Consider the following 144,179-nt stretch of genomic DNA (forward strand, 5'->3'; position numbering starts at 1 on the left):
TACATATGAATTTTAAGATTGTCAATTTCTGCAAAAAAAAAAGAATGATGGAATTTTGATACTGAATTGTAGATCAGTTTGGGGAATACTGCCATGTTAACATTAATGGGTCTTCTGACACATGAAGACAAAGTGTCTTTTCATTTGTTTAATTTCTTTTAACAGTTTTTGTAGTTTTCAGTCTTGTATTTATTTTGTCACTCTTGTTTTTTGGTACTGTTGGATTGAATCGCTTTCTTAATTTCATTTTCAGATTGTTCATTACTAATGTATAGAAATACAACTGATCTTTGTACATTAATCTTGTATCCTGTAACCTTTCTAAACTTGTTTTTTAGCTTGTGTACATGTGTATTCCTTTAGGATTTTCTATTTCCAGGATCATGTCATTTGCAAATAGAGATAATTTTTTACTTTTTCCATTCTAATCTGGATGCTTTTTATTTTATTTTCAAACTTAATGCTGGAATCCAGGCTAGAGCTTTCAGTACAATGTTAAATTAAAGTGGCGGGAGTAGCTATCTTGTCATGTTCCTGATCTTAGGGAGATAGCTTTCAGTCTTTAACCATTAAGTATGATGTTAACTTTGGGTATTTTGTGGATGCCCTTTGTTAGTTCTATTGCTAGTTTATTGAGTGCTTTTATCATGAGAGGATGTTGGATTTTGTCAAATATTTTTTCTGTGGGTATTAAGATGATCATGTGTTTATTTTTTCCTATATTCTATTAATATAGTGTACTACATTGATGTTAAATGTTGAAACAAGTTTTTATTCCTAGGATAAGTCTCCCTTTGTCAAATTGTGTAAGCCTTTTTATATGCTGCTGGATTAATTGTTTTGCTAGTATATGCTGCTAGTATTTAATTGAGGATATTTGCATTTATAGTAACTTATAAGGAATATTGATCCATATTAGTAGTAGTACTACTACTAGTAGTAGGTAGTTAATAGTAATTAGTAGTAGTCATAGTAGGAGTAGCAGGGGTGTTTGTGTGTGTTTGTGTGTGATATCTTTGACTGGGTTTGATATCTGTGTACTCCTGGCCTCAGGCTAGTCACTTCATTTTTGAAGGATAGTTTTTGCTGGATTTAGAAACCTTGGTTGACAGGCTATTTTTTCTTTTAGAACTTTGAGTGTGTCATCTCTCTTCTGATTCTATGGTTTCTGATGAGAATTCAGCTGTTAATCATATTGAACATCCTTTGAATGTGATAAATCACTCTTCTGTTACTGCTTTCAAGATTCTTTTTGTCTTTTTCTTTTGGCAGTTTGGTTAATATGTGTCCAGGTGTGGATCTTTTTGAAGTTATCCTACATAGAGTTTTTGAGCTTGTTGGATGTGGAGATTAATGTTTTTCATTATATTTGAAAGTTTTGGGCCATTATTTCTTCAAATATTCTTTTTGCCCCTTTCTGTTTCTCCTCTTTTCTGAGATTCCCATTATGCATATATTGGTACATTTGATGGTGTCTTCACAGACAGCCAAGGCTATGTTAATTTTTCTTCATTCTTTTTACTTACTTTGTTCCTCAGACTAGATAATCTCAATTAACCTATCTTCATTTCATTTTTTCTTTCTTCTGCCTGCTCATATCTGCTATTGAACATCTCTAATGAAATATTCATTTTAATTATTGTACTTTTTAACTCCAGAATTTGTATTTAAACAAATAGTTTATGCATCCTTTTGATAATCTCTGATGGTATATCCTCATACATGGTTTCCTTCGGCTCTTTGCAGTCAAATGCTCTACCACTGAGCTATACTCCATCCTTCAGCTCTTTGAACATATTTAAAATAGCTTATATAAAGTCTTTGTCCAACATTCTGGCCTCAAGGTCAACCAGAGATAAGAGCTTACGGGCTTCTCAGATCTTACCTGTGTATGGTACATCCCTCTGTGTATGTGTGCCCTCCTAGATTCCCAAGAATATGTTGGAGCTTTCCAAAGTGCCTATGGACATCTTATTTCCCAGCTTTTTCTTTTAAGCTTTTTGGTTAGTTTTTTGGCTATTATTGGTCCAAGTATTAACCACTGCTTCAGGCAGCTGTGAAGTTACAAACTTGATTGTAATTGTTTTCAACAAATGCCCTGTGGAAGAAGACACTTTGTACAAGGTGTGCCCTGATTCAGGTCAAGTACAGACTAACTTATAAGTGGGATCTTCTAGAGAACTATCAGAAAGGTCAAGTAATGAGAATTCTTTGGGAATGAGCATTCGAAAGAGCTCTAGCTCCATCCCACTGCACTCCACTCCACTGCTCTTCCCAGCAACTACTAGGTTGTACCAGGAATGTGAGCTGTTTTTTGGGTAGGCTATTGCAAATATAGAATGGGAGATGGGACTAAGGGAAGTTAATGTGACAAAGCTTCCTGTTCTTGCTTAAATACAACTATTTATTTATTTAAAAATAAATGTTTCGGGCGCCTGGGTGGCTCAGTTGGTTAAGCGACTGCCTTCAGCTCAGGTCATGGTCCCGGAGTCCTGGGATCGAGTCCCACATCGGGCTCCCGGCTCAGCGGGGAGCCTGCTTCTCCCTCTGACCCTCTCTCCTCTCATGCTGTTTCTCTCTCTCAAATAAATAAATAAATAAATAAATCTTTAAAAAAAAATAAATAAAAATAAAAATAAATGTTTCTTCTGTTGCTGTAAGCCTTTGGTTAATTTCCATATCTCTGAAAAAGTTTATTCTAATAATTTTGGTCAGCTTTTTCATTGCTTTTATGCAAGAACAAATTTGGAAGTCCCTAATCTGCCATTTCCACCAACAATACCTCATAGCTTACATTTTAAATATAATTTTTCAGTCCCATCTCTCTTGGAAATCTTGAGCATTTGGCTTTTGATCAATCTTTCTTTCATTAAATACCCTCCTTGCTGCCTCTATGGACACTACTTTCCATTGTTCAGTGGACTCTCTTCCTTTGATTATCCTTTAGAAGTTGATGTTCCTAAAATTTCTGTCCTTGGCTCTTTTTAAAATTTTAATTCCAGTGTAGTTAATATACAGTGTTATATTAGTTTCAGGTGTACAATATAGTAATTCAACAATTCCATGTATTACTCAGTGCTCATCAAGCTAAGTGTACTCTTACTCGTCTTCACCTGTTTCACCCATCCCCCACCTACATCCTCTCCAGTAACCATCTGTTTGTTCTTTATAGTTAAAATCTTGTTTTTTTGATTTGCCTTCTTTTTTCCCCCCCCTTTTGTTCATTTATTTTGTTTCTTAAATTCAACATTTGAGTGAAATCATATGGTATTTGTCTTTATCTGACTGGCTTTTTTGCTTAGCATTATACTCTCCAGATCCATCCATGTTATTGAAAATGGCAAGCTTTCATTCTTTTTTATGGCTAAATAATATTTCATTGTGCATGTGTGTGTGTGTGTGTGTGTGTGTATGTACCACATCTTTTTAAGTTTTTATTTAAATTCTGGTTAGTTAACATACAGTGTAATATTAGTTTCAGGTATACAATATAGTGATTCAACACTTCCATACATTACCTGATACTAATCACAGGCGCACTCCTTAATCCCCATCACCTATTTAATCTATCCCCCCACCCACCTCCATTCTGGTAACCATCAGTTTGTTCTCTATAGTTAAGAGTCTGTTTCTTGGTTTGCCTCTCTCTGTCTTTCCCTCCTTTGCTCATATATTTTGTTCCTTAGATTTTATTTGTTTATTTTTTTTTAAGTAATCTCTATACCCAATGTGGGGCTTGAAATCACAACCCTGAGATCAAGAGTTGCATGCTGTACTGACTGAGCCAGCCAGACGCCCTGTTTTGTTTCTTAAATTCCACTTATGCATGAAATCATATGGTATTTGTCTTTCTCTGACTGACTTTTTTCACTTAGCATAATACTCTCTAGCTCCATCCATGTTGTTGCAATGACATGATTTCATTCTTTTTAATGGTTGAGTAATATTCCATTGTATATATATACCACATCTTCTTTATCCATTCATCAATCAGTGGACACTTATGCTTTTTCCATAATTTGGCTATTGTTGATAATGCTGCTATAAACATCAGGGTGCATGTCCCTTTGAATTAGTATTTTTGTATTCTTTGGGTAAATACCTAGTAGTTCATTGGATCATAGGGTAGTTCCATTCTTAACTTTTTGAGGAACCTCCATACTGTTTTCCAGAGTGGCTGTACCAGTTTGCATTCCAAGAGTGTAGAAGAGTTCCCCTTTCTCCACATCCTTGCCAACACCTGTTGTTTTCTTGCTTTATTGATTTTAGCCCTTCTGACAGGTGTGAGGTGATATCTCATTATAGTTTTGATTTGCATTTCCCTGATGATGTGATATTGAGCATCTTTTCATGTGTCTGTTGGCCATCTGTGTGTCTTTGGCAAAATGTCTATTCATGTCTTCTGTCCATTTTTAAATTGGTTTCTTTGATTTTTGGGTGTTGAGTTTTATAAGTTCTTTATATATTTTGGATACTAACCCTTTATTGGATATGTCATTTGCAATATCAGTAGGTTGTTTTTAATTTTGTTGACTGTTTCCTTTGCTGTGAAGAAGATTTTTACCTTGATGTAGTCCTAATAGTTTATTTTTGCTTTTTGTTTCCCTTACCTCAGGAGACATATCTAGAAAGATGTCATTATGGCCAATGTCAGAGAAATTACTGTCTTTGTTCTCTTCTAGGATTTTTATGATTTCAGGTCTCACATTTAAGTCCTTAATCCATCTTGATTTTATTTTTGTGTATGGTGTAAGAAAGTGGTCTGGTTTCATTCTTTTGTGTGTAGCTGTCCATTTTTCCCAACACCCTTAGTTAAAAGACTGTCAGACTGTCTTTTTTCCATTGCATATTCTTGCTTCCTTTGTGGAAGATTAATTGACCACATAATTGTGGGTTTATTTCTGGGCTTTCTATTCTGTTCCATTGATCTGTGTCTATTTTGTACCAGTACCATACTGTTTTGATTATTACAGCTTTGCAATATACCTTGAAGTCTGGAATTGTGATACCTTTTTTTTTCATTTTCAAGATTGCTTTAGGGCTATTTGGGATCTTTTGTGGTTCCATACAAATTTTAGGGTTTTTTTCTAGTTCTGTGGAAAAGGCTGTTTGTATTTTGATAGGGATTGCATTAAATCTGTAGGTTGCAAAAAAAAAATCTGTAGGTTGCTTTGGGTAGTATAGACATTTTAACAATACTTGTTCTTCCAATTCATGAGCATGGAGTATCTTTCCATTTGTTTGTATCATCTTTAATAATTTCTTTCATCAATTTCTTTCTAGTTTTATAGTTTTCAGAGTACAGGTCTTTCACCTTTTTTGGTTAGTATTTTATTATTTGTAGTGCAATTGTAAATGGGATTGTTTTCTCAATTTCTCTTTCTGCTCTTCATTATTAGTGTATAGAAATGCAATGGATTTCTCTATATTGATTTTGTATCCTGTGATCTTACTGAATTTATTTATCAGCTCTAGTAGTTTTTTGGAGGAATCTTTAGGTTTTACTATATAGAGTATCATGTCATCTGCAAACAGTGAAAGTTTTATTTCTTCCTTACCAGTTTGGATGCCTTTTATTTCTTTTTGTTGTCTGATTGCTGTGCTAGGACTTCCAGTACTACATTGAAATAAAGTGGGACAGTGGACATCCTTGTCTTTTTTCTGATCTTAGGGGAAAAGCTCTCAGTTTTCCCCCATTGAGTATGATGTCAGCTGCGGGTTTTTCCTATAAGGCCTTTATTATGTTGAAGTATGTTCCCTCTAAACCTACTTTGTTGAGGGTTTTTATCATGAATGGATGTTGTACTTTGTCAGATGCTTTTTGTGCCACTACTGAAATGATCATATAGTTTTTATCCTTTTTCTTATTGTTGTGATGTATTATGTTGATTGATTTGCAAATATTGAACCACCCTTGCATCCTGGGAATAAATCCCACTTGATTGTAGTAAATGATTTTTTTAAATGTATTATTGGATTCAGTTTGCTAATACTTTGTTGAAGATTTTTGCATCTATGTTCATCAGAGATATTGGCCTGTAGTTTTCTTTTTTAGTGGTGTCTTTATCTGCTTTTGTTATCAAGGTAATGCTGGCCTTACAGAATGAATTTGGAAGTTTTCCTTCCTGTTCTATTTTTTGGAAAAGTTTGAGAACAGGTAGAATCACCTTTGAAACTGTCTGGTCCTGGACTTGTTTGTTGGAATTTTTTTGATTACTGATTTAATTTTGTTGCTGGTGATCAGTCTGTTCAAATTTTCTATTTCTTCATGCTTAAGTTTTAGTAGGTTATGTGTTTCTAGGTTGTCCCATGTGTTGGCTTATATTTTTCATAATATTCTCTCACAATCTTTTGTATTTCTGTGGTGTCAGTTTTTATTTCTCCTCTTTCATTTATGATTTTTTTTTTGTCCCCCCCCCCCCCCACCACCTCTTTTTAAAGAGTCTGGCTAGAGTTTGTTGATCTTTCGAAAGAAGCAGCTCCTGGTTTCATTAGTCTGTTCTATTGTTTTTTTAGTCTCTATATAATTTATTTCTGCACTAATCTTTATTATTTCCTTCCTTCTGCTGGTTTGGGGTTTTGTTTGTTCTTTTTCTAGCTCCTTTTGGTGTAAGGTTAGGTTGTTTATTTGAGCTTTTTCTTGCTTCTTGAGGTAGGTCTGTATTGCTATAAACCTTCCTCTTAGAACTGATTTTGCTGCATCCCAAAGATATTGAACCATTGTGTTTTGGTTTTCATTTGTCTCCCTGTAATTTTTTATTTCTTCTTTGTTTTCTTGGTTGGCCCATTGATTGTTTTGTAGTATGTTACTTAACCTCCATGTATTCATGCTCTTTCCAGATTTTTTCTTGTGGTTGATTTCTAGTTTCATACATTGTGGTCAGAAAAGATACGTGGTATGACTTTGGTCTTTTTTAATTTGTTAAGACTTGTTTTGTGGCTTAATGTGATCTATTCTGAAGAATGTTCCATATGCACTTGAAAAGAATGTGTATTCTGCTGTTTTAGGATAGGATGTTCTGAATATGTCTTTTAAATCCATCTGGTCCAGTGTGTCATTCAAAGCCACTATTTCCTTGTTGATACTCTGTTTGATCTGTTTGTTGATATAAGTGGGGTGTTAAAGTCCCCTAGTATTATTGTATTACTATTAATTAGTTCCTTTATGTTTGTTATTAACTGGTTTATGTATTTGGGTGCTCCTTCTTTGTCTTGTTATGGTCTTTGTTTTTAAGTCTATTTTGTTCAATATAAGTATTTCTACCCTTTCTTTTGACAGCTATTTGCATGATAAATATTTCTCCATTCCCTCACTTTCATTCTACATGTGTCTTTAGGTCTGAAATGAGTCTCTTGTAGATAGCATATACATAGGTCTTGTGGGGTTTTTTTGGTAAAGATTTTGCTTATTTATTTATTTTAGAGAGATAGAGAGAGAAAGAGGAGCAGGAGGAGCAGAGGGAGAGGGACAAGCAGACTCCTCGCTGAGCATGGAGCCCAACATGGGCTCAATCTCATGACCCTGAGATTGCAACCTGAGCCGAAATCAAGAGTTGGTGTTTAACTGACTGAGCTACCCAGGCGCCCCAGTAAGTCATGTTTTTTATCCATTTTGTCACCCTCTGTCTTTTGATTGGAAGGTTTAGTCCATATACATTCAAAGTCATTATTGATATTGATATGCATTTATAGCCATTTTGTTACTTGTTTTGTGGTTGTTTTTGTAGTTCTTCTCTGAACCTTTCTTCTCTTGCTCTCTTCTCTCATGGTTTATTGGCTTTCTTTAATGATGTACTTGGATTCCTTTCTCCTTATTTTTTATATATCTATTATTATTTTTTTAAATTTGTGGTTACCGTTAGGTTTGTAATGTAACATCTTCTGCATATAGAAGTCTATATTACGTTGATGGTTGCTTGAGTTCAACCTGTTTTTACTCCTCTTCCCCCTATATTTTAGGTATATGGTGCCATACTTTACATCCTTTTATTTTGTGAGTTCCTTGACTGATTTTTACAGATACACTTATTTTTACTGCTTTTGTGCTTCCTACTTTTCTTACTATTACTTATGGTCTTTCCTTTCCACTCAGAGAGACACCTTTAACATTTCTTGTAGGCTTATTTAGTGGTCATGAACGCCTTTAGCTTTTGTTTGTCTGGGAAACTCTTTATCTCTCCTTCTAATCTGAAGAATAGCCTTGCTGAATAGACTATTCTTGGCTGCAGATTTTTTCCTTTCAGCACTTTGAATATATCATGCCACTTTCTCTGGCTTGTAACATTTCTGCTGAAAAATTTTCTGATAGCCTTATGGGGTTTCCCTTGTATATAACTGTCTTCTTTTTTCTTGATGCTTTAACAATTCTCTCTTTATCTTTACTTTTTGCCATTTTAATTACTATGTCTTGGTGTGGACCTCCTTGGGTTGATTTTGGGGGAGGGGAGTATCTCTGTGTTTTCTGGATCTAGATATCTGTTTCCTTCCCCAAATTAGGGAAGTTTTCACCTATTATGTCTTCACATGAATTTTCTGCCCCCTTTTCTCTCCCTTCTCCCGGGATCTCTGTAATGCATTGTTATTAGCTTTGATGGAATCACTAGTTTCCTAAGTCTATTTTCATTTTACATGATTTTTTTCCTCTCATCTGCTCAGCTTGATTACTTTCCATTATTCTGTCATCCAGGTCACTAATTCATTCTTCTGCTTTCTCTAATCTGCTTTTTATTCCATCTAGTGTATTTTTTTTCCATCTAGTGTATTTTTAATTTCATTTATTGTGTTCTTCATTTCTGATTGGTTCTTTTTTTATCTCTTTGTTAAGGGTCTCACTGATGTCTTCTGCTCTTTTTTCAAGTCCAATGAGTATCTTTATGATCATTACTTTAAATTCTCTATCAGGCATATTTTCAAAAATTTTTTATTGTTATGTTAATCACCATACATTACATCATTAGTTTTAGATGTAGTGTTCCATGATTCATTGTTTGTGCATAACACCCCGTGCTCCATGCAGAATGTGCCCTCTTTAATACCCATCACCAGGCTAACCCATCCTCCCACCCCCCTCCCCTCCAGAACCCTCAGTTTGTTTTTCAGAGTCCATCATCTCTCATGGTTCGTCTCCCCCTCCAATTTCCCTCCCTTCATTCTTGCCCTCCTTCTATCTTCTTCTTCTTTTTTTTTTCCTTAACATATATTGCATTATTTGTTTCAGAGGTACAGACCTGAGATTCAACAGTCTTGCACAATTCACAGCGCTTACCAGAGCACATACCCTCCCCAGTGTCTATCACCCAGTCACCCCATCCCTACCACCCCACCCCCACTCCAGCAACCCTCAGTTTGTTTCCTGAGATTAAGAATTCCTCATATCAGTGAGGTCATATGATACATGTCTTTCTCTGATTGACTTATTTCGCTCAGCATAACACCCTCCAGTTCCATCTACGTCGTTGCAAATGGCAAGATCTCATTCCTTTTGATGGCTGCATAATATTCCATTGTATATATATACCACATCTTCTTTATCCATTCATCTGCCGATGGACATCTTGGCTCTTTCCACAGTTTGGCTATTGTGGACATTGCTGCTATAAACATCGGGGTGCACGTACCCCTTTGGATCCCTACATTTGTATCTTTGGGGTAAATACCCAGTAGTGCAATTGCTGGATCGTATGGTAGCTCTATTTCCAACTTTTTGAGGAACCTCCATACTGTTTTCCAGAGTGGCTGCACCAGCTCTCATTCCCACCTACAGTGTAGGAGGGTTCCCCTTTCTCTGCATCCCTGCCAACATCTGTCGTTTCCTGACTTGTTAATTTTAGCCATTCTGACTGGTGTGAGGTGATATCTCATTGAGGTTTTGATTTGGATTTCCCTGATGCCGAGCGATGTTGAGCACTTTTTCATGTGTCTGTTGGCCATTTGGATGTCTTCTTTGGAAAAATGTCTGTTCATGTCTTCTGCCCATTTCTTGATTGGATTCTTTGTTCTTTGGGTGTTGAGTTTGATAAGTTCTTTATAGATTTTGGATACTAGCCCTTTATCTGATATGTCATTTGCAAATATCTTCTCCCATTCTGTCGGTTGTCTTTTGGTTTTGTTGACTGTTTCTTTTGCTGTGCAAAAGCTTTTTATCTTGATGAAGTCCCAATAGTTCATTTTTGCCCTTGCTTCCCTTGCCTTTGGCGATGTTTCTAGGAAGAAGTTGCTGCAGTTGAGGTCAAAGAGGTTGCTGCCTGTGTTCTCCTTTAGGATTTTGATGGACTCCTGTCTCACATTGAGGTCTTTCAACCATTTGGAGTCTATTTTTGTGTGTGGTGTAAGGAAATGGTCCAGTTTCATTCTTCTGCATGTGGCTGTCCAATTTTCCCAACACCATTTGTTGAAGAGACTGTCTTTTTTCCATTGGACATTCTTTCCTGCTTTGTCAAAGATTAGTTGACCATAGAGTTGAGGGTCCATTTCTGGGCTCTCTATTCTGTGCCACTGATCTATGTGTCTGTTTTTGTGCCAGTACCATACTGTCTTGATGATGACAGCTTTGTAATAGAGCTTGAAGTCCGGAATTGTGATGCCACCAGCTTTGCTTTTCTTTTTCAACATTCCTCTGCCTATTCAGGGTCTTTTCTGGTTCCATACAAATTTTAGGATTATTTGTTCCATTTCTTTGAAAAAGGTGGATGGTATTTTGATGGGGATTGCATTGAATGTGTAGATTGCTCTAGGTAGCATTGACATCTTCACAATATTTGTTCTTCTAATCCACGAGCATGGAACGTTTTTCCATTTCTTTGTGTCTTCCTCAATTTCTTTCATGAGTATTTTATAGTTTTCTGAGTATAGATCCTTTGCCTCTTTGGTTAGATTTATTCCTAGGTATCTTATGGTTTTGGGTGCAATTGTAAATGGGATCGACTCCTTAATTTCTCTTTCTTCTCTCTTGTTGTTGGTGTATAGGAATGCCACAGATTTCTGTGCATTGATTTTATATCCTGCCACTTGACTGAATTCCTGTATGAGTTCTAGCAGTTTTGGGGTGGAGTCTTTTGGGTTTTCCACATAAAGTATCATATCATCTGCAAAGAGTGAGAGTTTGACTTCTTCTTTTATCAGGCATATTATTTATATCCATTTTACTTAGGTCTTTTACTGTGGTTATGTCCTATTCTTTCATTTGGGAAATATTCCTCTGTCTCCTCATTTTGTCTAACTCTCTGTGTTTATTTCTATGTATTGGGAAAGGCAGCTACCTCTCCTGCTCTTGAAAGTAATGGGCTTATGACAAAGAGGTTCTGTAGGGCCCTGCAGTCCAGTGTTCCCTGTGCACCAGAACCTGGCACTTCAAGAGTGTTTCCTATGTGTGTTTTGTGCACCTTGCTGTTGTGTCCTGGCCACTTACCTTCAGTCCAATCATCTGCAGTAGCTCTGTTTGCCTGTTGTGGGCAGTGTTTGGTCCCCAGTTGGGGTGGGGTGTGAAGTTTTAACAAGGTTTGCCTTAATCTTCTGTGGGGCCACTGTCTTCACCAGGACCAAGGCCTCTAAAGTGTGCAAGTTGGGAGATGTGGTATTGGCAAGTTTTGCTCTAGTCTTCTCGGGGAGGGGACCCACAGCACCAGGACTGAGGCAAAAGTGACTGGAAAGGATGGATCTTGGTGTAAGCAGGTTAGGGAGTGAATTCTGTGCCACACTGGTTCCTACAGATGGCTGTGTGTTTGTGTTGGGGGGGTAGGGCAGGGAGATGACACCTGCCAGCTTCTTGGTTCCTAGAGGGGTTTCCCTGTGAAAAATGCCCTTCCTGGACATGCTCTGAGATGAGTAAACAAAGCTCCCTCCTGTGTGCCTCAGGCAGTTTGCAAACTGCAGCTTCTATGCTCTATCTCCATAGCCTGTTTGTTGTGCTGTTTTTTTAAGGGTGGAGACTCAGCTTCCTGTCATCTTCTAGGCTCTCCCAGAGGCAAGCTTGCTGATTTTTAAAATTCTAGGCTTTAAGTCCTGCTGGCTGTAAAAACTCATGAAATTTGGCCCCTGTTCCTTTTAAAGCCAAATGATTTGAGGATTCGTCTTCCCTGTCTGAGCTCCCTCTTGTGAGAGTCTTTTTCTCTTCCTTCTTCACACCCATGGCTCCCTCCCTCCTCTGGGCAGCCATAGTCTTATGTTTAGCTCTCCCCCCTCCCCCACCACCATGTCTCCTACCCCTTTGTCATGACCTTTTCTCTACCCTCAGTTGTTGAGTTTGTTCTGCCAGTCTTTGGGTCATTTTCTGGGTTACTTACACTGATATGAGTGTTACCTAGCTGTATCTGGGATACAAGGTGAGCTTAGGGCCCTCTTACTCTGCCATCTTCCCAGCCGCTCTTCCCACTGTTTTCTGTCCTTGGCTCTCCTATGTTTTCATTCCACACATCCTTCTTGGGTGATCTCACCTACACCCATGATTTCAGTTGCCTTTTCTATGATGTAAGTCTTAAATCCAAGTTTCTAACCTAGATTTCTCTCTATGTCTGGGCTTATATAACCACTACCTCTTAGGAATCTCCCTTTCAGTGTCCTGAAGGCAAAACTAACTTAACATATCCCAAACCAAACTGATTATCTTACTCCAAATCTATTCTTCCTCCTCTCCTTACTATCTTAGTAATTTGGTCATCATCCACCTCAGTATTCGAGGTGTTCTTGACTTTTCTCTTTTTTTCTTTTAAAGATTTATTTATTTATTCGAGAGAGAGAGCACCAGTGGGAGGAAGGGGCAGAGAGAGAGAGAGAGAATCTCAAGCAGACTCCCTGCTGAGGGTAGAGGCCAATGCAGGGCTCAATCCCATGACCCTGAGATCATGACCTGAGCTGAAATAAAGAGTTGGACACTTAACTGGCTGAGCCACCCAGGTGTCCCAACTTTTCTCTTTCTCTCCCCATGGTCATAACTAATCATTTACCAAGTTCTATCACTCTATTTCCTAAATATCTCCAGAATTTGGCTATTTTCCCCATCCCTGATGCTGCTTTCCTAATTAAGGCCACATTTATATCTTTGTCTGAACTATTGTAATACTTTCTTGTGTTTCCATCTCTAGTCTTGTCTTTCATACATTTTCTATACTGCAGGAAGAATATGCTTTACAAAAAGCACATTTCCTTTTGTCATTCTCTTGCCAGGTAAACAATAGCTAGGGAATATAGATACCATCCCTGCATTCAGGGAACTTGGGTATAGTGAGGGATACAGACAAATAAATGACCAAGTACGATTCAGAGTGTGATAGAGCAAGTATAGTGCATTAAAGAGATTGGCAGACATTCAACTGAACTTGATTCAAGATATCAAGAAAATTTGAGAGGAGATGATGTCTAAGTTGAGATCTGCAGGAAGAGTAGGAATTACAATGATGAAGGGAAGAATGGGAACGAGTGTTCCTGGCTGAGAGTGCATGAAGGAAGATGTAAAGAAGGCAAAGGATTGTAGGAAATGAAAGAAGTTTTGTAGGTTAGAAAACTTTAGGTTGGAAATGAAGAGGTACACCAGAGCCACATCACATAGGCTCCCGTTTGTCGTGTTAAGGACTCTGTGCTGTTGGGAACCAGTGAAGTGATTTTTGTTGGGAGGAAACATGATCAGATTTGCATATTAGAAAGAACACCCTGGGAAATGCTTTGGTTGAGAGGGCTGACTTGGAATCAGGGTGACCAGTTAGCAAGCTCTTGCATTAATCCAGGTAAGAGATGATATTGATGTGGACATTTGGAATGGAGGAAGTTGAATGGATTTGAGAATTGTTTTAAAGTAGAATGGACTTGTCATAGTTGAATGCAGAGGTTGAGGGAGAGGAAAGAACTGAGGAAAATTTTATATTATTCAGTTAATTAAGCTATCTATTTCAATAGTTATCTATTTAGAACATAAAGTTATTGTGTATTTATGTAAGTATGTATGCACATTAGTGACAAGAAAATGTATGGTGTTTTGTAGGTTGTTATTTTTTTTTTTCCAAATAATCTACATCTGTTGTAGGTCTAAAGATCTAAACTCCCTTGAATAGACTTTACTGTTTACTTGGTACAAGCTAGTAAATGTAGACCTAGTGCCTGGGTCAATTTATTTCTTTCTATGAGTCTAACTTCTCATTTCCTACTGGGATTCATGACTAAAACATCTCACTTCTAGTCAACATTTTTTTCTATCCTAAGCATAAAACTACATGTTTGGTTCTATCAGCTTTCCTTAGCTACATAAGGGTGTTTCTACTGTGGAATTTGCACTACAAAGCAATTCAAAACTTTCAAATTTTCTGTTTGTAGTGTAGTAGATCTCAGTAGGGTAAAAGGACTTGCTGATTTTAGGTTCAGTTTTATTTGGTCACTTTTTATCAAATGAATTTATGTCTACTGACTAAACACGTCAGTTTACTATCTGAATAAAAAACATACCATGAAAATAGCATTCTTTGAGTTTGAAGATCTGATTTAAAAGTTTATCATTTCATCACTAAGACATGAAAAGAGAATCATTGCTCATTTTTGCAGAAGAGGTTTGGAAACTCATAGTTTTGGACTCTCATATTCTTTTATATGGACTTTGCAAAAATAATAATCTTACAATCACTATTCCCTAAATTATTTCTAATATTTGTTAAGTTGATGTGTGGTTGGATATAGTATTGTTAAACAAAAGTAGCTTTATTTATATTTAGGAAATCAAGGAAAATTTAATATTAATTTTTTTATATGTTATAGAGTACATTTTAAATCTTCCTCATAAAAAATTTCTTTTTAATTGAAGAGAAAAATTTCTTCTCCTCCCAAAAGGAATCCTCTCTGTTCTCAGTTGTTTTTTAAAATCTTGAACCTGTCAGTGAAATTGTGTAATCTAGTAATAACATGCCTAAGGCTTATTGCCTTTTCTTGGGCAACAGTATCCACAAATGATGTGCTCGATCGATTTTAATCACATTGTTTTTACAGTTCCGTTGCAAGGTTTTGAAAACTCACCAAGTAAATAAATCTGTGGATACAGATACCTCCTTTCTCTGAAAATTTAACTATTTACATATTATTCCTTTTTGATCAGTTGTTAAGGTAATATGTAAACTAGTAATATTTTGAGAGATTATTTGGCCCTTGCTAGTCTAAAACATTCTGCCTGATATTCAGCATTACCTATTTAAAAAATAAAATTCTTATAAAGGTGATATTTGAGTGCCTGTAGAATTCAGAATTTAACATATAACTAATTGTGTATGGGCTACTCCAGCAAGCCATTCCCTCAACAACTCAGCTGCATACATTTAGAGCAAGCTCTTGTAATTGTATTCTAAGCTAGCTATGAGCTAATTAGATGACAATTTGTATCTTGGAACCCATGTAGAACAATATTTGGAGCATTAGACTGAGAGATTGTTACTGACTGATAAAGTAATTTTCTGATGCTACCATCCATTGGGTTTTGACAGAGTTTCATAATAATAATAAAAACTTCAATTTATTATCAGTACTTTACATACATTATATCCTATCCTTATAACAATTCTGCCATGTGAGTATATAAACATAATCTGTGTATATACTTTGCATATGAGGAAGCTGAGACCAGATAGGTTAAGTCACTGGTGGGGAATTGGAACCTTGGTCTAACAGTAAAGCTTGGGTTCTTTTTCATTACCAAGGGCAAACACATTTCATCTGAAATTTTCTGTACAGGTAAAATGGAATCATTCTGAGACTTGTGAGATTTTAATGCTTGTAAATTGTTTAGAAATTTGGGGTCCTTAGATCCCAAATGGTAGAACACTGGTACCCTATTTTTTGGGTCTGATATAGCTTTGTTTGTCATAGTGCTAAATTTGGAGTAGGGTGTGTGTGTGTGTGTGTGTGTGTGTACCTGTGTGTATAAAATAAATAACTTAATATTTTATGTGGGATTTATAGTGGGAAACTTTCTTTGGTATTTGTTGTTACTTTGGAACTAATTAGATCTATGCCATTTACATTGCAACACTGACTCTGGTGAATTTGTCACTAAATTCTAATTTGTTCATATGGCAGTAGATTTTGATTGATTATACTGACTGGAGCCTATTCTTCATGCTTTTGAGCTTTATAGTTTATATTTTCAGCATACACTACCCTGTGTCCTCTCCACTGCTGGAGGAGGTAGTGTTGGCGTTTTGGCCACTCTCTCATCACTCCAGATCTGTGGCCGATTACTGTCAGGGTTGGAAGTGCTCACCTAAGATGATTCTACTGTAGGAGCCCTTTCTTTTTGCAGGTCTCTCAGAATGAGAACCTCGTGTCCCACTCTACCCCATCTGTCTTTTGTGCTTGGTGGAGCCACTATTCTTCAGTAAAGACACCTCGTTTAGCCCTGATCTTTTCTGGAAGTGCTTTTTCTGTCTTCTTGTCTTAACCCGGATGGGGCCTTCTCACTCCCATTGTTCTTGCCTTCAAATGGAAATCACCTTTTTCTATTCCTCTGGAACCGTAGACTCTGGGACCTCGCATATGCCATTGTCTCTGTCTGGAAAGCTTTTCCTTGACTTGTTCACCAGGTGAACTCCAATTCATTCTTTAAGACTTAGTTTGAATATTACCTGTCCCATGAAACCTTCTGTGACCTTTCCCTCAGCAAGTCAGTAATAATGATTTTTTTTTAAAGATTTTTATTTGTATTTATTAGAGAGAGAGAGTACAAGTGGGCAGAGAGGCAGGCAGAGGGAGAGGGAGAAGCAGGCTTCCCGCTGAGCAGGGAGCCCGATGCGGGACTCGATCCCAGGACCCTGGGATCATGACCTGAGCTGAAGGCAGCCGCTTAACCGACTGAGCCACCCAGGCGCCCCAGTAATAATGATTTTTAAAGCAATAATATATTTACCAGGCAAAGTACTAGACATTTTACAAGTGTTATCTAGTTAGTCCTCACAAAAGTCATTTAAGATAGTTAACCCCACTATTATTTCCACTTTACATGTGGAGGAACTGAGCTAGTAAGTGGTGGAAAGTAGAGTTTGAATTCTGGTCTCTCTCATTCTAAAAATTTTTTGTTTCCCACTAGACTATGTTACTTCCTTGATCACTCCCTCTTTTGTATCACTTTTGTACTTTGTACATACCTGTCATTATCTTTATCATAATCATTGTTAGGCCCATGTCCTGATAATAGCTTTATCCCCAATACCCAATACAATCCTTGATATGTAATAAGTATTCAAAAAATGTTTGTTGGATACATACATAAACTATTAGATGATGAGATTCTCAGTTGGCCTGTTCTCCTACTTGGACCGCTGGTGCTTTTTGCTTATTGCCCTTTGGATACTCTTTTTGGCCAGACTTACAGAACCCTAGCAATTAAGTACCTTTTAGGTCTTATTTCCCCAATCTTTCCTAGCTTGCTGAAATTAACAGCCATGACACATCGATTCCTGAGATATGATATTCTAAATGCTTTTGTCTGGCTATGAATCTGGGGTTTGTGTGCTACAGATAAATGGCTCATCACTAGGAGTGAAGAAAACAGATTCTTCCAGAAAATAAATATCCTTATTTGAGCTCATTTGGCTAGGGATCCTGAGAAGGTTAACATATTTCATATGATTTGTTTGTTTGACTGTGACATACATGTTTTATTATGAAGGAAAGAATGAACCCATTATTGCTAATTATACCATCTGCCAAAAATAGTGATCTTTTGTTGAATATAAGGATCTTAGTAATAAGGTTTATTATGACCAAGGACTATAGTTGTTGGGAACTGGTCTTAGCCAGCAGAAACCCTTTGAATTTGACAATATGGTCCATCCCTCAAATAAATACTTATGTGTTTATATCCTTTCAGACTCCTGAAAACCACAGTCTTGAGTAGAACATAAATATGGGAGTACAGTTATAACTTCTTGTCTGATAGGGAACCTTTTAGAAGCAGGTGGAAATTTAGAGGATTGGGGTCAGGCCTAGTGTGGGGGTTTTGGTGTTTTGCTCTAGGAAGAGAGCTTCAAGGTAGAGTGAGAGTTTGGTTGTAGTACATTTTTTTGGCCAGGAGACTTCCACAAAGATTTTCTGATTTTGTTTACATGATAGGCCACTGGTTCTCTCACACTAGGTAACTGCATTGGGTATTCTATTTGTAAGCTCTAAGACATTGTTTCCATCAATTAGTAAATGACTTTCAATCAATAATCCTTATTTAATGGAGACCTTCTACTGGACACAAGATGACAAGGTGAATAGAACATAGTTCCTGCCCTGGAGGGGCTCACAGTTAAGAGAAGTAGTCTTTGTTGTTGTTTTCTGTTATTAAATTAATATGATTTCTGCAGAAACTTGAAAATGGGGATCATGGAATCTGTTGTTGGTGTTTTGTTGTAGACTGTTTGGAGTTGCTGAGTTTGCAGAGATCTGGCCACACGACGAAAGTTTCCCGGATACGTCTAAATTGTGTTTCTGGTATTGGAACATGATCTTGAGGGTCAGAATGCCTTTTCTAATATGGTCTGAAACATCTGGGTTGGAGCATTATATCACATGTTTTCTTAGCTAACTAAATAGGTTCATGGAAAGTTACTGGCTTTGGAAACTTCCTCTTTTTTAGGACTTCTGGGAATATTTGACACACAGGAAAGATACTCAAACCACACAATTTTATTTATATTAACATATTTTATTAATGCAAAGTTATTAATTAGTGCTTGATAAATGAAGCTAGCAGACCTTTCACATTTACCATCAAATTCTTAATCTTATTGATCCGTTGCTAATTGGATTAAGATTGCCGAATACATATTTACTTTTTTTTTTAAGCTTTATTCTCTTATGAAATTTCAATTATATAATATAATGTTATCAACTATAGTCACCATGTTATACATTAGATTCTCAGACCTTATTCATCTTCTCAGTGAAAGTTTGTATCCAATAAGTGAGGTGATGGATGCGTTAATTAACTTGATGGGAGAACCCTTTCACAATGTATAGGTATATCAAATTATCACGTTGCATACTTTAAGTATCTTCTAATTTTATTTGTCAATTGTACCTCAGAAGAGCTGGAAAAAAACATTCCTGAGTACAAGAAGACTATTTTCTCTTAAGCATCCTGGATGGAACACAGCTGAGTGTTCATGCCACAATCCTCAGTGTGGTTCTACTTCTCTTCTAGAGTCTATTGGCAGTGTTGTTTATTTTGACTGCCTTAGATACAGGTGGGCCCATTTGCTAACTCTTCACCTGTTATTCTCTGATTTCATGAGTGGGAAGGAAGTCTTTTTCCTTTTTCTTATAATACCTTTTCTTCTATACTTTATTTATTAGCTTTTTCTTTCCTAGCCAGGGCCACTACCCCTTAGCACATCCAGCCTTCCAGCGCATCCCCTTCCTTTTCATTATTACCCTGAGTCCATGGTAAATTCTGCTCTGTTATAGGTGAAGTTCAGATTGGCTGAGGTGAATTTGGGGGCTGTAACTAGTTTGGCCTGGTCTGTGGTAGGAAAACCCAGGATCCCCATTATAATATTGAACCTCCCCAATGGAGGTGAGGTCAACTGCCTCTTGGTTCCTTTAAATGTCTGCTTCACCTCAGTTGATCATTAGGAGTGATTCATCTTTATAGACTTTTATGGCTAGAAGGAACCTGAAGACATCCTAGGCTATGCTTAAACACCTTCTATGGTTTCCTGCCAGCTGATCTTCTAGCCTCTTCTTGGACACTTCTAGTGACTGAGAGATAGTCTCTCCTTTTATCTTTGACAGTTCTAAAGGTTAGGAAGCCCTTTTATATTAGATTGGCGTGCACTCCCTTTTTGAATCACACAGAAGCCTAATTCCTTGTGCCTAACCAATCCTCTTCATATTTATAAAGAGAGCCCTCACATTCTTTTTGAGACATCCCTCTTTCATATGACCCATCTCTTTACTTTAATGACTCTTCCTATACACCTGCCTATTTTTCTGCCTAAGTAATTTGTGATTCTGGCTCTTTCCCACAAAATGAACACTCAGAAATTTTCGTTTTGTACAAGGATGGGCCTGTGCTGGCAGAAAGGTACCTGACTTGAGGTTGCCTATAATGTACAGGGAAAAAAAAGACACTGGATAACAACAGGAAAAAAATCAGGGAGAGGTTTCTTGGTTTTGTCCAGGCTCTTCAAGCCAAACTTTCTTAGTGAAATCTCTGTTCGTAACTTAAACTGTCAGTGGGACCACATTTAAGATGGTCTTCCAGATTACAGCTCAATCAATGAGGTATATTATGCAAATTAAAATAGGAAAAAACATAATAGTATATATCAGCTATTAAACACTTTTTAAACATCTCTGTAATGATGTAAATTTTGAACACACTGTAAATCCTCTTATTAGACAACATAGACTCATTTCCCTAATCATGCCCTTAATGGAAATAGTAAACAAGTGCTGGTCTCCTTTAAAATATAACACTATGATCTAGGAACCTCATTTGGCCCCTCTTTAGGCTCTGTAAGCATGTTGGGAAAACAAGTAGTTGAAAGTGAATATACAGTCATTCAGCTTGGTCTGCATAATGTCAGACAATCCATAGTTTTTTTTCTTCACTTGAATAGAATACATTTTTGACTGAATTGACTGACTGTTTAGGTTCCTTGCAGACACAGTCTTAGCAAAGAAAACTAAAAATTGCTTTTGGGGAAGAAAATTGTAGCTAGTTATATCTCATAAAACCATTCTTGTGTTCATTTTCTTGAGGAAATTGCTGTGAGTGTATCTTCTAGGGCCAATATGTAAGAGACCTTTTTATGCTTAAATAAAAGCTCAGAGATTTTCTGTATCAGAGTTGTTCCATTGACTTGTCTTAGTTCTGAGAATAAAATGAAAACCTCTAGTCAAAAGAAAGCTCACACTTCAGTTAAATACTGACATAATTTGAACTTACTTTATTTGTTTACATTATTAGCCTAATACCCATGTTGTCCAGTCTTTGGAGACACAAAGAAACACTATTACGGCAGAAGCTTCTTTGATTTTCTAATACATCTTTTTATACCTCAGGTCCTGTTTAAACATAAGTCCATGATTCCATAGAAAAAGAGTTATTCATCTTTGAGTTTACATAAAGATAGGTTTGCAATGCTTGATTAATTTTGTGCCTCTAAAATATGAATGACATCATTTGGCCTGCTAGATAGTAGATTTATTTTAGTAACAAATCTTTCAGATCAATTCATAAATGAGAAAGAAATAAATGTGAGTAAACATTTGTTCTATTTTGGTTTTTAAGCTAAAATGATTAGAATCCAGCCAGCCAAAAAGAAATTAAATTTGAAATCTAATTCTTGTCAAGAAATTTTGCATGCAGCTATTCAACCCATTGTTTTAGAATCGCTGTGGTGAGAAAGTAGAACATTACTTTGGCAGATGTGTGGTTGGTAGGTTGGAGAGTGGAAAAGAAACTCAGTGAGTAATAGGAACTCCTGTGCCTTCTGAGTATAGCTCCTAAATCCATGTAGGGCAACGGATAAATCAGAAACTGGAGCAAGAAAATACTCGGAAGTCTACATCAGTGTCAGTGATATGATGAAAATATTATTTATTTTGAGAAATTGAAGGAAAAATTTAAGGAAATGCTTTCTGAGCAGAGCTGAGAAAAATACAGTTGTTTTTAGATCCACAAAAAAGGCCATCTTGAAAATGGGAAATCTAATATGTACCAATATGTAGATAGATATATAGTAAAACTTGAAGGATATGGTAAGCATGCTTTTAGGAGTACTGTTTATAATGAAGGAACTCAGATACACTTTATTTTTTTTTTCAAGAGAATATTAAATTGTTTATTGATTACACATGATAATGGATATACAAGCTTTAATCCCATCTATAATTTTATCTGATACCATAATTCAATTTAGATATATTGCATAGGATGTGCCAACAATCATATTAATAACCAAATAAACTCCAGGACTTTGCTTGGGTGACCCTTTTAATGGTGAACTCCAGGTCACAACCCATTAACTGTCAGTTCAACTACACCAGGGTTTGTAGAGACAATGGCTTCTGTGCCCAAGCAGGTTGCAAATCAATTTCGAATGGAACCTGGCATCACCCTGAAGGAATTCTAACTTCACACTGTTGGGGTAGTATACCAAGATGGCTTCAGAGTAGACTAACTTTACACAGCACATTTAAAAAAAGACACATTTATTCAGCGTAATGATCAGACTATTACATTTAGCAATTAACAGCATGGGTGCAAAAAAAAAACCAAAAAACTACATTAAAACCCTTTGTTGGAATGCTTTCCACTTTCCACGGAACAGAAACTAAAATAACCTGTTATACAATTAGTCACAAATACAGTCCTCGAGTTTTTTGCCCATACACATGAGTATTGCCTAACGTCTTCTTTGTAGCAGCTAGGCCCTGCTACCACTGTGCTTGGCCGAGTTCACAAATCTGTTGTAACCTGTAGCTTCCCTGTCACTTCTCTGGCTCTCCTCTCCTGCTAAGCTTTGTTTCCTGGCAGTAATTAAAACCTTCTGCTGCTACCATAGCTACTGCTGCTGCTGGAACCACCACAGCTACCTTGGTTTCGTGGTTTGGCAAAGTATTGGCCTCCACCACCATAGGGGCCAGAGCTTCTGCCTCCAAAATTTCCTCCTTTCATGGGTCCAGATTGAGGATTGATTGTTGTAATTGCCAAAATCATTATAGCTTCCACCACCCCCAAAGTTGCTTCCATCATTACCAAATCTGTTATAGCCATCCGCACTGCCACCATATCCACCACCACCTCGACTGCCACCAAAGCCACCTCGACCACTGAAGTTCCGTCCACGACCAAAGTTGTCGTTCCCACCAAAACCACCTCCACGACCACCACCAAAGTTTCCAGAACCACTTCGACCTCTTTGGCTGGATGAAGCACTAGCCATCTCTTGCTTAGATAGGGCTTTCCTTACTTCACAGTTGTGGCCATTCACAGTATGGTATTTTTGAATGACAGTCTTGTCTACAGAGTCATCAGATGTTACAAAAGCAAAACCTCTCTTTTTGCCACTGCCTTGGTCAGTCATCTCAATCACTTCAATTTTCCCATACTGTTCAAAATAATCTCTTAGATGATGTTCTTCAGTGTCTTCTTTAATGCCACCAACAAAAATCTTTTTCACAGTTAAGTGGGCATGAGGTCTTTGAGAATCTTCTCTTGAAACAGCCCTCTTTGGTTCAACTCTTCCATCCACCTTGTGTGGCTTTGCATTCATGGCTGCATCCACCTCCTCCACAGTGGCATACGTGACAAACCCAAAGCCTCTGGAGCGCTTGGTGTTTGGATCTCTCATTACCACACGGTCCATAAGCATTCCCCATTGCTCAAAATGGCTCCTCAGACTCTCATCGATTGTTTCAAAGCTCAAACCTCTGATGACGAGCTTCCGCAACTGTTCAAGCTCTTTGGGAGACTCTGACTTAGACATGACGGCGGTGGGAGGGGAGACTTTAACGATGCTTACTCGGCGGCGTCCATGGGCAGAAAGCTCAGATACACTTTAAATAAACCTTCACATTATGAACTCTTCTTTCAGTTTCTTATAAAAAGTACTATAAAGTCAGTATTCTTAATGCATGCATAAAACAATGCCTTACACATCTTACGTGGGACTTTTCTACACTTGCAGAGAGAAAGTACTATTTTTCCTATACAGAAAAGCTGTTATTTGCAGATCTACTCAACTGCTCTGAGTCATTGATGGTTACAGGCTTTATATTTAACTTGAAATGCAAAGCATTTTCTTCTAAGGCCTGAAGTTAAGTCATTTTGCAAAGTGTATGTAGGTACATTCTGAGTTTTCTTTGTCTTGCTACCTATACTTGAAAAACAAGGCCTGGGCGCCTGGGTGGCTCAGTTGGTTAAGCGACTGCCTTCGGCTCGGGTCATGATCCTGGAGTCCCTGGATCGAGTCCCGCGTCGGGCTCCCTGCTCGGCGGGGAGTCTGCTTCTCCCTCTGACCCTCCTCCCTCTCATGCTCTCTGTATCTCATTCTCTCTGTCTCAAATAAATAAATAGAATCTTTTAAAAAAAAAAAAAAAAAAAACAAGGCCTGACATTTGTAAGAGGGGTGTGTGTGTGTGTGTGTGTGTGTGTGTGTGTTTTAGTGGCCTCAGTTGCATTCTTTTTTCCCTCCACCTGTCGGGAGGGTACTTTTTATATATCTTTTCCAGTGTTTGCCATTGTGAGTTTTGATCACAGCAGGAAAATTTTTTCACACAACTTTGATGAAAGGTCATATTTACTGGGATGACTTGTCCATTTTTTCTATCTAAAGTCTTAGAATATGCTGTACACATTACCTGGGGTAAATATATGTATAGCATTTAGGATTTTTGCATCTATTCACAAGTAAAATTGGCTTGTAAGAGTGCCTTTTGCTTTTTTGAGAACACTGCCCCAGGCGGATGTCTGCAGGAAGAGCATCTTGGGCAAAAGAAACAGAATGGCTAAAGCCATAGGAATGGAATAGGGTTGACATATTTGAGGAACAGCAAGAATGCTAGTGTATCTAGAGCAAGGGAGATGATGTAAGATATGAAATCTGAGTGGTAGTGAGGAGTCTGTGTATTTGGGGCCCTATAGGCAAAAGTCAATGAAAGTGAAGTTCTTTGTTCCGTTCATCTTAAATTTATTCTTTAATCATGTTTTTCTGTATTTGATTTGACTACTTAGTAAATTTTTATCCTTTTTCTGTTTTTTAATAAAGGTTTAAGAATATAAATTTTTTTTTAAGTACAGCTTTGCTTACATTCTCTAAGGTTCACGGTCATAAGTCATATGGCCATCTCTAAGCTACATAAGAGGCTGGGAAATGGAGGATTTTTTTTTTTTTAAGATTTTATTTATTTATTTGACAGAGAGAGAGAGAGCGAGAGCAGGAACACAAGCAGGGGGAGTGGGAGAGGGAGAAGCAGGCTTCCCGCTGAGCAGGGAGCCCGATGTGGGACTCGATCCCAGGACCCTGGGATCATGACCTGAGCCGAAGGCAGACGCTTAACGACTGAGCTACCCAGGCGCCCGAAATGGAGGATTTTTAATGAGTACATCCTAGTCAAAATCAGGATTCTCTTAGTAAGGAATAATGGAAGAATAAATATTGGATAAACTACTAGCAATATTTTTCATAAAATCCTATGTGCCTGGGAGATTTTCCTGTAGATTCTATGCTATGCAAATTGTTACCAAACATTGTGAGATGGAGGATACCCAACTTATTTTATGAAACCAGCCAGAAGCTTGTATCCAAACCTAACGAAGATGGCTGAAAGGAAAATTATAGACCAGTTTAACTTACGAATATAACTGAAAGCTCAAAATACAAATGTATCCGTTTTTCACCGTTAAAAGAATTGTCCATTGTGATTATGTAGGGTTCATCCTGTAAGTGCAAGAATGCCTTAATATTAGGAAACCTTTTTCTTTTCTTTTTTTTTTAAAGATTTTATTTATCTATTTGAGAGAGAGCGAGAATGAGAGACAGAGAGCATGAGAGGGAGGAGGGTCAGAGGGAGAAGCAGACTCCCTGCTGAGCAGGGAGCCCGATGCGGGACTCGATCCTGGGACTCCAGGATCATGACCTGAGCCGAAGGCAGTCGCTTAACCAACTGAGCCACCCAGGCACCCCAGGAAACCTTTTTCAACAATGCAACATATCAAAAGATCCAATAAGAAAAAATATGACAATCACAATAGATAAGAATTGACAAAAGGTAGCACTCATTTCTGATTAGAAAACTAGTCTTATATTAGACAACTAAAACTAGAAAGACATTTCTTGAAGGACATAAAGATATCTAACTTCCTCTTCTGGTCAAGTTTATTCCAATTCAAAGGGCAAAGGTATATTCCATATATCTCTAGCCTTATCAATTGGGGACTGCAAAATATATTTTTATGTATTATCTGAAATAGTATGGTAAAAAACCATCTTAATGTACTCCCAGTTACTTCTGGAAGTTTCTCAAGGTATTCTCTTACATGCACTGCAGTACACATTTCTCTCTCCTTACTCAGCTCACATCTTTCCAACTTGCCACCAGATAGCTGCCAGTAACTCTAATAGTTAGGCAGAATGTTGGGCAGACCTGTTTCTATGCTCAAGGAAAAATAGCACCCAAGCGTTCCTTTTTTTGCTATTTGAATATAAAAATAAGGACAATTCTAATATTGCCTTTGAACTTTCAGAAATAAGTAGTTTTATAAAATAAAATTACTCCTTTGTGAAAGGCGTTAATATGAATTTACTCTAATAATAAGCTGAGTAAGGTTTAAAATTTGAAACCCCAGTAATAAATGTTTTATACCAGTATTTTTAAGCTTTTATTATTTATTTATTTTTTATTTTTTGCTGCAACCCACAACCCACATTAAGAAGGAGGGGGTAAAGGGGAACCCTCCTACACTGTTGGTGGGAATGCAGACTGATGCAGCGACTCTGGAAAACAGTATGGAGGTTCCTCAAAAAGTTGAAAATAGAGCTACCATATGATCCAGCAATTGCACTACTGGGTATTTACCCCAAAGATACAAATGTAGGGATCCGAAGGGGTACGTGCACCCTGATGTTTATAGCAGCAATGTCCACAATAGCCAAACTGGAAAGAGCCAAGATGTCCATCGACAGATGAATGGATAAAGAAGATGTGGTATATATATACAATGGAATATTATGCAGCCATCAAAAGGAATGAAATCTTGCCATTTGCAACAACGTGGATGGAACTGGAGGGTGTTATGCTGAGCGAAATAAGTCAATCAGAGAAAGACATGTATCATATGACCTCACTGATATGAGGAATTCTTAATCTCAGGAAACAAAATGAGGGTTGCTGGAGTGGTGGGGGGTGGGAGGGATGGGGTGACTGGGTGATAGACACTGGGGAGGGTATGTGCTATGGTGAGCGCTATGAATTGTGCAAGACTGTTGAATCACAGATCTGTACCTCTGAAACAAATAATGCAATATATGTTAAGGAAAAAAAAAAAAGAAGAAGATAGCAGGAGGGCAAGAATGAAGGAGGGGAAATCGGAGCGGGAGACAAACCATGAGAGACGATGGACTCTGAAAAACAAACTGAGGGTTCTAGAGGGGAGGGGGGTGGGAGGATGGGTTAGCCTGGTGATGGGTATTAAAGAGGGCACGTTCTGCTAGGAGCACTGGGTGTTATACGCAAACAATGAATCATGGAACACTACATCAAAAATTAATGATGTAATGTATGGTGATTAACATAACATAATAATTAAAAAAAACAAAAAACAAAAAAACCCCACCAAGAGTTCATAATGATAGCCCCAATTCTGGTCCAACATCACAGGATTGATTTCAGTCTTTGCCCTTCCCATATTTTAATTCACTTCTCTGGCAGTGAGAAACTTAGCTTTCATTATTCTCAATATATTTACTTATTTGTTCAACCCTAGAATATCCAGAAATTATTTTCAGAATGACTAACCTATATCATTTTGTAAAACAAACCAATTAACTATGGTTCAACATAGTCTTATAGATAGTTGGGCTGTACAGAATATTGTGTTCCAAGTTACTTGGTTCTTTTTCTTCCTCTAGGGTATGGTTATTTATTGGAAATATAGTTAGGTTTATTTGGTTATCTTTGTTACTAATTTTGCGTTCCCTTTACCCATTCTTACTGCTTTTTTTGGATATGTAAAATATTATAACATGGTTCCAAAGGTGTAAGCTGTAAAGTGTATGCAGAAAGGTACATACCATTTCTTTTTATCCCATTCCCACCATCCCTTGTGGGAAACCCACGTCATTAGTTTCTTGTAAATTGTTGGAAACAATTAAGAAATTCATATATAGGGGCGCCTGGGTGGCTCAGTTGGTTAAGCCACTGCCTTCGGCTCAGGTCATGATCCTGGAGTCCTGGGATCGAGCCCCGCATCGGGCTCCCTGCTCGGCGGGGAGTCTGCTTCTCCCTCTGACCCTCGCCCCTCTCATGTGCTTTCTCTCTCTCATTCTCTCTCTCTCAAATAAATAAATAAAATCTTTAAAAAAAAAAAAAGAAAGAAATTCATATATATTTTATTTCCCCTTCTTATAGAAAAGGTGACATGCCATGGATGTCTGGAAATCACTTTATATTAGTTCATAGAGGTCTTCCTCATTCTTTTTTAGAGTTGTATAGTATTTCATGATGTAGTTATATTGTTTATTCAATTACTCTCATGTATGGACATATTGATTGTTCCCAGTATTTTTCAATTGCAAACATTGTTGTAATAAAGGAATATATGAATATAAAAAAAAAAGAAGGGGGGTAGTGGATGGGTAAAACAGGTGAAGGGGGTTAAAACAAACTTCCAGTTACAAGTCACAGGCATGTAAAAAAATACAACACAGGAAATATAGTCAATAATATTGTAATAAATGGTGACAGATGAACTAGACTTATCATGGCGATAATTTTGTAATGTGTATAAATGTTGAATCATTATGTTGTATATCTAAAGCTAATATGATGTTGTATGTCAATTATACTTCAATAAAAAATGCCTTATACTGTGACTGAGTACATACACATACACAAACATTCTCCACCTATATAGCTTTATAATTAGAAGTTTCATAGAAGTTACCAAGGATCTATGCAAAATACTCATATTATCTTCTTAGAATTAAAAAAAATTGATGTCAGCCCACCAAACTGATTTCCTTAGACCATGCTTTTCAGCAGTTTTATGGTTCTGAACAGAAATGATTCTTTCAATTGTTAAGTAAATAAAATGTCTGGAGTTCAAGAATTAAATTTTGAAAGATGACAATCCATTGGTTTTTAGAAATATGTCCTAATTTTGCTGTAAATATTAACTTTTCATGCATAGGCAAGATGCCTTTGGTGCTAGTTGCTAGTTTTTCTCTGATTTATAGGAGTGTGATAGAATAAGAAAGAACTTTCTAAATTATTATTTCTTTTCTTTCTACAGCTCTCATGTGTGAATGTAAGTGTAGTGCATCATTCCTCTAAGGACCTCGCCAACTGGAAGTTACAGTTTTCACCATCGGCGTACCTTATCCCTTTTGGTCTGGTTCTTTTCCTCGAAGAGTAGAAACTTCTTTCAAGTTGCTTTTGTTGCAGGGTTAAGCAAATGGCCAATAGTGGCTTTGGTAAAAAATCCACAAAATGTTCCAACTGTTCATCTACTTCTAAGAAAGGTGCATTTATTGTATGTGCCTGTAAAACAAGGCTTTCTCCAATTTCTGTGGTGGAAATGTCCCAAGCATCAAGCATTGGCAGCTCAGAATTTATGGTTTCACCGGAGAGGAAAAAAGAAAACCAAACCAGCATGGATAGTTCCTCTGGGAAAGATATGGTAAATATTGAAGATTCTCTATCCCAACATAAGTTGGAATCCCATTTCCTAATCCCATCCTCAGATTCATCGGTATCCCTTGGGCCCTTGTCAGCTAATTCATTGCCTTCTTAACTATTAAAAGAACATTCTATCTTATGTAAGAGGTGAACAAAATTGGTTAATAATTTCTTTTATGATATTTCCATCCACTGCCAAATTAGTTATTTGCCAGGATCATGAATAATTTGGAATGTTATTCCAGCTTCTTTATTTTTTAATGGTATATACAGAAATGAATTGGTTTTCAAGTTGGATTAAATCTGAATTTTGGGGCATTTTCTTCAACTGGTGCAGAATGGGATTTATGGTTGTAGTTAAATATAGGGTGATTATTATTTAAGACAATTCCTGGTTTTTGGATGGGATAGCCAATATACTTTGCAAAACCAGTTTACATTAATTATAACCTATGACTACCTGGTCAGACTGGTTTGGGTGTATTCTACCTTTATAGAGAAGAGGCAAGTGTGGAAGATTGTAGTTGATACAGCACAACTTTGGAGACAGAGAGCAGTAAGTTTAAGAAAAGTTGGGTTCCCAGTCCTCAGAGTTGCACCTTTTTCAAATTTTCACCTTAAACTGTTATTTTTTATTTGTATTATGGTATAGTTATTGCCATATAGACATCTCTGAGTGTCTTGTTACTATATTGTTTTCATTCAAAGGATATTTTGTGAATGTTTGGTCAATAATTTTTTATATATAACCTATTGGGGATGACTGTTATGTTTTGAAACAAGGGTGATTGAGAAAGCTCTGAAGTTGCCTTCTCTTGTGATTTTAAAGAATCAATAGGTAATCATAGGTTCTATTAGAATCTATAGGTTAATAGAATCAATAGGTTCTATTAGATTTGTGATGCAGGTTATCATGCGAACTTGCCTGGATTCAGGGGATTAGATTGAATGGCTGGTTTCTTGTGGTCCCTTTTAGCATAATGAGCCAATGAATCATATAGGGCTTAGAATTTGGAAAAGACAGTAAATATCATGGCACACATTAAAGATTTGTCAGATTATTGAAATTAGAGTTCTTATTTTGTCAAGATACAAGCACATTATATTTGTACTACAAGTATATTACATCTTAATTTTTTTATTCCTTTTGGTGTAAGCCCTCAAAAACCTCAAACGTGGAGAGAAAAACATCTCAGCAACAGTGGAGTCGGGGCAACATTACAGAAGGAAAGGTTCCTCACATAAGGATGGACAATGGAGCTGCTATTCAGGTAATAGAAAGCAAAGTGAAACTGCTAGGAACATCTAAGTCAATGGTTAATGGCAAAAATGATTTAAAAATTAGTCTCTAAGGAAGGGAAGAAAAGAAATTTATGGGTTTCAAGTATGTCAAAGTCTTTACAAAAGAAAATGCAGACTAATTATTTTTTCTGTTTATAGAACACCAAATAGACTTTAATTAAAGCAGAGGGCATTTTTATTAGCAAAATGAGAACATTTTGGTCTTTAGGTCTTGCCCATTGCTGAGAGCAATCTTGGAGTCTTTGTGTAGACTTCTTCAAGACAGATGACTTGAGATGATTTGGCTTTTCATTTCTTTGATGACTGGTAGTGAGGCCAGAATTTCCCTCATGGACCCCTCCATTTTTGATTGGACGGATACCAATATGGTACCAATTGACTCTTCCAAGGACTCTAATTATTATGGATTGAGTGTTATTACCCTTTTAGAAATTAAAATGTGTTCCTTTAACATCAGATTAAAAGAACCACAACAAGAACAACTACAAGAAGAAAATTGCATTCATGTTAAATAACTTTAAAAAGTTGCTTCAAGAGATATTTGACAATTTACTTGAAGGGATCAGAAAAACTTCCTGAGTAATTCTAACTTTTTATAACTTTAAATAAAAGGCTGGATTTTTTTTTAATCCACAAATTTACTGAGTTTTAAATTTAGCAATAGGGCTTTTATAAAAATAAAATGTACTCAGCGTAAAATAGTAGGAAAATATAGATAGAAAAGTGAAAAAAAAAAATCATGAGCCAGATAGAACCAATTTTAACATTTATTACTTTTATTTTTTCTGTGCATGTATGTTATTCTATTTTTTCTTTTCAGTTTTTTTCTGTTTTAAATTATGAAATATTTCAAATATATACAGATTTTTAAGAAATAACCTTAACTAGCATAATTGAAGTTTTTTCCTCCCATTAAATGGACAGGCTCATTGTAAAGTTTTTAAACATTTCAGAAGAGTATAAAAAAGGAAGTTATAGTCATCCAAAATTCTACTATCCAGAGATAACTACTCTTAATATTTAGATGAGCATCTTTCCACATACCAGTGTCAGCACCCTCACATGCACACATTTTCATAATGGGATCATATCATATGTGCTTTCACACTCTACACTATATCATGGACTTCTATATCAATAAAAATAGATCTGCATTACCATTTTTATAGCATCCTCTTAAAATTATTACAAATAAGAAGTTATTTCCTCATTTTCACCACGATGTAATGATGTCAAAGCAGTTAGTTGAAGAAAAAGATTAGTTTATAAAACTAGTTGGGCACTTGGGCTATTTCTATATCCATTCCTCATTTAAAAAATCCTATATAAATGGTATTAAAATACTGCGTCCAAGTTGTGGTTCTGTATGTTTAAAGAGCAAATGGGAGTTTAGTTTTTAAAGGTCAAGGAAAATTGGGGAGATGGTTATAAAGTTTAGATCATTTTGTTCTGTGGAAAACAAAATGGATAAATGATCATTAAAATTAGGATTTTACTCATTTTTCATAATATGTTGTTGGGAGTTGGATATAAATATGATAAAAAATAAAGTGTTTTGTCTTCTTTTAGTCATCTTAGTTTTCTGACTTTGATTCTCACTATTAAGTGGCAATAGGAAGAAGGAGGAACCAAAGTAATTATAAATCATTGAAAGTAGTGCTTTGGGGACCATCCCTTGGGCAGGATGTACCCTGTGTGAGTCTAGGGGTTGCCATTCACAACACTCAAGACCATTAATCTAAAGCTCTTCCTCCAGGATTCAGCTCCACATAGCCAGTCTGTCACTTCTCTTGCAGGTGTATATATGTAGAGGGTTCCTGATTGGCTGGCTTGCTGACTGGATTTATTGATTGATTCATTCATTTACCAATTCACTCATTCATTCCATATTTGCACTGTTCCTTTGGAATGCCTTTCTTGCTTTGCTTGGATTATAGAAAAAAAGTTCTCAATTATTTGCCTTTGTTCCCTCACAGGCCGATCTCAGAAGCTACCTCTTTTGTGATGTTTTCACCTGTTTTCCCAGCATTTTAGCTGTGGTCTCTGGCCCCAATGTTGTTTTGTATTTTTTTTTAACTTAAGACTTTATGACTTAAGTGATAATCTTGTCTCTTGAGCAGATTACAAATTCTGAGAAAACAGGAGTTGTGTTTTATCCATTTTTGTACAAAATATATATCACAAGGAACCATCTAAGGAAATTCTAAGATGTTGAAGCTGAACATTTCTTCCTTCCTTCTTCCTTCCTTCCTTCCTTCCTTCCTTCCTTCCTTCCTTCCTTCCTTCCTTCCTTCCACTTTCCCCTCTATGTGCCAAGCATGAATATTTTACCTACAAAGTTTCAGGGTAAGCTTTTTAAAGGAATCAAAAGGAAAAGCTTCTTAAGAAGTTTCTAGACCATCTTGGGAGAAAAACATGAACCAAAGTGTTTGTAAGAAGGAAAGTACTAATAGTGTTTGAGGACCAATGCATACGTGCTGAGGGAAGTCAAGATAATGGAACAATCACCATGGTGCAGAGTCAGTCAGGGAATCCCTCATGAAGCCAGTGAGTAATTAGTTGGGCATTGAATCTTTTCTTATGAAAGTAAGACAAGAATGTAAGCAGCAGCAAAAGGTATGAAGACTAGCAGCTAATTTATCTGTTGTGTGGTAAAGGTGAAAGTGGTTGCTGAGAGAGAGTTGCATCTCCCGGAAAGGCTTTGGCTGCTAACCCAGCAGAGGCTTCGCCTAGTGGCATTCCTTCAGCTCTTCTGTCCTGTTCTAATCCCCAGGCATGATGTGTCCAGAAACCCTGCTCTTATTAATGCTCTGATATTGATTTGGATAAAGGAGACTAACTCCCCCCAGCCCAACCAAATTCACAAGAAATCGAAGTAAAAATGTGTTACTTGTTTGTTATTTTACAGTGTGAACCAGGGTGCTGGTGTTGGAAAAAGCAGTGCATTCTTTTTTTTTTTTTAAATAATATTAACTTTTATTGAGTGCTTATTATGTCAGGCACTATGCTTTTTTTAAAAAGTTGAAATGTAGTTGACATACAATGTTATATTAGTTCCAGTTGTACAACTTAGTGATTTGACAATTCTGCTCATTTCACTATGCTCATCATGATAAGTATAATTACCATCAGAAGTTAAATAATAAGTGGAAGGATTCTTGGTCTGGATAGTGTTACTAAGGATGGTTTTTATTTTCTTCCCAGTGCTGATTTATATTAAAATTTCTGTCAGATACTGCTTTTTCTAAAACAAAAGGAATAAAACAATAGAAGCAATTTTTGATAGAAAAAATGAAGATTAAGTGTTACTTGGTAAACAGAAAAGCAGGAAGTATTCAATGGTTAATATGTGTTGATTTTACAGTATAGCTCTCAGAATTTGGGGATAATTTCTTTGGTGAATGTATTTTATACACATAAACACACAGATATGTATGCATTAATATTTCATTCCTCCTTTTTCTTATGAAGACATTTCCTTAATATTGTAGGTTGTTTTTGTACTTTTGAGGTTTTCCATATTTCTCCATTAGGATTTTTATGGTTTTCCTCCAAAGGACATTTAATGAAATTTGTCAAAACTTATTTTTGGTTAATTAAGATGTTTTTATTAATATTGAAGCAAAGATGTGGTATCTTCTACTTGATTTTACCCTGGAGCAGAAACCCCCTTCCCTTGGGTGGATATCTGTCAGTATTATGTGTTCATTTTTAATACCTGATGAATGGCAGAGAGAGACAAAGGAGCTCTTATTTTTTTATCCAGGAATTCTATACCTTTGGAAAAATATTGGGACAAGGGAGTTTTGGAATGGTCATTGAAGCCACAGACAAGGAAACAGAAACTAAGTGGGCAATTAAAAAAGTGAACAAAGACAAGGTAAGACTTCTTAGCAGCACCACACTGAGGACACAGAGCCAGGGCTGGGGGTGGGGGGTGGGGGGTGAGGGGGGTGGGGGAATGGGCAGTATGGTGTCCACACTGATAACACAGCTGACCCTGAGGGCAGGGCCGGGGCTGTTGCCCTGGGGAAGTGTGGTCCTTGCCCTGGCCTTCTGGGAAGGGACCAGTTCTTGAAGTCAAGTAGACAAGCGCTATCTGGGAAAAGCAAATGAAGCATCAACTAACATAACCAATATAACCAAGTGAGGGTAAAGTTTTCCAGAGTGAGTTGAAAGTTAGGGCTGATTCTCAGTCTGTAGTTGTAGGGCCGGGGGCTAGAGATTGCTTAGCTAGATTAAGTCTTGGCACTATCTCCTGATGTATGTGGTTCTGAACGACTTTTCTCCTATCCTTTCTTCTCCTTTGATTCTGTTTCCTCCTGTGATTATTTATCCCACCTGCTCTGATTTCTCCTGGAGTGGACAATGACTGGGCTTCTCTTTAAGGGAGATTCTTATTTACATCTTGATCATTTCATTAACTTTAAAAAAAAAAACTTCTGTGCCTGGAAAAAACAAAAGACAAAATACAGTGTTTTTTTCTTGGGCTTTTGATGATAAATATTACATTTACAAAATGAAATAGTAAGTTTTATGTATTCTTTAAAACAAACTATAGTAAATTACATACCATTTCTTCCTAAAGTTTAATAAAGTAACATATACGTCTTAATAAAGGGAGATCTAGAGCCTTACTAGAAATCTTTAGAATTCTAGAATCATGGTGCTACATGGGATGTTATTTCCTTTGCCCCTTTGGTGTCAGGTAGGGTTAGGGGCTAGGTTTTAGGTTTACACAGCCAGGTACCTGCTTGCAACTTTAGGAATTCATCATCTTGCACACACGTATTGATGATAAGCATTTACAAACACCAGTGAAGTCAAATAAATTTATATAGTCAATATATGAATTGGATAATATATTACTTCATTATATGCAGGTCAAGACATTTGGGAAGGGAGGTAGGAACAGAATTGAGACTGATATTAGGAGAAATTGTGGTAACTTTCCACATCTAGTCTAGATAAGAATTCACACCTCACAGTTACTTTTTCCCTTGACCTTCTAGGATAACCTTAAAATGTGACTTTCATCCTCCTTGGGCAGGGTATAGTGGGCAGGTGGTTTCCTACTCATTCCTGAGATAGTAACGTAGAAGGATAGAGGTCATTGGAAGCAGGGATGGCCGTAGGTAAAATGTTAACTAGGTAAAGTTTGCCCTGTGATCCATCCCTTTCCAGTCCTTTAGGAACTATTATGTATTCTCCAAACTTGCTGGGGGCATGGGGAGGGGAGAGGAGGGATAAGACCTCTGTAATCCCTTTCTCCGATATTTTTATGTGGATGAGGGCAATGCTTTTCTTCAGATAAGGATGTTAATTTAGATATCAATGGGGTGACGATTGGGGTGGTGGTAGTGGTGCTGAGGGTAGAAAAAGCCCTTCCAGACTTTCTTAGATGACTTTGTAGAAAATTAGTTGCACCCTGATTTGTGCTCCCTGGGGTGTGCCTGCCTTTACCTTTTGCCATCAGGTATGGTTAAGGGGTACATGTAAGGAGATAAAGAGGAGGAGGAGTTAGATTGATCTGAAGGCAAGATCTTTCTCTCTCCAGGTAATTTTGAAGCTAAGGGTATCAGGAAGTGATAATTGCAGGGCTAGGTGTAGAATCTCACTGCCTATTATTTCTTTTATATATAAATATATATACTTTATATGTAAGTATATATAAATACAATCAAAACAAAACAATAACAAAGCAGAAGAAAAACATTTTGTTTTTATCTTCTCCAAATGATGTCCCTGGAAAGTAGATTTTGGTTTTATTATGCTAACATCAAAGGATGAACATGATTTTGAAGGAAATACTGAAAGGCATATTCAAAATTGGAATAATCTGTCAGGGGGACAGAGCCCATGTTGTAGTTAATTTATAGAGACAGTCCAAGAAACAGATGTGGCTTGAGGCCAAATTATATATAACTTAAAATTGGACAAAGGAAAGAAGGACCATAATTTAATCTTATCATGGAAATAAATTGCATGTTATCTTTTGAAAAAGGAACTTCTCCAAAAAATGTAGGGAAAAAATGTAAAAATAACAGGAACTTTTATATTGAGGTATGTAGGAGTGACATTCATATGTGAAATCTATGCGTCCTCATTATGAAAGGCTGGAAGCTCTGCTGTGAAGTTACTCGAACGGGAGGTGAACATCCTAAAAAGTGTGAAACATGAACACATCATACATCTGGAACAAGTGTTTGAGACGCCTAAGGTAAGGCTTGATCAGGTGATGCATTTCAAAGTGGTTATTATCACAAACGAACATCGTTGCCTTCTGAAGTCGCCCCTGTAGGGCATGGTTGCTCAAGTCCTTGGCATGTGTCTGTCACTGGAGATTGATGAGGGCATTCTGGAGGGCTTTTATTATTGATTATATAATTAGGTGTCTGATGATTAGATTGATGTCTTTGGTGATATTTCTGGGTGGCTTGTTGCAAATAAATGCTTAGAATTGAAACAACTTCATGCACAACCAGATAGTGATTAGAGCTTCCTTAGAGATGGCTTTCCTTTTGCTTTGGTCTTTGGTTTCTCCATTAGGGTCTTTTGGAATATTGTCATCATTTTGCAAGGTTAGCTTTCCAATAAAGTTGGCATGGTTATATTTGGCACTGTGCAGAAGGTATTTTATCATCTGTGTTTTACCAATGCGTTTAATTGTCCTTCTTCCCTAGAAGTTATCATTCTTTTTAAATGCCTGTAATTTTCATTTTCAGTTGTTGTGAAGCCTGGGTTATTTGCCATTCTGCCTCCGGATTGTTTGGTGCCGGTGGGTTTGGGTGTTTCTCTGCTTGGAGGCAGTATAATATGTGGTTAGGCATGTGGACTCTGGCGTCAGATTGCCTGTGCATTTGAATCCTGGCTCTACCACTTATTAGCCATGAGATTATGATGTTACTCAACCTCTCTATACTTCAGTTCGTCATCTAAAAAATGGGTTTAATATTAGTATCAACCTCATTTGGTTGTTGAAGGATTAAATGGAAAAATGGATATAAAGATCTGTCTCTTTAATTGTTAGCTATTCTTCTTTGTTTCCTTTGTCAGTCTCTAAGGTAGAAATAATCAGTTTGATTCATTAGGAGTGCTTAGTAACTATGAAAGACCAGTTAACCTTCAGGGGAGCAGTGTACGGCAATGGTGCCGAAGTCTACTCAGTTCAGTCTTAGAGTTATTATTTTTTTAATCCCCAAATCTTCTTAGAATAGTGTTGCTCTTTATCCTCAGTTTTAAGCAACTTGATTTCATATACCTTGCTATAGTTTTCCTCATGTTTCTTATGCTTGGGGTTCATGGAGCCTCTTGGATCTGTGAGTTTATGGCTTTTCTCAAATTTAGAAAATCTTTGGCCATTATTTGTTCAAATACTTTCTCTGCCTTCTCCCACTGTGGGGACTCCCAAGTACCTGTGTTAGACTGCTTGGTATTGTCCACAGCTTGCTGATGCTCTATTCATTTTTATCAATATTTTTTCTCTCTTTGTTTCATTTAACAGAGTTTTCATCGCAATGTCTTCAGATTCAGTCATCTCTTTTCCTGTAACATCATGTGTGCTGTTTCTCTTTTTCAACAGAAATTTGATTTGATTCTTTTGTGTATCTTCCACCTTTTTATTCAACATGCTCAGTATTTACTCCTCCTTATTAAATATAGTTATAATAGCTTTTAATGTTCTTTTCTACTAATTTATCATGTGTGTCATTTCTAGGTCAAGTTCGATTGATTTTTTTGTCCATTATGGGTTATATTTTCCTTCTTTTTTATATGCTTGTTAGGTTTTGATTGGACACTAGATATTTTTATATTCTTATAACTACTCTTAAGCTTTATTGTAGGACATAGTTATTTGGAAACAGTCTGATACTTCTGAAGCTTGCTTTAAGCCAGAGCAACCTTTGATCTAGGGCTATTTTTTTCTTACTAAAGAAGTAGGACCCTTTGAGAGTACTCTACTGATGTCCTGTGAATTATGAGATTTTCCACTCTGGCTAATGGGAATACAAGCTCTTTCTGGCCATGTGTATGCTCCAGTGATTACTCTCTGTTCCTCTTGCATGGTTCCTTATCCAGCTTCGGGTAGTTCCCTCATACACATGAACTGAGCAGTACTCTGCTGAAGACTTGAAGGGCAGCCTCTGCAAATCTCTGGAGCTTTCTCTACGTACAGCTTTCTCCTTTTTGATACTCTGTCCTGTGAACTTAAGTTGTCTTGGCCTTTCTGGACTCCCAACTCCCTTTCCTCAATTCATGGAGACTCCGGGGCTCTCTTGGTATTCCTTCTCACTGCCCCATGGCCTGGAAACTCTCTCTGGACAGTAAGCTGGAATGATCATGGGGCTTGCTCCGTGTTTGTCCTGTCTTTCAGGAATCATCGCCCTTTGTAGCCTGATGTCTAATGTCTGAAAATTGTTGTTTTATAGGTTTTGTCCATTTCTCAAGTTGTTTCAGGAGGGAGGGTCAGTCTGTTACTCCATCTTGGCACAAGTGGGAGTCCAAATCTAGAATAGTTTGAAGGCAAAGGAAATCATCATCTGCGACTGGTTTGCTGGTTTATTTATTTTAATGCACTGCTGGCCCTTGATTCACCAGATCAGATCTGTCTCCTCCCAACGCTAACTCACACAAATGCCTAGAACTTCTACTGAAACTATCTTACAGATGAATGGAAATTGTTACTTGATTAGGTAAGCCGTGGTATTAGTACTATCATCTAGTCAGAGTTTGTTATGGTTTCTTGTGAGTCTAACTGTTCTGATCTATGCAATTATTTCTAATAATTATAAAAAGACTTCTAAAAAATTTTATTGATATAACTTTTATCAACTTACATATTTAAAATTAACATCAATTTATATTGTAAGCACTGCTAAAGTCACTTTTCTTTCGAAATAGTTCACTTACCATTTTATGTACCCATGATCCCTACAGTGCTACCAGTGGAAAAAATATGGCACAGTTCAAAAGCTTATTTATGTGTTAGACTTTGCACAATTCTTTAGTGACTTTTGAAATTCCAAAGCATCCTGAGGCTTAGTGAACCAGAATTTTGACTGTTAGAAGAAGGGGTGTTAATCTTCTGTTCCTGTTTTCATGCTTGCTGATTGAACACAGAAGTTGCATTAATAGTGGCGATAGAATAGAATCAGACCCCAAAATCTTAAAAAACATTTACAAAAATTTAGCAGCAGAGGATGGAATGGAGACATGGAGGGTAGTCTATGAAAGGTATGAAATAGGTATGAAAAAGGCTTGTATTTTAGTTGACTGTGAATCTTTTTGACTCAAGAAATGACTTGACTTTGGGAAGACCTAAAGTGATCTTAATTTACATCAACAGAAACAGCAGATACGGAAGAGACATTTCATCCGTGGCTTTTTCCCATATATACCTAATTAGTTACTAAGTCCCACTGTTTCTTCCTCTTAGGCATTTTTCATGTATTTTTTTTTCTTCCCCTTCTTGTGTACATCCTGTACCTCATATCTACCCTCCATAAATAGAGGTCAGCGTACTATAGCGTGCGAGCCGAATCTGGCATGCTGCCTGTGTTTTTATGGCCCACAAGCTAAGTTTTTTAGATTTTTAAATGACTGAAAAAAATTTTTAAAGTAGTATTTGATGACACGTGAAATGTATATGGAACTAAAATTTCACAGTACATATATAAAGTTTTGTTGTATTGTTTATAGGTGCTGTTACGCTGTAACAGCAGAGCTGAGTAGTTGCGAAAGAGATTGTATGACCTGCAAAGGCACAAATATTTACCATCTGGATCTGGCCTTTGGAGAAAAAGTTCACCGCGCCCTGCTGCCCATTACTGTTGGAGTGTTCATTTAGAAATGCAAAATTGATCATAGCACACGCCTTTCTCCCTGCTCCAGACACCAGCTTAAAAAACTTCAGTGGCTCCTTACTGCATATGGGGAAAAAATCCAGACTCCTCTGCATGACATCCAAGAGTCTTTACAACCTGGCACCAACCTGTTTTTTTCTGGCCTCACCCCTCACCGCTCCACTCTTCTCTGCCCCACCAAACTCCTAATGCTGTTAACACGGAGATATTCGTTATTCTTTCAACAGCCAGTGCTGTGTCAGTCTTTGGAATCTTTGCGAATACTATGCGTTAAGCCCGTTCTTACCCACATCCTCTACCCATAAATCCCGATTCAGTTTATCCAGACCTGCCTTTAATATCACCTCCTCAGGGAGCAGAATTTAAGCAGAGGCTTCTTTCCTTGGTAACCTCATGCCGTTTTGGCTATACCCCTTCTGTTGGCACTCACCACACGATATTGTATTTTTAACTCTACTGTGAGCTCCTTGAGGGTAAGAACTATGCCTTATACCTCCTTGTTCCTCTAGTATCCTGCACAGTGTCTTGTACATGATAGGAAATAAATAATTTTGAATAAGTACATTGATGATTTAGGTTGGGATCATATTTCTATGATACATGTGCAATATATAATATTTTTAAAATCCTCAACTATATAATTTGCTCTCTCTCTCTCTCTCTTTATAAATCTATAATGTCAGAAAATGTACCTGGTGATGGAGCTTTGTGAGGATGGAGAACTCAAAGAAATTCTGGATAGGAAAGGGCATTTCTCTGAGAATGAGACAAGATGGATTATTCAAAGTCTCGCATCAGCTATAGCCTATCTTCACAATAAGGGTAAGAAGAGAGTCATCCAGCTCATTGACTCCATGAATGCAGATGGTGCTTTTGTTTAAGGGTGATTGCATTCAGGGTTCAGAGTCACAGAAGTGATCCCTACTAAAATAGAAGATTTCATCTGAAAATTTTTCTGAATTTTTTCTTTTTAAGACTTTAATTAAATATAATAAGTATATTTTAATTAGAAACAAGGCAGGTATACAATTGCATTGTACACAGACAAGGATGAATATTTCTATTCAACAGTTTGAAAAGCAGCTAATCTTGTCAAATCAAAAGTAGGCTAAGTCAATAATAAAAGTGAAATTTCAAAACACTTATATTGTATGGAAGTGTTGAATCCCTAGATTGTACGCCTGAGAGTAATATTATACTGTATATTAACTGATTGGAATTTAAATAAAACTAAAAAAAATCTGTATATTCTAGGCATTTTTTTTTAGAGTTAATTTTTAGAGCAGTTTTAGATTTGCAGCAAAATTGAGCAGCCATTACAGAGATATCCCATATACCCTTATATACCCATATACCCATATACCCTGTACACGCACAGCCTCGGCCTGTTATCAACATCCCCACCAGAAGGTACATGTGTTACAAGCCATGAGCCTACACTGACACATTGTTATCACCCAAAGTCCATAGTTCACATTAGGGTTTACTCTTGGTGGTGTATATTCTGTGGGTTTTGACAAATGGATAGTGACTTGTATCTACCATTATGGTATCATACAGAATAGTTTCACTACCTTAAAAGCCACATTTAGAAATTATTCTAATTTCTTTACTGTTTTTGGTTGTTATTGCTGCTGCTTTTCCTCAGGCTCCTTTTTTTTCCTTCAAGTTTAGTTTATCTTACATGTGACTTTAGCACCTTCTCATTTTACACGTGAGGAAAAGTTAGTTCCAGAGAGGTGAAATGACAAGGTGAGGTGTGGCAGAGCTGGACTAGAACCCAGCAGCCATCCCACAGACATTTCCCAAGCCCCGCCTGCATGTGGTCTGCGCTAGAATTAGAAAGATACAAAGACAAGGCCCCCACACCTCAAGGAATTCAGGCTGGTGGGAGATGGAGGATAGAAAGCAAACTAATTCAGTGTGATAATTTCTCTAATGGAGAGTCATATAAGGCACAAGGAACATTAGGAGCATCAGTGCCTTGTTTGATTTGGAAAGTCAGGGAGGGATTCACAGAGGAAAACAGAATTTGGGCTGAGGAATACAGTCTCAGACAAAAAAGAAGGGAGGGCCTTCCAGGCAGGGGCAGCAATTTTTGCAAAGACAGGAAACCCAGGGCCTCCTATGATGCTAATGTCAATTCTCCCACATTAAGCTATAAATTCAGTATAATGCCAACCAAAATTTCAGCAGGATTTTTTCATGGAACTTGTTAGAAATATTCTGAAGTGGGCGAGAATAGCAAAGAAAACAATGAAAAAGAAGAACAATGGAGGCAGAAGGGAGACTTGCTGTGCTGTACTTATGTAAGAAGAGGTCAGCAGCACACATTCCACAAACACATTCTGGGAGCTGTGTTAGGGAACTGTAAATGGTTGGGTAGGGTCGCCAGTCCAGGGCTCTTCAGCTGCATTTTTCCAGCAGCGATACATGTAACTTTTTATGTGGAGGGAAATGATTGCTATGGATATGAACTGAGTTAGTTATTTGCAACAGAAGTGCTTGGTGCATGATTATTTGCATGCGCATAAAAATCCTACCTGATGTCTGACATGTTCAACTGGAGATTTTGTGTCTCAGGGTTTCCATTTGTTTGTTTTCATTTTAACATATAAAGACTAGGAAAGTATGTGCTCATGTTATAGAAAAATATATTGAAATAAGTGTAGTGTGTATACACATAGTCAAGTTGCAGTATGTTAAATGTGTAGATTGACAACATACGCATGGAAATAAGTAAGTAATTCTCTATTTGAAGACCTAAGGATATAGGAAACCTTACTGGGTTTGTAACTACTTTTGTCTCCCTCTGCCTGGAATGCTTGACCTTGGGCAGGATCCACCTCCCCGCTCACCAGGCCACTGGTCACAAAGAGAAGCCTCCAGGGCAGCAGGGGGTTGGGGAAAGAGGAGGGAGTCAAAGAAAATGCCTCCTTAAGGATAAACCTGTGAAGAAAAGGGATTGGAATATAAGGGAAGGAACAGGGCAGAATTATGCTTGACCCTCCTTGAAGTTTTTAACAGTGGGACATTAATTTGTCAAATATATTTATTTGTTCTATTTGTGTCCCCTCTATTTTTCCATTATGCACTATTCATTTGATTTGTTGTTTATTTTCTTGGTAGATATAGTACATAGAGATCTAAAACTGGAAAACATAATGGTTAAAAGCAGCTTTATTGATGATAACAATGAAATGAACTTAAACATAAAGGTAAGGTATTAGAAATCATGGTAAATATTTGCCTATAAACAATTTGATAGCAAAGTAGCAAAGTACGTCCTCTTTTTAGATACATTTTGGAAGTTTTTGAGCAGCAAAATAAGTGGCTTGTGCTAGAAAAAAAATAAAATTTTACATAAGAGGTTGTAACTGACAAGAATAATTTTACAAGTTAAATGGTGCTATTGAATCTTTTTTAAAGTACATATTCATTTGGATAGTTCTAAATCATTAGTTAATAGCAAGCAAACAGATGCTCTGAATTCTAATTAATTTCAAAATTATGCCTGGTAATTTGATGTAAATGTGTTACAGATTTAGAAAAAAAACACACCTTGGCTGTGCCTTTGATATTAAATTAATGCTAAAGTCTGTATTTCTCATTGAAAATTTTCCTGGGTATTAATATTTATGTCCTAAGCACAATTAATGTGCCAAGTGTTTATTCTTCAAGACTTTACTCAAATTAAGTGTTCCTTAATGTCAAATAAATGATAGGATACATTATTTATTACTTAGCACTTTAATAGCGGCTGCTTTCAAAATATATGAATGTGTTAATTTAGGAATAAAATGTTGTCTGTGAATAACTCACTCTGTTGTAGAAGCTAAATCCCTATGTAATATAAGTGGGTTTAACAGCATTGTTGTTTTACCAAAGTAAATAAATATTCTTGAATATTTTCATTTTAAACTCTATGAGGGCAGGAATTATGTATGTTTTATTCACTGTTGGTACCTGGAGTAATGCCTGAAAACATAGTATGTGCTCACTTAATATTTGGTAAATGAAGGAATAATTGCTCTCTAAAGAACTGAATTGATCATGAAACCTTTTATATATTTGATATCTGTGTAGATTTTCTGTGGAGAAGGATACATATTATAATGCTCAAAGTGGGGTAATTGGGAAAACTCCTGGAGAAATTGATTTTTCTATTTAGAAAAATAGTGGTATCACATATTGATAGGAACATTTTCTTATTCCAGAAGGCCCTGGAAACTTTTCATTCAGTGTCTGTGGACCAAGAGCCTATCTTTGGTTGTATGATCAATAAATGTGCCTGTTTTTCTGCTTTCAGCCCAAGGCTGTTCCAACTTGGGAGACAAGACCAAGGGCACATACTGAATATTTAATAACCGAATGTGTACTGGCCCCGATTTGGAACTGAGCAGAAAGAGTGCAGTTGCAGCAGCAGGCCTCCAGTGGATTTGTAGCTCTACGGTTACTTTTTGACCTGTTAATTTGCTTCTTGTAGTTTTTAATAGTGTAGTAATTGTTTTAATTAGTAAACTCTAGAAACACAAAGGAAGTCATAGTAAAGAAAAGATGGTACTTATCAGAGATAGTGTCTTATAAATAATTATAAAAAGGGGCAGTTTCTGTGAATTCTGACAAGGATAATGATTGCATTTATAAAAGTGCTTTAAACTGGAACATAGCTTGAGTGTCAGAAAAAATAGACGATAAACATACTACGGCCAGAATGTATTTTACGATGAAAGAGGTTTTTAAAAATAACTTTTTTATCTGAAAAAGTTAAATGCTTTCTTTCAAAATATAACTTCCTATGTTGAACTGGTAAGTTTAATTAGAAGGAATGAGCAATCAGTATCATGGGTGTTTGCTCCAGGTAGGAGAAACCAAGCTTCTCTTTACCACTGATTTGTTTCTTCTTCACAAAGAGGGGTGGATGGGAAGCCAAAGCAAGGTCCTTAGTAGTAAGACAAGGAAAGCCCCTCCACCCGCAGGAATCTCTGAATTAAATACAGAGCAATTACAATGTGGTGGAACTCCTGCCTTCAGAATGAGTAGACTCTGGGACAGGAAAATAGGTGGCTGGGTTTTTTCTTCCAGGTGACTGATTTTGGCTTAGCAGTGAAGAAGCATGGAAGGAGTGAAGCCATGCTGCAGACCACATGTGGGACTCCTATCTATATGGGTAAGTTAGTAGATTTAAAATGATCTTTCTATATAAAGAGGTAGAACCACTAATGTAAATTAAAACTTGAACGACTTGAAAGAACTCCTAAAACTCAATACCAAAAAAAAAACCGATTAAAAAAATGGGCAGATGACATGAACAGACATTTCTCCAAAGAAGACACATAGATGACCAACAGACACATGAAAAGATGGTCAACATCACTCATCATCAGAGAAATGCAAATCAAAACCACAAGGAGATAACACCTTACTTCTGTCAGAGTGGCTAAAATCAACAACACAAGAAACAACAAATGTTGGCAAGAATGAGGAGAAAAGGAACCCTCCAGCACTGTTGGAGGGAATGTAAATTGGCGCAACCATGATGGAAAACAGTGTGGTGGTTCCTCAAAAAGTTAAAAATAGGAATGCCATATGATACAATAATTCCACTTATGAGTATTTATCTGAAGAAAATGAAGACACTAATTTGGAAAGATATGTGTACCTCCATGTTCATTGCAGCATTATTTACAGTAGCCAAGATATGGAAACAACCTAAGTGTCCATCAATAGAGGAATGGATAAAGAAGATGTGGTATGTATGGGTGTGTGTTATTACTCAGCCATAAGAAAGAATGAAATCTTGCCTTTTGCAACAACACAGATGGACCTAGAGGGTATTATGCTAAGTTAAATAAACAAGACAGAGAGAAGAAAATACCATATGACTTCACTTAAATGTGGAATCTAAAAAAATAAATGAACAAACAAAATAAAACAGAAACAGACACTTGTAGATACAGAGAACAAACTGGTAGTTTAGGGGTGGATGGGCAAAATAAGTAAAGGGGATTAAGAGGTATAATCTTCCAATTATAAAATAAATAAGTCATGGGGATGTAAAGTATAGCATAGGGAATATAGTCAATAATATTGTAATAATTTTGTATAGTAACTAGACTTCATGGTGATCATTTAGTAATGTACATAAGTGTCAAATCACTATGTCATATACCTGAAACTAATATAATGTACATCAACTACAATTAAAAAAAAAAAAGAACAGAAAAAAAACTCAAGCAATTTGATTTTGCCACAATGTGACTTACTGGCCCTGATCAAGCTACTTTTTCTTTTCTTAGGTCAAATAATTTCATTGTTTTAGCATTTTTCTCACAGTTTATCTTTAAAGATTATAGTTTTTATTGGTTTTTTGGACTCTTCTTATAGTTGTTTATACCTCTTAGGTAATCATACCCCAAACGTAATTATTGGTTTTGTTAACTCATGCTGAAATCATGTGTGTGTTTTACTTCTTTCCATTTCTTATCCAATTTTATTACCATCAAATGGTACGTCCTAAAGCTACTGATTAAATATATTTTGTAAAGCAACCATTTATCATTTTTCTAAGTGCGCCTTTTAACAGCTTTACCGAAGTACAATTTAAATGCCGTAAAAAATGTACTATTCAGTGATTTTTCTAAATTCACAGAGTTGTGCAGCCATCACCACATTTCAGTTTTAGAATAATTCTACCCCAGAAGGTTGCCTCATGCCCATTTGTCCTTCATCTCATTCCCATCCCAATCCCCAGGTAACCACGAATCTATATTTACCTTTCCTGTACATTTCATCTAAAGGAAGTCATACCATAAGTTGTCTTTTATGTTGGCCTTCTTTCACTTAGTGTAATGTTTTTGAAGTATCTTCCTCTTGTACCTGTAGTCTATCCCTTTATATTTCTGAACAGTTCTCTGTTGTATGGCGATGCCACATTTTGTTTATTGTTTCCAGTCTGGGGCTATTATGGATAATGCTGCTATGAACATTTATGTACAAATTTTAACATGGACATGTTTTCCTTGGGTAGCTACCTAGAAGTGAAGTTGCTGGGTCGTAAATTATGTTTAACTTTTTAAAAAAGATTTTATTTATTTATTAGACAGCACAGGTTGGGGGAGGGAGAGGCAGAGTGAGAAGCAGGCAGAGGGAGAAGCAGGCTCCCCGTTCAGCAGGGAGCCCGATGCAGGGCTCCATCCCAGGACTCTGAGTCATGACCTGAGTTGAAGGCAGACGCTTAACCGACTGAGCCACCCAGGCACCTGCCCCTTTATGTTTGACTTTTTAAGAAACTGCCAAATGTTTTTTTCAAAGTGGCAGTAGCATTTGACCTTTCTACTAGCAATGTATGAGGGTTCCAGTTTCGTTGTATCCTTGTTGACTCTTTTTTTTTTTTTTAAAGATTTTATTTATTTGACAGAGAGAGACACAGCAAAAGAGGGAATACAAGCAGGGGGAGTGGGAGATGGAGAAACAGGCTTCCCACAGAGCAGGGAGCCCAGTGCGGGGCTCGATCCCAGGACCCTGGGATCATGACCTGAGCCAAAGGCAGACGCTTAACAACTGAGCCACCAAGGCACCCCTCCTTGTTGACTTGTGATAATTACCTTTCTTTCTAATTATAGCCACTGTAAAGGGTGTGAAGTAGTAGCTTATTGTGGTTTTTAATTTGGTAATTTAATTTTCCTAATGACCAATGATGTTGAGCATCTTTTCATGCAGTTATTAGTCATTCATAATCTTCTTTGATGAAATGTCTATTCAAATCTGTACCTATGAGATGATTATATTTTTCTCTTTAAATTTATTAGTGAAATAATTGCATTAATAGGTTTTGAAAATGTTGAACCATCCTTGCACTTTTAGATTAAACTCCACTTGGCTTAATAAACTGCTTTATTCAGTTTGTCACCACTTTATTTAGGACTTTGAGTGTAGCTTTCTTTCTTTTGTGCTGCCCTTGTCTTTTTTGATGTCAGTGTTACTCTAGCCTCATTTAAAAAATAGCATGCTCATGAATCACTTAAGTAACAGAAACTATCTGTTATATTAATAAATTATTAGTTTGATGAAATTTCCCCTTAAATTTTTTTGGCCCTGGTACCTTTTGGTAGATTAAGTTTCTATTATATTTTCAATTTATACTGGGTTATTTAAGTTTTCCACACCTTTTTGAATCATTTTGATAATTTATGTTTTTCTAGAAAATTGTTCATTACATTGAGATTTTAAGTTTTATGACATAAATATGCATATATTATAACTTTGTGATTCTCCTATGTATCTGTGACTATTGCCCTAATTATTCCTAATATTTTTAAAGACAGTCATGTGATGTAAGATAAGCAATATGGCCTGTGACATCACCTGGCTAACTCAGGATTCCAGCTCTGTCACTTAGTCTGGTGAGCCCTTGGCAAACAACTTAACTGCTTTTGTTGTGGTTCTACATCTGTACGATGGGGATTATGTCATCCATTTATCAAAAAATTTTTGAGGGTCTACTTTGTGTCAGGACTGGCTATATATATAACAGTGAACAAAGTATAAAAATGTCATGTTGGTGCAAACATTAAACAAAGTAAAAAAGTAAAATGTCTGCTATTACCTGGGATGTTAGAGAGAAGTGCTAAGGAAGAAAAATAAAACAGGGAAGGGGAGAGGATATACTTAGGATGGTAATAATAAGATCTTTCTTACCAGGTTGACATGAGAATTAAATGAGAAAATATATGTAAAGAGCTTAGCACAATACCTGAGAGTGCTCAATTTAAGCTCTTGTAATAATAATAATCATTTTTTTTCTTGATCAAATTTTTTAGTGGTTAGGACAATTTATTGGGCTTTCAAAGAACCAATTCAAGTCTAATATTATTTGGTTGACTTTTTTATTAATTTCTGCTTTTATTTTTCTGGATTCCTTCTATTTTCTTTTGGTTTATTTTTTAACTTCCATAAGTTAAATGGTTGTTTATGTTCAGTCTGTGTATTTCTTTCTTCACTCTGAGTATTTCTTTGACCATTTCTTTTGCTAGACAGTGTTCTTTTTAACTATTATTCACTTCTTAATAGTCTATCATTTTAATCTTCTTTAATCTAAGAATTATTTAGAAGTGCTTTTAGAATTTTCCAGGTTGTTAGGATGTATTTGATTTTCATGTGAATATGTGTTAGTTTTCCTAGCCTTTTGGTTTTTCTGTCTGGTTTTCTTCATTGTTCTAGGCAATTGTGACTTAAAGGTTTTCAACTTCTAAAATTGTTTTTTGTGATTGAACACATGGTTGGTTTTTGCAAATGTTGCATTGGATATTTAGGAAGTATGTATATTCCTCCTTTGTTGACCACAAAAATTTCTCTGTGTGTGTATTTATAAAATCAAATGTGATACCTTCGTGATTTAAACTTTCCATATTGTTAATTTTGTTTGCTTCTGTTGATTTCTAAGACAGAGATTTATTAAAGTCATCCACCAAGACAGGGCTTTGACAAATCTTTTTCTACCTTTTGTAGATTTCTTTAGAAAAATATCTTACTTTATTGAAGTATAATTTGCATACAATAAAATGCACAAATTTTAAGTGTACAAAGTTTGATGACTTTTGACAAATGCATATGCTTATGTAATCACCACCTCAATGAAGGTATAGAACATCTCTATCACCCCAGAAAATTCCTTTGTGTTCCTCTCTGTTAGTCTCCCACCCAGACCGCAGGAACCACTGATGATTTTTATCACCAAAGCTTAATTTTGCTTGTCTAGAACTTTATTTAAATTGAACCAGACAGTGTACATTCTTGTGTCTGTTTTCATCTGTTCCATGTCATGATTTTGAGACTTACCCATGTCGTATCAGTAGTTTATTCATTTTTATTGCCGAGGAGTATACCTAGTTCTGTATTTGGTTTTTTGTTTTTTGGTTTGTTTGGGGGTTTTTTTGCCTCCTTGATGTATTAAGTTTTGAAACTGTTTTATCTTATTTGGGAAAAGGCTACTTTAGATTCTGTTCATATCCTCCTGTTGGCAAAAGACATCTGGTCTGTAGTTACATGGGGAAAATATATCCAAGCACCCTGAGTTTTATGCCTGCTTATTAGCTGTCTACACTGATAACAAGTGAGAGAACAAGAGAGAAGACAGATGGTTTGTAGAGCTTTGCTGACTTCCTAAATGGCTCCTTGGCACTGTTACTGTGGCCTCCGCCTTCCTGTGAGAGCTGTGATGGCAGCGCACGTGGAAACACCCCCGTCGTTAAGATGGCTCTGAGGGACCCAGGCCGCCATCCCGGCCCCCGCTGTGCAGGGCACCCAGTGTGGACGCTAGTCACAGACTTGCCCTTGTCAGTGACTCACTGTTCAAGAGCCACTTGACCTTTAGGGATTCAGTATTTAAAGAGTGTAAGTAGAGGTAAGGAATAATAGTTGCTTAGAGGAAGATGCTAAGTAATTTTCAATGATATGGAAATGAATAACTCAGTTTTGTTAATTATCTATTGTTGAGCCTTTGCTCATTGTTTCTTCTCTTTCCTTTTTGTTTCCTTTTTGTTGATTTTTAGTTCCTTTGACAAGAGGCAGAGGAAGTGAAATGCTGTTTGCTTTTAGTAGTTATAGAAGGTGTGTGTGAGTGTGTGTGTGAGTGTGTGTGTGAGTGTGTGTGTGTGTGTGTGTGTAGGGCAGGAGAATGAAACTTTTCTAAAATAAAACCACCTTTTATGTGGGAGGCACTCTGTAGCTGTGTAACTTGAGGCAAGTCACTTCATACACCGGAACCTTAGTCTCCTCACTGGCAAAGTGAGCCGAATGTCTACATACCCATCTCGCAAGATTCTTCACATGATTTACACAAATAACATAATTTATAAAAAAGTTCTTTGTAAACATTAAAGTTCTATTGAAATATATACATCTATATTTCATTTTTATGTTTACATCTGTTTTATTCTTTCTTTTTCCTTAAAGAAAGATATTTGACCCCTAGCCATAAAGGCACAATAGACTATTCCTGAAATACCATATGTGACATTTTAAAAGCCACTTAAAAAGCCAGTCATTATAATCTGATCATTAAAATGTGCTACCTTAAAGTAAAACAAAACAAAACAAAACAAAAAACGACACACACAGACACACACAACTACTGTGAGAAGATTGTTTAAAGGAACCCTATTGTGAACACATTGTAAAGAATGGAGCACAGAGTTGGGGAGTCAGGAGTACCCGGATCCTAGTCCTAGTTGGCTTTTTTATCCAGTTATGTTGTAGGAGCTCTCTCTTTGTCTTAGTTTTCTCATTTAGAAAATGCGGAAAATAATTCATATTCTGTCATAGGAGTGATGTTATTATTATTATTATCTTACTAAAATGATTTATAACCATTTATCTTAGTTTCTCTGTGAATCCAGATTTCCACATATTGGGCTTGCTTTAAATTATATCCACTTAAGGCATGTATTCAATTCTATTTTGGGAAAAGAACTGAGATACTGTTGTCTTCTACTATAACTACACAATCTTTGCAAAATCATTTCTTAACAATTTCGAAGGAATGGAGAGCAGTACATTTAGTTACACAGTTTATGCCATCGTTCCATTAGAAGCTACATGACAGGAGTGAGGGTACAGTGACATCAGTTGTTCAGGCCTGTACATTATTCATTTAACATCGGCTGTTGGTTCTCTTTTTCCCTGTGGGGGAATAAATTACAGCACATCAGCACAGTTTTCATGCTTTGTGTTTAAGCATTTAAACTTCATTTATTGTATTATTAATATTATTTCATTTCTGCTTATTTGGCAGCCCCTGAAGTTATCAATGCCCACGACTATAGTCAGCAGTGTGACATTTGGAGCATAGGTGTCATAATGTACCTCCTGTAAGTAGCCTGCTAAATGTGCAGTTTAAAATGAATTGGTAGTCTCTAACAGCAGACTAGAATTACAGAGATTTTAAATGAAAACTCGGCAATATAGTTTTTAAAAAGTGACTGGAAAAACAATTGGGAAGCCATTCTAAAAGCTCTCTTATTAGTTGTCAGCGACATCCATTAGATAGTTTTTTAATACTATAAATTTATAGCATACAGGTTTGCTTTTCATGGACCTAGAAATGCTACAATACCTGAGCCAAGTGAAAAACTTGCTTAACACCTCTCTGATCTTTTGTTACAGACCAGAAAGTTTCTTTGTACTTTCTCCAGAGATTCAGTTATAGCCCATCGGATAGAGAGAGGTACTGGGGCCTGGCACTTAGCTGCCCTATGGACCTGGCATATGTGAGAAGTGAACACTAACTAGACAGGAGTTCAGCCCAGGATCTGGGGACTATTCTATAGTTTCCAATCCTCTTACTGCTACTGAAAACATCGCTGTTTCTGGCTCTTCCTTCTGTCTCACTCTCAAGATTCCATCAAACCCCACGTCCTGTTCATTTTTCCTTTGCACTGTCCTCACCTCTTCCTTCATTTCTCTTCACTTGTATCATTTCTCCTCACTTGTATCATTTCTCCTGATGACCCATCTTCTAGAATATTACAATGTCTGTCTGACTGTTCTCCCTGCCTCCGTTCTCCTTCCCCAGTTCATCCTTCACATTGCTGTCAGGATTATCTTTCTAAATCACCATCTGATTGTACTACTTTTCTGATTCCCAACTTCTGATAATTCTGCCTTGTTATAGAAGAATGTCAGAGCCTCCCAGCATGGCATGACAGCAAGTCTCCCATGACCTGGCTCCAGCATGCCTCTCCAGTCTTGGGCTAGCTGTGTATCCCATGCACCTGCTCTATGTGCAGCAACCCTAGACCATTCTTCATGATTCGCATACCCTGTATCACATGTCTCTGAGTCTTTGCTCATGCAGTTCCTTCCACTTACAATGGTTTTTACTTCTCTACTAACCTTTCTCCTGGGCCCTCCAGCTCAAACATTAACGCCTTCTGTTTCCCTAACTCCTATCTACCCCAGCAGAGTTACTGCACTCATTATGTATATACATTCCCACACTCCACAGAGGATTTAAAGCAACATGCAAAAAATGCATGCAAAACAATAACACTGAAAGAAAAACAATAATATTTCATCAGGAAAGTTTGCACATGTGTGAATTGGACAGACTTGTTCACTTTCCTATGTTCTTATAGCACTTTTAAAAATTAGATTATACTGTTGTAATATAATTATTAGATTATGTATATTTTTTCTCTGTTTTTGTTTTCCTTGGTCTAAATTCCATGAAGGACAGAGATCTTATGTTATTCATCTTTGCATCCCTCATATCTGGTACAATAGTAGGCATGTAGTCAGTGCTCAGTATATGTTTGTTAAATTGAATTAAAGCAAATTGTCTAAGAGGTGTTCTGAAAAGTTAGTGGCCATTGTTCTGCCTTGTGGTGAGTATGAACATTTTTACACGGATGCAACATTAGTTTTATGGTCATATTGAAGATTTCACTGTGCACTACCTCTTCCAGATCATTTCTAAATATTGACATCAGAGTAGTTACATTTTCACAGTGCTGTGAAATGGAATACACAGGCAGTAGAAATTGGAAGATGTGATTGTAGCTGTGACTCAGATGGTCAACACACATCACTGCTTAGATTGCATAAAGTATAAACGTATTCACAAAGTTTTTGATCATTGTCTTGTGCTAATTAGAATCATACCGTAAAAATTCTGAGCCTTAGTTTTTAATTAAAAATATCACTATTTTGGGTGCCTGGGTGGCTCAGTTGGTTAAGCGACTGCCTTCGGCTCAGGTCATGATCCTGGAGTCCTGGGATCGAGTCCCACATCAGGCTCCCTGCTCAGCAGGGAGTCTGCTTCTCCCCCTGACCCTCCCCACTCTCATGCTCTCTCTATCTCATTCTCTCTCTCAAATAAATAAATAAAATCTTTAAAAAAAAAATCACTATTTTAATTTAGTGTTTTATACTTGTAAGAATTTCCAGACAAGTCAAACATAATATATGTAATCTATTATTACACAATTCATGTGGTGTTTGCTGCTGCTTAGTTTGAATTTGTTGTTAAAGAAAGTGATAGTGTAGTACATACCTAAAATTTTTTCTCCTTCTTAAAGATATAATTTTAATTTTTCTGCTTCAGAGCACGGCTGCATATCATCATAATGACATCTTTTTTTCCTTTACGGTAGACTCTTACTTAGCTAATCAGTGCCTATTCATTAATTTGCCTGAGCCCGGTGTTCTTACAGATAATTTCTTTCACCAAGGGCATAAACATACTACCTTCTCCAGGGGGGTTATTTTCTTGTTTATCAGTTACCCCTGATTTATTTCTGCTTAATTGGACAATGATAACATACTTTCTCAAGGTGAAATTAACATAAATACTCTTCATGGGTACTATCCTCTGTTGTTGTGATTCCTAAGACATAGGCAACAGAAAATAATAGAAAGGCTTTAGAGGCATTTTTCATGTCTTGGATTCCCTTTTCTGGATGTGCAGAAAATTGCTGTCATAAAATTTCATATGCTGCTGATTGACCAACCATTAGATACATTTTGTGAAAGTAAAATTGCAAAGGACAGAAAAAAGGGGGATTTTTTAAACACAGCCCTTAAGCTATAGTTGCATGCTAGTCAGGCAATGCAGGAACAGCTAAGAAATTGGTGAATGTGCATATCACTGGATGTTAACAGACTCAATGAGCTGGGCTTTTGCTGGCCTGTACTTGTTATAATAGATAGTAATTGTAGATAAGACCATTTTTCTGGCCTTTTTTTTTTTATTGCATTTTAAAGCTAAACACTAGTGAGGCAAATAAGATCGGAGAGAGGAAGGTCAGAACAAGCTGGAGAAATAAAAAGTATTAAAATAAGAGATTGCAGAACAATTTGATAAATACTGATCTCTTAACAAGAAGCTACTGCAAATGAAAAACTCTGTTTTCCAGCCTAGGTTGATAAACTACAAGGATGAAAGCAACTGTTTCCCCTAGGAAATCGTCATCATCGTCCTCATTATCACATAAAATATTTATTAAATTTAGATTAATTCAAAAAATGTTCATGGCAAAGATTTTAAAAGAACTTAAAAATGGAACTTTAAAAATCAGTAAAAATCTAACTGCTAGGAGGCTTAGCGGTCATATACTTATGTACATAATAGGCTAGCATTTGGGAAGTATAATGGGATTATATCATTTTATTCTCTCAGTAATAAAGTGGAAAAATCTAATCCTGAGAGTTGAAGAACAGGCATACAGTGTGGCCTCTGTGACGAGCCCAGGTCCAGCTTCTGTCTGGCTGTCATTGGGAAAATCTGGTTGTTGGCTACAGGGCTGTACTCAGCTGTTGGGGTTGACAATAAAGATGATAGCTAACATTTGTCCAGAATGTATTATGAGGAACTGAACTCAACTTTTAAGCAAGTTCTTGCAGTTTTGGACTGGATTACTTACTGAAGCACAGGCTTGCCATGCTTTTTCTAAAATATAGTACAAAATTTCCTTTTTTAAAAAAAATATATTTTATTTATTTATTTATTTTAGAGAGAGCGCACACATGTGCACAAGGTGGGGAGGGGCTGAGGGGGAGGGAGAGGGACAAGCAGACTCCACACTCAGTGCGAAGCTGTCTCTGGGCTCGGGGCTCAATCGCATGACCCTGAGATCATGCATGACCTGAGCCGAAATCAAGAGTTGGAGGCTTAACCGACAGAGCCACCCAGGCGCTCCAATACAGTACTTCCTTTTACAAGATTCTGAACACACACAGTCCCTGTATTACAGAATGTGCCTCAAGCCCAGGTTTACTTCATACATACTGCTGGTGGTTTTACTGATATTGGTCATTATGTATGCTCAGCTTTCATTCCAGACTGAAGGGTCAAATCATCATCATCCAGATTGTCTTCATTTTGTATACCATTTTTGAAGAGTTGTTGCCTTTTTAATGGATTTTTGGCTTTGACTCAGAGCCTATAGACCCCAGGGTTATTCTTAGTTTATTTTTACTAACATTGGTATAGTATTTTACCATGGATAAAACCCTTACAGGATCATTAGACTCTGAAAACTCTCACTGGACTCTGATAACTCAATATATTTTCCCCTAAGTCCAGTTTGAATTATGTACCTTAAGCACTACCTTACCTTTGCTCACAATGAAGTGTATCTCCACTATTATTTGTGCACTTAAAATCACACACCTGCTTGTATTTTGGTCCTATTTAAGCTTAGTTTCCCCCCTCTGGATGACCTTTGGGTCATGTGCAGATCTGGAGATTTCAATGTATATAAGGTCCTATCACTGATCTTGCAAAACCTCCTTTGCTCCCATTTCTACATCCAGAGAGAGATACCCACCTCTAGCTATCCTTTACTTAAATTTGAAGCACCACTATTTCCAAGTTCTATGGAAACTTAATTTTGAAAAGCTTCATTTTGATTATTTAAAAAGAATCTAAACAAAATGATTGCCTTTGTTGTAGATTATGTGGAGAACCACCGTTTTTGGCAAGCTCAGAAGAGAAGCTTTTTGAGCTAATAAGAAAGGGAGAACTACATTTTGAAGATCCAGTCTGGGAGTCCATAAGTGATTGTGGTAAGTATAGATCTGTCATTATTTACTAAAGCAAATGTATGTAATATAAAAAACTTGGCCAATAATTTAAATACTCTCAATCTCTGTTTCGTCATTAAATTTACTTGTAGAAATAAACACTATTTACTTGTGGAATAGTGATCTCTTCACTGTGATTGTTATAGTCAAAACTTCCAACAAAAACAGAAATTACATAATAAAAATTGAAGAGAAAGTTGCTGATCATCCAGCCCAGTTTTACTGTAGATCATAAACCAGCAAATCCGGGCAATAAAACCTCACTTTAGGCCTGAAACTTTATTAATTAGCCATTTATTCTGATGATATTTATTTTATAATTGGAATCTTCCCTTCATGTCATATAGACCTAATCCTAAATAAACTGGAAAATGTATGGTATTAATTGTAGTTAAGATAAGATTTTCAGGATTTCCCCTTATTTGCAGCTAAAAGTGTTTTGAAACAGCTTATGAAAGTAGATCCTGCTCACAGAATCACAGCTAAGGAACTACTAGATAACCAGTGGATAACAGTAAGTTACAAGATTACTTCTTTTTTTCTTTTGGACATGCTACCATTGCTTTTTTTTTTTTTTTTAATTTGGTCTTGTAGTTTATATATAGTCCTAAAACAGCCAATTAGTTTCATCTTCTGACAAGTTAAAAAATTATTGAGTCTTAACACATTTCTGAAATGGGTATTTTCAAACTATTAAAACTATTACCACAGTTGTTTATATATGTTTATAGAGGCTTAAATGAACTCTTCTTTGCTCCATGCCATGACGGTATCAAGTCTGGTAGAGGAGAGCTGGGAAATGCCCCATATGAAAACTAATAATGAAACAGTCTGTTTAGACAAGTGACGTAAAGCCTGGAAGAGTCCACTTCTCTTTCAACTCTTTGGACGCAAGGAATCTTTGGGGACTTAGAAAAACCAAGATCTTCTAAGAGTGGCTGTTACCTGGCCTGAAATCTTGAGTAATTATTCATTTACATGTTGCTTCCCCCATCAGACTATTGCCTTCAGCATAGACCCTGTATCTTACCGAGCTTTGTATTCCTGTACCAGAGCATTACCTGGTCACAATAGGAACGTTGGAAGAAGCTGCTACTTACCTTTCCATATTTATCCTCTTTTTGTTCTCTGGTAACGAGGATCCTCACTTGTAGCTGGAAACACTGCTATCTAGTCTTCGTTGCTGGTTATCCCTAGTTTTTGTTAGTTATCATGATGGCAGAAGTAGGAGCAATTTTCGGGAAGTGTCCTTGAATGGAGGGCATATGGCATTCCTCAGGTGCATCTTCTTTCCCGGTGAATGGAATACAGATGGGATGGCTGGAGTTTGACTAGCCATATTAGACCATAAAGTGGAATCCATAAACTGAGGATGGCAGAGCAACAGGATGCAAGGAAGCAGGGCTTTTAGCTCACAGAGCCCCCGTGCCAGCCCTTGACTACCCACCTCCAGACTTTTTCATGAGCAGGAAACAAACTTCTGTCATCTTTGAGACACTGTCAGATATGTTATTGGGCCTAATACCATTAATCTATACTCAATAATTGTTGAATGAGTGAATGATTCAATAAGTGAATAGGTCTGTAGGTATCTCAGAAAATGTCCGAGAACTGAGTTTGGAGATTTCTAAAGACACCTGGGAACTATTGCTAAGCAGTATTCATCTGTGAAAATATTATTGTACATCTATTATTTGCTAGACACAGTGCAACGTACTGTTGCTGGTATGCTTAACATTGTAGTAGCATTGTTGCAGAATGATGGTGGCTTGGATGGGGTGGTAGCAACAGAGTAGGAGAGTAATAAATGCAGTATGTTTTTTAGATATAGTTGACAGGACTTGGTGGTGGCTTAGATGAGGAATGAGGATAAGGGAGGAATCAAGGATGACTTCCAGATTTTGCTGTAATAGCTGGTGGGACCATGATGGTGCCATTTACTGAGATGTGGAACACTGTGGGAAAAATAGGTTTTTTTTTCCAGGGTGAGGGTGGTAGATCAAGAGTTCCATACTAGATATGCAAAGTCTGAGATGCCCATTTGGCATCCAAGTGGAAATATTAAATAATCGAATATATGAGTCTGGAACTGGGGAAGTCCGAGCTGGAGATATAAATTTGGGAATCATGAGTGTATAGACGCCATGTAAAGTCATTAGGCTGCAGAGATAAGTTAGGAAGAAAAGACAGAAAGGAGAAGAGGCCCCAGCAGCCTGCTGTTGGATACTACAACATTCAGAAGAGGAGACACCAGCCATGGGGGCTGAGAAGGGATGGCCGATGTGGAGAGAAGAAAATTGGGAGAGTGGTGCCAGCAAAGTTAGGTGAGAAGAATGTTGGAGAAAGTGAGAACAGTCAGCTCCCGGATAAATGCTGCCAAGATGTCAAGACGAGATGAAGAGTTTCCATTAGACTGGCCAACAGAGGGGTTGATGGTGACCCTGAGGGCCCAGGTAAGTTTAGATACATATCAGAAACTTATAGTGATATCACTCCTCTTTTCAACTCTCTAGTTTTCCTTTGGCAATTTCCAATCATTGTTTTGAATAATATTTTTTCCTTGAAGGACTAAAAATCCAGTCTTCACTGAAAGCTGGGTTATATCTGCCCTCTTCTGTGAATGTGTTGATCTCCAAATGATTCTGTGCAGTAAGTCTTTCTGGCCTAAAGTAATTGTGCAAATGAGCTAGCAGCTAGATCCTTGCAAAACCGTTCTGAGGAGATTTGTAGTACAGCAAAATCAAAAACTGTAAAACAGATGGTGTGCCTTAGAAATCTCTCTCTTTTCAGCAGCACATAACATTCGGGTTTGGCCATTTAATTATTTGTTTTCTAATTAGTACAGCTTTATTTCTGGCTTTGGTCATTTTTTCAGAAGTCTCCATTTTTGAGCCTCTGTAACATTTGTCTCTATGTAGTCTTTGCCAAATGGATAGAGAAGTGACAGATAGCGTGTACTATATCGGACTACCCTAAGGAGTTCAGTGTATGAAGTTTAGAATACTGGCATTTTATAAACTTCTGAAAGGCAAAACTCTTTTCTTCTTAACCACTTGAAGCCTTCCTGTAATTCATATCCTCTGTTTGAAATAATCTAAAAAGAATACGTTACTTCTCTCAGTACCTGGCTGCTTTATAACCAGAGCTTATCTTTTGCAATATCTAACATATAGTGACATTTTTTCAAAGAGCTTTATTGGATAAAAAGTTTTTATGATTCAGCCTATGTATTGTGCATTTTGAAATATGGTATATGTCTGCAAAGTGTTCTGAGAAAAATAGTCATAGCTTCTCTATGTACATTTAAGTGAATGGAACTTAAACACATTTGTCATCCTGATTTCAAAAGTCAAAGATTAGATGTAAGGAAAACCAGCCAAGAAATGACTTTCCTACAAAGGAAGAGTTTGATGATGACTCCCATGGCCAGGAGTGTGCCTGAGATCCTCTTGAGTCTGTTTTTTCCTTCCTGTCCTCTTTCCTCTCAACAGTGGCTCAGGAGTTTATTCCATCTTATTAGGCAATTACAGTTGCTTCTTGGTATTCCTTCAAGTCCCCTTATGACATATAACACCAGGAATTTGCATGTTTAACAAGTTTCCCAGGTATTTTTAATGCCTACTTATATTTAAGAATGCAACTATAAATTAAGGAAATATTTTTCTTCTATGGCTTGTCGTAGTTTCCAGATTTGAGCTCTTTCGGTTTTATTTATACATTCGGTAATTCCTTTGACAGATTTTGTGTGTGTGTGTGTGTGTGTGTCTACCATGTTGTGCTAGGTAATAAATAAAATATCATTAAAGATATATAGGGTATGGTCTCTGATATAAGGAACTTATAACCTGGTAAGAGAGACAAGCTGTGTAAAAGATACGATCAATGAAGAAAATGATAAATGACATAAGAAGACCAGAGATAACAGAGGCAAGCAAGTGTAAAATCAGGAAGTTCAATCTGACTGGCAGAGAAAATGCTCGAAGGAAAGAAGTGGGAAATGAACTTTTAAAAATGGAAAGAGAATTGTGAGAGGACTTGAATCTCAGGCTAAAAAGTTGTAACTTGCGGTCATAGATGGTAGAGAACAATGTACACTCTTTGAAATGAAGGAAGTTATTGTTATAGTGCATCAGTCTTGCAAGGTGGCTTATTTTAAATGGGACAGCAGTCATTTAAATGTCTATTCATTTTAACAAGTATCTTTGGATTTTAATCCATCAGGCACCATTGGGGCTCAAAGGTGAATAAAACACAGTCTCCCTCCTTAAGTAATTTACCACAAAGTACAATGTACTTTTTTTTTATGGTCACACTTTGTGAAGGCACTTGTCATCAAGGTGTGGGGTCTAATCTCAGAATGGTCTTTCCTAGTGTGTGAACAAGGCCCTTCTTTTTACAAGTTATTATCCAGGTTTTTGTCATTAGCTTTTGACAATTAGCCTTAACATATACACTCTACATAAGAAAACGAAACTTTTCTGATGCCTAATTGTGGGGCATTTTTTTCTGACTGTATACTTTCATCCTAAATGTGTCAAAACTCTTACCTTTATTTTACTATATTTAGTTATTCTTAAATTGTGAATTATCTTATGTATATGAATATGTCGAGGTCCTATTTAATGAAAGTTTCTATAAAAATTATGTTACAAAGCAGCTCATGAACCAGGAACCTTGGAGATTTATTCACTATCCAATGATAGGTAGATAGTTAATAATTCAGTAACTATTTATTGCATAACTACTATGTGCTGCGGAGGACACAGGGATGAGTCTGGCACAGTCCCTGTGCACAGGTTGCCCACAGCCTAATAGAGGGTTTAAAATAAAAATAAGATTTTTAGGCAGTGAATGAGTATATAATAATGTGTGTGTATATATAAACATAAATAATATGTAAAATACACTATATGTTATATGTAAGTATACAATGACACGTGCTCTATAAAGATAAAAATACATATTTTATATATACTGTGCTATATAATACTATATAATACAATATGATACAATGTACAGTATAGTGCCATATAATGTAGTAGTGATACTAGGTTTTCAAGAAGAGAGCCATCATTCCCTTTAGGGGATTATAAAAACTACTTAAAGTGAAGGTAATGTGTGACCTGGCTCTGAAAGAGCGGGTAAAAGTAGAAATTAGTGTTACAGTTGTGGTAAGAAGGATGAGGATTCTAGGTAGGAAGAACTTTACAAAGATATATAGAGAAAAAAATGTGCAATATATTCAGAGAACGTGAAGTGTAGTAGTAATTCTGTTTTTCTAGAACCATAGAAGACATGTAGGGAAGTAGTGGGAAATTAAGCTGTAAAGGCAGGTTAGAACTGTTTTACTCTAGACCTTGACTTACCTGGAGGAGACTTTATGTTTGGCTTGTTTGACAGAGGGTTGCTACTGGAAAGCTCTGCAGGACCCTGATCACAGCTGAACCTACTTGAGTTTCTCCTTTGTCCCTCTGATCCTTATAGGGTGACTTGGGTGGACTTCGATGAGGTCTGTGGGCTAAGAAGAGAACACCTATTCTAATGGAGTGTCCTGCCTGAGAGAATAAGAAGCTGGAAAACCCCCAGGAGTAAATTTGAGTTGAAGGTCTTGAGAGAGCCTTACACACAGGTCATGGCTTAAGGGCAGAAGCAAGATCTTGATGAAGAGAGAGTAAAGCAGGAGTCAGGATCTCAGTGGAAACAGGATGGGCATTGGAGCAGGTTGGGGACAAGTAGCAAGTGTCTGAGACTCCTCACAGGTCAGCTCCATCAGTTAGTGGGCTGGTAGATGTATTGCTGGCAAGACAGACAGAACTTCAGGAAGAATAACCTGGCAAAAGTGTGTGTGGTACAGCTTGCTTGCTGGCAAGCAGAAGCTGGAGCACTGGGGCGCCTAGGTGGCTCAGTCGGTTGAGCATCTGACTCTTGATTTTGGCTCAGGTCATGATCTCAGGGTCGTGGGATCAAGCCCCATGTTGGGCTCCACACTCAGTGGGGAGTCTGCTTGAGATTCACTCTCCCTCCCTCTCCCTTTGCCTTTCCTCCCCACACCCCCCTGCCCACATGCTCTCTCTGTCTCTCTCTCTCTCTCAAATAAATAAATATTTTTTTAAAAAAAGAAGTTGGAGCACTGAAATAGGACTTGGGTGAGATGATGAAGACTAGAATTCAGGCAAAGAGAGTGGAACAGAAAGGAGGGGGAAAATCAGATGTTAGGAAGAGAATCAACAGTTTTTCAACTAAGTAGAAATATTAGATAAAGGAGTACAAGGACTCAAAACTGTTTTTCAGGTGCCTGGGAAAGACAAAAAGTCTGGAAGAATTGCTGGTTTCATAGATTAGAAAAAGAGTGAGGTGTTTTTTGGAACAGTATATTCAAACTTTTATGCTTGAGTAATTCCAAAAAGAGTATTGAAAAAATGGTGAATCTCCTAGGATATTTTTAGGTAGAGCTTAAAAAATTTTCACCGTAAATTTAATTAATTGCAAAGGATATAATTTCCTTAATATTGATAATTAAAAATAAAACTAATATTGTTTTTACATGAATAAGACATTCATCTTATCCATTTGTAAAAATTTGTGATCAGTCTCTTCTTTAACAGGAACTATAGGTTAGTCATTCTTTTCTTTGAATTTCTGTTGCTATTCCACTTCTTTCACAAAATTTTATCCTAATATATATTTTTGCTGAAAGGTTTTTATTAATCATCCTATAATTTGTCTCATCTTGCAAGAAAAAGGCTCAAATACATATTTAATTTTGTTTTTATTTGCTGTGATTTTAAGGTTCTAAATGTTTAAAAATTACTTAATGATTTATCATTATGATTATTAGTACATAATTGATCAAGAGAACATAATTATAATTTGCTATAATTATTAAGTATCACAAGTACAATTATATTGGAAATGCATCTCTGTACTGGATAGATAGGGCTGCATTTCCCCACCCCAAAAACTTTATTCATCCATGACTGACTATTACTTATTGTTAGAAAGAGACAGCATTCAGTTTCAATTGTATTGTTGTTTTAGTTTTTAAAGATGTAGGCACCTAGAACCTTATGTGAATATGTAGATGTGAATGGAAGGAGTTTCAACATAGCAGTGTCACTCAGCTCTTTAAATCTCTTTGAGTTAATTGTCAAAAACCACCCAGGGAAAGGCCTGCTAGAGAAGGTTCTGGTTCCTGCCAAGATGCTGAATTAGCACAGATTACTTCATCTTCTCTGAAGATTAAACCTAGAATAACTTTAGAGAAAAACCTCATGATACCAGGATTCAGAGTACAGCATGAGAAGCCCTTGGGAAGATGAAGGATTCATTTTGAGTTGCTGCGTATGGTGGGTGAGGCGACAGCCTGGAGCCAGGACAGGATGTTAAAGTAGGAAGACAAAAAAACCCAAGTTCCCCTTTTGCTTGTCTTCCTTTGCCTTGGGACATTGATGCCTGTCCCCTCACAGGGGTCTAAGAAATAAAATCAGAGCCAGCACTGAAGCCCTGTTTTGAGTGAGAAGCTAAGGAAAATGGGTGGGAATTGACTGGTTTTTGGCATTGACTCCTTACCTGTTGAACTCCAAATGCTAGGACTGGCGGGTTGTGTTTTTAGGAGTGCCTCATCTGAAGGTTGTTTCTCCTGGGAGAAAGTTGATAAGGATGAAACCCTGGACTGTGGAGTAGCTTGGAGGGGGCAGGTTTGTGGTGCCTAAAGTTCTTACCCCTTACTCCTCCTTGAGCTCCTGGGCTGAGGGCCTGGATTTGACCTTAGAACCATGCCCTGTCCTCCCAAGGAGCCAGTACTCCCTGGGGAAGATGAGATCACAGGCCAAATTTCAGACACCATTAGGAGAGTTTAGAATAGACAGTCCAAAATTTAAAAGTCAGCAAAGTGAGCATACTAAAAGAGATAAGTGGAAGATGTTAATAATATGGAGGAAGAATATGAAATAATACAACAGAACCAAGTAGAACCATTTAGGTGTAATGGTTGAAATATAGAACGCAACTATATAGGGTAAAGAGTGAAATGGGTGCAGCTAAAGAATGAATTAAAAAACTAGGCGATGGGGCGCCTGGGTGGCTCAGTTGGTTAAGCGACTGCCTTCGGCTCAGGTCATGATCCTGGAGTCCCGGGATCGAGTCCCGCATCGGGCTCCCTGCTCGGCGGGGAGTCTGCTTCTCCCTCTGACCCTCCTCCCTCTCATGCTCTCTGTCTCTCATTCTCTCTGTCTCAAATAAATAAATAAAATCTTAAAAAAAAAAAAAAGTTTAAAAAAAATAAATAAATAAATAAAAAAATAAAAAACTAGGCGATCAGATTATGGAACTTTACAGAAGGAAACGGGAAGATAAATTGAAAATGTAAAAAAAGAGAAAAAAAAGTTAAGATATGTGGAGTTAAAAGTAAAAGTGCCCAAATTCCTATAATAGGAGCTTGAGAGAGATAAGTAAAAAGGAGGAGGAGAAAATCTTTAAAGAAATAATAGAGATAAAATAATCAGAATTAGAGAAGAAAGTCTCTAGCATTCAACAGATGATAGAATACTAAATAGGAGAGATAAGGAAAAACTGACAGAAGAGGCATAATGAAATTTAAGAACATTAAAAACAAGGAAAAAACTCTAAAAGCTCCCAGAAAGAAATAGTAAAACATATAAAAAAGAACAAGAATCACATTGACATCTTACTTTTGGGGAGCAACATTCGATACAAGCATAAATAGAGTAATCCTCTAAATATATTAAAAGACCAAGAACTTTAAACTTAGAATTTTGTATCCATCCAAATTATCATTCAAATGAAAAGATATTATAAAAATATTTTCAAATATACAAGACCTCAGAAGGATTGACACACAAGTCATACACGTAAAACACTTGGTTGAAATAATTAAATAGGAAAACTAAATCCAGAAGCTGCTACCAGAGCTATGTGCAGTAAGAGTCTTTAAATACCTTGATAAAGTTTGTTGGTGTCAAAAAGCAAAACTAAAAAACCACAAAACCAAAGAATAAGAGGAGAAATTATCTTCATAATAACAAGAATTAAAATGCAAAGCAATATCTATGTGATAAGCACTGAGAAGGGAGAGAGAACATTTGTCCACTGAGAGGGTGCTAAAATGGGAGATGTAGACATCAGATTTTTAAAGTGGGAAAGAATTAAAAAACAAAGAATGGGGCAAATTGAAGTAGTAAACATAAATGATAGAAACAAGTCCAAATATAAAAATAATTACAAATAAATGGGTTAGAAATACCTATTAAAAGACATATTGTCGGGCGCCTGGGTGGCTCAGTTGGTTAAGCGACTGTCTTCGGCTCAGGTCATGATCCTGGAGTCCCGGGATCGAGTCCCACATCAGGCTCCCTGCTCAGCAGGGAGTCTGCTTCTCCCTCTGACCTTCCTCCCTCTCATGCTCTCTGTCTCTCATTGTCTCTCTTGCAAATAAATAAAATCTTAAAAAAAAAAAAGACATATTGTCAGGTTGAATTTTTGTTGACTCTAGCTAAGTGCTATTTACAAGAAACACATTTGAAGCACAAGGACAGAGAAATATTGAAAAAAAGAAGAATGGAAAAGGACATACCAGGCAAACACTAACCTGTGTCACTAAATTAAAGCCTGTGTAACTGAATAAATACCAGTTAATACCTTAACACACCTTTACACAGAACAAATCATTACTAGAGATAAAGAAGGTCACTTTATTATGATAAAAATTCAACTGAACCATGTATGCAACTAATACATGTTATTTTAAACATGTATGCAATTAATAAAGTAACCTGGAAACATAATATATCAGAAGTTGACAAAAGTACATGGAAAAATTGGCAAATTCATCATAGTGGGAGATTTTAATGCACTTCTCTCAATTACTGATAATGTAAAGCAAATGGAAACAAAAACAGTTACAGAGATTTTAACAACACAATCAACAAGCTTATCCTAGTGGACACATAAACAATTCTGCACCCAACAATTAGAGAACATATAGCTTTCTTAAGCCCATGTGGAACATTTATCAAAATTGCTCTTATACTAATCCATGAAGCAAGCAAGCCTCAATGAATTCCTCACAGATCACGTTCTCTAACAATATGCAAACACGCGTCAGAAGTCAATAGCAGTTAGATTAAATATCTGAGTGTGTTTGGAAATCACATCACATGCTTCTAGAGAAGTCCTGGGTTAAGAATAAATACTAACGAGAAAAAATGAAATCCTTAGAACTGAATGACAATGAAAATACATCATGTCAAAACTTGTAGGATGCTGAAAAGTTTGTTTTGGCAGAAGTTTGTAGCCTAAAATACTTATATTAGAAAAGAAGAAAGGCTAAAAATTAATAAACTACTATCCAACTTAAAATGCATGGAAAAAATCCAGCGGAATATACCCAAATAAAGTAATAGGGGAAAAAAGTAAGTGAAAATAAAGTAAATAGAAAGCGAAGGTAGAGGAGAAAAGATAACAAGAACAACATTTGAGTCTTCTGAAAGACCAACAAATAGAGAAAACTTTGGCAGAAGTAATTGAGAAAGAAAAAGAGAAGACAAAAAGTAGATATTACATATGAAAAAGAGAATTCAGCCACAGGTAAAGCACAGAAAAAGGATTGTGATTTAAAAGATAAGAAATTTAAAAGACAAGGGAATCCTACCAACACTGTATACTAATAAATCTGAAAACTTTGGCCAAATGGACAAAATTTCTTGTTCCAGAAAAATTTTACAGCTTCACAAAACTGTCTCAAGAATAAATAGAAAACTTGAATGGTCCTATAGTTATGAAAGAAATTGAAGTAGTAGTTTAAAATCTTCCATAAGGAAGATGATGGGTATTAAGATGAGCATGATGAGCACCGAATGATGTATTGAAGTGTTGAATCACGTATTGTATACCTGAAACTAATATAACACTGTATGTTAACTACACTAGAATTAAAATTTAAAACTTTATATATATATTAAATAAAAGTTACATATATTAAATAAAAATAAAATCTTCCATAAGGAAAACACCAGGCTTAAAATTCAGATGATTTTACAGATTAGTCCCACAAGACTTTCATCTCAAATTTGTAACTCACCTCCCACCCCCAACAAGAGGGAATTTTTCTTTACTTCTTCAAAAAGTCTAATATAACTCTGTATACTGTAGTATAACAAAACTAGACCAAAGGAAACTAAACCTATGAAAAAGGAAAATGATCCATTTCACTTATTAATATAGATATGAAACCTTAAACAAAATATTAGCAAATTGGATCCAGTTGTGTATATGAAAAGATAATACATCATGACCAAGTTGGATTTTTGCTCAGTATACAATGATGTTTAGTTTCAGAAAAACAGCTATAAATATAAATTCCCACATTAACATATTAAAGGAGAAAAAGCATATGATCATTTCAAAAGAAATACTTATAAGACTCAACATACATTCACAATTTAATTAGAAATAAAAGGAAACTTCTCTAACCTGACATAAAAGATTATAGCAAATATCATTCTAAATAGGAAATATGAGAACTTCCTTTAAAATAAAGCAGTAGTCAAGGAAGTCAGCTTTCAATATTTTTTTTCCAAGATTGTGGTTTTTAGTTAACTTGAGACAAAGAAAAGATATTAAAGGCATGGGAATTGGAAAGCAGAAATAAAAGTTTTATTATTTATCGTAATATACAAATTATTAGACACATTATTTGAAATAATAGGAAAGCTGAGTAAGATAGCTGGATTTATTATTGATATATAGTTAACCCTTGAATAACATGGAGATTAGGGGTACTTTCCTCCTGTGCAGTTGACTCCCCAGAAACTTAACTACTAATATCAGACTGTTGACTAAAGTCTTGCTGATGACATGAACAGTCAATTAACACATATTTTTATGTTATATGTACTATATACTATATTTTTATAATAAAGTAAGTGAGAGAAAAGAAAATGTTATTGAGAAAATCATAAAGAGAAAATACATTTACAATAACCTACTGTATTTACCAAAAAAAAATCTGCATATAAGTAAACCCACACAGTTGAAACCCATATTGTTCAAGGGTCAGCAGTATATCAGTATAGAAGTGTATCAAATCAACACATATACACCTTAAACTTACACAGTGTTGTTACATGTCAATTATATCTCAGTAAAGCTGGAAAAAAAGATTGGTATATAAAGTTCAATTACATTTCTATTCACAAGCAACCAACAATAGAAAATGTAATAAAAATGAAGACATGTAAAGCAGTATCCAAGAATATAGAATATCCAGGAATAAATCTAACATAAGATTCCTAAGACCTCTTTGGGTAAAGTTAGGAAATTTTATTGGAAAACTTTGAAAAAGACTTAAGTGAACAGATCGTGGTATGGTCTAACAATGGAATATTATATAGCAGTCCGAGTGATTAAACTACATGTAGTAATATCTATGAAGCAATGAAATTTATCTTTAAACTCATCATAGTTTTGTTAAGATATAATCTGCTCACTCTAAAATACACTGATTTTAAGTATATAGCCTGATGAATCTTTATATATGTATATATTTGTGTAACTACCAGCCAGAACAAAATATGGAACATTTCTGTCCCCAATCAGAAAGTTCCATTGTTCCCTTTTCCAGAGTGATTGGACCATTCACCAGCAATGTGTGAGTTCTAGTTTTGCTCCCCATCTTCTCCAATGCTTATTATTGTCGATATTTTTTATTTAGATACTCTGGTAGATTGTAATAGCATCTCATTGTGGTTTTAATCTGCATTTCCTGAATGACAAATGAAATTGGTCACCTTTATTTATGTTTATTGGTCTTTTGGTTATCTTCTTTTGTGAAACACTTGTTCAGGTCTTTTTTCCCCCTCATTTTTTCTATTTGGTTTTATGTCTTTTACTTATTGATTTGTAGGAGTTCATTATTTTAGATAAATGAGCATTCTGTGACACACAAATAAATATATACACAAAAACAAGAAATGGAAGAATCTGACTTATGGAAAAGAACATGGAAAGGATTACTGCAAATCCTTGCTCAAGGAGGTGGCTTTTGAAAAAGAATAGATCATTGGAAATTGGGGGTCTTGAAATGGATTCCCTGCAAACTCTATCCTTGCCCACATATCCCTTTGAAAGTCTTCCTGTACAGCCAGGTGTACACAGTTTGAAAAATGTTGGTTTGAATATAGTGAGTTTGTTTTTTTATTTTTCCAGCTTTATTGAGATATAATGGATGTATAACATTATATAAATTTCAGGTGTACAACATAATGGTTTGACATATGTATATATTGTGAAATGATTACCACAATTAGTTTAGTTAAAACATCCATCAACTCACATGCTTACAATTTTTTATCTTTTTTTTTTTTTAAGATTTTATTTATTTATTTGACAGAGAGAGACACAGCGAGAGAGGGAACACAAGCAGGGGGAGTGGGAGAGGGAGAAGCAGGCTCCCCGCAGAGCAGGGAGCCCGATGCAGGACTCAATCCCAGGACCCTGGGATCATGACCTGAGCTGAAGGCAGTCGCTTAACCAACTGAGCCACCCAGGCGCCCAATTTTTTATCTTTTGATGGGAACTTTTAAGATCTGTCTTAGCAACTTTCGAATATACCGTACAGTATAGAAGTCTCCACAAACACCTCTAGCTAAAAATTCTTGGCAGGCAATTGGAAATACACTTCTGTAATGGGGTAAATTACTAAATTTCTCAGGCTGCTTCCCCCTGAAGAATAGGAATATCAACACTAACCTTGTATACTCATATAGTTGCTACACTTATCAAAGAAAATCACCGAGACGACTTTTAGGAAAATTTTTAAAGCATGCAGTTGCTTACTTCAGTGGTCATTATTACCTTGATATGCTGCTGCTGAGCACTCATTGAGGCCCAGGAGGGTGAGTTTGGCGGTTTTACCGGGTGCCACCAGTTCATGTGGGTATCTGCAACTTACATTGTTTCTTTTCCTACTGTAATGTACATTAATTACTAGTCATATAAAGGTAATAGCTGAGCTTACCCTGGTAAGTGATTTAAATGGTAAACAAAAAAGGAAGAATAACTTTTCTTCCTCCATCCCCTCATTCCCTCACACTAAAGATAGCCTTTGTTAAGTCTCTATGCATTCTTTCAAAAGTAATTCTATGCATTTTTATGTATATACCTTACACAAGCGGGTTCATATTACGCAAGCTATTCTTTTCTACCTAATGTATCTTGGAAAGATTTCTTTATTTTTTAAAAAGCAGCATTGGATCCCAAATTATGGATACACTATTATGTTCTAAGTAGTCCCCTATGAATATGGAACATGTAAATTGTTTCAGATTATTTCTATTCTAGCAGTGGTACAACAAATGTTCTTATAAATATATGTTTGCATGCTGTGCTATCAGGTAAATTCTTAACAGTGGACTTACTGGTCAGAGAGGAGGTGCATTATACATTTTGATAGGTTATTGCTAATTTGCCCTCCCATAAAAAGCCAGTAAATGAGAAAGCCTGTTTGCCCACACCCTCACCAACACAGAATATTACCAAACTTAAAGTTACGTCCATCTATTAAGTGAAGACTGGCATCTCATTGTTTTGATTTGGGTTTTGTTAATTTTGTGAAGTTGAGCAGCCTTTTATGTTTTTTTTATAAAGTGATTATTCCATTTTCCTATTGAAAAAAATTTTATTCCTAGGTGTCAACTATACTCAAGTAAAAAAAAAAAAAAAAACCTTAGGAATATTACAAAATAAAGAGTTCTGGCTATTTACAAAAAGTGGAAATGATGACCAGAAGCTAAAGACCTAGAATGTTTCCTTTTAGCTTTGCCATTTTTAAAAAAAGATTTTATTTATTTATTTGACAAAGAGAAAGAGCGAGCGAGAGAAAGCACAAGCAGGGGGAAAGGGAGAGGGAGAAGCAGGCTCCCCGCTGAGCAGGGAGCCCACATGGGACTCAGTCCCAGGACTCCTGGGATCATGACCTGAGCCAAAGGCAGATGCTTAACCAGCTGAGCCACCCAGGTGCCCCTAGCTTTGCTAATTTTATGTTTCATACCACCTCACCCCAGCTCATAAATATCATTCGTTCATTTATTCATTCATTCAAAACTACTCATTAAATACTTACTGTTTATAAAATACTGATAGTCACAGTCCTTGAACAGGCGAAGTATGTTAGATAGGGACATATGTTTAGATCTCCAATTTTGGTCTCCACTTAATACTAAGGTATTAAATCAAATCTTAGTTTTTGCCAATGCTTCTTCTCCATGAGTATTCATTTTTCCATTTTTCAAAATAAAATAGTCTCAACCCTCTGTTAGTTAACCAAGTAGAAGTTTAGTAACCAGAATGTTGGTGTTCTACTTTTGAAAGCCTCAGATTATTGACGTGTTACTGCTGCCTTCTTGCCATTTACTACTTCACAGTTGATAAGTTCAGTATCTGACTCTGATTACAACCAGTAAAAGGAATTCAGAGGTTAGTGTCCTGATAGTGAAATGACATACACTTTACAGTGTCTGCCCTAATAATTCTGCCCATTTTTGTTTGTTGGTTGGTTCATTTGTAATTTCTGTTGAACCTAGAAGGCTCATGACACAGAGCCCTGGCCCACTTATTCATAGGTCTGTCCAAGCATTTGATACAATTCCTCCTCCAGCTGCTAGCAAGCAAGAAGGGGGTAGTCTAGTAAGTTATTGACTGGACTTTAGACTTTGTGCCCTGTTTGATATCACACATGAATGTAGGAAGCAAAGAGTTAAAGATTTCCAAATAGTAGGGTGTTTCTGAGGGGATAATGTCCTATTCTGAATCCTTTCTCTTCTTCACAATCTCTGTGGAATGAGAAATAGGGTCATTTCTTTGAGTACAAAGGCACTCTACTTTAGGCATATAGAGTATCAGTCATCAAGCTCTTACGTGTATTATGAGCATTTGAAAGATTGCTAGAGATGCAGATTCAAGATAATACAGGGAATCCTTGCTTTGTATAGTAGCGCAGGACCATAAAAATAACAATGCAGGTTGAAACTGCAAAAGGATCTTAATAATTATTGGGAAAAATTACGATTGTTCCATGCCCTTTAAAAATTTTTGTTAAATAATAAAAACTAACTGTTGGTTCTAATACTTGGAAAATGAAACAAAAGGAAAACTGATTTTTCTTAGTGCATTGTAATTTAAAACATTAGAAATATTAAGAACTGAAGTGTCTTATTTTTTTTTCAGAAAAACTTATCAAAATCAGTTTAAACAGTGCTTACCTTCTCCTTGTCCTATAACTTACAATACAGAGGGGAGCATCTTTTTTTATACTTCAGTGAGTCCTAATACTATTCTCTAAGTTTGGATCAACTTCCAACATCTTATTCTTTGTGCTTTCAATGTCATGAATTATCTCTGAAAATCCTTTAAATGATACCTTCTTTGCGGGCATCACTTTCTCCAGGGCACCTCTGTCCTTTCTGCACACCACTTTCCTCTCATTTCTGTTCATAAGTTTGCCTTCACCAGGTTCCTTTGGTTGCATATCTAGGTTCTCTCAAACGGTGGCAGTGGCAGTTTCCAAGGTCAGCTACTTCTTCTGTTACTCCATTGACATTTGATTCAGATTTCACTTCCAGCATGATCACTTTTCATCTACCTGATGCACTTTCATCTTAGCTGGCAGATTCCTGGGGAGGCAAGGAGGCAACACGACTGCATACTTTGCTGTCTGTGTGTGAACTGAGGCGCGGATGCCCAGTGTCCCATCACCAACAGACCATGAAAGAAGTGACATGACTCGTCACTGATCACATTGCACATCTGTAATTTACATGGTGATTGTGGCTGGAAGAGCTAGCAGTGAAGTTCGAACTTTATGTAATTATTGATAACATACCATGGTGACTGAAATTTGAACTATGTCATTGGGGGACTGAGATTATTTGTAACTAAGTCATGATGACTGAAATTCATGCATATGAGCACTGTGCAAAGCAAGGACTGACTAAACAAATGGGCTGGCACAGGGTACTACTGGGATAGGATTTCTGTAGTAATTACAGTTTTGTTGGGTATGCTGGTTGTACATTGGCTCACTCTTTTTAAGGGCTTTTTGGAAGTGACTTACAGAATGCAAATGTTTAATTTGCTATTTATATCAGGATAGGCTAAATTATGCTGTGGTAACAAATGACCCCCAAATCTCAGTGGTCTCGATGCCATGGCACAGATTGGCTGGGAGGAGGGGAGGAGGCTTTGTTTTACTTTGTCCTCACTCAGGGACCCAGGCTGAGGGAGGCTCCATCTCTGTGCTTCTATAGTTACGAAGGTAGGGATAGGAAACATCATAAATTACATGCTATCTCTTATAGTTTCCACCCAGAAATGATATATACTATTTCCAATAACATTTCACTGGCCAAAACAAGTCACATAGTCATATCCCAAAAGATATAGAGAACAGAATTCTACAACATGCCTAGAAGAAAGGATATTGTGATTACATGAAAATTAGGGACAAAGGTCAGGATGAAACCAGAAAGTTGTAATAGAGGCTAGATGGATCATAAGGATCAAACAGGGCTATTGGCAGAGCCCTGGAGGTCAGAACTCTTTCAGATGAGCGATCAGAGACTCTACTATTCTAGACAATTCCAACTCTTTTATGGTCTCAAGACTCAGTCTATATTTCATCTGAGTTTAAGTTGACAACATTTTTTAAAGTTCTGGGATGCTTGACAGAGATGACTCTCAAATTGAGCCTTGGAGGAAATGTAGGCTATGGGTTGGCAGAAGGCATGGTAAGGGCATTGTGGGAGTGAATGGGTAGAGGATGCTATGGGTAGATGTAACCAAAAGCAGGATGCTATGAAAGTAGTAAGAATATACAACTTCTTAAAACAGGATGAAATAGAAGAACCACGAGGAATTAGTTGCATAATGATCCTCAGTTATTACCGTTCTATACTTAATGTGTGTCTATGTCTTTAACCACAAATATGTTAAACTCTACAAATCCTCAACGGTGTACTCAGATGTCTACCCTTAAAGTGCTCTGTTTCATAGTATTCTGCGTCACTGATGCTTAATGCTTCAGTCCACCCACATACCAAATTAACATAGAATCACTTCATAGCTGTGCCCACACTTGTATTTCCCTTTTTAATCTAAATGTGATCTAAACTTGTCTAAACCTTCTCTACTAGTCTGAGTTCCTAGGAGCAAAAATATTTAAAGCATACCTACTCTCTCAGGAGCCATTTGAGACTGCATTCATGTATTTCTTGGCATTAAGTGGAATATTATTTTTGAGAAAAACATTATTAATATAAAACAGTCAATTTTGGTTTGGTATGGTCACATTTGGGATTAAAGCAGTGTGCTGAATCAGTTATAATCATGGCCACTTTATATTTAAATCTTCCAGTCAACTAAAAAACTTTCAAATCAAACATCTCTCTTCTTGGACACAGTGTTTAACTACTTAATGAGTTTAGCTTTCCTACCTGGAGATTTTGATGTTATATAAGCTTGCCCTTAGTGTTGGGCCCACCAGACTGGGGGCAACTTTTTTCCTTCTTTCTGCTTCCCTGTTAGTTTTCTAAGAGTCGCTCTATAAGGGGGTCTTCGGACTCCAGGGAATTCCCACATCTAGTGTCCTTTGCATGAGCATGTTGCATTGTTCTTTCAAACCCTAATATTTCCCCCCAAACCCTAACCTGTTGCACATGATCTCAGTCAAGAGGCATGAGCCATATCAGCACAGGGAGGATGCTCCAAAGGGCAACAGAAGTTTTGCTGTTTATTCAGCATTTTGGTTTTTCCAAGTGACTTACTGAATTTAGGAAGATGTATTACTCGAAGTTGTAAAAATCTTTTCAATTTTCTAAACTGTTTCTAACACCAAAAATTCATTGTTAATATTAGGGCAATACGCTTTCTTCAGCAAGACCAACCAATGTGTTAGAAATGATGAAGGAATGGAAAAATAACCCAGAAAGTGATGAGGAAAATACAACAGATCAAAAGGACAACTGGTCCATTCAAGAGAAGTTGAAAGATTACCAACCCGGCAGCCCCAGTGGAAATGTCCAGGATATCAGTAGCACCTCAGATGAAGAGGAGGAGAAACAGGTAGGAGGGACCAACAAAACAAGTAGGAAGAACAATTGTTCCATTTCTCCAAACTGTAAAATATTTTCACAACACTTGGAACAACTTTTGCAACTCTGTCTTTTTTTGTTTTTGGTCTGTAAGGAAGGACCTACATGACAAAGCAAGTAAAGTTCTCACCTCTCTTAATGCTATTGTGATTTAGCAGGGTAGCCTACATGTTTATTCTAAGATCTATGATTATGTCGGGCAGGGGTCTGCAAACTTTTCCCATAAAGGAACGGAGAGTAAATATTTTAGGCTTTGTGGGTCCTAATAGTCTCTGTCACAACTTCTCACCTCTGATGTGACAGTATGAAAATAGGCATAGACAGCAAATGAATGAACATGGCCACGTACCAACGAAACTTTATTTACAAAAACAGAATGGTGTGTGATATTTGGCCCATGGGTCAAAGTTAATAATTTTGTGCTTTACCAGGCTATACAACTTGGAATGATTTTATGTATTATCTAGGAAAAGATTTTTTACATTATCCAGTTATTTGTTTCCAATTTTATGATAACTAAAACTATTTATATAGGTTTATCATTTTGCCTTATTAGATCTAAAAGAGCTTTATTCTTTTTGGTGAATATAATTCAGTAACATTTGATTAATTCCAGACAGGGTTCTACTAACCAGATATCCTAGCAATTTACCCAAACTGTTTTTTCTTTTGTTTCTATGTTTATGGAAAAATTTTCCATGGGTTTGTTCTCTTGAATATCTTGAAATATCTCAAGATATTTCTTTTTTTTTTTTTAAGATTTTATTTGTTTATTTGACAGAGAGAGAGACAGTGAAAGGGGGAACACAAGCAGGGGAAGTGGGAGAGGGAGAAGCAGGCTCCCCGCTGAGCAGGGAGCCCGATGTGGGGGCTCGATCCCAGGACCCTGGGATCATGACCTGAGCCGAAGGCAGACGCTTAACGACTGAGCCACCCAGGCACCCCATCTCAAGATATTCCTTATCTTGAAATCTAGTGAACATATTTGAATTCTTTTTTAATCATTTAGTGTCCTGCCAGTGGGGGCTGTGTTCACCTCAGGGCAGCCACGACCCCGTGAGGAGCTGTTACTTTCTGGCTCTCTGAGGCGTAGCGTAGGCAGAGTGCTGCTCAGGCCTGAGAGGGTCGGTTCTGAGCTGCGCCCAGGAAGGTGCTTTGCTGCCTGCCCCTCCCATGCTAACAAGGCCATCAGAAACCTGCAGAAAGAGACTTGGTAGAGTGATCTACTGGTTGATTTTGACTTACTGGTTGAGAACTTCTTCATCTACTTGATAGCAAATGTCTAGATAATAAGTTTAACATTTAATGACTCAGCTATTTTGAAATAATCATATTTTTACCATAATATAAACGTAAGTATGTTGCATTCCCTTCATCCTCTCTGGTCTGTTAACAACTCCTGAAATGCTTAGCAGCTGTGTATATTTTATATTGTTAAAAATAATACCCTAAAAACTCATGTGCATTCCTTATTGAAGACAGTTTGAAGATTTTTCTATTAGCTGACTTGGCATTTTATACATACATATTCATATGCACACACACACATACATAGACCTTCTCACATGTATACACATGTACCACATACATATATACAGTTGATCCTTGAGTTACGGGGTGGGGTTAGGGGCGCTGACCCCCATGCAGTTGACAATTTGCATAGAACTGTTGACTCCCCCAAAACTTAACTACTAATAGCCTATTGTTGATTGAAACCTTTTCAATAACATTAGTGGCCTATTAACACATATTTTACATGTTATATGTATTATATACTGTATTCTCACAATAAATTAGGCTAGAGAAAAAGAAAATGTTATTAAGAAAACCATAAGGAAAAGACATTTACAGTACTATGCTCTACTTATCCAAAAAGATCCATGTATAAGTGGACCCACACAGTTCAAATCCCTGTTGTTCAAGCGTCAGCTGTACATATAGTCAAACTCAGATGTGTGTGTTACAATAATATACACACGTGCATCTACAGATACACACATATACAAACACAAATACACATACACCACATAAATCCACGTTATCTTTTGTATTTCGTAGTCTTGGATTGTATCTGTGTTTGTCACTGAATCCGACATAAAATATCCTTGTGAACCAAATATTTGGTTGGTTGTCTTCCATCTCCTTTTCCATGGCTCTGTCACACCTCTCCCCTCCCTTCCCCCACCCCTGCAAGTCATAGAGTGATGGGACTTGCTCTGTTGTTCTCAGCTACTACTTCCAACTAGGGAACAGAAGAGTTGGAATTTGAGGTGCTTATGGATGCTAGAACTATAACCAGTGGTATAAATTTTATACCAGGTAGATGGAAATTTTAAGAACATAGATCAGCACAAAGAACTTTTCTACAGTCAGAGCTCACCTGCAATAAAACGGGCTGGTCCATGGATAGTAAACCCCACGTCCCAGTTAGTAGAAGTATTCATGCAGACTCTGGAAAGCTACTTGTCAAAACTGCTGTAGCAGGAATTCCTGCAAGATGGGTAGGAGTTTGCCCTGGATGTCCTCTAAGGAACTTTCCCATGCTTAGGTTTTGGCTGTGATGTCTTGGGAGGAATACATTACCTTGTGTGGGAGTTTTTCTGAAAAGTGTTACCCCTTAAAAGAAAGACTTCTTATACATTTAACATAATAAGTTCTTTCATGGGTTTTTATGAATAAGCATATTAAGTTCTTTCACGGGTTTTTATGAATAAGCACAGTACTTTGTTAATTATATTGAAGCTGAGCTTGTGCTAAGAAATTACTTCTTTTCTTTCGAATCTTCATTAGCAACAGTAAATAGTGGAGTATAAAGTTCTCAGGTGATAACTGAAAATAGAGCTTGCCATTTACTCTTTTTTTTTTAACTCTGATTTTTTTTATTTTTTGAGTTGTTGCACAAAGACACTTTTTTATTGTTATGTTAATCACCATACATTACATCATTAGTTTTTGATGTAGTGTTCCATGATTCATTGTTTGTGCATAACACCCAGTGCTTCATGCAGAATGTGCCCTCCTCAATACGCATCACCAGGCTAACCCATCCTCCCACCCCCCTCCCCTCTAGAACCCTCAGTTTGTTTTTCAGAGTCCATCATCTCTCATGGTTCGTCTCCCCCTCCGATTTCCCCCCCTTCATTCTTGCCCTCCTGCTATCTTCTTCTTTTTTTTTTTTTCTTAACATATATTGCATTATTTGTTTCACAGGTACAAATCTGTGATTCAACAGTCTTGCACAATTCACAGTGCTCACCATAGCACATACCCTCCCCAATGACCCAGCCACCCCATCCCTCCCACCCCAGCCCCCACTCCAGCAACCCTCAGTTTGTTTCCTGAGATTAAAAATTCCTCATATCAGTGAGGTCATATGATACATGTCTTTCTCTGATTGACTTATTTCGCTCAGCATAACACCCTCCAGTTCCATCCACGTCGTTGCAAATGGCAAGATTTCATTCCTTTTGATGGCTGCATAATATTCCATTGTATCTATATACCACATCTTCTTTATCCATTCATCTGCCGATGGACATCTTGGCTCTTTCCACAGTTTGGCTATTGTGGACATTGCTGCTATAAACATCGGGGTGCACGTACCCCTTTGGATCCCTACATTTGTATCTTTGGGGTAAATACCCAGTGGTGCAATTGCTGGATCGTATGGTAGCTCTATTTCCAACTTTTTGAGGAACCTCCATACTGTTTTCCAGAGTGGCTGCACCAGCTCTCATTCCCACCTACAGTGTAGGAGGGTTCCCCTTTCTCTGCATCCCCGCCAACATCTGTCGTTTCCTGACTTGTTAATTTTAGCCATTCTGACTGGTGTGAGGTGGGATCTCATTGAGGTTTTGATTTGGATTTCCCTGATGCCGAGCGATGTTGAGCACTTTTTCATGTGTCTGTTGGCCATTTGGATGTCTTCTTTGGAAAAATGTCTGTTCATGTCTTCTGCCCATTTCTTGATTGGATCATTTGTTCTTTGGGTGTTGAGTTTGATAAGTTCTTTATAGATTTTGGATACTAGCCCTTTATCTGATATGTCATTTGCAAATATCTTCTCCCATTCTGTCGGTTGCCTTTTGGTTTTGTTGACTGTTTCTTTTGCTGTGCAAAAGCTTTTTATCTTGATGAAGTCCCAATAGTTCATTTTTGCCCTTGCTTCCCTTGCCCTTGGCGATGTTTCTAGGAAGAACTTGCTGTGGCTGAGGTCGAAGAGGTTGCTGCCTGCGTTCTCCTTTAGAATTTGATGGACTCCTGTCTCACATTGAGGTCTTTCAACCATTTTGAGTCTATTTTTGTGTGTGGTGTAAGGAAATGGTCCAGTTTCTTCTGCATGTGGCTGTCCAATTTTCCCAACACCATTTGTTGAAGAGACTGTCTTTTTTCCATTGGACATTCTTTCCTGCTTTGCCGAAGATGAGTTGACCATAGAGTTGAGGGTCCATTTCTGGGCTCTCTGTTCTGTGCCATTGATCTATGTGTCTGTTTTTGTGCCAGTACCATACTGTCTTGATGATGACAGCTTTGTAATAGAGCTGGAAGTCCAGAATTGTGATGCCGCCAGCTTTGCTTTTCCTTTTCAACATTCCTCTGGCTATTCGGGGTCTTTTCTGGTTCCATACAAACTTTAGGACTATTTGTTCCATTTCTTTGAAAAAAGTGGATGGTATTTTGATGGGGATTGCATTGAATGTGTAGATTGCTCTAGGTAGCATTGACATCTTCACAATATTTGTTCTTCCAATCCTTGAGCATGGAACGTTTTTCCATTTCTTTGTGTCTTCCTCAATTTGTTTCATGAGTATTTTATAGTTTTCTGAGTACAGATCCTTTGCTTCTTTGGTTAGACTTTATTCTTAGGTACCTTATGGTTTTGGGTGCAATTGTAAATGGGATATACTCCTTCATTTCTCTTTCTTCTGTCTTGTTGTTGGTGTATAGGAATGCCACTGATTTCTGTGCATTGATTTTATATCCTGCCACTTGACTGAATTCCTGTATGAGTTCTAGCAGTTTTGGGGTGGAGTCTTCTGGGTTTTCCACATAAAGTATCATATCATCTGCAAACAGTGAGAGTTTGACTTCTTCTTTGCCGATTTGGATGCCTTCCATTTCTTTTTGTTGTCTGATTGCTGTGGCTAGGACTTCTAATACTATGTTGATTACTCTGTAATTCTCCTTTTTGATGGGGTCTTTGTCTGGTTTTGGGATCAAGGTAATGGTGGCCTCATAAAACGAGTTTGGAAGTTTTCCTTCCATTTCTATTCTTTGGAACAGTTTCAGAAGAATAGGTATTAATTCTTCTTTAAATGTTTGGTAGAATTCCCCTAGGAAGCCATCTGGCCCTGGGCTTTTGTTTGTTGGGAGATTTCTGATGACTGCTTCAATTTCCTTAGTGGTTATAGGTCTGTTCAGGTTTTCTATTTCTTCCTGGTTCAGTTTTGGTAGTTGATACATCTCTAGGAATGCATCCATTTCTTCCAGGCTATCTAATTTGCTGGCATAGAGTTGCTCATAATATGTTCTTATAATTGTTTGTATTTCTTTGGTGTTGGTTGTGATCTCTCCTCTTTCATTCATGATTTTGTTGATTTGGGTCCTTTCTCTTTTCTTTTTGATAAGTCTGGCCAGGGGTTTATCAATCTTGTTAATTCTTTCAAAGAACCAGCTCCTAGTTTTGTTGATGTGTTCTACTGTTCTTTTGGTTTCTATTTCATTGATTTCTGCTCTGATCTTTATTATTTCTCTTCTCCTGCTGGGTTTAGGCTTTATTTGCTGTTCTTTCTCCAGCTCCTTTAGGTGTAGGGTTAGGTTGTGTACTTGAGACCTTTCTTGTTTCTTGAGAAAGGCTTGTATTGCTATATACTTTCCTCTTAGGACTGCCTTTGCTGCATCCCAAAGATTTTGAACAGTTGTGTTTTCATTTGCATTGGTTTCCATGAATTTTTTTAATTCTTCTTTAATTTCCTGGTTGACCCACTCATTCTTTAGTAGGATGCTCTTTAGCCTCCATGTATTTGAGTTCTTTCCGACTTTCCTCTTGTGATTGATTTCTAGTTTCAAAGCATTGTGGTCTGAAAATAGGCAGGGAATGATCCCAATCTTTTGGTACTGGTTGAGACCTGATTTGTGACCTAGGATGTGATCTATTCTGGAGAATGTTCCATGGGCACTAGAGAAGAATGTGTATTCCGTCGCTTTGGGATGGAATGTTCTGAATATGTCTGTGAAGTCCGTTTGGTCCAGTGTGTCATTTAAAGTCTTTATTTCCTTGTTGATCTTTTGCTTAGATGATCTGTCCATTTCAGTGAGGGGGGTGTTAAAGTCCCCCACTATTATTGTATTGTTGTCAATGTGTTTCTTTGCTTTTGTTATTAATTGCCTTATATAATTGGCTGTTCCAATTAGGGGCATAGATATTTACAATTGTTAGATCTTCTCGTTGGATAGACCCTTTAAGGAGGATATAGTGTCCTTCCTCATCTCTTATTACAGTTTTTGGTTTAAAATCTAATTTGTCTGATATAAGGACTGCCACCCTAGCTTTCTTTTGGTGTCCATTAGCATAGTAAATTGTTTTCCACCCCCTCACTTTCAATCTGTGGTGTCTTTGGGTCTAAAATGAGTCTCTTGCAGACAGCATATCGATGGGTCTTGTTTTTTAATCCAATCTGATAGCCTGTGTCTTTTGATTGGGACATTTAGCCCATTTACATTCAGGGTAACTATTGAAAGATAGGAATTTAGTGCCATTGTATTGCCTGTAAGGTGACTGTTACTGTATACTGTCTGTGTTCCTTTCTGGTCTATGTTGCTTTTAGGCTCTCTCTTTGCTTAGAGGACCCCTTTCAATATTTCTTGTAGGACTGGTTTTGTGTTTGCAAATTCCTTTAGTTTTTGTTTGTCCTGGAAGCTTTTTATCTCTCCTTCTATTTTCAATGACAGCCTAGCTGGATATAGTATTCTTGGCTGCATATTTTTCTCGTTTAGTTCTCTGAATATATCATGCCAGTCCTTTCTGGCCTGCCAGGTCTCTGTGGATAGGTCTGTTGTCAATCTAATGTTCTACCTTCGTAGGTTACATATCTCTTCTCCCGAGCTGCTTTCAGGATTTTCTCTTTGTCTCTGAGACTTGTAAGTTTTACTATTAGATGTCGGGGTGTTGACCTATTTTTATTGATTTTGAGAGGGGTTCTGTGTGCCTCCTGGATTTTGATGCCTGTTTCCTTCCCCAAATTAGGGAAGTTCTCTGCTATAATTTGGTCCAATATACCTTCTTCCCCTCTCTCTCTTTCTTCTTCTTCTGGGATCCCAATTATTCTAATGTTGTTTTGTCTTATGGTATCGCTTATCTCTCAAATTCTGCCCTTGTGATCCAGTAGTTGTTTATCTCTCTTTTTCTCAGCTTCTTTATTTTCCATCATTTGGTCTTCTATATCACTGATTCTCTCTTCTGCCTCATTTATCCTAGCAGTTAGTGCCCCCATTTTTGATTGCACCTCATTAATAGCCTTTTTGATTTCGACTTGGTTAGATTTTAGTTCTTTTATTTCTCCAGAAAGGGGTTCTCTAATAACATCCATGCTTTTTTCAAGCCCAGCTAGTATCTTTAAAGTGATGATTCTGAACTCTAGATCCGACATCATACTAATGTCCGTATTGAGTAGGTCCCTGGCAGTCGGTACTACCTCTTGTTCTTTTTGTTGAGGTGATTTTTTCTGTCTGTCATTTTGTGCAGAGGAGAATAGATTAATGAGAGAACAAAATGCTAGCAGAGTAACAACGTCCCCAGAAAATATACTCTAAACAAATCAGAAAAGACCTGAAGCAGTGGGAAAAGAAATGGAAAGAGAGAAAAAAGAAAAAGAAAAAGATAAAGATAAAAACAAACAAAAACAGAACAAAACAAAACAACAACAAAAAAACCCAGAATGTGATCAAATATGATCAGGCTGGTATATAGATCAGTGCCACACACTAGATTTTGGGTGTATTTTGGTCTTTTAGAAGAAAGTGCCTCCCAAAATTTTAAAGAAAGAAAAACTTATATATGTACAAAAATAAGGGTTGATATGATGAAGGGATGGAATATGACTGTAAAGATGAAAATTATAAAAAATTTTATAAAAGGAATTGATAAGAAGTTGTTTGAAAAAAGAAAGAAGAGGATTTAAAAAAAAAAAAGGGAAGAGAATGTGATCAGGCAGGAGAGTAGAACAAAGCCATACACTAGAGATTTAGGGTATATTTTGATCTGTTAGAAGAAACTGTATCTCAAAATTTTAAAGAGAGAACAACTTACATATATGTGCCAAAAATAAGGGTAACCACTATGAAGGGATAGAATATGACTCTAAAAATGAAAAATAAAAATGTTTTTTAAAAAAGGGATTGATAAGATGTTGGTTGAAAAAGGGAAAAAGAAAAATTAACTTTGAAAGACTAAAGAATCATGGTAAAAAAAGCCATGAATTCTATGTGCAGTATTCCCCTAGCGCTGGAGTTTTGCTGTTCTCATTGATCGGTAAACTTGGTTTTGGCTGGCTGTTCTTGCTCATCTTCTGGGGGAGGGGCCTGTTGCCGTGGTTCCCAAATGTCTTTGCTGGAGGTGGAATTGCCCTGCCCTTGCCCAGTTCGGGCTAAGTAATCTGCTTGGGTTTGCTCTCGGGAGCTTTTGTTCCCTGCAAGCTTTCCGTGCAGCTTTGGTGACCGAGAGTGAAAATGGTGGCCTCCCAATCTCCGCCCCAGAGGAGCCGAGAACTCGGGGCCCCACTCCTCAGTGCAGCCCCAGAGAAAAGCCGTCAATCACTCCTATCTCCCCGGTCTCCGGCCGCACTCTGTGCTCACCGGGCCTGTGACCAAGCGTTTCTTTCTCTGGCACCCGACTCGGTGTGGAGTCTCCAAACCCAGCAGATCCCTGCGGTGCGCTCCTGGGCCGCTCCTCCCGGGGGAGGAAGGGGAGTCTCCCCAGATCTGCCGCTTGTTGGGTCCCTGCTGGAGGAGCAGTGGCCCGACTGTGCCGCAGATCACGGTTTATGGCAACCCTGAGCTGAGAGCCCGCGCCTTGGCTCTGTCTCTGCAGCCGGCTTCCTCGCTCTGATACCTGGGAGCTCTGCTGCCCTCAGGCACCCCCGGTCTTTCTGTGACCCCGAGGGTCCTGAGACCACACTGTCCCACGAGGGTTCCAACCCCCGCTTAGCCACTGGAGCGACATCCCACAGCGGAGCAGACTTCTAAAAGTTCCAATTTTGTGCTCCGTGGCTCTATCACTTGCCAGAAGCGGCCAACGGAAGCCCCCTCCCCCGCCGTCTATCCTCCCGAATATCGCCTCGGATTCACTTCTCCGCCCATCCTACCTTCCAGAAAGTGGTCGCTTTTCTGTTCAGAGAGTTGTTGCTATTCTTTTCTTCGATCTCCTGTTGAGTTCGTATGTGTTCAGAATGGTTTGATCCCTATCCAGCTGAATTCCTGAGACCAGGTGAAATCCAGGTCTCTTACTCCTCTGCCGTCTTGCTCCCCCTTGCCCTTTACTGTTGAGTCCACACAGGATTCACATAGTAATTAATATTCTTAAGAGTGAAATTTTAATTTTATTAAAATTATTCTATGAATATTAAAATATTTCCCATGGGGAAAATTTTGATGTTAAAATTAGATTATATGAACAATTTGATGTGATAACATAAATAATTTATACCTAATAAATTAAGTAAATTCTTTTTCCATTAAAGATTTTGAAATTTGGTTTTAATTTAAGTGGAAATCTGCCATCAGTTCCTGTTTTCCATTGTATCATGGTTCTCTCTTCCGGAGAATCTCAGAAATCCATTTGGAGCTCTGATTTTGTATTTTTTACAAGCCAGGGTCATCATGCTTTTTGGCTAAGTGGCAGAGCTCTTGGAAGACTAGCAGAGAAAGTGAGGATTTGTTATAAACAAAATCAAAACACTTGACCTGAGCATTTTCCTCTGTCACTGAATAACCATCCCTTCGTTCCAAATGCTGTGGTCATCATAGAAAAATATAGTCTGCATCTCCTCATTGTTCATGTTTGGACTGAGGTATCACACTACACTCTTCTAGACTTGTCATCAAATAGTTGGCATTTGGCCATGTCTTTTTTTTTTTTCTTTTTCTTTCCGATTTTTAGCCTAATTTGGGTAATCGTGTTCTTCGAAGGTAGAAATGTCCTCTTGTGTATATTTCATGTTTTATAGGCTGAGTACATCTAGGTAATGTTTTGTGTCTTTAGTAACCCTCTAAATTCCCCACAGTGGGTTCTTACTCCATTCTATCAGGTAGACCCAAGACTTCAACTCCTACAACAGCATTTTACTCATCTTCAAATGAGATGCTTGGCAGACCATTGCTTATTGTGAAAACATGCCTTTTAACATTATGTCCTTAATGATTTCTGATAAGTAGTACAATACTCTCATTATTTATTAAGCTCAGAAAACAACTGAGAAATGAATGTCTGGTAATTAAAGTACACTTTCCCATCACCGTGGAGGGAGGGACTAAAAATTCTGGATGTATATTTGCATTACAGAATTCTTGCTTCATAAAGGAGATACTTCTTCATTGTTATTTATTGAACATAGTATTGAATGTACTTGTTTAATGAAAATGGAAGATTTTTCTGATTGTTTCCTTTTGTGATCATTTTTCTCCACTGAAAACGTGGCCTTTACAGTGTCACAGGAGACAGTATATGTAGCAGATACTTTCGTCTAGGAAGTAGATATTCAAGGTTGCCTAGAAACTTTGAAAAGTTATTTTGATCAATAAAATGTATTCATGTAGCAGTTCTTCAAAGACAAGAAATGTTTGAATTTAAAGAACATTGAAATTAAACAGTTGAACTGTGGTATGTTGATATATTTCTATGAGAAAGAGTCAGGTTTTCTTGGTATTTTTGTTGAGTAGGATAAAAATTTTCTTCTCTTGACAAATTAAACCTTAGCTTTCTGAGCCCATGTGAATCATGTGCAAATTTGGTGGTGCTTCCACAACTTTGGCACACTTTAGTAGTCCAATATTGAAGCCTTGCAATCTGGCATGCACTTAAAATATAATGGTTAAAAGCACAAGCTCTGGATCTAGGCTGCCTGTATTCAAATCCTGGCTTCACCGCTTATAAGCTTTATAACCTTGGACAAACCTCTTGGCCTCTGGTTCCTCATCTATAAAATGGGAATAGTGATGGTATCAACCAGGGATTAAATAAAATAATGCATGTGACATTCTTGACATGGTAAGCACTTCTTAAAGTTAGCTTTATTGCTTCTATTATTATATTGCTAAAGAACTTGCATAGACTATTACAAAAATTGCACGTTTCTTTCCTGTCAGCTTCAAGTCTCCTTGAGGTATATTTCCTTTTGGGTATGAACAAACCAAGAAATATCATTTTCTTTTCTTTTTTTTTAAAGATTTTATTTATTTATTTGAGACAGAGAGAATGAGAGACAGAGAGCATGAGAGGGAGGAGGGTCAGAGGGAGAAGCAGACTCCCTGCCGAGCAGAGAGCCCGATGTGGGACTCGATCCCGGGACTCCAGGATCATGACCTGAGCTGAAGGCAGTCGCTTAACCAACTGAGCCACCCAGGCGCCCCAAGAAATATCATTTTCAAAGGTGATAAGGTGATGCTTCCAACCTCATTTGCCCTCTGAGTTTCGTGAGGTCCCTAGGATACTGTGGTAGATTAGATTACTTTTCCCAATTATTTAATCCCTCTCTGTAAGTGATTTGTACATTCACAACCTTTGCCGTGTGACATTGCAGTTCTCCCTACTAGAGTAGATGAAGGAAGGATATTTTCTCACCCCACTAGTGTTGGTTTGAACTGTATGACTTATTTTGGCTGATAGAATGTTAAGAGGTAAGATGTAAGTAGAGACCTTAAAAGTGTTCGTGTGATTTAGCTTGTTCTCTTGTATTTCTGCTACCTGCTTTGAGAAGAACATGCCTGCAGGGAGCCACAGTTCCTGGAATTATGGAGATTTGTGGAGCAGACTTGAATCTAATACAAAGCCTGAAGTCTGGTCTAGCCTAGCATGGCCAACCCCTACAGCTAACTGAGACTTTTATAGTCATTTGTCACGTAGTTGTACAGAAAAGCATTAACATAGCAGACCTAAGCTGCTCACCTTGAAAAGGCCTGCTTGCATGGTTGGCCCTTGGCTGGCTTCTGGGAACTTGGATTTGGTTGCTATCATTATCTGATTAAGAATGATTCATTCTGCCTAAACTATGTAAACAATTCAGTTTATGCTGCAACCTGCTTTTCTTCTGGGGGTCTGGGATTTTGGTAGGTGCTAGGCAGAGACTGCCTACATGACCAGTTCCCAGTAAAAACCTAGGGTTCCATCTCTAAGACCTTTCCTGCTTGGCAACATTTGACATGTGTTGTCACAGCTCATTGCTGGGGTAATTAAGTGCATTCTATGTGACTCCTGAGAGAAGACCCTTGGAACCTTGAGCCTGGTTTCTACTGGACTTCACCTCAAGTGCCTCTTACCTTTGCTAACTGTGCTTTGTAATAAATTGTAGCAATGAGTACAACTATATGCTGAGTCCTGTGAATCCTCCTAATGAATCATGGAACCTGGGGGTGATTTGAGGGACCTCCCAAACACTGTAGTATAAGTGCAGCAATAGGTGACTAATACAGGTACAAATAACCATGCTAACATGAATCTTGACATGTTGTTCTTTGACTCATGCTTTTTATAATGCCAATGCTAGTTTGGATTCATAGGATTTTGTCCCTACTACTCCCACTAGAACCTTCTGTGTAAGGCTTAGGTTTTACCACAAGCTTAGCCAGACTTCCACAGTTGAGGGGAAGTATTAGTGAAACCTTTCAAATCATTACCCTCCTCTCCCAAGCCTGGCTTTTGCTCAGCTCCCCTTATGGACTATAGCTGTTAGGATATGCTATGTATCTTTTCCCTATGGAGAACCAACCCATTGGGTTGGGTTATAACAAATATTGCTTTAATTCCACATATATTAATTTGGGTCTGTTCATCTCTTATCCTGCCTTTAGGCTATAATTGTCACATGTATGATAGCTACATAATTATAAACCCCACAAAACAATGTTTTAATTTTTGCTTTAAATAGTCATATATATTTCCAAGAAATTAAGAGGATATTTTGTCTGTTATATATACCCAGGTATTTACCATTTCTGATGTTCTTATTTCTTTTCTGAAAATCCAGTTTTCCATCTGGTATCATTTCCCTTCAGCTTGATTCAGTCTCCATTTCTCTGTTAAACGTATCTGGTGAGTATTTAATTTTAGGTATTATATTCTAAAATTCCCATTTGATCCTGTTTTATTATTTCTACTTCTCTTCAGAGATTTCCTTTATTCCTCAAAGAATATTTTCCTTTGCATCATTGGTAATAGTTATGATAACTGCTTTAAAATCCTTGTTTGCTAATTCCAACATCTGGGTCATCTCAGGGTCTGTCTCTATTGATTATTATTTCTGTTGAGTAGTCTGGGATTGTATCTTAGATATTGGAAATGTTATGTTGTGCTGATTCTGGATTTGACTATGTTCCTCCAAAAAGTGTTGATATTTCTGTTTTGGCAGGCAAGTAGTTGGTTGGAGGCAAATTGTCTCTTAGCCAGCAGTTCAAATCTTAGGTCAGTTCATTTCTCTTTGGCTGGGCAGGATTTAGGATGCCCTTTCTCTGGCTATCTCCTTTAAGGGATTTCCTCATTACTTTCTTGTGTCTCTGGTTGTTTTGAATTCTGTCCCCTAATTCTTTAGACTAGAGAGAGAAAATTGTAAAAGTGTCCAGGGTTAGGAGAGTGGTGGTGAGGAACACATTGCCATTGAAGGAGCAACATTTGATATATCAACAGAAATAATGGAAGCCAGAAGACAATAGAGTGACATTGTTGAAGTCTTAAGTGCAAAATAAAACTAAAAAATTGCCAACTTGGAATTCTATATCTAGTGATAATTTTCTTCAAAAATAAAGATAAAATAAAAAAATATTTTCAAGTATGTAAAAGATGAGAGAATTTGTTACCAACATTTCTTACTATAAGAAATGCTAAAAGAAATTTCTCAAAGTAAAAAAAAAAAAAAAATGACCCCAGATGGAAATCCTGACTACAGGAAGGTATGAAGGGCAATAGCAAGGGTAAATATGTGAATAAATGTAAAATAATGTTGACTGCTTGAAACAATAGCAATAATAATGAATCTAAGCTTTCATCTCAATAAGCTAGGAAAAGAACAACAAATTAAGTACCCTTCCTACAAGAGGATATTGTGAATGATTTAGTCCCAATAAATTAGAATATTTATATGAAATGATCAGATTTCTTTAAAAAACATCAAAGCAGATATACAAAAATACAAAATCTGAATAATTTTATATTTACTTTAAAAATTGAATCTGTAATTAAGAACTTTCCAGTAAAGAAAATTTCAGTCTCAAATTACTTCACTGGTTAATTGTTTAAATATTTGCAGAAAAGAAAGCTTGTTACACAAATTCTTGAGAATATTTCCCAATTCATTTATAAAGCAAGTAAACTTTAATACCAAAATATGACAGGGATATTATAAGAAAAGGAAATTGTTAGCCGGTATCTCTCATAAATATAGATATAAAAATCTCAAGCTCAGTATTAGCAAAGTGAATCCAGAAATATATAAAAGAAATAGCACATTCTTGATCAAGTATACAGTATATTCCAGGGATGTATGTTTGGATTAACATCCAAAAATCAACCAATGTAATTCACCATATTAATAAGTAAAGGAGAAAAGCCATATGACTATCTCAATAATTGTGAAAAAAAACATTTGATGAAATTCAACACTCAAACATGAGTAGTAGACTAGAAACAGATGGTAACTTCTTTCATATATTAAGGGATTTTTATATTTAAAAAATCTCCTCTAAAGCTAATATCATTCTTTTTTTTAAAGCTAATATCATTCTTTTTTTTTAAGATTTATTTATTTATTTGAAGTGGGGAGAGAGAGAGAGGGAGAAAGTGTGTGGGGGGGGAGCAGAGGGAGAGAATCTTTAAGCAGACTCCCTGCTGAGCGGGGAGCCTGATGTGGGGCTCCATCTCATAACTCATGAGATCATGACCTGAGCCAACACAAAGATTCAGATGTTCAACCAATTGAGCCACCCAGACACCCCAAAACTAATATCATTCTTAATGGTGACATATTGAACACTTTCCAACTGAAGGTAGGAGAAAGGCAAAGAAGCCCATTTCTACTTCTCTTTAATATTGTACTAGAGATCTTAGCCAATGCAACAAGGCACATAAAAGAAAATTACATAGGCTGGAAAAGAAGAATAAAACTCTCTATTTATAGATGACACGATTGTGTACAAAAATATCCCATGGAATCTACAAAATGTGAATTAAACAGTTTTCAGGGCGCAAGATCTGTATACAAAAATAAAGTGTATTTTGATATACTAACAATGAATAATTAAAAAACAAAATCTTAAAATACCATTTAAAATATCACGAAACATAAAATACTTAGTCTTAACTCTAACAAAATATGTGTAAAATATTTATACCAAATCCCACAACACATTGAAATTGAAGAAGACTGAAATATTTGGAAAGAAATACCATGTTTATGGATTGGAAGATTTGATACTGTTAAGATGTCAATTCTCCCCAAACTGATTTATAACTTTAAAGCAATCCCAATTAAAATCGAGGGCTTTGCTTTTCTGTTAGAAATTGACAAGATGCTTCTAAAATTTGTTCGGAAATATGTAAGACCGAGAATAGCCAAAATCGCTCAAAAAAACAAAGTTGGAGAACTTACATGACGTGGTTTCAGCACTTACTATATAGCTACAGTAATTAATACAATGTGGTATTGATGTAAGAATAGACAAATCCAGGAAACAAAATACAATCTAGAAATAGACCCACCCTTAGGTAGTCAGCTGATTTTTGACAGAGATTTCAAAGCCATTCAATAGGGGAAAAGATAGTTGTTGTTGTTGTTGTTGTTGTTTTTCCAGTAAATAGTGCTAAACTAATAAGATATCCATATGGGGAAAAATGAACTTTGACCCCCCAGCTTACACTGTACACAAAAATTAGTTTGAAATGGTAGTAGACCTAAATCTAAAAGCTAAACTGTAAAGCTCATAGGAGAAAACGTAGGAGAATATCTTCCAACCAGAGAGTAGTCAAAGATTTCTTAGAACACCAGGCAGCATTTAAAAAACTCAGATCAAATGGACTTCTTCAAAGTAAATGCATTTTCTCATCTAAAGCATATTAAGAAATGGAATAGGCAAGCCACAGACGGGAGAAAAAAATTTCAATAGATGTATCTAACAAAGGACTTGTTTCCCAAATATTGAGACAGTTCCTACAACTCAATAATAATAAGGCAACTCCACTTTTAAAATATGCATAAGATTTGAACAGACATTTCAGATAGGAAAATATACTAATAGGCAATAAGCATATAAAATATGCAACATCACTAGTTATCAGGAGAATGCAAATGATAATAGGAAAAGCTACAATGATACATCACTGTATCCTTTCTAGAATGGCCAGAATTTAAAAAGACAAGTTCATATTTTAGCAAATATTAGAGCAAGTAGAATTTTCCTATATTGCTTGTGGATTGCAAAATGGTACAGTTTCTTTGGAATACAGTTGGGCAGTTACTTATAAAGTTAAACATTTACTTATCATTTATCCATAAATCCCAAATTTGAGTTCAAAAAAGGACTTGTAGGATATATTTATAGCAGCTTTATATATAAAGAGCCCCAAACTGGAAACAGCCCAAATATCCATTAATAGAAGAATGGATAAACAAATTGTGGTATATCCATACAATGGAATACTACTTGATAATAAAAAGGAATGAACCATTAATACATGGGTGAATCTCAAAAACATATGTTGTAATACCATGAGACTCTATAATTATCTCAGTAAAAGTTTCTTTTTTTAGAATCTCAATATAAATTTCAATCTAAAAACATGTTAAGCAAAAGAAGTCAGACACAAGAGTACACACAGTATGTTTCATTTACATGAAGTTTCAGAGAAGTAATTATGTTGAAAAATATCAGAACACTGGTAGCTTCAGGATGGGAAGGAGTTGAGTGGGATGTGGCCCCTGGGAAATTTGTAGGGAGTTGTTCTATTTCTTGATTGGGGTGTTGGTTATACAGGTCTGTGTATTGTCAAAACTTATCAAACTGTACACTTGAGATTTGTACATTCTACTGGATGTAAATTGTACTTTAACTAAAAAAGAAAAGAGAAATTTATATCTCTCTAATTTGCAAGTTAGATTTTATTTTCATTAACTCCCTACAAGGCCCAGCTATTTATGTAGGTAGCCTTATAAAACAACTCTATATATTTGGAAGTTAATTACTCTTCTTCCCTTTCATTTTTCTTTCCCTTCCTTCTTCCTTCTGAAAACCATAGGAATGTGAGAGAATGTGGGTGACCATTGCAAGCAAAGCTGGAGCTGAAAACTTGTATCAGAATGTTTTGTCACTTGGACCTTGTGCAGGCCTATAATTTGAATGTGTGACTCTAGAAATGGTTGCTATGGTGATAAACCACTTTACTTAAATAGCATGTATTTTACTCAAAATTCAGAGAAATGGTAACAGTTTCTAGTAATCATGTACTGGTATTAACTTGGAGGGATATGCCTAGAGCTTACAGGTTTTGCATCCATTATCACCAGATGAGTTCATCAGGTTAAAGTTATGCCAGTGAATAATGAAATATGTGTATTTAGCCCAATTTTCTTGTTACATATCTCCCCTTGCACACATGGAGCCCCTTTCCAAGATGAATAATATGAGCTGGAGAAATCAGGCCAAGGGTGCTGAGTTACTAAGAGATGAAACTGGAGGAAACTTGAAAGGTCATCTTTTCCATCATCCTGCCTCCAGTAGGGCTGACTATTCTTCACCCGTCCCAAGTGGTAAGAGTCTGTCAAGGCTGAGGAACAATTGAAATGCTGCTTGGGCCAGCCCCTGGTGTAACCATCCTGACTGCAGCACTCAGAGACACCGTCTAGCTCCACAGAGCTGAGCTCTCTCCCCTTCTGCATTCTACAGAGTGTGATTATATATGTCCTCTTAGTCTTTATATTTCTAGACCGAAGAGCTCTCTTGTAAAGAAACCTCCATCCATTAATCATATTAGTAACCTGTCTGTAAACCTTCTCTGGTTCCTTTATCTCTGTTCAAGCTGATTGCAGTGTTTCAGGTATGAATTCTTCATGATTTTATATAAGGATAGAAGGATTTTTTTCTTTGTTTCTAAGATGCTTTCTGATGATAGCCAGGTTTTCTTGATCACTGTGCAATGATATGTTATGCCAGTATCTTCAGAGAACAATCTACAGTGATTTGTAGATCCTTGTCTTGGACAGATAATGATGGCCAACAATCTCATAATGATCATTTAGACTCTTTTCCCCCAGACCGGAATATTGAAATTCCCCTCTCATCTTCCTCCCCCTCTGTGCAATCTTATGGGAGATCCTCACCTTCTATTTGCCTTTTATGACCTGGAAGATCTTAGTAATTCCTATAGCCTTGGCAATTTCAGTTTTCATTTCTCTGTCATATTACTTACAAAACTGTAAATTGCATCAGTGACAGCATAGATCCCTGAGGAATCCCCTCAACTATGAGAGAAGAAAAAGAGAAACCTAAAATTTAGATAACCTGTAACCTGCAGAGGAAATCCCTGAAACATTAAGATTTGTTTATATTCCTAGAGAAAAGCCTAGAAGCTGGAATTTGCCTTGGCCATTTGTGTTCAGGGAGATGAGAGGCGTGGCTCTCGGTGAAGAAAGCTACAGCTCAGTCTGAAGGACAGACACCATGAGGGCCAGCCTGCACCCATGTTTTGTTAACATCAGAGCACAGTTTCAGTGAGGTGATATTTAAGAGGGGAGACTGAGAGTCTTCAGGAAAGCTCTTACAATTCTGATTCCTGAACAGTGGCATCCTAAACTTAACGCAACTGCAAATTAGCAAAGAGAAATGGTAAAGTGTACATGTGCATGCACACACACACACACACACACACACAACACATCTTACAAGGTACACACATACACACAGAAGCTTCTAAGCATTTGCAATAAACATTTCGCATAAAGGTGAGTAGATTTACGTTGATGTCACCAGAGAGTAAAGGAACAAATATTGAGATTTGTTTCAGTGCAACCAGTTTTAGGCCAACTTGGAGTTCAATTAAAATATAGATGACTGTATTAATTTGAATATGTATTAAATACCAAATTGAGAAAGAAATAAGAAAACAGGCACTCATATGTTGCTGGTAAGAATATAGGTTGGTACAACTGCAGTGGAAGGCGATATGGCAGTAGCTTTGAAAACTACAAATCCATCTATATTTTGACCCAGGAGTCCCACTTCTAAAATAGATATCCTGTAGACATACTTGCACACCCACAAAATGACACAAGTGCAAGATTATTCACAGCAGCACTATTTGTACTAGGAAAAGTTTGGAAACAACCTGAATGCCCACTGTGAAGGGACTGGCTAAATAAATTGTAGTCCCTTCAAACAAGAGAAGCCTGCATTGCTGAAAAGAAGAATGAGCACCCTTTTTTACGTATGGACACAGAAGGATCCTCAAGATAATCATTAGTTGAAAAAAATCAAGATGTAAAAGAGTGCTTATAGTGAGCTACCATTTGTGTAAAAAAAGGGAGAAGAAAGCATGTCAACATATGGATTGGACTGAACCATATGCAATTGCCATTATTAGGCTGTTTTTGACCTGCAGAAATGACTACCAATTCAGTTTGGTTCCACTTAATATTTGCTTGAAGATGCATGACCTCTCTCTGGAAATGTACACTGTAAATTGATAATATTGGTTGTCTTTGATGTGGGGCAGAGCTGAGTTAACTGGGAAGCAGGGAGGAGATTTTTAACACTGTGAATATTAAATCATGGGGGTGTGCCATCTATTTTAAAAATATATCACTAAAATTGGATATGAATAAATAAAATAAAGAAATGTAGCCGAGGAATATCATTTCCTCATCTTGCTCAAGAATGAAACTGAGAAATATCATGTTTCTGCACTGAAGTAAGCAAACATTTTGGTTTAGTTTCCTCTTCCCTTCCCCTTTGCCAGGAAATCCTGAGGATTATCTTAAGATATCTTATCCAAGAAGAAAATACCAGAGCCTCTAGTGATTTTGGAAAAACTAATCTGCATCACTACCCCCACCCACAGAGACTGTTTCTGAGTATTTCTTCCTGGTGAAGCAACTTCTAGTCTACTTTCGTGACTCAAGTCCACTAACAAATGGAACCGTGGAGAAGAATGGAAGTGTTAAGATAGATATGAATTTGCACACATTAAAAAGAAAACGCCAGAGTCTCTGTTCCTACTCTAGAGAACAGTAGTTGTAGTGGACACGTTGAAAAACATTTCCTCGACTACTTGGGTGATAGCTCAAAAGGTGGAAATGTCAAAAGGGAGAAGGTTACACTGAGATTCGCCTTTTAATAGGATTTGTATGTCAAGTGAATTAAACTTTCATGAATTGAAATTTCCAAGATAGGTTTCCTGTCTTAGGGATCAGTGCTGCATTCAACAAAGCAGCTTCTCTCCACTGGACATGGAAACATCGGGGGAGTTGACTCTCACCCCGTTGTGGCACGTGGACATTCTCAGTGAGAGGGTAGAGGCTGTATGGCTGAATGCTAATGCATTTTCAGTATTTTCTGTTTCGTGAAAGAATACACGTGGAAGCAACCTAGAAATTTTGTTGGGAAAAAAAATCTATGGAGAAAAGGACTTTTTTACATTTCCAAAGGTAGACTAATTTTTCAATCTACAAATATACGAGCTCGAGACTTAGCATACACTGTTATGAAGCCATACACGAGTGATGTTCCGAAGAGGCACATACCTCAGGGCTGTCTGCAATACAGCACACGTCAGGTGGCTTTTCTCTTTCTCTAAATATAGCTGTCCAAAATCATAAATGACCTGAAGTTCTGCTGGGGCCCTGGGAGGTCACTTGTTCATCGGGCAAATCGATATTAAGTGCCTACTACCGTGTATAAAACATGGCCATTGGTATCACAAGAGCCTGAGTGATCAAAGAAACCAGGTTTATTTGTAGTGTGTTACCTGTAATGTTTTCACATCCTTTGAAAATTGCTAACCTGATTATCAACTCCTATGTAGAGTAACTTTGCATTCACCAGAGTGTTAAACATCTGAGCCCTTTCCAGACGGTTCTGTGTACGTGAGGCCTACTGTATCTATTCTCCCGTGTCTCATCCCCCACCCTGCTGTGTCCCCCACTCCTAAGACGTTCTCTGCTTTTTTCTGTTCTGTTCTGTGCTCGCCTTCATTTCAGGAGAAGTGATCACTTCTAAAATGGGTCTAAGGTCAAAATGGACTCTGCTTCCCTCATGACAGCAGAATTGAAGACCATTTCCTCTGCCGTGGGGTGAGGTGACCTGAGAAAACACAATTGCCTATTGAGATCTCTCCTACTTGGTTTGTACTTTAAAGAAGCACTTTACCGGCCACCATCTTTGTGCATTCTCAGAGTGAACCCACGTGGGAAATGTGCTAATGCATGGTCCCCGTTTACCCGCATGGCATCGAGACTCTGAGAGGTCCGTGGACCTGCCCAAGTGGAGTGACTGGGATTAGAAGCCAGTCCCTGGAGTCAGCACAGAGAACGGCATGGCAGAGCCGGCCTAGAAATCTGGTAAAGATGCAGTGGGTGCGGTTCTGTCCTGGCCGACTTCCCTGTGCACATGTTGTAGACATTTACTTTGATTTTGCGTGGCAGATGATCTGAAATTGTGCCTCTAGTTTGCGCTACACCGAACCCTAAACAAGCCTCTTTTCTTGAAGGCGCTAAAGGACCTTACTCTGGCATTTAATAGCAGCTTTGTGGTGTGATTATGTCTCCCCTTTGGAGAGCGCTCCACCTTGCAGATCCTGGGCAACTTTGTGGTCCCTTGCTTCTTTGAATTGGTGTCTATTGCTTCCTGTCTGAAAGTTAATCCAGGCCTTTTCTTTTATTTCCAGTCCACGGCTTATGTAAAGAAATTCCCTGTGACCTGCAAGAAGGAAAATGCAGACAACTTGGACACGAAGTGTGCAAGTTCCACATCTAGCAGACACCTTCCAGGTGGCTTCAAGGCAGAGCCAGAGAAATCCCCCATGACTTCAAGCCAAGGGACAGCAACCAAATACATTGCCAAATCCAATGCCATGCCTAGAACCAAAAAGAAACTCTAAGTGTCCTTCAGTGATGCACGGTACAAACACAGAGCTGCTCCTGCTGGCGCTAAGATGAGGCGATGGGAGGGGAGAGGACAGGACCAGGAGGAGCCTTTAGCCACTTAGCCCTGCTGAGCCCTGCCCTGTGTTTGCACCAGCTGCACCGCGAAGGCAAGCCGGTCGCCGGCAGCCCGTGGTTCAGGCCAGCGGCCACCCGGCTCCATGGCGGGCTGTGGCCGCAACCAACCCAAGGGGTTTTCGAGAGTTGTTTAGAGGAGTACAGGCCCTCAAAGCAAGGCGGTGGGCATGCTTGCTCAGTTTTCCTTCAGATTCTTATATTTAGGCACAATGATTTGTAGGAGAAAATGAGAGCCGGATATGGCAGTGGAGGTTCTGAATAATTATGTGCACTTGGCACTGGAAGATTTTGTTAGGAAATCACTAATAAACTTGCCATAGGCATAACAGCAGAAGCGCTTCAGCCATTCACATGTGTTCTTGTGATTTTAGGTTGCTATAGAGTATTTAAGACAACTTATTTTAAATGTAGAAAAATAGGAGATTTTGTAACTGCTTGCCATTAACTTGCTGCTAAATTCCCAATATATTGATTGAATCAATAAAAAACAGATGTTACCCATGCACGTTAATTTTTATGTTAACAAGAGGTGGATAGAATAAGGTCCTTGAAGCCCTCGTGCAAATTAAGTTTGGCCTGCTTCTGCGAAGGTAGGCACATAGCTTTGGTGGGGAGGTCATGAAGCTGGGTATAGGGGAAAATACATCATTACCCTGGGTGTTATTAGGTATCTCCTTTCCACCTGGGCAAATAACTTTGTCATTCCAGATCAAACTGGGTGAAGAGATGCTTAGCCTGGCCCTCCAAACAAATTCTAAAGAAGCTATTTGCATTTGCTTTTACCTCCCCTTAAAGTAATAACCTAGTTGCAGCCCACCTCCCCCCATGGGGTTGTCGTAGACCTCCCAAATGACGCACAACTGGCCTGCGGAGCACGTACTAGTTGCATATAAATCCACTCAGCGGCTGACAGTGATAGAAGTACCTCGCGGGATTAATGTGGACGACACTGTTGTACTCGTGAACCGGGCAAAGCAGGCACCCGCCTGTGTTGGCCCTGGCTGAGCAGCTCTGTAGGGACCTTCTGAGTGCCTTCGGTGTGCTTCCCTGGGGGGATCCGCCAGCTACAGTGTACCTGCTTTAAATGCTTTATTTTAAAACTGGAGTTGGCATAGCTCCTTCCAGGTCTTTCCCCCTTACTGGTTATTACCTCCAGTCCTACCAGGAGCCCATAAGCCATCTCCTGAGCTTTATGCCTTCTGTCAGGGTTTAGTGAGCCAGTCTTCAAGGAGTATGTTCTATTTACCTGCTGAGAAGCCCGGCCTCATTAGCTAAGTGGAGATTTCCCTTCTCTAGGAGTCCTCCTGAAGGCCAGGGGTAAGAGCTAACCACTGCTCTCCTCGCCAAAAAGCCAAGGGACACAGTGGCTTTGATTCTGCTCATCCCCTGAGCCTGAAAATGGAATATTCCCTGTATCTAAAATGCTCTTGCTTTCCTAGTGATACAGTCTTTTGTATCACGTATTAGAGGAGTCTGATGTTAACTTTAATATTATCCAAATTTCAGCCCACATTTCTCTTTGGCCTTGAATTAGCGATTCTGCTCGGTAAGCGTGGCCCAAGGGCCAGAACTAGGCACTGAGTGGAAGGTGAAGACGATTAATAACTTGTTCTTGTGTCTGCACCTTTTCTCTCCAGCACCAAGCCAGACCAACCATCCTTCCCGCCATAAAATCATTCTGTCAGCCCTCATCTGTCTAGACCTTCATTTTATTTATGTAGAATCATTTTGATAGAAGCTTAGCTCACTCTTTCTAAAGGGAATTTTCACATCATTTTGATTCGTTATTTATTTGTATGGAACACCTGGGCCAGGCCATATCTGAGCTTTTTCCCCCAACTGTTGTACCTCTTTACCATCTGGGGACATGTGGCCTCACTCTCTTCATTTGCTTTCATGGCTGTGAAAAAAAGCAGCTCTTCTGGTGCAGAATGGTTTTTGGTGACCAATAGGCCAACTCCAAGGCATTGGTAGCCATCACTGAGAGCTCTCCGGGGCACTGCATGGAGGGACGGGCTTTGCAGGACCCAGAGGGACGCTAGGACAGGACAGAGCAGGCGCCCTTGCCAAGGCATGCAAATGCTGATCACACCGCGAATTGAATAGCAGACAAGTCAAGGCAGGAGATAAAATTGATAAACGCAGGCTTGGGGCTGAGGAGAAGTTCAGCTGAGGAGAACAGAAGATGCTATCAGATAAGGGCTTAAATCAGAAGAGCAAGGGAGATGGGTTGGGGGGAAGGGAGCAGAAAGGAAACAAAGTATAATTACTCAAGAACACTGGACGCCAACACACAGTTCTGCCAAACCGGGAGCTGGTGTCAGAGGAAGGATGCGCTGTGGAGTGCTGGCCCCCGGCCCGGCTGAGGGAGAGCCTGCCCTCCGGGGCCTGTGCCTGACGCACCCAGATGAAGACGCAGGCAGAAGAGAGGAAGACTGGGGGGATGGGAGCTCAGCGAGGCTGCACTGGTGGCCCCAGGGCCGCCCTTCCCTTTTGAGCAGGTATGCTATGGGGTGTTGCTAGGGGAAGGGAGCAAAAGACCAAAACATGTTGTGCTTATCACTGAACTGCTTTGTTTAAATAATTCTATTTGACTCCAAATTGTAAGTTCCAGGTTAGACACATCAAAAGCAGCCAGTCTTGAAAATGAAGCTTTTTAAATTCCAGCCCTGCTGTTGGAGTAGAGAGAATAAAGGCTTTGTTCAAACATGCATTCCCAGCAGTAAGCAGAGCCTTGAAATTGGCCAGGGAGGTTGTGTCCTATAATGGTTGCACTTGGCTGGAGACCAAGAAGCTGTGGCCTCGGGGAAACGCCCCTGGACTGGCTGCCTTCCATCTGCCCCTCCGAGCCGCTCTGCCCTGCTCTGCCCTCTCCGCTCCGAGAGGCTCATCTCCAGGGACCACACTCACGGTCTCCCTGGGCTTTTGTCAGTGGGAGGCCCCCACAGGACATCCGAGGGCAGGAGAGCGGGGGGCCAGTCACCCGATTCCCCGGGGCTGTCCGTGCCAGGCTGCTGGGACTTCACTGTAGTCCCTTGCTGTGGGCCCCTGCTGGCGTCCGGTCCCAGCCAGGAGCAGGGGCTATTGCCCTGGGTACTGTGTCTTCCTTTGTGGGTTCCCCTAACTCAGTCCCTTTACAAGTGGTCTCTTTGTTAAACCCTCGACGACCCCATTTGAGCGTACCCTTGGTCTCTTCCTGGGACCCAGAGCGATCCAGGCCCTCTCCTTGCTGGTTCTGTCTTTCCTTGTCCTTTGACCTGGGGCCATGCTGTCTGCGGCTGCCATGCTTCTACCGAATAGCAGTCAAGTGAAGAGCGGAAAGCCTAGCTGAGCTCTTCCTGAAGCACACGGTGCCCCTGGGTGGTCCCGGGGGGTTGAAGGAGGGGATGGCAGAGGAGATTCCCCAGATTTTCTCCTCTCCCAGAGGAGATTTCGCCTGCGCTCAAGTCACTTCACAAAGCATTTTAAAGTAAAACGTTCACTCTTCAAAGGTCTCACCTCATTCAGTTTTACTCTTCAGGATCCTGTATTTTTCTGAGTGAGCTGGCTTAGAATTGGTTTTGATTTCTGTGCAGTACATTATTATCACTTAATTCTCATTGGTGAGCCAATTTTCTTGGCTTTTGTTCTTCAGAGGAAGGCCGTGTTCAGTGTCTGTCTTGCATTTTTGTGGCTTCCTTCCTCAGTATAATCAGCTCAACTGTTTCCTCTCTGCGGGTTCTTCGCGTTGCCCTGCAGGCCGTGGAGCAGCCCTCGGCAGAGGGGTAGGGGTTCCGGCTACTGCCCCAGCGGCCTCACTTCAAGCAGCAGGTACACGCGGGACCGCGGGCGTTGGAAAGACTACGAGGGCCACTCCAGGGTCGCCACCCGCTAGCCCAGCGACTCCCCTCTCCGTTGCCTGGTGCCATCCCAGGCATGTCAGGTGGACCCAGTGAACCCAGGGTGAAGACCTCAGAGGACTTCTCCCCAAAACCTGCAGCAGTTCCTGGCCCAGCCCAGAGGACGGGGCCACGCATCCGTGTTGCCACATCCCCCTCTCCTAATGGGTTCTGCAGCATCTCCAGCTCATTCATATCCCCGGCGCTGATGCAGAGATTGCACCGAGCTCCCTGCCCTTGGGGGACGGACACACAATCTTTGACCCTCTCACCCACGACGGGCTCCGCCAACAAGATCCTGACACCACACTGTCGTTTCGGAGAGCTTTTTCTCATCAGCACAGGAAGACCTCTCCATCCCTGGGGCAAGTGCAAAGTCCCAGTGTTGGCATCTGCAGTCTGACCCTGGAGCAAGGCAGGTGGAAGATGAAGCAAAGGACACCTTCCCTGGACCCTGAAGAAGAAGGCCTTGCACAACAGAGGTGGCAACTAGAGGTCCAGGCATTGGTTTACACTGAGTAGACCAGAAATCAGAGTCCTCCTGGAAGGTGAACTTTGAGCCATATTAGTGGATGGGGTCTTGTCTTTTAACAAAAGCCCATCTTCAGGGAATGACGTAAACTAGCAGCAACATTCACAGAGCACTTACCACATGCCAGACACTCTTCTAAGCATTTTACATGTGTGCTTTTAATCCTTACGGCAACCTGTGACGTTGGTACTGTTGTCCCTACCGGGGAGTACGTTAAGCACAGAGAGGTTAAGAAACTTGTCCAAGGTCACACAGCTCAGGAGTAGCAGAACAGAGGTTTGAACCTAGCCGGCAGGCTCAAGTAGATCACCGTTGCGCTACATGCCTCTCAATGTCTTTGTAGTTTAGGCAGAGATGGCTGTCAAGTTTGATCTCAGGGTTGCAAAAGGTCAGTGGCTCATGAACACCTCCATCTCCCAGCAAAAGCCTAGAGTCGTCATGTTGGCAAATTTGGGGTTCGAGGTTTCAAAATGGAGTAGGGTTATTTTGCGTATTGACGAATTTGAGTAAAGTGCGGCCACACCATACCACGGAGAGCTGCATTCTGAAGGACTCCGCGTGACAAAAATAAATTCTAAATGCTTTGACTGTTCATTGTCAGGAGCAGTCTTTGGAAACCTTTGAGTGTTTTTGACCAAAGAGGGAAAAGAGGCCCTGTGGGCGTCTGGACAGCCCAGTCTGTGCAGATGCGAGAGACGGATGCTCTCTGGGGCAGGGAGCTATAGCTCCCACTGCACCTTACATGTGTGGAACTAAAGCTCATGATCACGGTTCCAGTTCCTGCACCGCATCACCAAGTAGCGGGCTCAGCTGTGCAGTGGCAAACAGGTGCACAAGTCAGCGGGGGCACACTGCTCCGCCATCCTCTTGCGCATACTTTCAGCTTTTACCATCCTTACTGCTTTAAGCTTCTGTTTTCCTCATCACACTGACAGCACCTGGTTCAGGGAGCACAGACTGTTTCCGGAGGCTCGGGCCCATGACCTGGTACAGGATGAGGGAGACCTCTGCTCTGGAAAGAAGCCCAGCAGTCAAGGATGGCGCCTCCTGTCCCGGCTGCTATCTCTCAGGTCTGCTCTCCACCACTTGGCCCCAGGAGAAGAGATGCAGTTCTTATCCTGGGTCCTGCTCTGGAGCTTTGGAAGAAAGGCTTCCTCCCAAAGCCCACTGACATGGGTGACGTTTTACAAGAGTGTCTTCCCTCCAGAAGAGTTACTCAGTTGGTTAACCCCCTTCCTCCCATCAGTGGAAACTCAGTCATGGAACCTTGATGCTTCAGCCACGGGGTCTTGTCCGGGCCCATCCTTTCCCCGCCCCAATCTGGAAGCTTGGCGGGATGTCTTGCCTATGGGACACTCTGCTTGCCGACAGGAGAATAAGTCCGGCCACTGCTGATGTCTCCAGGGTGGCCCCACCACACTCTGCAGCAAGGAGCAGGACTTGCACAAAGAATGTTCACTAAGTAGAATTGGACTGAGAGCTTCAGTTGTTCATTCAAGAAATATTTATTAATTGACCCTTCACTATTGCCAGGCACAGTGATAGGCACTGGACATAAGAGGAGGTAAGAGACAGTCAAGGTCATTGTCCTTGAGGAGCTTGCAGTCTTGGTGTGGGGCAGATGATCGTGATCTATACAAATATGTAAAATAATTATGTACTGTGATTAGAGCAAGAAAGGAAGTAAATAGAACACCAAAATAGATCACGACAGGATAGGAGCCTTCTTGGGAGCCTTTCTGAGGAGGCTTGAAAGCTAAAGGAAGGGACGCTTCAGGCAGAGGGAACCGGGGCAGAGCTGGGTAGACTCCAAGAGCTTGACTAAAGGCCAGGATAGTGGGGGAGGCCAGGCCCTGTTGGGCCTTGGGGGCCACAGGAAGGAACCCATTCATTCTAAACACGACAGGTTTCCAGCTGGGGAATGACATCTGATTAAAGGTTCACTCTGTCTTCTATGGAACAAATGAGTCCAAGGGGAACAAAAAGAGAACCAGGGAGATTGGTTAGGGGACTTTGAGTAAGATGGTGGCAGAGAAGATGGGGAGAAATGGGTGGAGGTGAAACACGGTTTAGAGATAGACTGAGGATCCAGTGAGGGATGAGACGTGGAGGGTGAAGAAAAGTGGGCAGGGGACCAAGAAGGACTTTCGGCTTCAGCAACCAGACTGACAGTGGTTTCAGTCACCAAGGAAGGCCTACTCGGGGGCTGGCAGTGAGATGGAGAGCTCCTCCAGGTCATCCTAAGTTGAGATGCTATCAGACTTTGAAGTGGAGATGGCCTCTTGAGGTGAATTTAAAGTCCAGAGTGGGTCACCGTGGCTGGAGAGGAGGGGAAAGGATGTGAAGAGAGAGCCAGGGTTAACAGGGAGTTGCTCACGAGGGCTTCTGGACACAAGGCAGGGCCCCGGGGAGACCTAGGCATCAAGGTACCATCTTGGTCACACCCTCACTCAGGGACTGGACATGGCTGTGCTTGGGCAAGAACAAGCATGGGATGACACGGGACGACCTGACACGAAATGCCATTTGGAGAAGTGTCCCTAAGAGATGCGGCCAAACCTCCTTACGGTTGATAGATCGAATCTGAATAGTGACAGGTAACAGGTCCTCACTGGCTCAGAGTTCCATAGCCTCCCTTCAGCATAAACCAGAAAATGGTGGACCAGATACTTTGCTGAAGCCCAAATTTGCAGAATCATGGACTGTCTGCATGGTTCCTTCAGCCCAACTCCCCCAGGGCAGGGACCACCCCCCCCCGGCCCGGCCCCGCCACAGCTGCTGATGAAACGCTCCCTGTGTTGGGGGCTCACTAGAAAAGTCTTCCTATTAACTGATATCTGCTCCTCACTGGCCCCTCTTGAACTCCTTCTGTCACATAAAGGACCCTCGAGAGTTGGAGGTGACCCCACAGCCCCAAGAGCCTTCCCTGGTTTAAACATCTCTGCTTCTCTTGGACTCCTCCTCAGATGACATGTTTCTTGGGCCTTCGTTCTAGTTCATCTGGATCTTTTTCCAAAATGAACCCAGGCCTCCAAGTGTGGCCGGCCACTCCCAGTCCCCTGGAACACTGGTCCCTGTCCCCGGGGCTCATCATGTTCCTGTTAGCAAAATTTGTGGACAGTCTGGTTTGAGTTTACTAGCAGAGCCGTTAATGATGATGCAACCCTGAAGCACATTTCCTTTCCTATCAATGGCCTCATGGCGGACTCTCAGTGACCACAAAAGAGCCCTCTCCCAGCAAGATGCCAGCAGGGAGCAACAGAATGTGCCTGGGTTGGATCTGGGGCACACAGTCCTGGGATCACCCAGGAAGACAGACGCATTTTCCTTTAGTGTCTGTCTTTCTAACCACCGCTGAGATACAGAGAGGGGAGAAGGCATCATCTGGGTCACAGGCCTGCTCACCAGAGAATCACGGCTGGCTTAGCCACTGCGGGGGTGGCACTGAGGACCCTCCAGACAGGATGAGCATGTGTCTGTGTACCCAGATGTCCGCTAGCCTCCCCTGCCACGGGGACACATCAACATCTCTGCCTAAATTAAACAGCTCTGAGCCCTCCCCGGACGTTACTGGCAGGCATCTGAGTCTTGTCAGGGGATTCTCCCCCCAGACCTCTCCAGCCTTCCCAGGAGTGTTCGTACATGTCGTTGTTTGTGTGCTGCTCTTGGCCTGCCGGTAAAGCCTCAGATAGGACACTTGAAACCAAAGCATCACTTCTGATGTCCTCGCCTCCCACCTTTATCTCCAGAGCTTCTGCTTCCCCAGCTTCTGTACAGCTCCTGGGGTGCCGTGTGTCCAAAGCAATGAGGGCTGGGCCCAAATGCCAGGTTCCACCCGGGTATGACAGAGCAGCCAGGCCTCGGGTCCTCGCATGGCCCTCACTGTGGGGCGCCGCCTCCCCCAGCCCCTGATGTGGGCTCAGCTCTGTGTTGGGGGTGGATGTGGGTGGCCAGGGGGTGCCGAGGTGCATGTGCTATAGGGTGTGGGGTGGGGGTGGGTGGCTACGTGGGAAGGAAGGTCACGTGCACTGGAGGAAGCGCAGAGGGACTGGGCTGGGAGGGCCCCCGCGGGATCGTTCAGGCCTTCCCTGGCCCTACTCCCAGGTCTCGGAGCACCCCAGCTAGTCCTGATACACACCCAGGTCTGCTTCCTCTCGGGGCCCCAAAGCAAGTAATGGGATTTGCAGGCAATTTTTGAATGTCAAGGAACGTAATGGAAAGAGCCTATGAGCCTGTGATGAATGGCTCTGACCACACTCACACCTTAAGTTTTTGGTTGACGAAATCTTTCAAAACGCAGAGTCCACAGAAGCAATTTTAAAAGGCATCTTTGGGAGTGCAAAGGGTAGGATGTAGCCCGACCCCTCACCACTGTACAGCAAGGCTCAGTGAAAGGGCTGTTCTGGCTGCTGGTGCCTGCTGGACCAGAAGCCAGGAGGTGGATGCTGAGTAGTCTCTTGGGATCCCGTGCCCAGGATGTCCCCTGTGGGATGAACCTTCTGGATCCCATGTGGGGTCGAGGCAGGTGCCACGCCATGACCTGGTCACCCACAGCTTTAGCAGCCCCTCACTTAGTAGCTGGCTCCCTGCCCTTCTGTCCGGGGTGGCAGCAAGAGCCTAACCCTAAAGCACCGTGAGGGCAAAGGGCCTGGCAGGAGACCCTCAGCGGCCCGATATCTCGGAACACCCTTTATCCATCATGTAGGGGTCCCCATCCCTGCCTCTGGGGGGTAAGAGAGATTGAGATGTATTTTAATCAGACAGTGCTTATGGGGATTTGCTGAGGACCAAGGTGAAGATGGAGGGGACTCAGTGGGAAGAACCACATCACCCCAAGACACTAGGTATATTTATTGGTCAGTCTTGGTTAACGAGGGCGCAATCTCTAGCTTCTCATTTTTGCTTTGGCTGTGACATAGTTGAAGGAAAATGGAGAATTTTACGAGGTGCACAGAGGCACAGTGAGGTTCCCAGCTTTGCTGAAGGGACCGTTATGCAGGATATAGGACCAGCCAGAAGGAGAACTCAGATGCTAGTGTAAACAGCCTCAGATTCTGCCACGGAGGACCCTTTCCTGCCCAGGGAAGAGCGTGGGGAACTTCAGGGAAGGCAGGAGCCCAGGGCAGCGGCCGAAGATGTGATCGCGCTTATTTAAAAGAAATGCAAAATGAAAACCTACTGGGACCAGATGTTATTTTCGAGGTGCTTCTCAGCTCCCAGAGATCCCAGCTGATGGAGAAAGCACCAGGAGAGACAGGAGGAAGGGGAGCTCTGAGCACCCAACTCTGCCTCCAGGGTCCTCCCTTCTCCCGGCTGGGGCTGAAGGTTCTAAATAACACCCCTCCCTCCAACGTGCACGTGTGAGCACACTCGTGTGCACCTTCACAGGCGGGTAACTGATTTTGAAGCAGCAGGCGTCCCAGCTGAGACGGGGGTGGGGAGCACACATGAGTCTGGGTGTCAGTTAGCGGGAGGCGTACAGCAGGGAGTGTTGGTGGGGAGGCCTGGCATGAAGGAAGACAGGGAGGACCGGAAGGGCGAGGATCTGGGAAAGCTCCTGGGCCTGGTGGCGAGAGGCGGACCCTCCAGGCTCCCGGAGCCCATCTTGAGAACCACCACCGCAAGGCGGGAACCAGCTTGGGCGTCCCCTGGGGCCTGGTGGCGGAGATGAGCCCCTCTGAAGAGGGCTCCTGTCCCCAAGTCCCCGGCTGTGGAACGGAAGGTGGATGCTTCCTGTCTTGATGTGACTGCCTGACATGTTGGGGCGGCAGGGGCCTCCCTGGGGCCAGGGGAGGTTTGACCTTAAGATGAATGGGAAGCTGCTGTTCAGGCGGGAATCGGCAAGAGCTGGACTGGGCCCCTTGAGGCGGGGGGCCAGGCCCCCGTGGGGGATGCGGGGCTCCGGAACTGGAGGGGTTAATTAAAGAGGGCCTGAGAAATCCATAAACACCCAGCAATGACTGGCAGGTGCTAATTTCTTCCTTGGTATTCACAATGACTTTCTGTTAATTAAGAAGAGAGAGAGCCCAGGGGAGGGGCGGCCAGCCAGACATTCCGGAACAGGAGGGCCGGGCAGGCTGCCCATCCGGGGCCTTCTGAGGGTGAGGTGTGGCCGGAACACAGCTTGACTTTGAGGCCCCGAGAGCAGGGCAGACCGGCGCCCAGCCCAGAACAGCCTGGCCCTCAGGGAGCGTCCTTGGGCGACAGGCGACATCGTGCATGGGCAGGCCATAGCGTTTAGGTTTCTCTTTGAACCCCCTGAGGAGGACTGGGGACACACAAGGCTTGGATGGGGACTTGGGCCCTCCCATTTCCCAGAGAGTCCTTTTCACAGGCTTGGGCAAGGTGGGCAGCCTTCGCCCCTCACGGAGATGGAGAAGATGAGGCTGCACTGCGGTCTGCAGAGTGGTTGTGCGTGCTTGGGGGTGGTGAACGGGGAGGATCCTGCCCTCTGTTTGGGGCCTGCAGGGGCATGGTTACAAGGTGGAGACCACCCCCAGGTTCCTGCTTCCGGTTCCCCTTCATCCCATGCTCACACCCCTCCTCCCTTCCCCACCCCCATCCAAACAAACCCAGGGCTGAGCTAGAGTTCTGGGGTGGGTCAGTCCGGACAGCTGGGGCCCCTGGAGACAGACTGGGGATGCCTAAGTGTGTGCTCGGCATGCCTGTGTGATTGGGAGTGTGTGTCTGTTGCCTTGTCTACATGTACATTGTGTCTACCATTGTGTGTGTGCAAACGTGCATGTGACTGTGAGTACATGTCTGCTCAAATCCTGATTATACCACTTTCAAGCTACGAGAGTTTGGGCAAGCCACTGGACATTTCTGACTCATTTTCCTCATCTATGAAATGAAAATAGGATAGTGCTCACTTCATAGGCTTGCTGTGAAGATCCTATGAATGTGTGTGACATGCTTGAACATTTAGCCCGGAATCCCTTTCTCGCCTCTACTGCTCCAATTGCTTGGTGAACTCTTACTCATCCTTCAGAACATAGATGACAGCCGGGCAGCATCAAGTCCATGTCAAGGGCAGGATCTACTCTTAGAACCCTGGGCTGAAGGGCAGAACCCTGGGCTGAAGGGCAGAACCCCAGGCCCTAGAGCAGCAGGGAGGAGACTGCTCTCTACCCCACACCCATGCAGCAGAGAAAGGGCTCTGCTCGCCAGGGCTCCTCACACTCTGCACACAAACGTCCAAGTGAGCACACTTCCACATATGGGTGTTTTGCACACACCTGGGCAGTGATGCAGGTAGACACAGAATGGTGCACCCACCTATCCACACACAATCCACCTGGATACAGGAGCTACAAATACTTGGTGTCCTCAGTGTTCACAGACAAAGGACTCACATGATCTGTGCGCACACACACAATGTACATAGATGTAAGTGCTATATTGTGTGCAAACATAATAGAAAAGCATAATTTATATGCACATGCTTTGTATACATGTAAGGCACATAATTAGGACACACAGTACTTTGTTTACACATATACAAGATTTACACTTTGTACACGTAACTCTACGCATACACACAACACATATATACACAGAGTGCATCCATAGCTACACACAAGGCATATACCAGTCAAGGATGAACGTGCTCTTTATACACAAGGCAATGCAAGGACAATATGCACACACAAACTACCCTAACAGGCCTGTGACTGTCATCCTGGGGACAAACCACGCTGAGCCGGTGCCCCTCCCTTTAACCTTCAGCACTGAAGGCTGCATGGGACCTACAGATGGGGAATTAATTGGTGTCATTAACATGTGATGATGATAATGACTTCCCATCGATCCCAGTGGCAGACGGATGGTCACCCCCAGGTGGAGCTGGGAGCCCACGATTGGGGGCCAGGCCTCCCTTGCGGAGCCCTGACATTTGGTGGCCATGCCAGGAATCCCTGTTCCTCCACCCAGGCCACGGTTCCCACTGGTTCCCACCGAGCACAGAGGGGAGGGGAACTGGAAATGCAGGGGAGATTAGCCACTTGCCCCAGGTCCCCTGGCCTGCTGGAGGCTGGGGGCCTGGGGAGCAGGACTCCAATCCCTCCCATCTGACTTTCCTCTCCCTTCCTGACCCCTCCCATGGCCATTTCCTGTTCTCTACTTCTCTATCATCTCTGTAGGAAAGGCCGCTCTGTCTCTCCTTGCAGACTCCAGGCCCTAGCTGTCTCCCATGGGGCTGGCTCTGTTCCAAGTGTTTGTTCCCTGTCCTGGAGCCTTTGGTGGGCCCGACACCATGAGGTGAAGGGGCTCAGCTGTAGGCAGGGGAGGGCTGGAACACGGCAAGAGGTGGTCAAAGGAAGAAGAGACAGACCAGCAAACTCCTGTTCCTCCTTTAAGATGCTGCCTCCTCCAGGAAGCCTCTCCTGACGTGCCCCACCTCTGAGTCCTGGGGCCCCTCTTCTGTTGCTTCCTGTTTTTACTCCATCCCATCCCTTATCTCGTGGAAGTTATGTCTGACTACTCAATTCCTCCCTTGCTGTGGCGTGAGCCAGTTACTGACCTAGCTTTGTAACTACTTCAGACTTAGTCCAAAACAGGCAAATAGTAGATGCCTAACAAATGTTGGGTAAATGCCGATACACTGAGACGGACACACATAAAGGCTTAGACCAGAGCTGGAGAGACAAACAGAGAGGGATACTGGAGAGCATGCCGTCCAGGACGCAGCAGATAGACAGGCAGACACTCTGGACATCGGACATCACAGGCTGGCCTGGTGCCCATGGTTGGGCAGAGAGCCTGGGCTCTCTGTGGCCCCTAGAGGCTTTGGGGTCCCCCTTGCTATCTTGGAGCCAGGCTACCTCCTTCTATCTGGACCTTGAAGGAGAGGAGGGTAGCCGCAGGGTCCTGCAGCTGGGGCTGGGGCTGGAAAGCGGCAGTGGGCAGGTTGGGGCAGAGGACATTTTAATGGGATCCAATGACTGGGATTCAGACTCTGAGGATTTGGGCCTGGGCAGAGAGGCTGAGCTCATTCCCAGTAGCCCCCCAGAAGCCCAGCCTGGGTCAGGCCTCTGGGGACACCCCAGACTGCCTGGTTGCACTGAATTTGTTACTGTCACTGCATTTCCAGGGTTTCTAATGAGCTGCTAATGAGCTGTCAGCTAATTATGAGAATTAAATGGGGCAGCCAGGCCAGGCTGAGCTTTTACTGAAAGCTTCAGGAGTATCAGGAGGAAGGAAGGTCCTGTCATCGGTCTCCTGGCACCACGTGCCTGATTTGACTTCAGCCCCCCTGTGGAGAGGGTGGAGGTATTTGCCCAGGGAGAGAGAGGGAGAACCCCAGCAGCCCCAGAATAAGGCTGGTTCCAGCCTCACAGCTGGGAGGGGCTGTACCCTGGACGGCAACCCTCTGCAGGGCAGGCAGCCCTCAGAGGTCTATGTGTGACCTCCGGCAAGGCCCTCTGGGCCTAGTGTCTATTTTCCTATCTGTGAAATGGGTCTGGGATAGGAGAAGGGGCAAATTTGATGATCCCTGCAGGCCCTTCCTCCCATCTCAGTCCAATTATAACCCTGTGAATCCTCTCCTTTACGGTTGTGGCTTTCTGAGGGTGGGAGAGGGGTTGTCTGGGTCATGTGAAATCATTAGTGAAGATGAATAAAGAAATCTTCAACCAGGGGCACCTGGGTGGTGCAGTCAGTTGAGCGTCTAACTCTTGGTTTCGACTCAGGTCATGATCTCAGGGTCGTGATGTTGATGTCTTACAGAAGAAGAGGTAAATAAATTGTGATATAGTCCTACAATGGAGTAGTACACAGCAATGAAAAAGAACAGGCTCCTTAGACAGTCTTTATTTTACATGGTTCTGATATGCATGGATTTCAGTTACCACAGTTGAGTTAAATAATACTAGTTTCCCAGCAACACAGTTCACATTTTAGTTATCATGGTATATTAACCGTAATTACCTAAAATTCAGACTAACCTACTAGCTTTTCAGTCTGCAAGTCACTACATAAACAGCAGATGCACATACCATGATCTGTGACCAATCATGTCACTTCTGTCAAAGTCCGTCAGTGACTGGCCACCGGACACCTGCTCTTCAGTTCATGCACAGACAGCAAAGGATGCAGTTGTGTTGCCTCCTTACCTCCACGTTATAAACCCATGTGACATTTTACAAAATTGACAAGCAAAAAAAAGAAGTATAGTCCACAAAGATGTAAGTGCAACAAAGAAATAAAAACCAATAATGATAACATTGAAATGAGAATCCAACATCAATGGAGCTGCAGAGGGAAGAGCTGCCCGGCACTTTGTGACTGTGAACTCAGCGTCATAAATGAGGCACGCAGCTGTGACGATAAGGATGAAGATGTCTCCGAGAAAGTGAGGCTCACAAAATAACTTCCCATGAAAGGAACTTTCAGAGATATTTCATAACATTGAAAGCACAAAGGATAAAATGTTGGAAGCTGATCCAAACATAGAAAACAGTAGGACAATTCACCAAGGCACAGAAAAGACCAGAAAAATGCTCCCTCTGTATTGTAAGTTACATGACGAGAGGAAGGAGGCAAGCACGATTCCAACAGCTCTTGATAAGTTTTTTACAAAGAAATGAAATTCTTGGATTCATAATATTTTAAATTACAACATGCTAAATGAATATTAGTATTACCATTTTTTAAAAGATTTTATTTATTTATTTGAGAAAGAGAGAGTGCGTGAATAGGGGAAAGGGCAGAGGGAGAGAATCTCCAGCAGACTCCCTGCTGAGCATGGAACCCGAGGCGGGGCTCGATCTCAGGACCCTGAGATCATGACCTGAGCCGAAACCAAGAGTCAGGTGCTCAACCCATTGAGCCACCCAGGCGCCCCTAGTATTATTATTTTTAAATTTCCTTGTACATTTTAAACCAACAGTAAGAGAGTTTTCCTGTTTTGGTTACAAAATTTTAACAGTCACAGAACAGTCATAAGTTCCCCACTGATTATTAAGATCCCTTTGCATGATTCCTGCCTACGCAGTGTGCACAGCCTCTCACTGCCACGCAAAGCAAGGGCACTGCTGGTACCCACAGCTGCGTGGATGAGCCTCGCCAACACGAAGCTGGGGGACAGAAGGCAGATGCAGCAAAGTACATACTTTATAATTCCATTTCTATGACGCGCAGAAGCAGGCAAAACTAATCTATGAGGATAGAAGCTGGACTGGCAGTTACCTGGGGGCAGGTGGAGTGTTGACTTGTAGAGGTCATGAGGAAGGCCACTGGGGTGCTGGAAATATCTGGATTTAGGTGGTGATTACAGGCATGTATAGATTTGTAAAAATTTCATCAAGCTATACACTTAATATTCGTGTACTTTACCGTGTATAAGATAGTTTTAAATAAATAATTTTTTTTTATTGGAGAAATTCCGTGAGTGCCTTGGAGTTTTATGGGGCTCCATCTTCTAGAATTTGGCAGTATTTGACATGACTGGTCTTTTTCTCCTTCCTCAGGCTCTTTCCTGTCTGACTTCTGTGACCCAGCCCTCCTGGTGTTCCTCCTTTCTCCCCGGCCACTACTTAGTCCCCTCTCCCTGGCTTCTAAGTGCTGCTCATCACCAGCCCCCACCTTGCCCATCACCTGCCATGCCTGTTCTACCCAAGGGGCACCGCCTTCCACCCTGGAGCTCAAGCACGCTCAGAGCCTTCCCTGCCCTCGCTTTTTTTTTTTTTTTTTAAGATTTTATTTATTTATTTGACGGAGAGACAGCAAGAGAGGGAACACAAGCAGGGGGAGTGGGAGAGGGAGAAGCAGGCTTCCCGCAGAGTGGGGAGCCTGATGCGGGGCTCGATCCCAGGACCCTGGGATCATGACCTGAACTGAAGGCAGACGCTTAACGACTGAGCCACCCAGGCGCCCCTCCCTGCCCTCGCTTTATCCAATGTGGTCAGTGGTTTAACCCTGATGCCCGTCTCCTCACCCTCTCCTAGGAAGGAAGGAAGGAAGGAAGGGAGGAGGGAGAAAGGAAGGCGGGGAGGGAGGAAGGAAGGAAGGAAGGGAAGGAAAGGAGGAAGGGGAGGATGAAGGAAGGAAGGAAGGGAGGGAGGAAGGAAGGGAAGGAAGACAGGTCTGGCTGCTGGGGAAGAGGCAGTGTGGGAGAAGTCATAAGGAGCAGGAGTTGCTCAGGGTGGATTTAGGCCTGATCCCAGCTCTAAAGAAGTGACGCCCCATTAATGTCTTCCTGGCTACCGACATGTCTCCCTGATTGAGCCTGGAACTCCACACTATTAGCCACAAATGGCATTTTGAAATGGCCTTTTTTTTGGGGGGGGGGCGAACCCCAAAGACATTGCTAAGATTTACATTTTCAAATATATGCTGACCTTTTTTTCCTCTTTCTTTGAGTTCATTTGTCATCAGTGTATAATTGAATCAATATATTTCCCGATCAGCCCCAAGATTGAATAAGGTCACGGGGAGCCATGTGTGGGCATTAGACATCATTATTTCACTCCGAATGAGCGGCCATGGCATGGAGCATTCCAGGCGCCAAATGAAATTCTATTAGATTCTATTACACTTTTACAATTATAGAGACGTTCCAATATTACAAGGGGAAATGAAGTCATAATAAAAAAGCCCAGAGGTGTATTACAGAGAAATGGGCACACTATTTTTCTAGTTAAAAACCTGATGGAAGGAGCTTGACTGGCTTTCGGTTGCTGAGTGTGACCTTGTTCTCAAAGCCCCTCAGCCGCCGGCTCGGGCCCTCCCTTCCTGAGCCTCTGCCAGCCAGAGGCTGGTTGGAGCCAGAGCCAGGGAGCCAGCAGAGCCTCTCTAGTCAGACTGAATCCAGCTCCTGGGCCCTAGGAGGCAGAGACATGCTCCACAGAGATGTCCCACCCGGGGAAATGGGCAGCCCAGACACTAAAGTGTTCTGGGAGGGAGTCCCAGTGTGTGAGGGGGAGCAAATGGCCTGCGTCGGTGTGTAAGAGGGTGGCATGGGACCCCCTGGGGGCTACGGGGCTGTTTGGGCTTGGGGGCAGCTGCCCCTGCTGGACCCCCTTCATGTAGGACTGGGTAGCCAATAGTCACATGGGGCAGCGTTGGTATTTTGGGGTGCTCACTCCGTCCCGTGGAACACTCCCCACATACAACCATGCTACAGCAAGCTAGGGTCTCCCCCATCTTATACTGACTCTTCCAGGGAGTTCTACCCAGTCCTGAGCAGAGAAAGGACAGGCCCAGTGGGTAGGCTCCTTGGGCTTCCAGAGGAGCCAAGCAAAGGAGGCCTTGAAGCGTGAGGAGCATGGGGACAAAGTCATCAAAGAGGAAGAGCCTGAGGCTCAGCAGAGAGGAGGGCCAGTGTGATGGAAGGCCCAGAGGTTGGCACTAGGGCAGGTGCCTGGGGATGGAGGGGTAAGAGAGTGGAGGGCAGGGCAGAGAGCCAAGGCTGCACAGTGGGCACATGGCCTGGGGGGTAAGGACGAAGGGGCTGGACCACAGCCTCTGTCCCTGAGCTGGAGGAGTGTCTTGGGAGATCTGAGGGCAGGGTAGGGTCTGGCCAGGACTGGGTGGTGGCTGCCCAGGAGGGGCTAGCTGTGTGGTGCGGTGATAGCTGGACCACCAACCATAGAGACAGGACAGGGAGCCAAAGGAAGGCGCTCAGGAGGGTCCCTGGTGGCTGGATGGGACTCAGACACCAGATCCAGGCCCAGGGCCTTGGTGGGAAGAGGACAGTGATAGAGTAGCTTGGGAACAGGCCCAGGGTCCTCCCTTTCTCCTAGGCCTGCCCAGGTACTGCTGAACATTATCTGGTGGACAGATGAATGGATTTCAGAAAGGGTTTCCAGAAACACCGTGATAATGGTTTGGTAACTTCTCACTTCTCTCTCTCTCTGAGGACATGCCTATCTTCCCACCCACACATGTTGTGCTTGGCCATGTGTGGTAAGCAGAATTCTAAAGATGGCCCATCAAGATTCCTGACCCCTAGTTATTCCATGAACACTAATCTAGGTACCACTGTGAAGGGGTTCTGCAGGTGTAATTAAAGTCCCAATCAGCTGCTCTTAAAATGCAGCAATTATCCAGGTGGGCTGTTTTAAAAGGTGAGTCCTTTAAAGGCAGAGCGATTGGTCTGGCTAGTAGCAGAAAGGGAAGTCAGAAATGTCCAAAGCACAAGAAGGATTTGGGGCACTGTTGCTAGCTTGAGGATGGAGGAGGCCTCATGACTAGGAATGCCAGCAGCCTCTAGAAGCTAAGAGCCCCTCTGGCTGAGAGCCGGCCAGGAAGCAGGGCCCTCAGTTCTACGGGCTCAAGGAACAATCCTACGACGGCAACAGTAGGAATGAGCTCGGAGGCGGGTCCTGAGCTCTAGCCGAGCACATTGTCGGCCCGACACCTGGACTTCAGCCTGAGCGGAGAATCTATCGCACCAAGCCTGACTTCTGGCCTCCAGACGGTGAGCTACCAGTGCGTGTGGTTCTGAGTTGCTAAGTTTACGGTAGTTTGTTATGCAGCAGGAGAAGGCTAACCTGCCCTGTGACTTGCCTGGATGGTGGAAGTGACAGTGCGTGGCTCTGGGACGAGGGGCTGTGTTCCTGCTCAAAGCCTTTTGCCTTTGGTTGTGTGAGAAGCACATGCCCGTCAGCTGCCCCCAGACTCCGGGGCCTCGGGCCATGTTCCCTTAAGGAACTCTGATGCCCTGGCAGCCCTTCCCACCACTGGGGAAGGGATAGGAGGTGAGCAGCACTCTGATCTCCCCAGAGGAATCCTGGCTTCTCTCTTCTACCCGCTGGAGGCCAGTGCCTGGGTAAGGGGCCCGCGCCAATGTGGCCTTCCTTTTGCAAGCCTGGCCCGGAGCATCCAGCACCTCCCATGGAATGTGGGGGACTGTGCTCTGGTTTTTCCCAGCTTTGGGCCTTAGCCCAGACCAGGACCGCCCCCTAGTCTTTTACATTTTATTTTGAAATAACTTCAACTGTACAGAAAAGTGGCAAGTGCAGTACACGTAACTGTCTTTTTTGCTGAACCATTTGAAAATATGTGGTCTACATAACACCCCATCACACGTCCCCAAGTGTGAGAGTGTATTTCCTGCAGGAAGGAACTCTCCTTCATACCCACTGGGCAGCCAGCAGAGTCTCATCGACAGCCCTCTGCTCCCACTCGGGTCACCAGCTGTCCCACTCATGCTCTTTACAGCAAAAGGATCCAGGTTTTCTGATCACATGTCTCACTTCATCCTTTATTTCCTCTCCTTCGATACAGGGCAGTTCCTCACCTGGTCACCTTTGAGACAACAGGCCAGGTATTTGGCAGACTGCCCTTCAATCTGGGTTTGTGCAGTGTGTCTCGAAGTTTGGTTCAGACTGTGCGCTTTGGGTAGAAAGCTAACAGCATTGATGGAGGAGGGTCCTTCTCCCCGAGTCCAGTCAGGTGGGCCATGGTTTTGATTTGTTCCATTACTGATGTTCACTTGGATCCCTTGATGAAGATGGTGTCTGCCAGGTTTTCCACTGTAAAATGACTCTTTTCTCCCTTTATAATTAATAACCATGTGGGAAGATACTCTGAGACTGTGTAAATATCCCATTCCTCATGACATTTCCAATTTATTCATTTATGTTGGGGTGGATTCATGGTTTCCTATTTTATTCAATGGGTTATAAACTGCTACGATCATTATTTATTTTGATGTTCAGATTGCCCCAGATTTGGCCAGGGGGAGCCCCTCCAAGCTGGCTTCTCTTTCCTGTTGCTATATCCCCTTCACGGTTTGAGCACACACTTGCTTTTTGGCACAATCAGGTGTCCTGGGTTCACCCTGTACTTTCCCTGCCCCGGTCCCGGAACCTGCCCTCACCCTGGGCATTTCTCCATGGAAGCCCTGCTCCATTTAGGTGGACAATTCCATCTCTGTCTCTATTGAAAAGTCCAAGTTCACATTGATCCCTCTAGTCCTAACCCAGAGTTCATTCTAGTTCACCCATTTTCCTAATTTGTACCTCCCTTCCCCCATGGTGTGAAAGCCGGCTCCCATTATCTCAGCATGTTTCTGTGTTTGGTCAGCCGCCCTGGATGCAGGCAGGCCCTACTGCCACCCACTCTCGCACACGGCGCCTGCCTCACCCCATCCGTGTTCTGACCCACATGCTGGACCACCTTCCTCCCGGGAGTTCTACTCTGGGCCACCGTGACTTCCCCTGGCCGCTGGTGCAGACTCTGACCTTGCTTGACCTCACCTAGTGGCTTTTGGACAAAATTGCTCATAAAAGGAAGGAGGAGGAGGCGGGAAAGAAGAAGAGAAAGCGGAAACCCTCTTTCAATCCCTCTCACTTGCTTATGATGGGAGGCCACTTCCTTTCCTGTATGTTCCATGTGGCACTGCCATCTTGCAGACCCTGGGATATCAGATTGGGGAGTGGCTTTGTTTGTGCTCGGCCTTCCTCTCTATACCCTCTGCTTAACCTCTCTGGGCCTCAGCTTTCTCATCTGTGAAATGGAGAGAGCCTCACACGTTGTTAAGAGGATGCAATGAGGGGCGCCTGGGTGGCTCAGTTGCTTAAGTGTCTGCCTTCGGCTGGGGTTATGATCTCAGGGTCCTGGGATCGAGCCCTGCATCGGGCTCCTTGCTCAGCAGGGAGCCTGCTTCTCCCCCTCCCTCTGCTAGAGCACACATGTGTGTGTGCTCTCTCTCAAATAAATAGATAAAATGTTTAAGAAAAAATAAAAAGAGGATGCAATGATCTAGGCCCAGAACACACCAGGCCTTCTGGGGGGCCTGGCCCATGGCCTCATCACAGCGCCTGCCTTCCCCTCCCTGTCCCGCCTGCTCCGGGCCACTCCTCAGGCAGAAGTGTACCTGGACAAGCCTCCGGTCTGCCCTCTCATCCTCCAGGCCTTGTTCAGCACCTCTCAGGCCACTTCCCACCCCCACTGGAGCAAGCAGGGTCCTGACAGGTGTGGACCTTGCTGGAGGGCAGAGAAAGGCAGACCTTGGCTCCTGCCCCTGGTTGGGCAGACCTAGCACCAAGCCAGTGACCTCTTGGGGCCCCTTTTGGCAACGAGGGAGTCTATACAGCTGCTATACAGCTGGGTGTGTGCTCATTGCCAGGGCTCACACATGCCTCCCCCCTCTGCCCTGGGCTGTGGCTCCTCCTGGGCTCTGAACCCTGAAGTCTTCCCGGCGTGAAGTCGTCAGCATGGCCCTGCAGCCCCTGGCAGGCAGTCCGTGGTTTTTAGGGTATGGAGAAGGCCTGGTGGCAGCCGCATCACCATGGAGGACATCCGGGCAGAGAGAGGGTTCGGGAGAGAGGCTGAGTGGCACCCCTGGGGCAGGGGCTGGAGTCCCTCAGGCCACGTAGGCTGGGCCCTAGGAAGCCAGCTGTCAGAGTGGAGAGCCACCACGCTGGGCCGAGTCCCTACACTCTTCTGGCTTGAATCCCCTGTATCTCTAGATACTTCATGGCATGAAGTTTGCTGACACACTGGACCTGAGCCCTCTGAACGGAAGCCCCATATAGGCACAGTGTGGGTGGTTCAGATGTGATTTTTGGGGTCCACCTGAAGGATGTGGATGCCCGTAATTCCTGTGGGATTCCTGGAGGGAACTGCGGGCCCCTCTCCTCTCCCTGGCCCTCTCCTGGTGGGGAAGGCTCTCAGGGCAGAAGTACCCTGAGAGGTGTGGAGCCTTCACTAGGGGCCGTCCCCTACCCCTCTCATGGTGTGGAGGCCAGGCCTGGCTGTGCAGAGGCCTGGAGCTCAAGGCTAATTGTGAATTAGGAGCCCAATTATGCCCGGCAGAATTGGCTCCGCGCTGCCTCCTCTTCCCGACAGACATGTATATTAATAGTTGGCACTTATTGAACCAAATATGAATATTCATCTTCATTTATATTTCAAGGCCTTTCCTCCTGGAGGCCCGCGGGGCTGCGACCAGCTCCAGGCCCATCACGGAGCTGACAGCTCGCACTCCTGGGCCCTGACTCCTGGCTCGGCGGGGCCGCGGTGGCGGGCCTGGCTCCCAGCTGTCCACAAACACTCATTAGGGGGCCGGACCCAGTGAGCTGCGGAGAATGTGTAATCGCGCCGCGCGCTGCTAATTAGGGAGCTGATGGGGCATTGAGGGCGAGAGGACGAATTCTTTAAACAGAGGACGGGAAACTTGAAGAGCTGTAATTACTTGGAGCAGAGTTCATTTCAGAACTTGGGAGCCAATGAGTCTGATGACAGCCCGGCTCGAAGGAGGGCCGGGTGGTGGGGACAGCGGGGAGGGAGGGGTGAGCAGCTGCCCGGGCACCCCAACTGCAGACCTCCATGATGTATTTTGTTTAATGCTGTCCTGCTGGGTGGGCGCCTCCCCGCTGGGGACAGCTTCCTCCTCCTGGGTGGGGCAGCTTAGGGTCTGGCTCCTCTCTCTCCAGGGTGCTCCCCTGGTTGGGCCTCCAGCTCCACCAAGGGCCTTGGATCTCCATTGACAGCCACCAGAACAGTGGGTCACAGCCCAGCCATCTGACAGCCCATGTCACTCTTTCCTAGACCCAGCAGAGATGGTCGGGGGGAGGGGGGGTGGTTCCGGGTCACCCCAGGCCTCAGACCCTCATAGAAGATAGTGATTTCTGGGTGCTCCCCCACTCCTCATTGGCCTCCCCAGCTCCAAGGCCCACAGCCCCACCACGGGTCTCCTGCAGACCTCTGGGTCTGAAATTCCCCCCTCCCACTCTGCTCTCAGGACACCTTGCCATGACTAGTGTTGAAAGGCTGCCTGGCCCTGTGTCTGTCCTTCCACCCTACGGCAAGTACCGCACACGAGCCATTCACTTTGGAGCAGCTTGGGGCGGGGGGGGGGCCCACTCCTCCACCTTCCCACTTAAGGTCCACTGCCACCCAGTTTCCCCAGGACAGCTGTGGGCAGGAAGAGCGCCAGTAGACACGGGAGCTTCAGGGTGGATTGTCCTGTCTCTGCTCCCACTGGGGGGAGCCTCGTGCCTAACCCTGCAACTGCTGACAGATTCCAGCTCTCACGTGCATACCCACCCCCGCCCCCACCCAACTGGCTGCAGTCGTTAGGTCTGAGTCCCTACTCTGAGAGGACCCACTTCCTCAGTTAGCAACAGGTACTGCCTCCCACCCGGTCCCCCCGCCCAAATGTTTGGGTAGGCCAGTGTTTGGTTTCTCTCCTGGCAGCCATTACTGTTACTCGAGAAGCTCCAGACTCAGACTGAGATTTAAGGTCTGCAGCCTCCTTCCAGAAGACAGGTGTCAGGCCCCATTCTACACCGAGCTGCTGCTAACCGCCTGCTAACTAGCGAGGGCAGTGGTCACGATGCGGGTTGCTACAAAGCCTCGGCTTCCCGAGCACGTCCGTGTGCCGGGGGCTGGTCTCGGTGCCTCCCAGTCAGGCCTCACAAAAGCCCTCGGTGGACAGTGGTAGTATTTGTATTTCTTCCCCCGCCCCCCGTTTTACAGATGAGGAAATGGAGGTTCAGAAAAGCTCGCGGCTTATTGGTAAGTGGCAGAGCAGGGATGATTTGAACTCCAGTCTGTGTGGCCCCAAGGGCTGCGCTCCTCCCCTCAGTCCCTGACCGCTCCTGGAAGCCCAGGCCCGTGGGGATCGGGGCTCCCGGGGCAGAGGCCCCGACTGGACGTGGGGAGGAGGGAAAGCCGTGTTTTGGTGAGTGCGGAGAAGAGCATCAGGAGACAGTCCTGTCACTCCTCAGCTTCCTCTCTGCGGGAGTCTGGGTAACAGTCCCCTCACTTCTGTCTAAATCTGTGCTGTCCCGCGCTGTTAACCACCAACCCCGTGCGGCTATTTAAATGAACTACAATAAAATCACACACTGGGGGGCGCCGGGGTGGCTCGGTCCTTAAGCGTCTGCCTTCGGCTCAGGTCATGATCCCGGGGTCCTGGGATTGAGCCCCGCATCGGGCTCCCTGCTCCGCGGAAGCCTGCTCTCCCTCTCCCACTCCCGCTGCTTGTGTTCCCTCTCTGTCTCTCTATCAAATAAATAAATAAAATCTTTAAAAACAAAAAACAAAAAAACCACAAGTCCACTGGGGCACATGGGTGGCTCAGTCAGTTAAGCGTCTGCCTTCGGCTCAGGTCATGATCCCGGGGTCCTGGGATCGAGCCCCGGGTCGGGCTCTCTGCTCAGCGGGAAGCCTGCTTCTCCCTCTCCCACTCCCCCTGCTCATGCTTGTGTGCTCTCTCTCCTCTCTCTCTGAAATAAATAAGACCTTTGAAAAAAATGTTTAAAAAAATTACACGTCGGGCTCCTCAGTCACGCCAGCCACATTTCCATGTTCAGTAGTCAGATGTGGAGTATTAGTCTCCGCTGTTCGCCGCCGCCCCACAAGGAATGCCAGCAGCCTTCCCATCCCCAGGTAGAACCTGGAGCGGGAAACCTTCAGGAATCTTCTCCCCAGGGCCGCCCTTCAGGGCCTCAGAGCCCTGAATGGACGCCCGGTGGGGGCGGCGTGGGAACCCACCATTACGCCTGCCTGCACAGCCCCATTCAAGCACCAGAAGCTGCAGATAGCAGGTGGCCGCCGCCGCTTAAACCCGCTGTTCCCCCCTCCCAGACGGGGGCTGGGCAGCTCACGGCCGCCATGGAAAACCCCGCAAGAAGAGATCAGCAACAGAAGCATTCAGGCTGTGCCTGGCTCGCGCTCTCTCTCTCTCTCTCTCTCTCTCTCTCTCTCTCTCTCGGCGTGAAGTTGGTGCCCGGCCCTGCCAGGGACGGCTTCCAATGTTCCAATGAGAGAAGCGAGGCCGTGGTGGCCACGGGGCGGCCCCCAGCCAGCACCCACCTGGCCCCCTCCCCGCTAATCAGTGCCTAACTGACGCAGGGTGGGGGGCTTGCTCGGCGGCGCTCCCCTTGCTTCCACGGGCCCAGGTGCTGCTCCTCAGGAAGGGGCTCAGCCTTTTTTGTCCCAGCAAGTTTGAAACCATCTGGACAGAAGTTGGCAGCCCCGTGTTCACAGCATTCTGGACTTTCTTCATGCCCCCAGGAAGATTGCTGGGAGGGACCGTTCCCGCAACCTGTGCTGAGCTGGGTGGGACTGAGCAGGATGTGGTGCACCCCCAGGGTGTGGGGGTGGGAGGGTGTGCTCCGTGTCCTGAGTTCAGACTTGGACACGGAGGTACCCTGAGGCCTGTGCCTTAGGATATTCCATCTGGGAAGTAAAGATGGGGGCAGGACTGAGAAGGGGGCTGGGGCACAAGGCAGGGAGAGGAGGTGGGGGCAGGGGTAGGGAAATTGTGGGGGGAGGGTGCAGAGCTCAGGCTGGGCCTGGCAGGGGTTTTTCCTCACTGATGCTGCCTCCTCCTAGGAGCTGATCCACATGGAGGGAGGGGACAAGGGCAAGGACGGGAGCGGACACAGTTACGGAGCACTCTCATCTTGGCATCTCGAGCTAGTTTATAAAGAGCTTCCTCTCCATTTCTCCCCGCAGCTTTGGGGAGCAAGCAGCGCAGGACGGTCATTGGCATTCTGCAGAAGGGAAAAACCGAGGCCCACGGTGGGGAACGGGTTTGCTTAAGGTCACACAGGTCACAGGTGGAGCTGCAACCTGACCCTTGTCCTTTCCCTCCCTTGCCCAGGGCTATGACATCAGACATCGGCCGTGGTCCAGGGCTGCCAAGAGAAATGTCAGACCTTCACTTGGCTTGGGGAATGTTACTTATTGCTCAAGTGGCCACACTGGGTTTCAAATGGCCTGGATTTAGAGCTGTGGCTGTTTTATTTGGAGTTTTAAGGAAAATGGCACAGACGAGAGAGTTCAAATGAGCTCTATTAGACTTTGAAAACCACTCCAGGGGCATGTGGTCCAGGCTGCAAGGGTAAAGAAGTAAGAACCCTAGGTGGCCCCCTCTCCAAGGAAGGCCTCTTCTGTCTGAGACAGCCAAAAAGCAACAGGGAAGGGAGAATTCCGGAGATGGATTAGCATATGGAAAGGGATTTCATTTGGGACATTAATTTCTCCGTAAGAACTTAATGATGGGAGAAGGGTGTGAGGTTCCGACTGGGGGGAATTTTCCGTTGCTGCCGAGGTATACGGCGTTCTGCCTGTCTGCGGCATTCCTTGTGCAGCCCTCAGGTGAACTAGCCGGTACAGTGAGCTGGGTCGTAACTGAAGGTGGGGAAATAGAAGGGAGGGGGAATTTTTGGCCCAAGTGTAGGACAGCCTTGGGTCAATCACTTACCACCCTGTTCTAACCACTTCAGAGGCCTCTGGGGGCTGCCGCGTTCCAGCAGGTATTGATGGGTGGGCCAAGCTAGCTAGGAACAGACTGCATCCACGGGCTGCGGATTGTCCCCTAGGGGAGGCAGCCCTGCCCGTGCTAGGCAGACGGCAAAGTCAGAGAACAAAAACGAAGTGGCTGGAGCGAAGGAGGTGCTTCACTCTCCCCTCCTGCTTCCTCTGACCACTGTCCTCCCAGCTCCTTCCAAAGGAGGGCTTTGCCAACCGGCTCCATCAGAACCCAAGGCATCCACGGGGCCTTCGTGGACCCCACTCCGGTGTTTGGCATCTTGCTAACCCAGGCAGTGCGTGAGCCCGGAGTCCTGTGGCAACGTCTCCTCTCATCCCTTCTGGTTCCATGTCCTGGGAGGGAGGTGGGCCCAGGGCCTCTCCTGGGGCATCCCTCTCGCCCCACAGGCCCTCCTGAGGTATTGATGCCACATGTACGTTTGGGGACATGACGGGTCCCGCTTGTGCTGATGCTCCCGGTCCCACGGGCTGCAGATCAGTTGCTCAGAGCACCGCCTGGGGCGGGAGGCCCCACAGGGCTACTGACAAAGCAGGGCTCTGATGTCCCCTCTGCTTCTGCTCCCTCGGGACGCCCTCCGGGAAGAGGGGTGTGCAGGGTAGGGTGCAGGCCCTCCTGGGCCCCTGGCAGAAACCATTTCCGATGGCACCACCATCTCACCCTCCACCTAGAATGATTATTAACATATTAATTAATATTTAAAAACTCATTACGCCTTGATGATGGCTTCCTTAAGCTGCTTTTCTATTCATTGCAGCCACCGAGGAGCAATAACCATACTTATGTGGCAAAATGGAGTCATTCTACTTAATTACCGGGGAGGTTTTACAGGCAGTCTTCTCAGCCTACAAATAATCACCGAGTTGATGTGATGTCTTCTTTTTAGCTTTTCCTTTAAATCGGATGCTGCGATGGTTAGAAAGTTGTTCTTACATTGAGATTAAGTTTTCCCACCAATAACCTACTTTCCTTGTGCCGGGCCTGGGGCCCAGGGAGAGCCTCTTGAGGCTGTGGACCCACCCCGCACCTCGGGGCTGCTCTGCCGGGCAACCCCACAGACTGAGGTCCCAGGTCTGGAAACCCTACTCCGTCTCCTCTTGGCAGGGCTTTGCCTCTGAGCCTGAGGCTCAGACACTAGCGCTGTGGGTGGGCTGTGCCTTCAACGGCCTCTGTTCCCCGGGGAGGGGGGGGCGGGTGTAGTAATCCTGCCAGGCTCCGGCCACAGCTTCCCTCCTCCCTGTTGCCTGCAGGCTTCTTCCTGAACCACTTCTCCCCAGTGCCCAGCTCCACAGCGGCTCGTGCAGCGACAGCGTGAGGCAGCTCACATTCAGTCTGTCGGGACAGTTGCAACTGGTCCAGGGGGTGGAAGAGAGGCTACAGGCCCTGCTTGCATCCTTCCTGCCTGAGCAGCTCTGCGGATCTGAGGAGCTCTGTCATCTTCCAGAGGGGCGGAGGGCATGGCTGGGCGGGCAGCCGTGGTGGCATTTGCCTTAGCGCCTCCTTCGGGCTCCAGGGAGGTGGTCCTGGTGGCATCAGGCCTCAGATGAGCCAGGACTGGGTGCTGAGGCCCGGGCAGAGGGGGCCCCACGGGGTGTCTGTCTAGGCGGCCAGCGGAATGTGTGAGTGCTGGAGCACGGTGCCTACCAGGGTCTGGGCATAACCACACTCGCGGGCCACCTCCTCTGGGTCCTGGCCCCGAGGAAGCCTCCGGAGACAGGGATGGAGTCAAATGGTGTGAGAGGGAATCAGCTGACTGTGCCTTGGAAATCACGGTAAAGCGACAGGCAGGAAATCGGCGAACCCCTCCCACGGTGCTGATAATGCCACAGCTCATCTGTCCCCACTCAGGGATGGCCGGAGCTGTGCAGAGCCCAGCTGCTCTAAGGGGTCCCCTGTGGCCCTCAGAGCAAGGCCGGCAGGGGGCAGCAGCCCCCAGGGGGCCAGCACCGTCCTCCTGAAAGAATAGAGCTGGGGCCCTGGACACACGTGCGCGTGCGGCCGAGTCACGGCCAAGGCGGCAGGGTCGCAGCGGCTGTTAAAGGTGAGGGTGGGGCGAGGGGGGAGTGACAGTGCGGTCTGGGGTCAGTCAGGGTAGGTTTGAGGTCAGGCGTCAAGTGAGACTTCCGTCTGAGTTTAGGAGAGGGGTCAGGATCGGGGAATCGAATCGGAGTTTGGTTTCGGGGGGAAGGTATTTTGTCCCGGACGAGGGTACAGTTGGGGGTTACATGTGCATCAGACTCTGGGGGTCCCTTATCTGCGAGATACTTATTTACTTATCATCGTATCTGGGCACCCAGACATGTCAACCCAGAGTCCACTCCAGCTCGCCGTGGGGAACACCCAGGGATTTCCTTCTCTTGTTTCCAGCCTAGTGCTCTGTGCTCTGTCTCTCCCGCCCTCGTCCCAGAGCCCTCTTCTGTCCCAACTATTTCTTGAGACAAAGGGTGTGGGGGGCTAGTGGCCTTGTAAGCCCTGAAACCAAAGACCCCCAGTCACTCACCCTGCTGCCGGGCATGGGTGGCATGGTGTCATCTCCAAAGCACAGTGATTCTTGGGCTTCCTCTTCTCTCTCCCTCCCTGCACACAGCCATGACCACCAGCCCACACCTGCCATTTAGCTGCAAACCCTGTCCCCAGCTCAAGCGGGAGCTTGGCTCCAGATCTTAGGAAGGGGAACTTTGGACTCTTGGTTGGCTACACTTGATTTTAAAGCCATTCCTGCAGCCTCCCAGAACTTAGGCAAAAGCTGCTCTGTGACAGGTTCCAGATATGGGCCACTCCTGTCTTTGCTCTCTCCGCTGACACCCCCAACACCCCGCACCCCGTCCAGCTGAGGCCCATGCCCTTCCCCCAGCTCCCTCATCAGCAGCTTGATCAGGGTGATCCCGCCCTTGAATTGAGATCAAAACTTGTCGCCTGGTGGTTGTGTCTCCAAACTTGACCCACGACCCTTTGTGAGCACATCATTCCTGCTCTCCGTGTCCCACATGGGCCTATCCCTTTCTTCCTAAAAGCCAGAGCCATGCTGGGGATCTTATGGTACAAGATAAGGTGTCTGGAGCCAGGAGAGCAGCATGGAGCAGGCGAGAGTCCCCGCAAGAGAACGGTGTGGTGTGAGCTGTAACCCCTGAGCTTCCCTGGCACGTGTGTGTCCTGTAGCAGGTGCACAGGCCTGGGGGCTGGCTCGGCCCAGACCATTCCCAATCCCATGTGCTAATCCCAGGTATGGGTCTGCTTCTCGACACATAGCCCCACTTTGATGCTCTTTCTGTTTGGTTCTGCCATGATTTCTCCAAAAAGGATCTTGTTCTTCCCTCACACTACCTTGCCTCCTGCCATGAGAATCTGGGCCGTGTTCACTCATTGTACATCCTGGGGTGGGGTGGGCATTGGGAGGGGGGCACAGGCTGTGGAGTCCCGCAGTCCTGGATCCAAATCTTGCTCCACTGCTTACCAGCTGGATAGCCTTCAGCAAGTCAAATGACTGCTGTAAGCCTTGCTGTCCTCATCTGTAAAGTGGGAATAATAATGTGTCCTATGGGCAGTTCGCTTCTGAGGATGAAGTGAGACAAGGCCTGTGACGAGCAACGTGCATGACAGGTGCTCAGTAAAGAGCCGACGCTCTTCGCGTGCGTGCTCACAGCCTTGGGGCAGTGAGCTCACAACCCTTGGCAGCAGCCCCTGGGATGAGGATGCGTGCTCAACTGGTTTATGAAGGAGGTGCTTCCAGGAGAAGCCTGTGAGGAGTGGGCAGGGGGCAGGGGAAACCTGGGGTGTCAGGGGATAAGGCCTAGAATTTCAAAAAGTTTCAGTTCCCCAGAGGGCAGTGTCAGTCCAATCCGAGTGGGGAACTCTGGGGTGAAACACTGCTTCTGGTTGTCCTGACCAGGGGCAAGGGAGCCGGGCTTTCATAGTCCAGCCCCAGCTAGGCATTGGCCAAGGCACATGTGATGGTTAATTTTATGGGTCAACTTGACTGAGCCGATGGATGTCCAGAAGGCAGGTAAAACATTACTTCTTAGTGTGTCTGTGAGGATGTTTCTAGAAGAATAAGTGTTTGAATTGGTAGACTGAGTGAAGAAGTCTATCCTCACCAATGTGGGCGAGCATCTTTGAATGCATCGAGGGCCTGAATAGAACAGAAAGGCAGAGGCAGGTGCATTTGCTCACTTGCTTGAGCCGTGACATCCATCTTCTGTAGCACGAGGGCCCGATGCCTTTCCCCGGCCACTATGAGGGACGCCGGCCGGCCTCTGGAGCCCGAAGCCATCTTAGGAAGAAGGAAGTAGAGGGAAGATACACAGAAGAGGAGAGAGACAGTCGTGATAGCTTGATTCTGAAAGACTTGAGTATGAAAAAGTTGTTGAGTTAACCTGAAAGAGACTTTCAGGCTGGACAAGGCTGATTTGTCTTTCACTGGGAAGCCAAAGGATGTCCCACTCTGGTCTCCTTGTCATCTGTGGGAATTCGGGCTCAAGGGCAAGATAAGATGAATAACAGAAACTAAACTTCTGTGATTTTGCACATCTGAATGTATAACACCCTGCAGTTTTGCGCTTGCCCAACTCAGTTCTGTCTGTCTTCCTAGGCTGTCCCTTACTGTCCCCAAATAGCTCAGGTTCCCTAAAGTGCTGTCCCTGTGGAGGGAGGTTCTCCAAGGGGCCATGTGCCTGGCCAAGAGTTGTGGCAGCAAGAAAGATGACAGCTGGGCTGGAGGAATATGAGGAGGCCATTTCATGGAGCTGGTAAGTCCTTTGTTTTAGAAATAGACAAAGGACAAAATGAGGCCTGTCCGCCGGGGCACAGAGCCCATGCCGACCACGGGGGAGTCTCAGGGTGGAAGCAGGGGCCTTCCCTCCCTGACAGCCTGCCCTCCCTTGTCTCGGACTCCATCTCAGAGCACCACACTACCAGCTTTGCCCCACGCCTACACCAGAGATTTATGTCACCCTTGACCCGGCCACCTCCGCACTCTGGCCCACTGTGGGCTGGACCTGCCGGGCCCCCTGGCTCAGCGGCTGGCTGCATGAACTGCCTTCATGCCCTCGCTGCCCTTCTCCTACCCCTGTCCCGTCCCTGCAGGGTCACCGCAGGCTCACTGTGTCCCTTAGCTGAAGCACAACACCTCCTGAGTGGCACCCTACCGCTCTCCTCTCCCTCCCTGTTTCCTTTCTGGCCCCGGGCTGCGAGTGGCTCTCCACCGTTCCAAGCTGAAGGTGTGACCCCCACTCTTTAGAGCTTTTCTTAACCCTGCTCCCCAGTGAGGAAAACTGAGCCCTGTGAGGAGGGCTTGGTTAAGCCCTCCTCACAGGGCTCAGTTGGAGCATGCCACCTGCTTTCTGCCCGGATGCAGCCGCTTGGATGGAGAGAATGGATGTAAAGCACAGAGATCCAGCACCTAGGACAGTAGGACAGTTGTCACTCCATACCCGGAAGCTGTACATACCCTTCTAAGTAATGTTGAAACCTCATTTATCTCCATCCCCACTGCCACTCTCCTAGGCCAGGTCACCGTCATCTTGCTCCCGACCATCTGAGTTGTCCTCCTTGTCTCCCTGCTCCAGTCTCATCCTCTTCCTCTTCTGCCGGAGCTCCCTCTCGTTGCGACACCCCTCATGGAGAACCTTCAGCCCCTGGCCGCTCAGCCTGGCCCACAGGCCCTTCCTGACGGCCCCTGCCTGTCACACACACAGGAGCCCTGCAAGCGGGGACTGTCCCCAACTCCCTGGGCTGCCCTCTGCCCATGCTCTCAAACCACAGGCTACGGATGGGTTTTCTGGGCCATCTCTCCCTCTAGACTATTAACTCCATGAAGATCAGTATTCTGTCTTTCAGCATTTCCCCAGCATCCAGCATAGGCCCTGTTCCAATAAGTGCTCAAAACGTATTTGTGGAAGGAAGGAAAGGAGAAGAAAGTTGAGTGATGTCTTCTCTGTGCCAGGCCCTTGGCACGTTACCTTCTGTTTGCGTAAGAGTCGCCAGTCTTTAACCATGGTATTACAGACACAGTGGTCTTATGACTCCTATTAGCCAGAACTTTCTAAGTGATGTTAAGATTAGAAGGTTGGGCTTGTCAACAGCTGGAATTTGGATGATAGCAGGACAGGCTTAACTCGGACTCTGCAAGTCCTCTTAGGGAAGCTTCTGGAGATGCCTGGAGTCCTGTGGCTCCAACCTCCCCCATCTCTGAAGCCAAATATGGAGGAGGGTGGAGGTGGGGCAAGTCTCCAGATGGGCCCTTTTCCTGTGTACCCTGAGCTGATTGGGGCGGTGGGGAAGGGAGGGGTGTCATGTCCAACCAGGCAGCCCAGAGGCACATGGGAGACGTGACAAGCCAGGGGCTAGGTGAGAGGGAGCAGAGAATCCCAGCCCCGGAGGCCTCAGCCAGCTGTGGGATTTGACTCCCCGCCGAAGGGGTATGCAGTAACATGGACCTAGGCCTGAGCACTCCTCTCCACACCCTGGAAGGAAACAAAGCCTATGACTGAGCCAAACCTGTGCGAATAAAATAATGGTCAAGACTCTGGAACCAGACTGTCGAGGTTTGAATACCCGCTCCAGTCCTTACTAGCTATGTGACCCCAGGCACGTTACTTAATGATCGGTACTCAGTCTTCTAATCTGTGAAACAGGGCTGATACAGTATTTACCTCACACATTGTAAGGGTGAAAGGTGGAAAGGTGGAAAGCTCTTGCGACAGTGCGGGCACATACTAAGTGCTGTTGAGGGGGTTGCTGCTGTTTTTATATGTATTTCCTGGGTGCTCAAGAGAGGAAGAGAGGGGGCTGGAATGGGCGGCAGGGAAGAAGGTGCCCCGGACTGTAGCTTTGAAGGATTAATACAATCGCCTGTGGAAGAGCAGAGCATGGAAGCGTATTCAAAGCTGAGGGCACAGCCTGAGTTTGTAATTGGGGTGCCTTTGGGGGATGGTAAGGGTGCTAGGTGATTGGGGCCCAGGCAGGGAGAGGGCCTGTGGTGGGAGATGAAACCACATCCCCCAAGGTTGGGAGTGTTGGGCTCTGTCCTCTGGTGCTGAGAAGCCACCAGAAGGCTGTTACCGGGGGCAAGGCGTGGGCACCCCTGTGTTCTGGCATCGATCTGGGGTAGCGGAGAGGATGGGGCCATTGGGTGGGGGGATTATCAGGTAGGAGGGGGGAGCAAAGAGGCCAGTTATGAAGCTGGGTCCCCAGACTCAGTGGGGGCAGGGCCAGGGTGAGCAGTGAATGCAGCCCCCTGAGCTGGGATCCGGAGGGCGCCTCAGTGCCCAGGCCTGACCCCTCTCCCTCTTCTTCCTCCCTTTGTCCAGAGCCTGCCCCAGGGCTCAGCCACTGCTCTGGAGGGCCTCCCTCAAGGGCTTGGGCCTTCATCCCTTCCTGGGTTGCAGACTGGCAAACCAACTATTTCCACACTTTCCGCGTCCATCAGTGACCCCAGCAAGACCCCCCGCTCAGTGTGCTCTGACGGCTTCCCTGCAGAAAGCACAGCAGAGGCAGAAACAGGTGCCCGGGGCGAGGATAGGGTGTCCAGGGCGGGTGTCCAGGGCAGGTGTCCAGGGCAGGTGTCCGGCTACAGCGCCGACGCCTTCTGAGGTGGCAGCTGAAACCCCACTGGGTTCTGGCTTCTGCTTCCCTCTTCAGGAAAGGTTGGGACCCATCTTACTGAGACACTCCTCTCTGACCCACAGTCCCCCCCTGGACCCATCTTACAGAGGGCCACAGACCCCGTGTCCAACAGGAGGAGACCTCCCCAGTCAGGACAGCAGGGACCCTCTTGTGCCGTAGAGGGTATTCTTGAGGGCCCTGCCTTTGGGCTGGGCTTCACCCAGGTCTGTAGACTTCAGCCCGGCCATGAAGGAAACCATGGGTGTATTGGCCTGTGTGGAGGGAGGCAGCATAGAACGGGGGCCTCAGCGTGTGGACCTGGGGCAAGGCCACCTGATACCACCACTTCCTGACAATGCGATGCAGAGCAAAATAGCCTTGCTGGGCCTCAGCTTCCCCATCTGTCAAATGGGGATAGCAGTAGTCGGTTAACCTGTCATGAGGCTGGGAGTGAGTCCATGCCTCACAGCTGTGGTACACACTGTCCCTCTGTGTTGGCTCATGTTTTCCGTTATCTTTTTGTGCTCTGTGGGCATATGTGTGCCTGATGATGTGTGAGCAATGAATCTGTGGGGCAGGAGAGCACTAGGTGGAAATTGGGCATATCTGAGGGGGGAGGGGAAAAGAGAGGGGGAGGCAGCGAGAAAAAGGAAGGCTGAATCAGGAAGGCTCATCTTACCCCTCTCAGGACAGGGCACAGAGACTTTCTGCAGCATCCCTCACGGGCAGTGGTTTAGCCTCTACTTGCATCCTCACAGGGCAGGGGAGCTCATTCCCACTCTAGCCTGCTTGGTTTGTTGTTAGACCTTCTGAAGTTAGCGAGTCTGTTCTTAAGGGACCTGTATGTTTCAGGCCTCAGCAACACACTGGCATCTCCATGGGCCCAGCCCCAGCTCAGATCTCTGTAGACCTTCCTTTGCCAAGTGTTTTGGGTGATTACCAGTACCTTGCATGGGGGGCAGCCAGCCAAGCCAGAATCCTGGTCAAGCTTCCACTGTCCCTGCCGCCAGCGCCCCGGAGCTCACTGTCCCAGGCATTTGCTGTTGCCTCTACCTACAGTAACGTGGCAAAGGAGACCCATGTCTGCAGGATTCCCCCGTCAAAGTGGGGGTGCCCCATGTCACACCCAGTTAGAGGTCCCACAGCTGGGGGGCTTCAGGGTACAGACGCAGTGACTCCGTCTGTGATGATTTCCTCCCTGCAAGCACATGCCCCCAGGATGGCCAGCCCCTCCGGCTGCAGGGCCGTACCCCACTTTCCTGCAGGGGCTCTGACCTGGCTGGGTGTGCCCGCCACGTCAGCCACTATCACCCTTTGGATGAACTGTCACCTGGGGCCTGCTCTCCATCGGGGCCCTAGAGCCCATATAAAAGGATTGTATGTGGTTCTAAATGCAAGTCTTTTCACAGGATATGGCTCTTACGTAAACCTTGGATGCACAGGCTTGCGTAGGGAGGGGCCTCAATGTCTCCATCAGAAGTAGCAGAGGCAGGCGTACCTAGTGGCTCCATGGGTTAAGCATCCGACTCTTGATTGCAGCTCAGGTCAGGATCTCAGGGTCCTGGGATGGAACCCTGTGTTGGGCTCAGTTTTGGGCTCCTTGCTCAGCATAGAGTCTGCTTGAGATTCTGTCTCCCACTCCCCACTCCCTCTGCCCCCCCCACTCGCTCTCTAAAATAAATAAATAAATCTTAAAAAAAAAAAAAAAAGAAGTATCAGAGGCCACTCTTGCCCCTACATCCCTGCTCCATTCACTCTCTCTGGCACACAACTTGCCCCCTTGGCCCCTGCCCCCGCAGTGGGCCTCATTCTGCTTTTTGGACTGGTACAGGGAAAATCAGATCTTAATAATAGAAATAGTAATATTTATTGAGTTCTCACAGTATGCCAGGTCTATTATATCTGTTGGAAGAATGCCTACTAGCTATGTAGCCTTGGGCAAGTAACCTCTCCGTGTCTCATTTTCCTGATCTGTAAAATGGGGAAATAATATCTATCTCACAGGTTTGCAGTGCAGATCAAATGAGTGTGTGAATGGAAAGTGTTTAGAATAGTTATAACAAGTGTTCCAAAACTGTTAGATCTCATAATCATACAACTTAATGACTTAGGCTCTATTTATCATTCCATTTTCCAGACAAGGAAACAGTCTGTGAAGGTGGTATGACTTTCGGAACCCACACAGTTGGTTAAAAGAGGGGCAGGGGTTACAGTCAGATCTGACTTCAGGACTCACCCTCCCTAACCCCTCTCCTAAGCCCAAATGTCCCACTGCTTCCCCACGGCCCTCTCTGGACATACTCTCCTTGTATCTGGGTTTCCTCAGGCTAGTTCTTCCAGTTCTTCCAGCTGTAGGCTCAGGCTGTTATTGCTCAACGAGGTATTACTTCTTCTCCCGTTAAGGCAGAAGATGAGGGCACAGTCAAGAAATCAAGAAGGAAGTTAGTGGGTGGGGAGGCGACCGTGGACACGTGGAGAGTTGCTCTGGAAGCCCAGGGACAGGAGCAAAGCTGAATGTCTCAGGGAGGCAGTGGGAGTGGTGTGCGAATGGCCCCCCCTGGGTGGCCCAGAAACTGCCAGCGATGGGTTGGGGCAGGTGAATGAGGAACCAGAACCCAACAGAGGCAGCCTCCCTGCTCTGTGGGGTCACTGTCCTCTAGGCAACACGGCCTTGCTAGATACAGCGGCCCGAGCCCTAAGGCTCCCAAGAGGACCAAAGGCGGTGATGGGGTGCCTGGCCCGAACTCCTAGGCTGCATATTAATACCTAAGGGCCTGGGGAAAGCCCCCTCAAAGTATGACCTAGGGTCTCTGGGAGCCTCAGTTTCTTTGACTGTAAAACAGAGATGTGTAGCCAAAGGTGCTCTCCTAAGACCTGCCCCCGGATAGGGCTCTTTGGAATGTGTTACCACTCAGATTGGAGCCAGGCTGATGTTGGGAGGCAGCCTGGACTCAGGAATAACCCAGGTTCCGCCTCTGCTTCAGCCTGGGAGCTGCCTTGTAGTTGGGGCACACAGTCTCTCAGTGCTTGTCTCCCCAACTGGAAAATGAGGGAAGAAGATAATTGGTCACACGTGAGGGTCTTTCCAACTGATGTCCTGTAAGCTGTACTTTGCTCAAGGTCTGAAGAAAGGCTAGAAGCAGCAGCTGAGAAGGCTCCCGCAGAGGATGAGCTCTCCAGGGAGTCCACAGCTATGAACGACATTTATTGGACACCAACTCCGGGCAGGCACTGTTGTAGGCACTTGGATTCATCAGTGATAAAAACCAAGATCCCTGGTAGTTCTCGGGTAGGCCACAGGTAGATTTGAGGGCACTGAGGTACACTGTACATGGAAGGGAGGAGCCTTGCTCTTCGAGAAAAGCAAGTTGGAATCCCTTTGTAAATCAAGGGAAGTCCGTTCATTCCTCTCCTGAAAAAGACCCCAGTTTTTATAAACTGTGTTTGCTTAAAAGGAAGCCATCAGAGACCAGCCAGTTTCCAGGCTGTTGGAGGTGCTCATTTGCATATGGATATGCTATTTATAAACGTACTTCTATTCATTAAAGCAGGTTCCCCAAGGCCCTCGGCTGCTCAACAAGGTGTGGCGGCGGGGCGCGCGCCTTCTGCCGGAGAGGCCCGCCTGCCCCGGGCACCGCTCCGCACCAGCCCCGCGGGGCGGCGGGACGCGGGCGGCGGTCGGGGGCAGTCGGGCCTGGCGCACTCAGGCCCGGACAGCCGAGAGGAGGGCCGTCCGGGCGGCGGCTTGAGGTGTGGGGTCGGGGAGGCGACCGGGAGGAGAGGCCTGGCTACCGGGCTGCCATCAGGCCCAGGCGGGGCGGTGCCCAGGGCTGGCCGGGGAGGTGTCGCCTTCTGTCCTTGATGGTGGTCATGGCGGTGGCGGGCGTGGCTGGGTGACACGCCCCGACCCACCCCTGCAGCCGCTCCTGTAGAGGAAGTGCGGGTGGCCATGCCCTGGTCATCCCGGGAGGCTCCTGGTGGCGACCCGGCAGGGTGAGGGTGCTGCGCGCACAGCCAGCCCTCCCTGGGCGCGCCGCGCTCCACCCTCCACTCCGCACCCTCTAAGCGCACATCCTTCTAATGGGATTAGGCTTCACACGGGTCAGGGAACAATTTATTATTCTGCCGGCTAGAGCCAAGTTTCCCTTTGAAAAATGGTTACTCCTGGAGTCGGCAATTACTTCAAAATAAATTTACCAAAGACAAAATTGTGCCTCTTGGGTCAGTAAACGACTTGCCTGTTTGGGGCTGAGGAGACAAGGTGTTTATTAAGGACCGCCTTCGTTTTCTGTGCAGGTTTTTCAGTTTGAATAATTGTCCAATTAAATATAATTTGGAAGTCAGTGCTAACCCAGTGCCTGGATTGCAGGAGGAAGAATCACTCGGAGGTGTGCATTAATAAATCCCTCGGAGCCCCGTTGCTCCCCAAACCCCTCCTTTGGTTTAATTTTGAGAAATTTTTTTGTCTTCCCACGGCCTCTATGCCTACCGTTTGGAAATGAGCTTCTTTCCCCAAAGAATTCCTAGGCCTCGCTTGCTTCCATCTGTCTGTCCGCTTCTCCCCAGCAAGGAGATGCATGGGGTTTCTCAGTGGGGCCCATGTGCTGGGTGGGGCTGGGGCTAACAGCCTGTTCTTTGATGAGCCTGCGCACTTGTGGGTTATTCTATCATCCATCTAACTCCTACTGAGAGCTTACTCTGGGCCAGGCCTAGAGCTGGAAAAGCAGAAAAACCAGACATTGTTCTGGCCCTCAAAGATGACTCAGCCCATTGAGAGAGAGGGACCGGTAAATGGACAGGCGTAGTGCAATGTGGCTGGTGCTGTGTCCTCCTCCCATGGGGACCCTGGGAGCAGAGACGACCCCTTACCCACCCTGGCCAAAGGGGGCTTATCTGGAAAAGGGGACAGACAAGTGAAGCCTGGAAGACCAAGAGGAGACAGGCCCAGGAGGGGAGAGGGTGCAGAAACCCAGAAGTGGGGGAGCATGGAGGAAAAGGACCCCACGTGCTTCGTGGTGGGAGGCGCAGGGGCATTGGGGTTTGGATGGGAGATGAGGCAGGAGAGGGCTGAGGCTGGGGTGTGGTGGTCCATTGAGCCAAGTGAAGGAATACGGAGTTTATCTGGATTTGAGGGTGATGCAAGGCGGGGACTCGGGCGAGTCCAGCCGGGCCCCAGATTTATATAATACCTGGCACAAGATTTACAGAAGCACTGTAAAAGTCATTTGTAAAGAAGGACTCTGTACTTGCGCAACTCGGGGAGGGAGCGCCTTTTTAAAGTTTGTACCCTCGTCTGGGCCCAGGGGCAATGCAAGCTTTCCAAGAGGAGATACAGGACCAGATTTTTTTTTTTTTAAGATTTTTTTGTTTTTGTTTTTATTTATTCATTCGAGACACAGAGATAGAGACAGAGAGAAAGAGAGAGAGAATGAGCAGGGGGAGAAGAAGCACAGGGAGGGGGAGAAGCAGACTCCCCGCTGAGCAAGGAGCCCGATGCGGGGCTCGATCCCAGGACCCTGGGAGCATAACCTGAGCCGAAGGCAGACGCTTAGCCATCTGAGCCACCCAGGCGCCCCCAGAACCAGATTTTTAAAGAAAGATCATTGGTGGCTGTGTGCTAGAACCCATCCTCCCAGCCCAGTGCAGCCCAAGGTTTAGGGTCAGGGTCAGGGAGGCCAGTTAGGAAGTAACTGCAAGCATCCTAGGGAGAGGAGGACCACACTTAAGTCAAGGAAAGAGCAGGGAGGATGGGGGAGGAGCTGTGCCTGGCATCATGGCTGGGCAGACCGAACAGGCAAGAATCGCTCATTGGCCTCACTGGGAAAGTCCATAGACTAACGGAGAGAAACGGGCCTCTCGGCAGCTGGAGGGGTCACCATGGATGGAGCTACCACCTGCTGGGCCTACAGACGAAGTCTGGGGGAGATGGATGCAGGCAGACAGCCGTGTTCCCTGAAGGTCAGCTCAGCAAGGAGACTGGCAGCCCCGAGGGTAGCATGTCTACCGATGCAGGAGGTCTGGGCTGGGCCTGGTGCCGAGGTCAGGGTCAGTGACAGGGTCACCTCAGGGCTGAGCTGGTGACCAGGATTCTGTTCAGCCCATTTAAGCTGGGAGAAGAGGAGATCACAGTGGCGTGGGCCCTGAGTCAGAGACTCCTGGCCACTCCTTCCTCACTCCCACCCCAAACATGAAGAATTGATCAGTGCAAAGTCTCCTTGAGGCCTGAGGTCAGGTTTGGTGGCCTTCTGATCCTCGCAGCCTGGCTGCCTGACCTGTGGCTCACTTGGGGCCCAAGAGCTGGGGTGGGGAATGAATAATCACTTGGGGGGCCTCTGTCACTGCCACCCTCTTACTTGTCCCTTCTAGGCCTGGCCCCAAGGTTCCATATCCCATGCTCTCAACCCACCCTCCTGCAGCTCAAAGATGAGAAGTGACCCGAGTTCACGGGGTGGGGGTTTGCCCTGCCTGCAACCCCGGCACCTCCAGCTGGTGGTTTGGATTTTCCCCAGAAGGGGCCCATGGCTCTGATGATCAGGCCTCCAAAGCGGTCCTCAGGGTCCATGTTGCATGTGGGAAGACTGAGGTCAGGAGATGGAAGGAGAGTCCCTCAGGGACACACACTGAGAGAGCCAATTCTAGCTGCAGGGCTCCCGTCCTCCAGGCAGGGTTGTTTGCCCATTGTTGTAGCCCATTAGGGCTTCTATACCAAACACCAAAGATGGGGCGGGTTCTAAACTGCAGAAATTTATTTCTCATAATTCTGGAGGCTGGGAGGCCAGGAGGAGGGTGTCACCATGGTCAGGTCCAGGGAAGGCCCTTTTCCATGTCATAGATTGCTGACTTCTCACTGTGCCCTCACATGGTGGAAGGGGCTAGGGAGCTTTATGGGGCCTCTTTTATAATCACTTCCCAAAGGCCCCATTTCCTAATACCATCTCCATAGGAATGAGGATTTCCATATATGAATTTGTGGTGGGGGACAGAGGTGGACACAAACATTCAGACTATGGTGTATGGCAATTGTTACACCTACTTGCCCAACCTAGAGACATAATGGGGGAGGTGGGCGGCAGCCCTGGGGTCCCCACAGGGGGATCCATCCTCTGGGAGGGGCTTGTAGAGGGCAGCTGAGGGCCCAGAGAACTTCTGTGGCACTGTCCTGGCCAGCTAGATCTGATGGGGTGAGACGCCCTCGCATAGAGATGGAGTTTAGATTTTAGTTGGGCGCGGTGGGTGGGGGGAGATAGCCACATAAGCAAGAAAAGTGTAGAATATGTCAGTTGTAATAAGTGCTATGCAGAAAAATAAAGTGCGGGAGGGGGCTAGGCAGTGGGGGGGGGGGGGAGTGCCATTTTAAGTGGGATGACCAAGAAAGTTTCACGGAGCACTTGACATTTGAGTGGAGACTTGAAGGAGGATGTCTGCGGAAAGAGCTTTTTGGGCGGGAGAACAGCACTGTGAAGGCCCTGGGGCAGACGCTTGGGTGGCCTGTTGAGCAAGGAGTCAGAGCTGGAAATGGGATGACCAGAGTGCCAAGGGCTTGCGGGTGGGAGAATCACAGAGGATGAGCAGTAGGAAGGACAGAAAACGAGAAAACAGGCTGAGGGCAGAGGTGGGCATGTTCAAGGGTCCCTGGAGTTGTCCTACTACCCAGGAAGGGCAGGCGAGGCCCCATGTGCCAGCTCCCCAGGCCCAAAGCCTCCCCGCAGGCGCAGGGTGCCTCCCCAGTGCCCCCGAGGGAAGGGTGGCTCTCAGGAGCTCTGCCGAGTCCCGTGGCGAGGCACACGGTGGGTGGTGAGGAAGGTGCGGCAGCTCCCGGGCATGCTGGGCCCTCCTGGCTGCCGCCCCTGTTCTTCCACAGCCCCACCAGCGAGGAAGACGTGGGATTTGTCGGCCCATATTCACAGCGATGGAGGTGATCCAGGTTGAAAGAAAATCAATAAGATGTGTCCATTTATGTGGCACAAAGGAAGAAAGGTCTGCAGACAGAAATAGGCCGGGATTCACACGCAGGTGACTTAATAAGACTTTTCCCCAGTTTGAAGAGGACGGTAATTTAGATTTGCCTTTGAACGTCTCCTTTTTTGTGCCTCAATAACTCTCAGGATCAGCCTGCTTAGGAAGCAAGGGAAAGGAGATTGGCCGCCTTCTTAGAAGACAGGCCCGTTTGGGAAGGCCGCTTGCTCGGAGAAGTTCAAACACCGGCCTTGAGAAAAGATGAAAGTGCCTTGTCAGCACATCCTCGGCCCATTGATCATGATTGAGGCCTGGGCCTGGTGCATTTGGGCTGGAGCAGGACAATGAGAACAAGGCCGGGCTGCCAGGAGGCCTCCTCTGAGCCGCGGTGGTGCAGGAGATGCTCATTACCAGCATCGGGCTTAGTGGCCAGGTGGGGGCAAGAGGCAGATAAGCCCTGACTGCAGAGTGCAGGCCCCACAGGCTGTCCCGGCTACAACTCAACCTTGGCCCAGGAGGCGGGCCCGCTCCCACCTCGGGCTGAGGCTTCCCGACTCCCCGCAGGCGGGACTCTGGTTGCCTCTCCTGCCCAAGCTTGGCCCATGGGCAGACTCAGCTTATCCCAAACAAGTCCGGAATGCCTGAAGGAAAGGGGGAAGAGTGAAGGCTAGGCTCCTTGGGGCTCTGCTGAGGAGGACACAGCCTGAGACTGGGCTTTGCCTGTCTAGCGGGACTGTGGGCAGGGCTGGACCACCTACTTCGTGCTACCTCAGTGGGCTTCCCCACCTGGGCTGTTCACCGGTCAGAGATAGCTGGGGTCCTGGGATTCTAAGAAGCTGGGTGGGTCCCAGCTGCAGAAAGAGGCCTCTGAGCAGATTTTCTGCCCCTCTTCCCAGACCCAGCTCAGGTATCACCTTTCCCATCTCCCCACGGAAACTTGTCCTCAATGTCTCCACAGTGTCATCCGCTTTCCCCTTCTAGGCCTTGCCCCACTGTGCTGTCAACGTCCCATCCCGACGGTAAGCTCCTCCAGGTAAAGACTGCCCCCCGGGCACAACCTGGGTCCTGGCCCAGAGCCAGTGTGGGAAATATCTGCCGCTCCGCTGTATCTACACTTGACCATCTTGCGCAGCCGACAGGATGAGAGGTCAGGGCCAGTAGGGGCCCCAAGTTCAGTGCAGTCCTGACCCACCTAAGGCCATGAATGGGAGGTCAGCAGCAGACCCAGCACGTGATGCCTGTCTCTAGCCCCGGCCTGCAGACCTCCACCCCAGTGCCCTGGGCGCCCTCAGGGTCCAGCAAGGCCGTGGGAGGGCCAGAAGCTGGAGTCAGGAGACTTCATCCTAAAGCCTGGTTTGCATTTGACCCCGAGTAAGTCTGTCCTAGTTTGGGCTGCTATCCTAGAATACCAGAGACTTATAAACAACAGAAATTCATTTCTCACAGTTCTGGAGGCTGGAAGTTCAAGATCGGGGTGCCAGCATGGTTGGGTTCTGGGGAGGGCCAGCTTTCCGGTGGCAGATTGCCGGCTTCTCACTGTGTCCTCCCGATGCAGAGAGCCGAGAGGAAGCTAGCTCTCTCTCTCTTCATCTTGGGCCTGGGGACCTGGGCTAGGGACCAGGAAGGGGCGCTGGGGTTGTCCGAGCTGAGAGTCGGGGTTCTCTCTCGTTCTCAGGCTTCTCTGGCCCCCCTGCACTTGCACACTGCTCTCTCTACCAGAAGCCTCTGTTCTTGCCACCACCTGGGGACTTTCTACGGAAGCTCACTGGCACCTAGCTGCTGAGGGAGCCCCCAGATGGACTTCTCTGAACCCTCCCAGTCGAGTGCTCACACCATCTACACTTTGACGGCCCAGCCCTGCTGCTCATTCTCCCACGAGGCAGGAAGCGTCCCGAGCGCAGGGTCTGGCCCCGGTGGGCCAGTCCACACGTGGTGCTGGGCACAGAGCAGGTGTGCACACCGGCGGAGACTGAGCGAATGGACAGAATCTGGTTCCGGTCAGCCCTGGAGCAGAGCAGAGGAGCCGCAGAGCTTGGGAGGGGAATGCAGAAAAGGGGTGTGTACCGGGGGAGGAGGGGAACACTGAGGGCCCCTGGGGACTTCCGAGCCCCCTGCACTAACAGTCTTCAAGTGTAGGGTCCTCGTTGCAGGGAGCCACACCAAACAGGCTCGGGGTAGCCCGGCCAAAGGGGAGTAGGAGAGGGTAGTCCTGCCCCCTAGCTTCCTGGGAAGCCCAAGCCAGGGCCAATTGAGCAAGTGGGGGTTTGGGCCCAGAAGCCAAGGGAGGCCCCAGAGGCCTGCAGGCACTGAGTGCACTTCAGACAGGAAGAGGCTACAGAGACTGGGAGCGAGGAGTGCCCTGTCTGGAGACCAGGGCTCCCCTTGGCCTGGGAATTTGGAATCTGGACCAGGAGGGTCCCTTGAGAGATGAAAATGCCCAAATGACAGATGAGAGAGGAGTAAGAGGCTTCCTGGACTGGTGGCACAGGCCAGGGTGAGGCTGAGCTGGGGACAGCTGCCTCTTCCTGTCCACCCTGGAGGGCCCAGGCCAGGGTCCCGCCTTCGCCTCTTTGTGGAGGGGGGTTCGGCGTCTCAGCCAGCAGGGGCAGATCCCCAGAGCCCCTCAGGGTGGGCAGATGAAAGGCGCTGCCCCTCCTCCCCTAGCCTCCTGGCCAGTCACTTCCCCTCTCCTCTCCTCAGCAGAACTGTAAGAATTATTATTTTTTAAATCCTTATTGGAATGCTAATTTTGATTTTGAGTGTCTGTCATGGGCTCTTTGAAGTTTTTCAGACAAAATAAGTATCTCCTTAACAGAGGGGATTAGCGCCTACTTGTTTAGAATCCTCTGACTGAGAGTGACAAGCAATTTCAGAAGCTGTGGGCTTTTGGGAGGCGGCAGGAAGAGGAGCCGCCTCCCTCCCTGGTGGTCAGCTTTCCATAAATGGCTTAATGGGGTTAGAGTTTAACCCCTCAAACAGGGATCAGAGCCCCCAGCTTGAAAGCCAATGAACAGTGAGGCAGATCTTGCTATTTAAATCCAGCAGGACTTGGTTAGAACTCTTATTCTCTTGAGTTTAAAAAAAACAAACCCACTTCCCTTGCAGGATGTAGGGCCTGCTCCAGCCAGCAGCCCCCAGCTTCCTCCCCAAAACACAGGCCTTCCAGCCACAGGGAATTCATGGCTCAGGCTCAGCTCAGGCTGGGATGCTCCCGGCTTTATGATTCAGTTCAATCCGGGAG

General features: G+C 42.6%; 1 protein-coding gene and 1 pseudogene across 3 annotated transcripts; one reads left to right on the forward strand and one right to left on the reverse strand.

Moving 5' to 3' along the window:
- Positions 1-22,498: 22,498 nt before the first annotated feature.
- Positions 22,499-23,447, reverse strand: LOC110576560 (annotated as a pseudogene).
- A 5,531-nt stretch (positions 23,448-28,978) lies between these two features.
- On the forward strand, positions 28,979-98,986 carry STK33 (serine/threonine kinase 33). Of its 3 annotated transcripts, none has more exons than XM_021685743.1 (12): positions 28,979-29,359; positions 30,516-30,629; positions 34,427-34,540; positions 36,776-36,880; positions 41,207-41,345; positions 43,653-43,741; positions 45,609-45,693; positions 52,318-52,393; positions 56,977-57,089; positions 57,536-57,621; positions 76,035-76,241; positions 98,406-98,986. In XM_021685743.1, the coding sequence occupies exons 1-12, from the start codon at positions 29,135-29,137 to the stop codon at positions 98,616-98,618; spliced, it is 1,566 nt and encodes a 521-aa protein (XP_021541418.1). In that variant the 5' UTR covers positions 28,979-29,134; the 3' UTR covers positions 98,619-98,986. The 3 variants fall into 3 exon arrangements, with proteins under 3 accessions (XP_021541418.1, XP_044775388.1, XP_021541419.2); XM_021685744.2 differs by lacking the exon at positions 98,406-98,986 and adding an exon at positions 89,509-89,551 and having other exon boundaries at positions 29,258-29,359; XM_044919453.1 differs by lacking the exon at positions 76,035-76,241.
- The last annotated feature ends 45,193 nt before the right edge of the window (positions 98,987-144,179 follow it).

Source organism: Neomonachus schauinslandi, chromosome 11, assembly GCF_002201575.2.
Source record: "Neomonachus schauinslandi chromosome 11, ASM220157v2, whole genome shotgun sequence".
NCBI lineage: Eukaryota > Metazoa > Chordata > Mammalia > Carnivora > Phocidae > Neomonachus > Neomonachus schauinslandi.

What these genes read in the sequence shown, in the direction of transcription:
- STK33 (XM_021685743.1), top strand. Translation starts at nt 29,135, where the DNA reads ATGGCCAATAGTGGCTTTGGTAAAAAATCCACAAAATGTTCCAACTGT. An exon ending in GTTCCTCTGGGAAAGATATG is followed by an intron (nt 29,360 to 30,515) that starts GTAAATATTGAA and finishes TTTTGGTGTAAG; the next exon opens with CCCTCAAAAACCTCAAACGT. An exon ending in AGCCTATCTTCACAATAAGG is followed by an intron (nt 41,346 to 43,652) that starts GTAAGAAGAGAG and finishes TTTTCTTGGTAG; the next exon opens with ATATAGTACATAGAGATCTA.